General features: G+C 34.4%; 2 protein-coding genes and 1 long non-coding RNA gene across 5 annotated transcripts; 1 reads left to right on the top strand and 2 right to left on the bottom strand.

The window, feature by feature from the left end:
• The first annotated feature begins 1,991 nt into the window (after nt 1-1,991).
• LOC141483539 (uncharacterized) lies at nt 1,992-2,988 on the top strand. Its single transcript, XR_012466146.1, has 3 exons — nt 1,992-2,232; nt 2,298-2,390; nt 2,692-2,988. It is a non-coding gene; the product is annotated as an uncharacterized lncRNA (long non-coding RNA).
• A 14,255-nt stretch (nt 2,989-17,243) lies between these two features.
• Nucleotides 17,244-23,819, bottom strand: Sgf29 (SAGA-associated factor 29). 3 transcript variants are annotated; one of them, XM_074178338.1, is made up of 6 exons: nt 23,665-23,819; nt 23,355-23,605; nt 23,108-23,227; nt 20,055-20,213; nt 19,768-20,002; nt 17,244-17,570 (listed from the first exon to the last, which is right to left on the bottom strand). In XM_074178338.1, the coding sequence occupies exons 2-6, from the start codon at nt 23,517-23,519 to the stop codon at nt 17,377-17,379; spliced, it is 873 nt and encodes a 290-aa protein (XP_074034439.1). In that variant the 5' UTR covers nt 23,520-23,605; nt 23,665-23,819; the 3' UTR covers nt 17,244-17,376. The 3 variants fall into 3 exon arrangements, with proteins under 3 accessions (XP_074034439.1, XP_074034441.1, XP_074034440.1); XM_074178340.1 differs by having other exon boundaries at nt 23,355-23,610; nt 23,665-23,792; XM_074178339.1 differs by lacking the exon at nt 23,665-23,819 and having other exon boundaries at nt 23,355-23,651.
• A 2,649-nt stretch (nt 23,820-26,468) lies between these two features.
• LOC111518309 (esterase FE4) lies at nt 26,469-106,584 on the bottom strand. The gene is made up of 7 exons (XM_074178205.1): nt 106,572-106,584; nt 97,834-98,019; nt 90,697-90,890; nt 79,148-79,328; nt 73,239-73,405; nt 64,910-65,048; nt 26,469-26,701 (listed from the first exon to the last, which is right to left on the bottom strand). The coding sequence occupies exons 1-7, from the start codon at nt 106,582-106,584 to the stop codon at nt 26,469-26,471; spliced, it is 1,113 nt and encodes a 370-aa protein (XP_074034306.1).
• Between the last annotated feature and the right edge of the window lie 22,990 nt (nt 106,585-129,574).

Genomic DNA, 129,574 nt, shown 5'->3' with positions numbered 1-129,574 from the left:
AAATAAAATTTGGCAGCTGCTGTCACCAGATGAGACTTTCTCCACATCAAATTTTGGATGTTAGGCAAGTCCGAAAGAGGGTTGAATTCCGCCTCCTGCACTAGGAGGAGGTTTTCAGTTGCAGAGAGAAGAGATCTTAAAAAAAATTCGCAGACACTTCCTTCCAAGAGGTTACTATGGTAGATTTTGAAATAAAAGCCTGCTTAAACCTTCAGAAGAAACTATATTCAATAATAAAGTAAATAAAGAAAGATATATAACAAAATAGTCAAAGAAACAAAAATATCAAAAAAAAATAATTAAAAAATAGTAACCATAACCAAATCTCAAAAAAAATTAAACTCAACATTTGTGTTTTCGCCGGAAATTACTATAATATACGAGAGTGATGAAATACTCTAACTTGGCCGATGATTTCTAACCGCTAAATATATATAAGGCAATTATTAGGACCACTATGTATATAAATTTATTATAGCTAACTTCTTCCCAAAATTATAAAATGGATAGTACACATGTATATTTTACTCACCGCTCCCTTTTTTCCTGCTCGTCCCCTATTCAAAACTTTTGCACTACACTGCTCGATTTTTCGAACCTCCCCAAAATGCACGCAGACTTACTTCCCAAAACAAAACTTTCGCACCACTCTAAGGCCACTGCCTTAAGCGAGGAGCTCCCAGAACTCTCTGTCCTTTCTCCTTTCAAAAGCCAGAAAGACCATCACCATTCCCAATTCAGAATGTATATTACCATACATAGCTTTCGCCAGTTATTACATCACTCTCCCCTCCTACGAAAAAGTTCTGGGCATCACAATGCCATAACTTTTACAACAAACTCATTCTAGATAATGATAAAAAAATAAACGAAAAAAAAACACGCTAACATTAACAAATGTGACAAATTAGTGACGAACTGGCTAGCGTTAATTTGGCTCAGTACTACAACTAAAGAAATATATGTCCGAAAAGTGTCCTATCACTTATGATTACCCCTGTACATGACTTTCAGACCCGTCGCATACATATTCTCTCGCTCCCTTTCTCGCACTGCATCCGGGTTAAAATACATTTTGTTTTTGTTTCGCGCACTCCACATCGGACTTCCTACGTATTCCATGGCTGCTAACTGATGTGGGAGTAACCTTTTCCATAGCCCGGAAAACTCCAGGACTTCCTGCATATCGCTGCTGCTGCTGCTGCTGCTCCTGTTCAAGCGGCTGTAAATATTGCCGGTGCGACTGCACTGCTAGGTTCGAAGTCGTTCGTGCTGGTATATACTACAGTCCGTTTCTGACATTCGCGCACAACTCCTTCCCACACAGCACTAGATATTCATGGAATATTTTCTGTATATCATAAAACGAACGTATATATTCCAAATATTCATAGAATATTCTTGGAATATATACATGCCTTTAGAATATTCATAGAATATGCTTGAATGAATATGGCAGGAATATTCCCGAAAGAATGTGCATAGAATATCTATAAATGGATTATTCTCCCTTGAATATTCTAAGAATATTGTCATTCGAATATACCATATGGTATATTCTTAGAATATATCCCCACGGTATATTTTGGAATATTCTATACAATGGAATTTAGAATTATATTATAATAACGTATTCAAATAATTCAATATTATAAAAAAAAAATATTTGAAGATCTTAATCGAATGCATAACCTAATGTATATAACCCTGATAGTGTTAACCAGTTTTTGAACTCAATGCGAAGATTCTGGATGAATTGCTCCAACAGCAACTGTTGGAAACGACAAAAAAATTTGATTGGGCCAATAAATGAACCAATTGCATCAATAAATTGGTTAATTCTCATCCTATTTGTCTTTTTGTATTTGAAATTATTCAATTACAAAGCGAAAAATCCTGGAAAAAGAGAAATGGGTAAGTAAAGAATTGGAGTAAACGTTTCTCATTGGTCAATTGAAGTGTAGCGCGCAACAGTCGAATAATCTCTGTGAAAGCGGCTGTCCCTTAATGCATGGTACATTTGCGTTAAATCCGACATTTGATTCAACATGGCGGTTGACGTGGCAGGTTCGCGTGTGTAATGCCTGGTGTGTTGGTGTTATTATCAAAGTATAATTCTGACACGTTCAGTGTACCATTTATAATTTGGGGTTGTCCAATTTGCAGTACAGCGAATAGTTTGATTTTGGATCTTCAAACAGGAGAGTTGCATATATTCAGTCTTCAAGAAAAGTAAGTAAAATGCAATAGTATCGATAGTAAAGTCATGGTGATTAACCTACTATACCTCTTTTTAGGTTCGAGGAGAGTTGGTGTGTGGGATTTGTTGGTTTGACTAAGTACATGTTTGAACTATAGTGATTTCAGTTGTGTATCTTCAATAGAGAAAAGTAAGTGAATGACACATTCTTTCATATCATTAGTTTTCATAATTTTTATCACTCGTTTTCAAGATAGTATCAATTTGCCCAAAAGGAAACAGAGTGGTACCTGGTACAGGCAGGTGCGCCAAGGAACTGAAAACGTAATGAGTACTTTTCAACAAGACAATGCAAGTTGCTCTTCAAGTCATAAAATGTTGTAAATGTTCATGAGTAACCTATGCGAAAAATATCTATTTGATTTTTATTCCACTTTTATTGTGCCACTTTCAAATACTGATAATGAACGTTAATGCACATTTTGTTCCAGGTATTACTATTGAAACACTGGCTGATGCATTGTTGGACAAATATAAGGAAAACTATTCTGGTGAGCAAAGTTTGGATAACTTTAAGTGAGTGAAATTCATTGAAGAACCCATCATACCACTCATTTTAAATACTTCATTTGTGGGTTTATTTTTTGAAGTGAGAAACCTAACTCAACCTATTTCTTGATGTAATACACTTTTTATTTTTCAATGAAATGATATATTTATTATTTTTTAATTAGTGCTGATGAATTCACAGAGTTGTTATTTTAGTATACATTTGTTTGAGAGTAGGAACATCCTAATTTGAATGCATTTCTAATATTTGTAATATGACAGTATTCAGGAATATTTTATTCAGTGAATAAATATTTTGAATCAAATTTTTTATTTTCAATATTGGTGGAAACGTCAAATATTTCAGTGTATATTGTTTTTAAAATATATTTGTTTATGAATATTATGTGTTTTATTACTTGTATTACTTGTGTGAATCTTGCATCAAAATGCAATATATACATGCCTAATAGCGGTTACTCGTCACATTCTTGGAATATTTCAAATATTCCTAGAATATTCATAAAATATATTTAAAGAATATTCTATGGTGTTTCTCTATTGCATATTCCTACAATAAACTAAGAATATCCTGAATATTTTATGAATATTCCTCGGGTTCTATTCCTGGAATATTCTTAATAGAATATACCTTAGATATTCTAAGAATATTATAAGATATTCCAAGAATATTCCCAAGGAATATTCTTGAAATATATCAAAGGTTCGCCGGGAGCACTTCCAGGGAATATTCTCCAGAAGATATATATATATATATATATATATATATATATATATATATATATATATATATATATATATATCCATGGCATATTCATAGCATAATACAATATCCTTAAATGTATATTCATGAAATATACCTGGAATATATATTGCTATGTGGGTTGGGGTTGAGTATTCGTTTAGTCTGTCTATGTGGGATAGGGTAACAGATTTGTAGAATTAGATGACGTTAAAATTCATCAACACTCTGTTGGGGTTGAGCCATGACTTATAGGCTCGACTTGTTCTACAACTGGTTTGGTAGAAGACCCCTATCATTGAGGTGGTAATAGACTAGCTGGTATCACTAAGCCAAATCCTAGCGCCTGATACAAATGGACTCCCTTTGGTATTTGATCTCGATCAAACAAATTCTCGCGCGTTGCAAGGCGACTTCGTCCTTCCGACCTATTTTAACTGTGCTAAGTTCACTTTCATAACTTTTATGAGTTGTCTGTGGTTCCGGACACTTCGCGACATCGCGAAAACATACTGCGGCTATCTTTGTTGCGTTGTAGTCACTATCGCCGGCTATTAAGGGCTTCACCTGGGTGATGAAACCGGGCATAAGTAAGGTTACTCCCAAAATGATGGTGCTGACCTTAGATGTGGCTATTTCACTGCTTCTTCCTTCCTACTGGGGGTGTTTTGCCCCTATACAAGCTAGGTCTCCTTATGTGACAGTTTCTACACTTCACAAAAGAAAACTGGTACAAGTTAAATGACTTGAAGCAGAGTTATCTCGGCTAAATGTTTCGCAAAAAAAGCATACCCAAACAAAACATAGGACAAAACAAATGTTCTACAATATCAAAATCATACAAAAAAATACACACAGAAAAAGGTAACACAAAGTCAGATATCAAATTTATTTTCAGTGTTGATATGACTCATGTCAACTAATACTCCTTATTATTATCTTAGCGAAGGCACGTTACTTGTAAAACAGTTTTTTTTCTATCAATTAGTCCTGAAAATTTCTACACAAAACCCTTCTTCTAATTTACGTCCGGATACAATGAGAGAACAAAACAATAACATAAAATTCTCAAAAATGTTACATACCTTAAACAGTTAACCTATATCATCTCTCTCCGGATTAAAAACGCACCCATGAGAACAAAGCTCTCACTTGGCTATAATCGTTTGGCAAAATCTTGTTTGTTACCCAAAAAAAAAATTGGAACTCAGACTTGTTTATGTTTTTTTGTTGAGAATTTTATTCCATTTTAGCTATATTTCCCAAAAAAAATTGCCAACTTCGAAAAAAAACCTTTTCCCAGAACAATACCAAGTAAATCATGAACACAAATCCCCTAACCTTTCATTGAGGCGGACTTGGATGCTAATAGGCAGCTACCAAATTCAACTTATTCCAAAACTTTTCCTTACTCGGTACCCGTAGCGGCCGGTACGATGCCCTTCTACCATATCCTTCTTTGGATTCTACCTTCTAGGTAAAACATCCTCGCTGGTCACTCTTCAATGTTTTCATCTCAAAGAAATTATTGCTAAAATATTCCCTTGAAAATTTCTAAGAGTAGCGTCAAGATACATCAAACTCCACTTGAAAAAATATCGTGTAGTCTATAAGCTTAGTCGAGATCCAATACAGATTGTATTGAAAACCGACGATTGAGGAGACACTGTCCCGTGAGTCTGATATCGACTTATTTTCGGGGAGTCATCGAGCATAGGGTGACGCTCATAATTGTGAATAAAAATATTTTCTGGTCGTGCATCCGTATCAATTGGAGCACTAACAACTTGAGACAGTTCCTATATGTATCCCTATAAACGTAAATGGATTAAACCAAATGATACCCGAGGACAAATGGAGATTATATAGTTGATAAGGGGAATCCCTTTACAAATATGTATCCTCGGATTCCTGATAATATATCGTCCCTGGACGATCGAAGGTTGATCACTCACTCCTTCGTGGGGAGTGGTGAGGAGCGGGATAAACCCCACCCGGACGTCGTGATCGAGACCATTTCCTTCCCGCCTTCATGTTAAGTAGTGTAACTTGTGACGGACAGAGCGTGAAGAGGGGTGTTTCTTTTTAGGGAGATTTCTACTTCCTCCGGTCGAACCAAGCGGAGTATTCTACGCCCCCCGCATGGCGTATTGCCATTTCATTTATTTTCTCGGGGAGTGTATCGGTCTGGTCGACGCCTGGCTCTCGTAGATCGACGTAATACCGGTGCTTCCTCTATATCTTGCTCCTCTGTCTCCTCTATTTCATTCTCACTACTTTCCTCTATATTTCCCTCAAACGGGATCGGAACATACTACGGCTACAAGGCCGGTGTCCAGATAGGTTTATTTCTCCGCTTCTTCTGGTTATCTTCCTCCATTTCCTTTTCACTTTCCGTTCCATTACTCACTTCTGATTCTGAATCACATGTGGTATACTTTTGTTTACAATTTTTGAGTTTTTTCTTTCGATCCTTATCCGCTTCTTTCTTGAATCTCCAAATTATTCCGCATTCTGTCTACATGTGCTATATGTTCCTCCGTTCCTCCACATTTCATCACTCGGCACGTGACGGGCGTGACCAATTCTAAGATTCTATATGGTCCTAACCAATCTTCCGGCAATTCCATCATTGTCTGTATCAACTTGTGCTCCTTGGATTTGTCGTTCCTGATCTTTTTCGCCTTCTTCGTAATGGGGTACATTCTCTTTTTTATCATGCTGTCTGTTTTCCATCTTGACTTTGAAGTACTGTCTTTTGACCTTGAGGTTTCCTGGTGGGGTGTGTTCTCGAACTGGCTCAGGTCATCTACAGATTTTTCTGGCTTCATCTTTTTCTTCGGTTTTTCCTTCTTCAACTTCTCCCCTTCTTTAATAGCAATTGGTTTCTTCTCTTTCGGTCCGTCCATTTGTTTTCCCATGGTCTGTTGTTTTCCTTGTCGGACATTTTTTTCTCGACTCTTCGGCTAAATCTTCTTGGTCATTCGATATAGCATTCAGATCCTCCTTCACATCTATAGTTTCTCTACTCTGTGGTGTATCTTCAAATTTTCTCTCTTGCAGGACATCTAATTCCTGTGCCTTTTGAAATTTTTCTCTCTTTGGAGTGTTATCCTCTTTTTGCTGGCTTCCTCTTGTGCGCCGATTCTTCCTATCCTCTAGATGAAATCTCCCCACTTCTGTAATCCCATTTTTCCATTCCCTTTTTTCTGTCTTCGACTGCCTCTCATGTCTTCTAGACGGTTTGTTTCCTCTTATACTATTCGCTTTTTTTTCCCGTGGTGTGTCTTGTCATAGATGTTGGAGCTCGATCATTTCCAAAGTAAGTTCGTGTTACTTCATTAACTCCTCCGTTATGGAAACGATATTCTTGTTCTTGCTCCTCTCTAGTGAGAAATTTCATGAAATAGTTTCCCAAGTGTAAACCCATGTGTCTCCCGTAATCAATGCATGCCAAACTTCCTCGTAGGAAATCTCTTCCTAAAATAATGTGAGCGCTTCCGAAAATTTCATCGTCGCTCACTATAGGTCTCCAATGTTTACTCCAATTTTTTTCCACGGTTCCAATTGATAGTTTTGTGGAGCCCCGAGTTGGAAGATAATGACCTGTCACACTTGTCAGTTGACAGCGGTCCGCTCCATTTTTATTTATCATATGTTCATCAACAAATCCACGCCGTACCAATGCCACAGCGGCTCCGGTGTCCACAAGGCATTTACAACATTTTCCGTTTACCATAAGTTTCACGAAATGTGGAACGTATCCACTTGTCTCCGAGGCTATGTCTGGTAAAACTAATACAGGCCTCTCAAATTTCCTTGTTTCATAGCCTGGTCTATAGTATCGAAAATTCCTCCTATATCTGTGCTCCTGTCTATCTTCAAAATTTCTTCCATTGCTCTGATCCTGTCTATTTTGAAATTTTCTTTCATTTTCCAGTTCTTGACTTCTATTTTCATATGAGGTATATGACCCGCGTTGATTACGTCCCATTTTTCGGCAGTCTCAAGTTCAGTATGTCCGTCTTTATGACATATGCGGCATAAATTTCCATTATCTGGCTTCGATTCCCCTGTTAGAAAGCATTCTCTGGCGAAGTGGCAGTGTTATCCCCTGTGTTTCGTTGTTGCGTGTTGATAGTCCGTATTACTCCTTCCTTGATTAGCTGGTTCATCAACCTCCAGTATTCCAAAAGCATCATCCTCATTTTCCACTGTAGAAATCTTCGTGCTGGACATTTTTCCTTGTAACATCTGCAAAATAGTTTCCTGTAGCTTCACCAATTCTTCCGCTTTATCGAGGTTCAAATCCACCTCTCTTATTAGTAATACTCCGGTTTCTTCCATGAGGTCTTTCCTAAGACCTATCGTGAACTGATTCAAAAATATTTTTAATTTTTTTTTATGACCCGTGTGAAACAAATACAATAACAAAATAAAATTTCTACCTTTTTATGGCTTATCTTTTCCCTGAAATGCAAAGTGAAGTGACTCAGAATCTCAATTCCTCAAATATTACTGAAACCTTCTGTTATAGGCAGCAATAGCTAAAACTATGGAATCACTTCAACTCGCCCACTTGAAATAAAACCAGATATTTGAAACCATCAAAAATTCTTCCATTTAATTCCAACGCTGGTGAAAAATTTCCTACGTATTTACCAAACTATTTCTTCGACTAATCTCAGTATTTTCAACCAATCTCACCTCATATGCTACCGATTCTTTAGACCTAGTAACTTCCTAGAAGAGTTTTTTTTGTTTTTCTGGAAATTCCTTCTCAATGCAAAAATATAAATAGATATAAATTCTAATTTTATCCCACCGCTGTCAACACTGTAGTAAATCCGGCAAGGTTTTACTATTATTATTATATGTACGTATCTCACTGAAACATCTACGGTTTTATAGCTGAGTCACCAGTAAAATAATACGTCATTAACTGTCTATCAACCCTTAGTTGCCTTGCCGTGTTTGTTTTATTTAAATAAAATTTGGCAGCTGCTGTCACCAGATGCGAATTTCTCCACATCAAATTTTGGATGCTAGGCAAGTCCGAAAGAGGCTTGAATTTCGCCTCCTGCACTAGGAGGAGGTCTTTAGTTGCAGAGAGAAGAGATCTTTGAAAATAATTCGCTTCCAGACCGCTGCTTTAAGCGAAGAGCTCCCAGAACTCTCTGTTTTTTCTCCTTTCAAAAGCCAGGAACACCATCACGAGTGCCTCGCCTCTCACGTTTCTCAAACCGTTATCTTTTTGTCGTTGCCCCCGTACGACGTAGGTCATCAAAAACATCTTTCGATGAGTTCACAAAACTTTCAATTCTGGGATATTGATATGCTTATATTAACATTTCGAGCTACGTGATAATAATATCTGTCTGGGCATCTTTTCACGCCGATGAAGAGTGTTTATATTAACACTCTCGGTCCCTCGGCCATAATTTAACGTTTTATGAGACAGTTACGGCGTTTAAAAATAATCTGAATTGAAGAAATCTGTCTCTTCCCGAATTTAGAATTTATATTACCATACATAGCTTTCGCTAGGTATTACACTGATGGTAGAGAAGAACTACATCAGGCTCATTAGCTTGTATGAGCCTGGGGGTGGAGAATGAATAGTTCAAATAAATTCGACACTCCGGATTTAATATCCCCAGAAACGTAGGGCAACGCCGATATCTCGTCTAAATGAGTAAAGAAAAAATTACATCCACCTGAGTTGAAGCAAACTATCTCTCCTACTGTAGCAATCAACAAGGTTATTCCATCACTTGTTTTCCAGACGATTTAGATATTTTCTAGAATTATTTATACCAGGTACCAGCTTACCTTCTTTTCCATAACATCCAAATATTATCCCTTTAAAAGCATACTTGAAACGACTGAAATCAACGATCAGATCACAATCTAAGAAACCTGAAACACTGTACACAAAAAAATTTAAAATTAATACTTTTTTCCAAAATAACATGATGTTTGCTTTCCAAAGATTCATCCAATACAGAGTTAGATATGCCTAAACATGATAAATTTCGAATAAGTGCAGGTTTAATATGACAGGTAAATTGAGCCTCTTGTGGGTAATTTCCATAATAGTAAAATCGTGTACAAACCTACTTACATTATTATACAGTAATTGGTTGGTGAGCAGATGAAACATATACAAACTAGGAGATTATAATTATTTATGGGACAAAAGTGAGAAATATTACTCTGGTGGTAGATATAATTCATTTTATTCCAGAGGATAAGCACGCATTTTCTCAATCGAAGAACGTTTTATAACGATAGGTAACGTATGTGTGATTCACGCACCCATTATATGAAGTACATGAAGGAACAAAAACATCAGTTCAATTTTGACGAAATCAGAATGTTAGGTAGTTTGAAGAAATATTCGTATGATACTAGCAATGTTCGAAATAAACAATGTTGAAAATCGATATTCATATGTAATACTTGAACAATGATGTCTCAAATTCCTACTTCACTGGACATATTTTTTGTTTTTTTTTTCCACTGAATAATAATTTTCTCAATCGCCGGCATTTCTCGTGTTATTCTATGTTTCAAGTTCCAACATGCATATTTGTTCGCAGGTTGTATTCAGTAGGCCTCGTTTTCGAGATGACTCCATAGAAAAAATTAAATTGGAGTAAGGTCAGGTGATACCGCCGGCTATTCCACGCACCTCTACGATATAACCATCGATTTGAGAATACCGTATGTAAATCTTTTCTTACATGATATCTAAAATGTGGAGGTGATCCATTCCGTTTGGATTGACTGGATTAGGAAATGAATTTGTTGGTAAAAGGAAATAAATTTCAAAAATTGTAAATATATATATATATATATATATATATATATATATATATATATATATATATATATATATATATGTATATATATATATATATATATATATTGAGTGTGTATGATATAAATCAAAAATGAAAATTCATGGACACAACACTCCAAAATATTGGGAAACCGCGGACACACAATAACATCTATATCTTTATTTATATCCTGGACCCGGATGTCACGCAGCTAGCTATAGCTGCCTACGTGGTCATCTCAGATGTAGCCTGGGAATTCTAGGTTTTCTGACTGGAACCACAAATGTGCGGTTGGCTCCTGTTATTGACTCCGTACGTATGTGTTGCTTCCTATTTTCGGCAAACAAGTGTTGCCCATCTTTGCACTTGGCTGCACCGCGCTGATGAGGCCAATAGCCAGAAACACGTATCCGTGGTTTGCCCACTATTTTGGAGTGTTGTGTCCATGAATTTTCATTTTTGATTTATATCATCACACTCAATAACATCTATATCTTTATTTATATCCTGGACCCGGATGTCACGCAGGGAGCTATAGCTGCCTACGTGGTCATGTCAGATGTAGCCTGGGAATTCTGAGTCTTCTGACTAAAAGGTCTACCTTGGGACAAAATTTGAAATGTTCAAGTTTCAGGGCATACTACGATATTTTTTATTAGTCGAAAATAGGGATTTTTTATTAGCGATTTTTTTATTGAAAAAATCACTACGCCACTGGATTCAGAGTGCCTCTAAATAGGTGTGACCAAAATTTCATGAAAAAATATTCATTATTAACAAAGTTATGACAACTCAAAAATTCGAAAACTCACACAGCTAACAGTCACAATATATCATTTTTTTATGATTTCAACAATAAAGTGCCGCCAGATGAAAAAAAAAAAACAAATAGCGTAAATATTTTTAATGAAAATAACGGAATTACATTCACACAATTCAACTAACAATGAAGCAAAAAATTTTAATAAACGTAACTAATAACTAATTATTGAAATGTTTCGATTCAGTGCAACAATTAATTCTAACTCATATTCTAGTAGCCTCTACTAATCCACCACGTATTTCGATACATGTGTCGTAGCGCTTATGTATGTTTCTGATTACGTTCTTTAGTTCTTGAGGGCTAATATCTGCACATACCTGTCGAATTCTTGCACAAAGTTCATTTCTATTTCTGGAGCGGTTTTTGTAAACCTTTGTGTGAGAAGTCTCCAGAGAAAAAAGTCCAAAACTGTGAGGTCTGCAGATCTGGGTGGCCACTCTATAAACGGACTACCACGACCTATCCATCGGTTTGGAAAATGTTCGTTAAGCCCTTGCGTCACAGCTCTGGCATAATGAACTGAACACCCATCTAACTGGACAATTGAATTTGATCGTTCATTGATTGGGAGCTCGTGAATAGCATCCCAAAACTCTGTGTTTAAAAATTCTAGAAACCTCTGCGCATTAATGTTTTCCTCAAAAAAGAAAGGACCAATAATTCGTTCGTTCAATATCCCACACCAGACGTTGATTTTTTGGGAATACTGGTTTTTACATTTTATTACCCAATTAGGATTATCCGCTGCCCAATAGCAACAATTCTGTGATGACACTACTCCATTTGTAGTGAAAGTGGCTTCGTCGGTATATAAAATATTTTTTAGGAAATTTCTATTGTTTAAATATTCCCCTTGGGCCCATAAACAATATTCCATGCGTCTTGCTTCGTCGCCTTCTTGAAGTGTGTGTAAAAATTTTGGCTTGAAAGGTTTAATATTCTTCGCCTTGAGACATCTCCGAATAGTTTCTCGTGTGGAATATTCAAATCTAAAGTGGCATTCCTTATACTGGCATTAGGATTATTTCCAAAATAATCTATAATGATTTGATCATTCCTGTCATTCCTCTTTCGTCTTTGTACAGGATTACTTTTTAACATCATTTTTGGTACTGCACCAGTTTCATTGAATATTTTATTTACCGTACCGCAGCTAATACGAGGACGATCTGGATGTCTCTCATTAAATGATCTACAAACCTCTCTAGCACTTCTAACGTCATCTCCCGAAAGGCGTCCAATTTCAATTTTCTCTCTTACGCTCAATCTTGCAGCCATGACACAAAATAATTCGAAGAACTGTAAGGTGAATATTGTTGACAATAGTACACTTAAATCTTTCACAAGTGGCAAACTGTAATATCATTTCCATGGCAACTAAGATTTAAATTGAAATATTAGGTCTTAGTTTTAATTAACTTGCGTGAAAACTTGAATGTAATTCCGTTATTTTCATTAAGAATATTTACACTATTTGTTTTTTTTTTTCATGTGGCGGTACTTTATTGTTGAAATAAAAAAAATATTCTAATGGCTATATCTGTTGATATAGGGTGTTTTTTGTGACTGTCAGCTGTGTGAGTTTTCGAATTTTTGAGTTGTCATAACTTTGTTAATAATGAATATTTTTTCATGAAATTTTGGTCACACCTGTTTAGAGGCACTCTGAATCCAGTGGTGATTTTTTCAATAAAGAAGTCGCTAATAAAAAATATCGTAGTATGCCCTGAAACTTGAACATTTCAAATTTTGTCCCACGGTAGACCTTTTAGTACGTGACATTTCAAAAAAAAAATTAATAAAATCGGTATATATATATATATATATATATATATATATATATATATATATATATATATATATATATATCTATATATATATATATAAAAGGAGGTGTTATCGAGTGTCTGTGATTCAATTCAAAAACGAAAGGATTATTCGGAACAGCACTCAGGAAAAATTATTGGCAAACCGCGGACACGTGTTTCTGGCTATTGGCCTCATCAGCGCGGTGTAGCCAAGTGCAAAAATGGGCAACAATTGGTTGCCAAAAACAGAAAAACAGCACATATGCACGGTGTCACCAACCGAAGCTAACCGCACAGTTGTGGTTTCAATTAGAAGACCTAGCATTCCCAGGCGTCATCTAACATATGAATACAGAGATATTTTGAGAACGGATACACCCAAAAGACAATATATAAATTAGAAAATAGAATGAAACAAAAAATACAGAACAAGAATCAAACTACTCCAACAGATAAAACAACACAACGATGGACTGCATTCACATACGTAGGTCACCAAACCAAAAAACTAACAAACATCTTCAAACCCCTGAACATCAACATCACTCACAAGCTGAATACGAAAATAACACAAAAAATAAACAGCTATGAAAACAGAAGAAGACAAAACCTAAACGTAGTGTACAGCATACAATGCTCGGACTGCAACAAATTCTATATTGGTCAAACCAAGAAAAAACGGATCCAAAGATACGACGAGCACAAAAAGGCATACATAAACCCAATAACATATAAATCAAACCTCGCAACACACGCCATACAAAACAAACATAACTTTCCCCCACCAGAGAACAGAAAACTCATAAAACAAGTCAATAAAGGAAACCGTATGGACATCTGGGATGAAACATCCATAAATTTAAAATTCATAATTCACTTATTAAGGATCAAGTACAAATCAAAACACAACAAGACCTAAAACATTCAATATACTACACAATACAATACACATTCCTAGAAACAGTGAACATGGAGAAAATCCAACACAAAGGATATTACCTGTTGTAACCCAAATACAGGCAAATTTACCTGCAGTACCTGCACTAAGGCGTTCTAACCGCATAAAAGAACAAACAAGAAGATGAAACGTTCAGTTTGAGTAGAGCCAAGAAGATGATAGCACTGCCAGCTATCGAAAGCGCTCGCATATACCAAATTTCAGTCCAATATCCCATAAAGTGCGTTAGTTATATGATGGCGAATTCCCAAATTTATGATTTTTTGACTAACCCTGTATAACAAACTGTACACTTCAAAGGAAAGGTGAAGTAGCCATTGAAATGAGAAACAAATGAAATATTCAGATACGAAGTTTTATCATCTTAACAGGTACAGATAGATGTCCCTAGTTCAACCAAAAATCCAAAAGTTTAAAATGTTTTATCATCATCGTTTGATTTTTTGGTACAATATACTTTTTTTAAATATTTGTCTCAACTCGGTGACAGATTTTGGAGAAGTTCTCATGATTCCATTTCATACGGCATATTCATGATTAGATCAATAAGCTAGGCACGGTTCTTCATAGCAGGCTTTGAAATTAAATCCTCTTTTTTCGTTGTTATAATTTTGACAGTTAGGTATCCTCAAAGGCTTTCCACAAGTATTCAGTGAAGAGAGTTATAAGAGTTTTGCGATTTTCAAAATGGTAAATCTCAACTTTGTCGAGAGAATTGATGAGATTGTGCGTTTAGTTGTTGACAACGCTCGATCAACGAGGATGGCCACTGAAGAATTCAACAAAAGATATCCAGATCGTGAACCAATTCAACATACAATACATATTGAGATAGACGGACAAATTTTAGAGTATGTTCGAGAAAACCCGAAAAATACCTTGCGGTAGATTTGACAGATTTACACGTTAGTATATCCAAAATACGTACATGTTTGAAAAAAAATAGTTATTTACTTCAAACCGAGAGTCATGCACACGTTAAAAAGAGGCGTCGAGGAACGGATGTTGAAATTCTGTTTATTCTGCTAAGGTGAATATTTGAATAATAATAACTTTCTGGGCAATATTCTCCCAGTGTCCACTCAGAATTCCAGGTACCGGGCAAGGGAGAATCTACACTGGATGATAAATGCAAAAAGACAATATTCACAAAAAACCAATGACTGGGTAAGAATATTCAAAAACCGTATAATAGGTCCGGTGTTTTTTGAAAACGCAATAAACGGTGGAGGATTTTATAATTTTTTGACAACGAAATTCTTGGATTTCATGGAAGAACTAAGCATTGAAGAACGCAGGAATGTTATATTTCAGCTAGACGGTGCCTCCATTCACAATGTGAATGCTGTGCGGCAATATCTTGATGAAAAATTTCAAGATGGATTGGAAAGAACAGCCCTTTCATTTGTTGGCCCTCTCGATCACCCGACCTCTGACTCCATTAGATTTTTGCTGTGGGGATATTTGAAAGAGTTTTTAGAAATATACCACGAAATTTTAACGAATTGAAGGAGAGGATAAGGCAAAAGTGTGGTGATATAACACCAGGCCAATTGAAGAAGACCCGCCAGAATGAAGAATGTATAGAGCTTGAAGGAGGATATATTGAACACTCCAATATCTTGTAAAACTGTTCCATTTATCATTTGATTTATTTCTGTGGTAATTTTTCTAAAATTGAAAACACGTTTTCAACTTTTGATTTGTTGATTTTAATTAAACTCCATGAAACGATGACAACCTTTGTAACTTCGTAGCTGAGTATGCGAAGTATTATTTCATTGAATGGTTACTTCATCTTTTCTGAAAAGTTCATAGACTTTCATACAGGGTCAGTCAGAAAATCATTGATTTGGAAATTTGTCATCATATAACTAACACCCTCTATGATATATTGGGCTGAAACTTGGAATCCAGATGTTTGAGATATGCCCAAATCGAATAGGGTATCCACTTTTCCGATAAAGAAATGCCTAATTGTCCCTCCAGAAATTTCGACTCATTTTGCAAGTCATAGTAAGCCTTGAAAATGAGAATAATTCATATCTTTTAACTCATTTGGATAGAGCTTGTCGAGTACCATAATTTGAAATTGTCATTTGTCTTTGAAATCCCACATATATATGTCTCAGAAAAAGTTGCTTAATGTATCTCATTTATTAGAATATACAAATACAATAATTTTTTTGTTCATGAAAATTGAAAGGTACTAAAATTACATTTTGTGTACATATACGATTGTCATAGTTTATTATATTTTGTCAAATTGATAATTGCCACAAAATAATGTCTCATAAATAACTTTTTCTGAGAACTTAAAAATGTCAATATGCACGAAAACGTTAATCTTATGCATATTTTCAACGCCCACTAACTCGAAAGTTAATTTAGAGACTCAATTCAACAAATGTTTTTTTAAGAGCTGCATTTCAAAACGGTGTTGTTCGTTCTTCATTATTGTTTTTCATTTGGTGTATTCAATTATGTATGTAATTTATGTGACGGTGACGGTTTATAACATAACGAACATGTATTTAAAACGTGAGTTTTGAAAACAATTATTCCAGTCAGTTTACTTGAAATAACTATTCTATCAGAATAGGTAACAAAATATGGCTCAATTGATCGGAACCATCGGGTGGCTGTGGGTGTTCATAAATGTCCTTCCAGATGTATTCCACCTGATCAGCAATCGGCGGATTCTCTACAATATGCTGAGGGTCTTGAAAAAAGCAAAAGGTTTCTTGCGGAACTTTTATTATTATCATCATTATTATTCATAAAATATGTCAATTTATATCTATGTATTATTTATATATTTAAAAACTTTCTAGTTAGGCATTTGTGATACATTAGTCAGGTTATCACAAACAATGCTAATTTATACTCATCGACTTTTTTTGTAATACCAAAAAAATTTCAATTAGTGATTTCTTTGAGTCGAAACGTTGAAATGAAAACCTTTCAACGCTATCTTGAAGGTTTTTCTACTTTTTAATTTATTCCTAAAAATAACCTCGAACGATAATTATAACGTTAGTGGCGAAATTTGGTTCTTTTCCATCTCTGTAACTAATCGGACTTTCTTAAATTTCAAAATGTCATTATAATGATCTCAAAAATGGGCAACTTTTTCCTAATTTAACTGATTTCGAATCCCCCTTTCAGATTTTCACATGCTGGCCCCCCTTATCTTCAATATAGAGCTTACTTTTTGGGTTTGTGGAATTTTGAATTCTCAAATTATTTTCAAGACCCACTTTTCAATATTTTTTGAGGACAAACAATAAAAATCTGTTACGTTTCAAGATATATTGTCGTTATTATACACGTTTTATCTACATAAATGCATCAATAAATCTTAACTACTTTCTGTAAAAGGCTGGGAGCTCTCATCATTATCAGACATATTACTGTCTGATGCGCACTGTCAGGTGGCAGTATTCTGTTTATTCTTCTGTTTATAGGCAATAACATACCGTTGCACAACATAATGTGGAGGACTGTATCCTTCTTGATATGTGGGGTCCTCGAATAACAATTCATACTCATCAATAAGTGTTGCAGGTGGCTTATTCACTAAAGCCTTGTAGAAACAAGTTGTCTGGGGAAACAGAGCCATCACTGAAAAATAAATCTAAATAAATTTGGTGTACAGATTGAAAAAAAATCAATCAATCAAAATATACTTTATTGTCAAAAAAACTCTTGTTTTGTTGACAAAGTAGAATATACACGCAAAGAAATGTAAAATATAAATAAAATGAAATAAAAATAAAGTTGTTATATAAACAAGCAGTATATAAACATATACATTTATCAACTATACATTTTATTCAATAGAATAAGTGTCAATAAATAAATAAAATATCAATCATAAAATTTAATTTGAATATTTTGTCAATTTTACGACTTATAATTCAACAGTAGAATCGAGTATGCTAATACAGTATCCGCAATAAATTACAGATAACAGTTCACAATTTCACTGGAAATTGTCATTGAAAAATTATTGCAAACTGTAATAAGATCTGCTCGAGAGAAGTTTTTTTGTGTATTTTCTAAAGCTGTCAATACTATCTTGGCTATTTCCAAAATGATACGGTAAGTGGTTATACATTTTAACACCGTTATAGAAAATGGAGTCCTTTACTAGGGATGAAGAAGGCAATGGTAATTTAAAATTATTTTTAGATTTTAGGCGAGTGCTATAACACGAAGAAATATAGTAAAATTTTGACCTATGTTTGTGTATAAGACACGCAGTTTCTATTACAAAGAGAGCCACAACTGTCAATATATTTTTCTCTGCATATAACTGCCTGCAGGAATTGCGCGGTCCTAGTTTGAACACATATCTAATGGCTCTCTTTTGCAGTATAAGTACTGAATCTAGCAGACTAGAGTTACATACCCCCCAAAAAGGAATGGCATATCTCAGTTGAAATTCATTTAATGCATAATATGCGTTCATAGCCGTGGCAGTACCAAGTTCCCTTGAAATAATTCTCATTGCATAGCACCCTGAGGAGATTTTATTCTTCAATTGGTTGACGTGTGCTTCAAACTTCAATTTACTGTCAATATAAAGGACCAAAAATGTTGTGCAATCTTTATTTTCAATCTTCTCATTTTCTAGAGGCATATCTTCTAGAGTACATTTGAAAGTTACTATATTTGTTTTATTATATTAAGAGAGAGAAGATTTGAGTCGCACCAGGACTTGATTACATTATTGTCTCCGATTATCTTATTATTCAGATCTTCAACAGTTTTACTATGCCATAAAATGGTAGTGTCGTCTGCAAATAACATGGTGGTTGGTTGGTAGCTAGTAGGTTATAACAGAACCATAAAAACCACTGAAACCACAACATAAAAAAAGTGGTTGCTATAGCGAAACAGATAAACCAGCATTTTTGGAGCACACTCTATCAGAAAGCATTCATGGCATTGCCATGAATGCCCAAATGCGAATTCTAGATAAAACCAGATAGTATTATCTGCGACTATACAGGAAGATCATTTAAATCCATAAACATACAAATTATTTCAACTGTTAAGAAGAAAGTTTCAATAGCAATAAAACATGGATATTGGCACTTTGAAACACACAGATTTTTTAATAATTCAAAAAGTGTCGGATCATGCAGTTAAGAAAACAGGCGGAATCCGGCTTTCAATCCCATTATTAATGCAAAAAGGTCAGGACCACTAAAAAACCCGAAAACAGCAAATGAATGCAACCATTTTGAAGTTTCAATTCATCATATTTTGTGGAAGGAATAACTAACATGAGAAAAAACTAATGAATCACACATTTTTTTCTGAGGAGTAGAGATCTTTAGATTAGCATACTCCTTTCTTGAGTATTTAAAAATATGTTAACCAGCTATCGCACCCCTACGAACGACAACAAGTGAAAATCGATCGTTCAGTCTGCGGCTTGAACCATCAACAGACACATCGGCAGATTAACTGAGCGAACAAAGCACCCACGTCCAACCGCCTGGCTACCAGCCAGTAACATGCTCTTTGAACTCCAAAGTTGTGTCAATAATCAGCTCAAAGCTTTTAATGAAATATTTCATAAATAAATATCTCATCATGAGCCTAACATTATCTTCTCAGCCATTGTTTTGAAAATAATATTACCAAAGCGGTGAATTAGCGCAGTGGGAGCGCAGCCGACTCACGACCGAAAGGTCCCTAGTTATGCCAAAACAGATAGTTTATTTTTCCTTTTTTAAAAGATTAGATGAGTTTCTATGTGACATACCTATGTAAATAATATTTACAAATTGAATTAGTTGTAACATACCTAAAGTTCCTTGGGGAAATAGTGCCTGAGGATCGGTTTCTGGATTAGCTCTCATTAATGGTAATGGTATTACTCTTCGTCTGCTGAGCGTATGCCTTCCCTTCTGATTCTGTTCTTTTAGAATGTCATCAATTTCATATTTACTGGTGGTATTATTATAACTGACCACTTCTGCTAATATCCAGTTTTCCCCATCTCCTGAATCTTTCACCAAAGCTGCCACCATATCACCAACCTAAAATTTCAACTGTTAGTTCATTTCAAACTTGATCAATAACAAATAATACCCTAGCAATATAATTCGGATCTGCTGGAACTGCTCCACATAGTGGAGGTGGTTTTTCACCTATTTTTCCAACATACAAAGGCAAGGTCTGTGCTGAACTCGATAACATTTTCATCCATATTCCCTTCCTGATGGATTCTTTGTTTGAAGCAATTCTAGACTGAAAAGGAAATACAAATTCATACACTACAAACATTAGTGAATATTCAGTTTTCTGCTTTGCATTGATTTTTGAAAAATTTTCAATTACCTAGATCCATATTTTTGTTGTCTGATCACGAACGAATCTGAAATCAAAACTTGGCACTTCCATCTAATTTTGGAGATACAGCTTCTCAAAAGTGAATAACTGACTATTTCAGAAACTTACTTTTGATAATAAAAACTCATGCTGCGGAACATTATTTATTTACAACTTCCATGGAAAATGTTTAATTTTCCTGGAAATGTATCTTTTCCAGCAATTAAATACTATAATAAACAAAATTATATATGAATCTAAATGACATTTTTTACAAGGAACTTTTTCCTAGGTTCTGTTGGCAGTGTTATGGCTTCCGAAAAGATAAGGAATACCACCTTCCTTTTCATTATTTAAAATGACACTTCCACAATGTATTCAATGTTTATAGTTGTAATTGTATTGATTACAACAAATTGTATTTATCAGTCTAAACAACTGAACATTTTGATATACTGAAATGAGAAGTAGATTGCAACGATATCATTACTAGCTATTTCTTTCTAATCAGGTACAAACAGGGGGATCGCAAACATGAAACAGTTCTTTAACAATAATATAACACTAAACTAACCATGTGTGAAAGCTATTTTCCGGGTTTTTTGCCATGGTCTGCAGGGTTTTATGTCTGACGTTTCGTCTACTACTGCGGTAGACATTATCAAAGGCGATGTGGTTGTTCCTCATATAGTTTCGAATGCACTAACTACAATGCTGGTATTTGACTCTGGTTTTATATTATATTTATTGTGTACCTGAAAGGATAGGTGGCCAGATTTTATTAATGTTGATTGCCTCTTCTTTTCTATTGAAATTATCCCTGTTTTTGAATGTCTATTGCTTCTCTATATACTCTTGGATAGTGATTTTGAGTTTTATCAAGTATTACGGTATCTTTGAATGAGACAATGAGAGTGTCTTCTTTGTTGGAAGCATTTTTAACTATAGCTGATTTGTCAGTTTGTCCGATTGGACAATTTCTCTTGTGTTCAGAGAGACGAGTACCCATACTTTTTCTCATAGTTCCAATGTAGACCGACCCTGGGTGTTGCTAAAGGTTCTCTGGAGTCCTTAGCTGACCTTAGACTTTGACTGATAGTTTTTGTTGGCCTAAATATAGCTTTCACATAGTTATCTCCGGCCGTGAAAGTTTACATTCTTTGATCACTAACCATGATCACTAACACTAGCAATTGTGTATGTTCAATATAATTTTCGATAAAATGGATGTTTTGTACAATTAAGGACTTATATAAATAAATATAACATAAATTCTATTAAAGTGATGATATCATATAGAACATGATTCTAAAAAAGTAATTATTTTCATTTAATTTTTATCATTTAGAGGAATGCTATGAAACACAAAACAACTTTCCATCAGCACTTTTTTTTTAAACTCTTATGAGATGATTCAAATATTCTACAATTATATATAATGAAAATAGACACATCTGTTCTTGTCATAACGTCACTATATAAAAAGCATTCATACAGCTAATTAATTTCAATCCCAGATTTAGAAAAGTCCTTCAATTGAGAAGGAAATATATCTTTAATCATAGATTAGTTCATGCATCATGTTAACATTTTTGTGAAAGTTTTCATAGATGTACGACGTTTAGCATGTTCAATTTGTTGGTGAGAGGCATAAAAGTTAGAAGTGTTTTTGTGTGTTCGACGATTATCTGCTATCGGAAAAAATGGATCAAAGAATTTACATCAAATTTTGAAAAGATGGAAATGTTGAGAAAGTGATGAAAATTGTTGAATCATCAAATCACCACTAGAGAAGTTTCTGAGGATATCGGCACATGGGTTGGCTCATGTCATGCAATTTTTTTGTAAATTTTCAGCATGAAGCAAGTGACAGAGAAGTTTGTTTCATATTTGCTGAACTTTTACCAAAAAAACCGTCGCATGAGCATCGCTCAGGAATTGAATGATATCAACAGCAATCCAGATTTGCTTAAATCGGTCATAACTGGTGACGAATCATGAGTATATAGTTATGACATCGAAACCAAAGTTCAGTCATTCTAATGGAAGAGCCCAGGATAGCAAAAAACGCACACCAAGTTCGATCAAATGCCAATGTTTTGCTCACTGTTTTGTTCGTTCACCGTGACGTAGTGCATCAGGAGTTCTTGCCATATGGACATACGGTCAATAAGGAGTATTATCTTGAAAACTTCTGGTATTGTGGAAAAACAATTCATGGATTTTACATCACGATATTGCACTGCTCACTCTTCATTGCTTGTTCGTAATTTTTTGGCCAAAAACAACACAGTAATCATGCCTCAGCCACCGTATTCACCAGATTTACCCCCCTGCGACTTTTTCCTGTTCCCAAGATTGAAGACACCCAAGAAAAGACAGCTTTTTGCGACGATTAAGGAGGTAAAAACTGAATCGCTGAGAGAGCTCAAAGATATATCAAAAAGTGCTTATTAGAACTGCTCCAAGGATTGAAAAAAACGTTGTCACAAGTGTATTATATTTGAGGAGGACTACGTTGAAGGAGACGAAATAGAAATTGTTGAAGAAATAAATATTTTTGAGAAAAACTATAATTCACCTGGTATGGAATAAGGTTTGTTTTTTTTAGAAACTTATACCTCCTGAAAAATATTTCTCTTTTGGTTAATTTTTTTTAACCTTTTAGTCATTTTGAAGTAGATTGGAGCACGAGTGAACAAAGGTGCATAATGCTAATCAAAATTGTTTCAGAAACCAGGGCAACCAATTAAAACCAATATTTTCCACACAAATTATTACAGTAAAAACATTTCCTTCGATTCAAAACTCACCTGAATTCTTCGTTCATTTTTGATATTCCGAATTTCGGTGATTTTTTGAAGAGCTTTCCTTATGACCTCTTCCTCCTGTTCTCCTTGTAGAATTGCTGTTTTATAAAGAGATTTCAATTTCTAAAAGGAAAAGTTATATCAATCAATTCTTTATTCATCGATGTGAGAAATTCAAAACTATACCACTTTGAAAGAATAGTTCAAAGTATTCTTAGGTAATCAAAGGCTCCTTATAAGTTCTTTTTACCTGTGAACTTTGTCCCGGTTTTTCATCTTGAGCATACCTCTGAAGAGATATGATACCTTGTTCACTCTGATGGCGTTTCTTCTCAATTTCATGAACGAGTTGTTGAAGGGACTTCAAACGCTCTTGTACTTGTTGTGCGGCCGCCGCGTCTGCGGTAAACGGCATTATTGTGTGTTGGATTGTATCTGCCAGAAATGACGATCTATCTTTATAGCGCAATACCAAGATATAACGACTAGCAGAAATAAAATCTGTGCTTAAAAGAGATCAAAATTATATTTCTTTTTTGGAATGACTGAATTCAACTCACAGAATTGCACAGAAGTATAGGTGAAATTTTAATTCTAATAATGTTGAAGAACATTTATTTTTCTGATTTACGAATCAAGAAAAAAAACATCTAAACTCAAAACGTCAAACTGACACTGACAGTCAGTCTGTTACATAGGTTAGGTTAGGTTAGAACACAAAGCAGGTATAAATATAGGTGTTCTCTGGTTACGGAATGGTCTACACCGTTGCCATATTTACAAACGTTTTCTTCAGCTTCTAATAATGGAAATAACCAGAGTTGCCAACAGTAGCGGAATTCACTCGATGGTAGCGGCGTAGCGGATTTGAACATTAAGTAGCGGAATTTTCTACATTTAATCATTATTTAAAAAAATATAGAAGAAGACGAGGCAGTGGACAGCACTAACAGCTGACAATTGAATAATTCAATGCAGTCAATACGTTATAGTCTTAGTAGCTGAGGTACTAAGACTATAACGTATGTAAGTACATGATGAAAGAGAAGAAGAATAATTTTGGATATTTTCATTACTATCATTAACTATATAACCTCCAATATCTTTGAACTAAAAGTCTCGAGTGGAAATGGAAGACATTTCATTTGACTGGAGCTCGAGCGAAAGAGCTACCTACCGCAGTTGAAATTCATGAAAACTGGACATGTTCAAAAAAATACAAAAGTCGAAAACAAACTTTTTCTCAACATTGGTTGTCTGATTCCAACTTGAAAGGATGGATCAGACCTGTCGCGAATGATCGTTCAAAAGTTCAGTGGGACTATACGTACGTGAACGAATAAATATTTATTTTTACTTTTCAAAATCATTATTTCAAGTTAAGAAATATTTGGTCGAGACGACAGCTTTCAAAAATTAACTGCTGTTAATTCAGAAAATTAGGTTTCATCTACTGTTGCTCGATTGACAATTAGCATAATCCTGATTCTGACTCAACTCTGAGGATTCTGACAATAAGTGACAGTTCAGTTTTGTGGTATCTGAACGGTACCAAACTACAAACTGTAAGTTCTGTGGTACTCAATCTTAAATAGGGCACATGAGCGAACTGATTGCGTCAGATATACAATTGTAGCGGAATATGAAATAGTGTAGCGAAATTTTGGTTCTTGTGTATCGACTTTATATCTTTATAGTTCATCCAGTTGGCAACACTGGAAATAACCTTAACCCTTTGAAGCACGACTTAAGTAAATCGAGTTTTTATTAAAACTTTCAGTGACTTACTGTTTATAGGAGTCAACTGGACATGAAAATACAAGAGTCGAGTTCGAAAACAATAAACAAAAATAATTTATTGAAAAAATTTAACAATACATAGTCGGTAATTATGACATTTCAAACTTTATGAAATTCGACAAAACAATTTTTATTGGCTGACTTGCACAAAGCCACTTTGCACACACTACAGCTCCATCTGGTGCGATGCGGTTCCTTAGCACTACTACAATGTGCACAACGCCTTGATGTTCCATACTCGGGCATGTGCTTGGATTGATCACTTCTAAGATCCTTGGATACATGAACTTTGAATCTGCTCTGGACAGGCGTATCTGATGGCCTTCCTAAGTTTTCTTTCAATGAATTGGCTCCAACCAAACCAGATACAACTTCGAGACGGAATTCCTTAAGTTTCATTTCATTTCCAGTTTTCTCTCTGAACAATATATAATAGTTTACAATGGATGTGTCCAAGAAATGCCAAAATAATCGGTGCCACCACTTCCGACTTTTCCTATCTATAGCATAGTAGGATTTCAGCATATCAGCTTTGTCAACGCATCCCATACAACGCCTATAGGGCAAGCTATTTCCGTGATTGTGCCATCTTTTTCTTTTTTTTTCCAACAGATGCATTGTTTGTAGGAGAATGTATAGTAAAGAGAAGCGTAACTACTCTCTTGTCCATCCACTTTATGCATGAAATCATATCTCTCCTACTAAACCAGTCCAAATGGCCACGAGATAAACTTTTATCACTTTGGAAGTGAATGGGCAAATTTTTCCTATTCACTCTAACAGTACCACAACAGAATATATTTCTCTTGTACATTGTCTGCACGAGGTTCACGGTTGTGAAAAAATTATCGAAGTAAATATGATAACCTTTATTTTCTAATCCTTCCGTCATTGTATGAACAACGTTTTCTCCCAATTTTTTTTCGGTGTTATTTGCATCCTTTCCTGTATATATTTGAAAATCACAAATATATCCCGACAAATCAGCTCGAACCCAAAGTTTGAAACCTCGTTTGATTGGTTTTTTTGGCATGTATTGCTTGAAGACTACTCGCCCTTTATATTTTACCATACTCTCATCAACCGATTGTTCCATCGTTGGTTTATAACAGTTTTGGAACTTTGTCTTCAAGTCATCAAGAAGGGGTCGAATTTTGTAAAGAATATCAAAATTGTGTTCTCCTCTTTTCGGCATCATGTAATTGTCATTCAAATGGAACTTTGTCAATAAAAATCCAAATCGATTGACACTCATGAGTGATGAGATATATGGGTCGCAAAGTTCATTTTTAGATGACCAATAATCCCTGTAACTAGGGGAATGTTTTATTCCCATCAAAATGTTTATAGCGAGAAATATCTTTATCTCGGTAAGATTAGTATTCTCAAATCTCTTACCCGACTGGGTACAGTAAAGGTTAGTTTGATACACTAGGTCATTCAAGAGATTATCGTCAAAAAAACATTGAAAAAATTCTATTGGATTATTTTTGTCAGCAACCAATATTGTAGGTCCCACGTCTTCAGCGAATGGAAGTAATTTTGGAGTAAAATCCCTTTTATTTCATAGGATCGTTGCTAGAGGTAAATTATCTTCAGATGAGTCACTGTTATAGTCTCGAATATCTTCATTGTTGTTGAACTCTTTGTCTGAAAACTCTTCAATCATAGTTTCTTCGATAATTTCCTCAAGATCTCCAGCAATTTGAGAGGTCATATCAAGTTCCTCTTCTGACATATCGCCAGCTTCGGATCCGCCATCCGACGGTATATTATCGAGTAAGTCATATGTCTCATCTGAGGTAAGGTTTTCAAGATTGTAAAATTTATTCATTCTGAAAAAAATGAAACAGGTGTTGCAAAGTGGTTTCAGATTGTGATCGGTCGTTATTCAAATATTGAACGCACAAATTCAATAACAATCGATATATAATAAATATATTTTTCATGATTAATACATCATAAAGAACAATTATAATGAAAACATACCTGACCAAAACACCTTATCACAACAAAAACTTCAAAGCACAATCAGAAGTACCTACTCACGTCGAAAATCCACGAAGAAACTTTTATTGTTTCGAATATTTCAAAATCACTCGGTCCTGAATAATAGTTTTGCTATTAGCGAATAGATGGCGCCTTCCACATGACATGAAACTATACGGTTCCATTATATTACCACTATGCAAGTAGAAAACGATTTTTGAATGTATGGTTCCATTACGAAACCACCTCCCTTCAAAGGGTTAATATAGATAAAATCAGTTGAATTGTATGGATACCTGGACATTCAGACATCATAGGGAATGAGAGAGCAGATTGTTTAGCAAAAATAGGAACCAACTTGAACATCCCATTAAAAATCAAAATGGACAACAACACAATATACTCGATTTCAAAAAATAATATCATAAAAAACTTTAAGTCGCTATGGGAAAATGACATTATAAAAAAGGTAAATCCTATAACAAAGTCCATGAAAAATACCCCAGTAAAATAGCAATATTCTCCCTACCGTACATAGATAGGAGACACATCACCACCATAATACGGATGAAAACCGGTCATTGTCATACTAAAGAACATCAGTACAAGTTAGGAATAGTTGATCACCCATACTGTGAATGCGGTCTAGTAGAAAACGTAAACCATATTTTCCTGGAATGCCCTATCAATGTTATCCCTAACACAGATATTTATTTTGAACTTATTAAACATGATATTAATTCCCCCTTTAACATATTTCAAGTTTTTCGTAATTTGAATATACAAATCACAAAGATTCTTATCCAATTTTTAGATTACAATAAAATCAAACTATAAACCTTTACTAAACTAAATTCCTATACTTAAACTCCATCATATATCCCAGAACATTTTGTTTGTGTATCTTTGTCAATCCCTAACATTCTCATAGCACGAGAAGAAGTAGATAAACAAACACTAAGAAGACGACAGCATGATTCAGAATCAAAATATAAGGGTTGTTACTGAGTGCTAACCCAGACAAGGACAACCCCCTGTATTGAGTTGGCCTCAATTGCGCCTGAACAGGAAGCATCGGCCAATAAAGAAGAGAGAGAGTTGAATTGTTCATTTATTGGGTATTGGGTGGTGTTCATTTTCTGGGTCGTTGATCGTACTTATTAATTGCAGAGAAAGAAAACAATTCGCCAATAGAGAGATATTTCGGCTTAATAAAAAACATTGTCTTAGACGGAAGAAAAAACAAAAAATGTAGCAGAGTTAGGTAGGAGTTAGGTAAATAAATCATACAAATCAACAAAAATAAAACAGATTTGCGAAAAAACTGCCAACATTTTCTACAGACACTTAGCGCTATTGATTCGCAGAACCTGGAAATGAGATCAAGACATTCACAAATTTATTTGGAGGAAAAATAGAAAAGGATTACTGTATCTAATTTTGGATTAGTTCATAAGGCACATCAGAAAAAAACGTATTCTATCACAGTACACAAGTGTTCCTAAAGTTTCAGCCATACGGTATGGTATTGAGAATGAGCCAGCTGCTTTAGGTGAATACACCAAAGTTACCAAGAATAAGGTTTTTGTCTCTAGGCTTCGCATTTATCCAGAGTTTCCTTACTTGGCCTGTTCTCCAGATGGTCTCGTTGGATCCACAGGTATTGTAAAGGTAAAATGCCTGTATTCTATAAGAGATTGTACAGCTCAAGAAGCCTTTCTTTTAAATAAAGTTAAATATCTTACTACTCAAGGCCACCTCAAAAAGACTAACAATTACTATTTTCATATTCAGGGCAGGTTGGAAAATGTGACTTAATAATTTACAGTATGAAGAATCTTTTCTTTACTAGAATATTAAGAGATAAAAGATCTAAACACTAATGAAATCAAAATTAGCGTCATTTTATTTTAATTTTTTTTAACAGAAATGTTTTTGCAACGAAAAAATAAGTTTTTGATAAAGAGCAGCAAGTGGGAAGTTTTGTTCCAATATATACAATATAGTTCTATTTCCTATTCTAATGGTTTAGTGAATAATGTAAACTATTATAAACAATTTGACAGATATTATATTTTTTCTACACCCGTACTCTAACAATACACTTATATGACCATAATCCGTTTCATAATGATATCCATTATGATACAGATTTTTCATAACGATACAGATTATCAACCAATAGAAACCCATAATTTTTCAATCAAGAATCCTGTTAATTTGTTTGTCCTAGATTCTAACCTAAGTAACTAATTGGTTTATTTGTCAAAATCAGTGTTCATATTACCTACCTATATTATCAAAATGTCTGAAAACAGCGATATAGAAAGAATACCATCGACTCCAATATTTTTAAAAGATCAGATTAATTACAGTTGTTATATTCAATATATATATATATAATTAGAATCTTTATAGTTTTCATATATCCATGATAATACCATTAAGTTTGTGTTTTTTAAAAAAAATATGAGTTAATTACTGTAAATGTGTTCAATACATATAAAATATTTATAGTTTTTCATTATTTATCGGGTTTAGAAAAAATAGCGTATGCAACTCTCATGTAATGGTAATTAATACACTCGCATATACCATACAAAACTCGCCTTCGGCTCGTTTCGTATCCTGGTTAATGCTCGTGTCTTAATAACCATCATTACATGATCGTTGCATAATATATAATATTAACTTCTTATGATTATCTGAATTACACTTTCAAAAATCTAAAGACAAGTGATTTCACAACATTGGATACTAAGAAGTGGCTTTCAAATATTTGATTCACATACCAGCCATAACATTTTTCATAGTATTTGGAACAAAGACCCAGAAAATAATTATAGGTTTATCAAAAATAACAGCCTTATGCCAATTCATGTCAATGATAATCATTGGTGTCTTATCATACTTGATTCAAAATTGAAAAAAAAATTTTTTGGATCCTATGGGTGAGACAGAAAGGGACTTCTGTACCTGTGAATAAATTCAAAAATTTCCTTTCGTTTTATTTTCCTGAATTATGTTAATCCGGTCAATCTAGACATTGGGAGGTACATAAATTTACAACAAGCTGCAAACGTGTGTAATTTTTCAAAACATAGTTAAAAATAAGATTTTAAAGTTTCGAATGATTGCGATGCCTGGAAAAAAGTTTATTCGTGGTCAAAGGTCAAAAATCTCGAAAAAAATTTGATTTTTCGCAATTAAAAAAGGTAAGTTTTATCATAAAATAACCTCAGATAAAAATTGTAGATGATAAAATTCTCTACAAAAAATGTATCAATACTTTTTTCTAAGAGCCACCGTTTCTGAGATACGACGAGTCAAAAAGTTGTAATCGTCATTATATGCATAAGTATGCCACGTATATATATATATATATATATATATATATATATATATATATATATATATATATATATATATATATAACTATTGTTGTTGGTGAAGTTGTAGACGTACTCGTACTTCTTACTGCTCGAACTCCACCTGAAAAAACTATTTTCTTTCTAAAGCCAGGAAAAGCTCAAAGTCAAAAAAAAGTTTATCTACTTTTGCAAAGAGTCAAAATCATGTACTATTTTTACACGCGATAACTGGCAATGAAACGACGTCTGCATTTTACAGGAGGGGTAAAGCAAAATGTTTTGAAAAACAAGATAAAGTTCATGTGCTGAAGTTTTGAAAAAAGGTAATTCGATTCAACAAGAAATTATCAACAACGGGATTAGTCTCACATCGTTTTTCTTAAAAACCATGGAGAGACTATGTGAGCGGTACATAAGAGATGAATTACTAGTTTACAACCCACTTCATCCGGGAAGGTCTACTGATTCGGCCCTTCACCATGTGGTTGGCAGCATCGAGAGTTCATTGGACAACACAGAATCCACCCTGGGTATATTCATAAATATCGAGGAAGCGTTTGATAAAACAACCTTTCCAACAATTACCCAGCAACTACACTTCAGGAATGTACTCCTGGTAGTAGGAGAATGGATACTCAAGATGCTCTCTAGTAGAGCAATGAGAAATAATGTAGAAGACATCACAGTGAAAAAACTGGTCATGAGGGGATGTCCACAGGGAGAGGTCTTATTACCCCTTCTCTGGAACATACCCTGATTAATCACCTTAACAAAAATGGATTCTACACAATTGCATTCGCAGATGACATAGTTATCTTGCAGACCAGCAAATTTGTAAACACACTGTGCGATAGAGCGCAGGATGAGCTCAAATTGATAGAAACATGATGTAAGGAACACTCACTGTCGATCAGTCCCAAGAAAACTGAGATTGTCCTTTTCACCAGGAAAAGAAGTTTATCGGGCTTATTCGACATTTGAAACCAACGAGGAAACATGCGATACATCACTCTTGACGCAGTTTACCTACACCCAGGATAAACAACAAGAAGAAGAAGACCAAGAAGAAGAAGACCAAGAAGAAGTATTTGTACATTTTTTCAATTTCAATCGCTTTTATAATTTCCAACCCTTCCTAATATATTTTATTATGCAACTTTCAAATTTGACAGAATCACAACAGACATGTGGTATAGGCCTAATGGGAAAACAACGTTAAAAAAACGCGCTAAGTACACTACATCATAGGTGGCCTGGAAACGTATGCATATAATGACGATTACAACTTTTACAACTTTTTGACTCGTCGTATCTCTGAAACGGTGGCTCTAAGAAAAAAAAGTATCGATACAATTTTTGTAGGGAATTTTATGATCTACAATTTTTATTTGAGGTTATTTTATGATAAAACTTACCGTTTTCCTGAAAATCGTGAAAAACCAATTTTTTTCGAGATTTTTGACCTTTGACCTCAAAAAAATTGTTTTCCAGGCATCGCAATCATTCAGAATTTCAAAATCTTATTTTCAACTATTTTGAACAATTACACGCGTTTACAGCTTGTTGTAAATTTATGTACCTTTCAATGTCTAGATTGACCGGATTAAGCAGGTGCTTACGATTTACAAGAGATTCTACATCAGGGTTGAAACTTGAAAGCTTCAAACGCAGGTCACTTTTCACACAAAGCATATTTCTTTATTCATTTTTTGAATATACCAAGGTGGAGAATGTCCTCTCACACAAATATGTGGTTGAAAATCTCGTCAGCTCTTTTGAGGCTATGTTCGAAAGAATTGGATACTTTACCCTAGCCTTTATCCAAAATGGGAAAAACAATTCAAAAGTATTAAATGTTTTTAATCTATTCCCGCGATTCACACAAATAGCCCCGACTCGTAGTTTGGGAACCATTGGTCTAGAAGTTATGACTTTTCCAATAGATTCGTTGACATCCGGTATATCCACCGATACGACGCAGTAGCATATTTTTGAAAAAAATATGTTTAAAATATGTTTTTTCCGTTAACCAGCTATCGCACCCTTACGAACGACAACCCTCAGAAGTCGAAACTTGAGCGAACTAAGGACTAAAGAGCTCTTACCTTTTAACGTATGATTCCTAACACGGGCTGGGCGATAGCAAATGAACATCGAGCGTTCAGCCTAGGGCTTGAACCATCGACTCGCAAATCGGCCGATTGACAATGAACAATGAACACGTCGAACCGCTCGGCTACCGAACGACCACGTGCTACATAACCAGAATCCTGGCACCCATGCGGTGATGAGTAAACAACAGTGTACGCTCCTATCAGTATTGCAACTTCAGGAAAGAAGATGTGTCAAATTAATTCAAAGTACTGATTCTTTGCCCTCAGGCAAACTAAGGTGAGGTCAAATATATCACAAGATATTTTGAATTGACATTTTTGAATTAAAGGTCGCTTACTGACATCCTCTATTTTCTACTATGAAAATGCATCACTATGTTCTAGAACTGAAATGAACATATTCATTTTCATATTACACTAGAACTTCCATCACCTGACAAAGAATGGTTAAAATATATATACAGGCCGTATATTTTAGCTGATACCACTATTGCTATCTCGAAAACTAGATCCTACAAGGACGGTTAAATGAAACAAAAGTTGCCTATTTAGGGATGTAACACACTGGTATTTGCATATCTATAAAATCATCAACGGTTTCTGAGATATTTGCAAAAAATTGAAAATGACAGATTTCATTTTTTTTGCTCTACCGCCTCCATTTTCAATAATTTCATAAAATGACAAACAAACTTTTTGCTTTATTTCACGTGCTTTATAATCTGGGTGAACTCATTTTTCAATGCAACGTTTCCTTCATTGAATTCCATCATCAATGTATTTTTTTAAATACGGTCCTGTATATTTTTTTAAACATTTTCGTAGTCATTATAATGACAAATTCGTTGACATATCACAACATATATATTTCTCGACATTTCTTCCCGAAACCACATCATCACTATTCTTTTTAACTTTTTTTATTCAATGAGATATCGAATATCAAACTATTATTGTAACACATAGTTAACAGTATCGTTAATACATCACTTCGAAAAAAAGACAGTTACGAAAGAAAATGTAACAAAATAATAAATGATAGAAAATAAACACCATAACCGAATGTCTCACGTTACATTTTTTAAGTTACCGTCTCACGCGATATCGCATCAAATGTTCAAATCGTCTTTCATCACACAATAGTGTGCTTGTGGCAGTTCTTTAACATCTGTGGAATGATACCGATGCAGACACTCCTTATTGAATCTTTCAATTCTCCAATATTTTCAAAATTTGTTCTGAATACTTGATATTTTATGAAGTCCCACATCGAAAAATCTAGAAGAGAAAGGTCCGGTGGCCATTCAATAGGACCATTATTTTCTATCCACCTTCCTGGTAGTTGTATTGAGGAAATCTCTGCAGATTCTCCTGCGATGTGGTGAAGCTCCGTCGTGTTGAAAACACTCATTTTCCTAAGAGGCTAAGTGGCAAATCTTCTAATAACTCAATTTGAGTCCCTGATAAGAAATCCAAGTATAATTCTACGGTCAGAGATGTTTCAAAAAAGTGGGGGCTATTAATTTTATTATCAAGAACACCAAGCCATACGTATATTCCTGTTGAACCATCCGTTATTGGTAAATGTACTTTCATCACACCACAATTTTATTTTTACAAACATTATCTTGGCGAAATTTTTTAATGAGCCATCTACAAAAAACTTTTCTCCTGTTGAAGTCCGTTAAACGAAAATGATGAACTTTCCTGACTCGATAAGGCTTGAATTTATTTGTCTTCAAAATTTTCCGTACAGACGTAGTGGATATGGCCGAATTATGAGCAATCTCTCTCAGAGATAATTCCTTGTTCTCAATTTTTTTATTTTCCATTATTGTGAATATTCTTTGAACTCACCTAAAACGCCAATTTCATTATCACCACCACATTCAGTAACCGTACATTTTCTTTCGGAGGGATTTTCAAAAGATCCATAATTCCGTAAAGTATTTTCGATTCGTTGAAAATATCTATGATTAGGTTGTCGTCGTTCAGGATACAATTCCTAATACATTGCCAGAGATTTGGTAGCATTCCTCAAACATCTCGAATATACAAAAAGCATATCCACTTTTTCGTCATTGGAAAAAATCATGTTTCTCCCTTAAAATCACTCAACGATTTGAATAACTTTTATTTTGTGTGTGACAATTAACATTCACATTCATGTATTTCATAGCTTACTTCAAAAAAAGAAATTATCGCTTATCATGTTTCTCGTGAAAATCATCTGACTTTTTAAATACAGTATTTTTATACAGTACGATGCAAATGTATGGAATAAATTCGATATTCACAAAAGGAGCGTCTTTCGGAAGAAATCCAAAAACAGGTCAACTTTAATTTTTGACGGCCCATCTCATGATATTCATATGAAAGATGTTTCGTCACCAGTGTTGGCGTGATGACGTAATCGACAATTTTTTTAAATGCAAACAGGGGTCATGTGGCACCTCATTCAAAAGGTCTACTAGTCGTCTATTCAACGGTATAATGGTTTCAATATGTATTAATACAGGGTCAACCGAAATTATGTATTCAGAAGACTGGAATTACAAATAATAGTAATTCGTTGAACCAAATAATGCTATGCACCGCCACTGAGAATAAAGTATCGTACTGTCTTCTATTGTTTTTGTTGATTAGAAAAAAGAAATGGTGATAAAAGTCCTACACTTTACTTGAGATTAGTCAATGTCATTGAAGTGAAGTATCATTGAAGCGGTTGACATTATTTCTAGAAAAATATTTAAATCACTTATAATCTGGCAATGAAAGTAACAGAAACCCAAAGAATCGAAATTTTAATTATGATTGGCTGTGGAGATAAAGTAAGGACTCAGGCAGAAGTTCGTGATTTATTCAATGCGAAATACCCCAACCGAGAACCCGTTTCTCAATCAACAATAAGTAAAATTGAGAAAAAGTTTCGAGAAACGGCCATGTTAAAGATCTCCCTAAAAGTGGTAGAAAATCAATTTCAGAAGTCCAAAAACTTGATGTGGTACTTGCGTTCCAAGAAAACCCCCATACTAGCACGAGGCAAGTCGCACTGGATAATAATTTATACCAATCGACTGTTGTTATAGTGTTGAAAAAAGAAAAGTGGCATTCGTATAAAGTTCAGCTGGTCCAAGAACTGTTAGAAGATGACTTTGACAGAAGAGTCGAATTTTGCGAAATCATGATGGATCGCTCGCACAGAGATCGGAGTTTCATACAAAATATAATATTTTCAGATGAAGCTACTTTTATGCTCAACGGTCACGTAAACCGTCAGACTTATCGATACTGGGCAAGAGAAAATCCACATTGGATGGAGGAGCATAGCACACAATATCCACAAAAAGTGAATGTTTGGGCCGGAATTTTGAACAACCAGATAATTGGACCATACTTTTTTGAGGAAAGCGTTACTGGTGCTCGGTATCTACACTTTCTTCAAGATTATCTGATGCCACAGCTGAATCAGCTATTTCCAAATAGAAATGATTTGTGGTTCCAGCAGGATGGGGCACCCCCACACTACGCCGTTGATGTACGAACCTACCTGGATATTGTTTTCCGAGGAAAGTGGATAGGAAGAAAAGGGCCGATCGAATGGCCACCAAGGTCTCCGGATTTGACCCCGTTAGACTTTTTTCCCGGCCCGGCTTTCACATTGCATCATAGCTGAAGGTCATCAATTATTTGGTCGTTAAGTATCCCACACCATACATTAGTTTTAAAGAAATACTGATCACCACATTCAACTGTGAAATTGGGATTTTTTTGGGCTCACCATCGGCATTTTTGAGAACTTACCGTTCCATTTGAAGAGAACGTTGCCTCATCTGTCCATAACATTTTATACGGAAACGTTACATTTTCTTCTCTCTCTCCTTGAAACCAGAAAGAAACCCCCAAACAGAAATCAAAATCTCGTTCTTTTAATGTGTTAATAAATGTTGGCTTGTAAGCCGTAAGATTACGGCTTGTAATCGGTATTTTTTATAATATCGGTTATGCTCGTTTGCCCGTGTTTAATAACTTTTAAACAAATCTTAAGTTGGGCCTCCTCATCATATTTACTTGGAGTGTGCTTTTTCTTAAATTGATTTGCTACGGATCCTGTTTCTCTGAATTTCGACATTATCCTTGACACAGTAGTATTTTGAAAATTTTTTTCTGAATGCCGTTTTTTCTGGAGTCCATTAAAAATGTTAGCTACTTGCCGGTATCGTGTATTCTCACCAAATATTAAAACATTTCTACTCTTTCCTGAAGAGACAACATTATTGTTGAAAATTTGACAAGTAAATCAACAACTTGACACTACCATAGCATACAATTTGTTTGTCAAGACCTACTTAAAAATTTTATTCAACGTGATCAAGCATCCTCACCGCCCTAGTTAGTGTTTATAAATAGATTATTTATAAACACACATTGTAAATACTGAAGATTGAAATTTTAATATAATTTCAACTCTAGTAAATTTTATTAATACTTATTGCAGTTTTTGAGTTGTGTCTGCTTTTTCAAAATTGAAGGTAATGACATTTGTTTAAGAAAATAGCCAAGTGATTGAAACTTTGCACCAGTCATGTTAAAATTTTATTAGCACATTTTTAATTTCTCTCTAAAAATGTCCGTATAAGTAAAAATTCACCAGAAAAGTTAAACTCCATGATGAGTTTGTTATGTATACATGAATTGATGACAATTAACCGAACTTGTTTTTTAAAATAAAGGGGATATCTGTCAAAAATAAGCAAAACGTCAACTTTATCCTAGTTGCATAAAATTTGGCATATGGATATAAAATTGCCGTAGACACACCTTTTTCAAGTAACTTTTTGTTAAATTCGATCTAGAAATGCACTTTTTCAATTTTTTTCAAAAAAAAGTTGAATTTGACAAAAACTGAACGTCAGTGGGTCGCAGTTGGCCGCATCATTTTGAGTTAAATTCAAAGCACAAGCAAGTGCCGAAGTTAAACTTCATTGAAACTTTTCGAAAAAAAAGTTTCCCATATGGTGCGCACTTTAATGGTGACAGTGTATATATATATATATATATATATATATATATATATATATATATATATATATATATATATATATATATATATATATATATATATGGGTGTCAACGAATCTATTAGACAAGTCATAATTTCTAGACTATTAGGAGAATTGAAATGAGATTTGGTATAGTTGAATGGTATGTGGAGAGGAATGTTTTCACATATTTTTCACTTTCCGGTCACTTCCGGTTTCAGCGGAAATGGCTCCGGTTCTGAATTTTTAAATGGAACACCCTGTATATTGTAACATTTTTGGATTTCTGAGACAATTCTGGATCAGAAACTGACATTTCCGGAAGTTTTTCAGCCTACTTGATTTTTTCAGAGTCACTTTTAAAATTGCATCTAGGTGGCCATGATCGGACGTAAACTAATCTATGGACCTCAGGTGATATCAGAAAATTGCAATAGCGGAGTTTTAATGACTAGTGTGTTGAATATGAATGAGACAAGTTTACAAAATAACATTTTCGTGTCTAACTATTATTTTTCAAATGGCGACCATTTTTTGACAAGCACTTTCCGAAAAAAGGATTTTTTGACAAATCTAACGATACTAATTTATTTGCGATTGGATTACAAATAAGAACATACATTAAATATTACTGAGGAAAATACTCGATACAAATTCATTTACTTTTGTCAAGGGTGCCATGGATAGGAATGATGCATAATATTTTGCGGTTATTTCCATCAAGTCCACTTTGGAGAACAAAACGCTCACCTAGGTTATGACAGTGACATAAGCTTTATGAGCAGAAAGTAGAAGTTTCTCTTGATTTTCGTTAATTTTAGTTTAATTTTTCGTCGAAATAATGTATACTCAAAGTGAAAAAGTGGATATGTTGTTATTGTTTGGAGAATGCCACAGAAATTCAAGGAAAGCTGCTGAGTTGTATGCTCAGAGATATCCCAATCGGCAACACCCATCTCATCAGTATTTTCCCTATGTTGAGAGTCGTTTTAGGCAAGAGGGAAATCGAGACGCAGAACAGAGGTTTGTCATAAATGAGGAGACTGAGATTAACGTTCTTGCTATGGTAGAAGTTGACAAAACGGTTTCTTTAAGAGAAATTAGTAGAGAAATGCAGATAAGTCACGAATCAGCAAGAAAAATACTGAAAAAGCACGGATATCGAGCATTTAAATATCAGTTACATCAACATTTGTATGCTGACGACGGCAATAGAAGAGTAATATTTTGTGATTGGTTGCTTCAAAATCATAGAGTTAACCCAAATTTTATCAACTTCATTCTATTTTCCGACGAATCACGGTTTACAAATAATGGCATGTTTAATAAGCAGAATTGTCGGTACTGGGCCCAACAAAATCAACATGCAATGAGAGAGGGCAATTTTCAAGAAATGTTTGGCGTCAATGTCTGGGCTGGTATCGTTGGAAACAGAATAATTGGTCCAATATTGTTTCAAGGTCAGTTAACAGGGGTTAGATACTTGGGTTTTCTTCAAAATGAAATCGAGGATCATCTTAATGATATGCCTTTAGAAGTTTTACGGCAAATTTACTTCCAACAAGATGGAGCACCACCTCATAATAGCAGAGACGTACTTGATTTTTTAATAGAGCATTTTAATAATAGAGTTATTGCAACCAACGGTCCAGTACGGTGGCCTGCCCGCTCACCAGATCTGACTGTGTTAGATTTCTTCATTTGGGGATATGTAAAAGAAAGGGTCTACTATGCAACAGCCCCAGCCACTCTCGAAATCTTAGAAGAAAGGATTCAACAGGCATTTAGAAGTATATCGCCTCAAATGTTACAAAACGTGTTGAGAGAAACAATTGAACGAGCTGAAATGTGTCTTGAACAAGAAGGGATGCACTTTGAAAATTTACTATAGTGGAATTTTCAAGAACTTAGGATATTGCAAAAAATCTAAGTGCATCGCTGAAATTATTAGTTAAATTTGTTAAATTTGTTGATCCAATCGCAAATAAATTAGTAACGTTAGATTCGTCAAAAAATCCTTTTTTCGGAAATTGCTTGTCAAAAAATGGTCGCCATTTGAAAAATAATAGTTAGACACGAAAATGTTATTTTGTAAACTTGTCTCATTCATATTCAACACACTAGTCACTAAAACTCCGCTATTGCAATTTTCTGATATCACCTGAGGTCCATAGATTAGTTTACGTCCGATCATGGCCACCTAGATGCAATTTTAAAAGTGACTCTGAAAAAATCAAGTAGGCTGAAAAACTTCCGGAAATGTCAGTTTCTGATCCAGAATTGTCTCAGAAATCCAAAAATGTTACAATATACAGGGTGTTCCATTTAAAAATTCAGAACCGGAGCCATTTCCGCTGAAACCGGAAGTGACCGGAAAGTGAAAAATATGTGAAAACATTCCTCTCCACATACCATTCAACTATACCAAATCTCATTTCAATTCTCCTAATAGTCTAGAAATTATGACTTGTCTAATAGATTCGTTGACACCCGGTATATATATATATATATATATATATATATATATATATATATATATATATATATATATTTGGCAAAAACTGAGAAGAGATGTCAAAATGTGTTTTTATAAAAATAACAAATTTATCTATTTTTTTATGAAAACAGGACAGTTGTACAACAAACTTTGTATGATATTTGTATTAAAAGTAAGTTTTATTTTGTTCGTGAAACTGCTCAACTCGCTACGCTCGTTTCGCAAACTTTTCCACTCACACAATGAAACCTCACTCACTCATATCATGAATATATCATAATCATTATCTCTAATTTGGACTGTAATTCCAATTTCATGTTTTTGCAGTATGTTCAAACTAGTTGAAAATGGGAACATGGATCGTTTGAGAAAACACTGGGATTCGAGAAAACCAACCTGCATTCCGTCAGTTAAAAAATAAGAAATTCATGTCAGTTTAAGCGAGTTCTCGTGTCCCCCTTTAGCTCTATGTTGCGGAATATTTATTTCTATAATATTTCCAATCATTAAAGTCGCCCCTCAATTGACAAATCTTCTGCTGAACGTTTTCATACAATCGAAAAAATTCAAAACCAAATCTAACAAGGTTCATCCGTATACGGAGTGACTTTAGATCTAGACGGTGAAAAGTTTTTAAACATTTTTTGTAGAATGCTGGATGTAGATATGCATTGAAAAACAGTTGAACCTAGAGCTTGAAATGTATTTTGTTCACGTTTACTTCAAGAATAAATAATTTATTCACCAATGTTTTTTTGTTTATATGCGCGATACCTTCGAACTGATCAATTACAACAATTCTTATCTATTCAAGTTACAAAATAGAACTGGTGCTCATGAAAAAGTTCGTTACAGACGTATTTTTATTGGAATTGTACGATACTTCATGAAAATTCATGATAAACATACTGTAAAATTTTTCACACAGTTCACTATACGGCAGAGGGGTTTCACTATACAATAACTTTTTCAATAAGTTGTTGTTGGATGTTCCAAATATTTTTCCAGGCGTTGCTTCCAGGCTTTGTATGATCTTGGATCTTTTCTCACACTCAAATTAAGATCGATATCCAAATAATTCAGTTCATTTGGTGTTACTTTGGGCCAAATTTTATTCTCCAGTATGGGATCATGGCTAGGGGTAGGATTCCTGAAAAACATATCCATATTAATGAAATGAGTTGCTGATAGCAACAAGCCAGGTCTATCGGTTATCGGCGAGCTCAAAGACCAAAAATACCAATACAAAGAAATGATGCCGCTGTCAACTAGTCCACGTGGACTGAAGAATTGGAGGTTCGTATTGGATGATTTTTACTAACCGAATTTTATGATTAACTGAAGAGTCATAAAATTGAATTTACGTTACGTTACGGTTATGTTACGGTGACGAATAGAATGCGATGATGTTATATCCGGCCTGTTATCAATGTTCAGTTCAGGAACTGATCGCGATTTGAGTGTTGAAATTCGATATTGGTGCAGTTATAATTACCTAAAATTTTTTGTATATGTTTAAAGTGTGGCGTTCTTGGACAAGTACTAATAGTAATAAGGAGTGTGATAACAACACATACGTTTACTTGTGTAGTGATCCCAATAGCAATGATGAACGATGCGAAAAAGAGATACCAGTGAATAAGATTCGGATGCATTTGAATATTGAAACACAGAAAGTATGTTTCAATATGTATAAAAATTTAAATCTCAAGTTTGGTTTCGAGACTATTATTACAAGCAACATCAGATTTGACCGAAATTCCTTTCTCAACTGTACGTAAAATAGTCAAAAACAAACCTTATGAACGCAAGACGCGATGTGATACGTGATTACCAAAATCTTTAGATGTTCATCTAATAAAATCATTGAAAAAAACAATGTATGACTGTTACAAAAGCAATGAGATTTCTACAACTGAAATCATAAGGAAGAAATTGAATACTTTCGGCCATAACGTGAACTGCTGTGACAAAACTCTTCAGAATTGAATGAAGAAACTAGAATTTAGATTTAAAATAATAAACAAACGTCAAGCAGTTATGAAAAGCAGAATAATAGTAGAATTGCGTAACGAATACTTAGAAAAAATAACTGAATATAGACAAGAACAACGGCAAATTTTATTTCTGGACTGATGGTTCGAGAATATGTACGCCTAACATGCCTGCAAACAAAAGATCACAACTAATCATTGTGCATTGCGGAGGAAGTGAAGGATGGGTTCGAAATTCTTTGAAATTATGTGAAAAAAAACTTGAGGACTGCAATGTTGACTATCATAAGAACATGGAAGCTAATATTTTTGAGGAATCGTTTAAATTGAAAACACATTGATCCCAAATTTGGATGCAAATAGTATAATAGTTCTTGACAACGCTTCCTATCATTTGCGACAGCTCATCAAAGTACTGAATAAAAATTCCAAGGAAAGATGAAATACAAAATTTTTTAATGGATAACAATTTGTATTTTAAAAATAACTATACCAAAAACCAACTACTTGAAGTTTTACATACAAAAAAATTTTAAAAAGTGTATGCCCTTGAGAGTATATATACAATATATATATATATATATATATATATATATATATATATATATATATATATATATATATATATATATATATATATATTTATATATATATATGTATATATATATATATATATATATATATATATATATATATATATATATATATTTATATATATATATATATATATATATATATATATATATATATATATATATATATATATGTATATATATATATGTATATATATATATATATATATATATATATATATATATATATATATATATATATATGTATATATATATATATATACAGGCTGATTCACGGTGGATGGCACATTAGACGTTTCTGGTGAACCAGACAACGGATCACTTTGAAAATTCAATGGAGGGCATATTCGGACATTCTCTAGCCAACTAAAATATTTTCGACAATGCGGTGTTGCCGCTTCTATTAGAAAGCATTAGCAACTTTGATTTTTCAAATGGAACACTCTGTATATAATATTATTTTTGGAATCTCCAACAATTGCTCGACAACTTTTCTTGATATTTCCCTATACCTATCTGTTACCGTTTTCGAAATAAAAATTAATTTCAATTTTTTTCTTCGAAAATCATGACTTCTTAAAATGCCGATATCTTTTAGTTAAGAAGTACTATGATATCGAAATTTAGTTTGGAGTTAGGTGATACTTGGACACTTCCCACACGTCAGCCTAATCTCCGTTACTTCAATACAGGGTGGTAAAAAAATACAGTTTTTCCGTTTGCTTGAAAAAGTTGCTGAAATTTGATTATTTTAAATGGAACACCCTGTATATTATTGAAAATTCGGAAAGCTGCTGAAATTTGCTTTCTTTCTATGTATATCATACCTATACCTAACTAGTCAAGTTTCGGACTTATGAACATTTATTTGTGAAAATGTCCCTTCAGAATGGTATTTCCATTCGGTATTTGGTAAGCAGGTCATGATTACTATTTGACAGTAGCGTTGTGACATTCTCCTAATAATATCGACATTTTCGTCACTTCAGAAGTTGCAAATACCTTCAAAACGATGGAACAAAACTATTCAAACGAAGTTCTTATGAATTTGTTTATTATTTTTGGACAGTGTGACAAAATTATCAGCAGAACATGTAGAAAGTTCAATGAAATGTATCCGAATCTACCGCCAATGAACCCCAAGAAATTTATACGAATTCAGAACAATTTCAATGCATTTGGATCAACTTTAAAAGCACCAAGAAACTTGCCTCGACCCGTAACTTTCGAAGACAACCAGATTAATGTCTTAGCATATTTTCACGCATTTCTCGAGTCATCGATAAGAAGTGCTGAAGAAGATTTGGGTATAAAATATTCATCGGTTCAAAGAATCTTGCGAAGACATAAAATGCATGATTATAAATTCACCAAAATTCAAGCAATGAAGCCTCAATATCCTCAACAGAGAGTAGAATTTTGTGAAATGTTGTTGACACGCATTCAAGAAGATCCACTTTTTTTAAATAAAATTATTTGGACTGATGAATCGAAATTTTCGAGAGAAGGGATTTTCAATAGAAAAAATCGTCATTATTGGTCCAGTGAAAATCCTCACGTCACAAAAGAAGCCGGATTTCAAGAAAAATTTAGTTTTAATGTCTTCTGCATGTTGATGGACAACAAATCGAGGTATGTGATATACGAGGAGTCATTAACATCCAGAAGCTACCTGAATATTTTGGAGAATACTGTAGACAGTTTTGTGGATAATCTGCCACTCAAAGATTATCGAAACTGTTGGTACCAACTAGACGGAGCTCCTGCACATTGCACAAGAGAAGTGAGCGCAGAACTGGATAGACTATTTGACGATCGGTGGATGAGGCGCTTGGGACCATGGAATTGGCCAGCGAGATCACCCGATCTTAATCCATTATATTTTTATTTGTGGGGAATATTTAAAGAAAAAGTTTACAAAATACCCGTGCGTTCGAGAGATGAATTGTTAGAAAGGATTGCCCAAACATTTGAAGATTTGGATCCCAATGAAATCAGATCTGCCACCACGAAAGCAGTCAACACCCGCATTTTAAAGTGCTTGGAAGTGAACGGCCAGCGATTCGAACATATTTTGAAATATTCCACATGATTGTTTTACTTTTTTATAATTATTCATATCAATATTTCCAATTTCAAGTTTCTTGGTGCTTTTTTAAAGTTTATCCAAACATATTGAAATTGTTCTGAATTCGTATAAATTTCTTGAGGTTCATTGGCGGTAGATTCGAATACATTTCATTGAACTTTCTACATGTTCTGCTGATAATTTTGTCACACTGTCCAAAAATAATAAACAAATTCATAAGAACTTCGTTTGAATAGTTTTGTTCCATCGTTTTGAAGGTATTTGCAACTTCTGAAGTGACGAAAATGTCGATATTATTAGGAGAATGTCACAACGCTACTGTCAAATAGTAATCATGGCCTGCTTACCAAATACCGAATGGAAATACCATTCTGAAGGGACATTTTCACAAATAAATGTTCATAAGTCCGAAACTTGACTAGTTAGGTATAAGTATGATATACATAGAAAGAAATCAAATTTCAGCAGCTTTCCGAATTTTCAATAATATACAGGGTGTTCCATTTAAAATAATCAAATTTCAGCAACTTTTTCAAGCAAACGAAAAAACTGTATTTTTTTACCACCCTGTATTGAAGTAACGGAGATTAGGCTGACGTGTGGGAAGTGTCCAAGTATCACCTAACTCTAAACCAAATTTCGATATCATAGTACTTCTTAACTAAAAGATATCGGCATTTTTATAAGTCATGATTTTCGAAGAAAAAAATTGAAATTAATTTTTATTTCGAAAACGGTAACAGATAGGTATAGGGAAATATCAAGAAAAGTTGTCGGGCAATTGTTGCAGATTCCAAAAATAATATTATATACAGAGTGTTCCATTTGAAAAATCAAAGTTGCTACTGCTTTCTAATAGAAGCGGGAACACCGCATTGTCGAAAATATTTTAGTTGGCTAGAGAATGTCCGAATATGCCCTCCATTAAATTTTCAAAGTGATCCGTTGTCTGGTTCACCAGACAACGGATATATATATATATATATGCATACCTACGACTTTGTAGGTACGTGTGGCAGATACCCAACGGAAAAACAACAACCCACCCAGCTAATACCGCGCAGAGAGTTGAAGTAAAACCATCAGGCATCAGGTGCAACGTCTTCGACTTGAAAGGTTCGTCGCAAGTTATTTTCCACTATGAAAAGCAGAAATTAATTTCGTTTGGTCGATCCGACCAACCGATAGACCGGTTTCGGGGTGATTGCCCCATAATCAGTACCGGCACAATATAGAAGTAAACACTAGTAAGTTCACTCTCCGCCATATTTGGGTCAGGATTCTTCACCTCGAATTTTATGCGCCGCCGAACTAAAGCGCAACCGACTAAATCTAAGGCGTTTACCTAGCGAGCCAAATTGAGGCATGGAATATTATTACAGAGTGAATCGTTGTAAGTGGTGGTTTTGTATTTGTTAAAAATTTGTGTCTAGTTTCAAAATGAGCAAGTGGGTTGCTGTAATTTGCAGGGTGATATCGGCATTCATTTTTTTCGATTTCCAATTGACGAAAAAAGGTATGTTTTTCTATTATTTATTATGTAAGATTGAAGTAATGAACATATAACGAAAATCATAAAATAAATTGTTATAGACCATATGTAGTGAAGTCATTAATATGCAAACTTTTTATTATGAATTTAATTTGATGAAATTGAACTTTACGAATAGTGTATGCCTCCAGTTCCACTGGAAATCCACAAAGAAAAATAATTGTTGAACCACATCAAGTTTTGATTTGTATCTGTAGGAAAACAATTACTTCCACTGAAATATTTGCAAAACCGTATCAAATGTATATTCAAATAACCTTTTTTGGAGCCTACCTTCCATTTATATGTTCCAGATAATCTACTATAAATAGCAAATATGTCTTTTCATAGATTTTGTCATCAATAACAAAAAACATTAGAATTTCATTCGAATGACACACTTCATAATTAGCAAACTAGGCAACCCAAAACTAAGAAATCTGTATTTCATATTGAAGTTTTGATTTACAACAACCAACCCAATAATATAAAAAAATATTTCAGACAAATGATTCAGAACAAAATTAAATTCTGCAAATGCCTTAGTAGTCATGGCAAAAGGCATACAAACTGGAAACGGCCTGTTGCATATTTCTTTACCAATTCATCCACATCAATACTGGATATAAAAAGTATCGTGATTGAAGCTGTTGGACAATTATCAAAAATAAGATTGAGAGTAAGGGGTATCCTTTCAGATTTAAGTTCAAATTTTTATAAACTTGCCAGAAAAGATTTCGAAGTGACTGTAAAGCAGCCACATTTCTTTGTTGATGAGAAAACAATATTTTACATCTGCTGAAATGTAGCAAAAACCATTTTTTCGATGACTTTTTGAAATTTGATGAACATACAACGAACAAAATTCATCTTGAACAACTTTACAACTTGGATAAGGAAAAGCAATATAGACTAGCACCCAAACTTACTGATTCTAATTTATTCTCAACTAACTTTCAAAGGATGAAGGTTAAATTAGTCAGTCAAGTTTTCAGTCATTCGGTAGCTACAGCGATGAATATCTATGCCAGTTTCAATAAGATACCATCAGCAGCAATAGGAACGGCAACATTCATTGAAAAAATGGATGAAGTGTTTGATATTTTGAATTCAAATAGATTTGACGGTGTGAAAGATTTCAATAAATTTTTTTTAGAACATCAAAACAAATTGATTTTCTGAGGCACCAGTCAATCTAATAATAACACTGATGATCTTCAAACAAGACTCAACCTCTGACGGAAGCAAGAAATTCTTTCGAAGGTTCGAAATAGATGAACAGTTCAATCTAGCAGACCACTATTATAATATTCATGCAGTCATTGATCATTGTGGTTCTTTCGTTGAATTTGGTCATTATTACGCCTTGGTCAAAGACGAAACGGACTGATTTAAGTTTGACGATAGTCGTGTCACGAAGTATTCTGGCGATGTATTGAATCTATTGGAACCTATGGAGATACCCTACATTTTGTTCTATGAGAGAGAGGACATTGGCAAATCAAGATCTTCAGATGATGTGGTGCTGCAGGTTTTTCCGGGTTTTCCTGCAGCTGAAAAAGCAAATGCGCCACTGGAATTGATGAAGTCGCCCCGGAGTGCCAATTAATTTTTATTGTTGTTTTTATTTTTATCGTTGTTATATAATATTTTAGCAAATCAACTGTAATATCAAAAAAAAGAAAAAACACGACTGGACAAATGAGATTCATTGAGAGGTGGCAGATAACAATTTCGACATTTCTGCAACTTTGGGAAAACCTACATAGTGAAAGACACTCCTACATATTGACGAGAAATATAAATCAGGACTGTGTGGAAAATTATTTTGGTCAACTTAGAAATACTTGTGGAAATGCCAGAAACCCAACTTCTATTCAAATTACCAGAGCTTTCAAAAACACATTTATTCTTCAATATTTCACACAGGCAGAAAGAAGTTACTGTCTAGAAGATACTAGTGAGATTCTATCAAGTATTACAGATGCGGACATAAATAGAATGAAGATTTTCGTGGAAGTTCCGAAAAATCCTTATAAACCTTTGAGAGTAGAGACAAATGATTATAGAACTGTAGCTACTCCAGAAGGCAACAGCTTGGGCTATGTTTGTGGATATCTTTTGAGAAAATGTTCAAGAAAACATTCATGAGAAGTATGTACAAATTTTGCCACTGCGGCTAGTACGACACTGAATGAAACAAATGTAGGTATGTAGTCATTTCAAGGCATATAGTAATACAGTAACCAAACAGTTTAGAAGTTTATATATGCCTCGAGATTCATTTTTACAATGTATCATTCATCTAGAGACAGAATTTCTTAATCATTTCAATAATTTATGTGTCACTGATTGTGATAATTTTCCTTTGGATTATATATTTTCTATTTTCACAAGGGTAAGAATTTATTATACTTTGAAATTTGCCAATAGAAATTTGAAAACAAAAAAAAAATCAAAAACTGATCATTCTAAAAAACCTTTAAAATATATTAGCATAAGTTTTTGTTCTGAATTGTATAATCTCACTATATGAAATATTTACATACGTTTATTTCACCACCTTGTCTTATTCTTTATCAATTCCTAAACAGTTCACAATCATATGAGACATTTATTGGGAGCTCCTCATAGCAATGATGAAGTCAGATCATGGTCACATATTTTTTGATCGAACCTCGTGCAGAGGTGCATAACAGCTCTTCGCCGACACCCTCCTGCCCCGCCACATGCCATGAAAAAATGAAATCTCGACCCAAAACATCAAAGAGACTGAGTGCGCCCGTACACGAGCCAAATTTTGCGGTCGGATCGACCACACAATTGCAGTCGCGTTCCAGCGAACTCAAGCCGCCCATAAGAAATATTGTACTACACGTACACGTACACATAAAAGTCAAAAAGGGCGTCTGCAGTCAACTTGCTGCTGATCTCCGCCGAGATGTCATCGCGGCAGCCGCCGTACACTAACCACAAACTTGCAGTCGTAACCAACCGCGTACACCATCGTGTACTTTTTCTCATATTGGTCTCACAGCATTCAATTTTTGATGTCAGTTGCCTCAACTACAAGTGTGGTTTATATGACCGCAAGTCGACCACAAAAATGTGGTTGGGTCAACCGCGAAATGCAATCAACGTGGCCACAATGTTGTGGTTGCTTCAACTGCAAATATGTGGTCCGTGTACGGCCGAGGTGACGGAAGTGAATTTACTTCTGTTTACTTTTTTACGGTGGTATCGGGCATGGTCTCTTCAGAACGGTGTGAATCGTCTGAGTATCACGACCAAATGAAAATAATTCCATTTAGTCATAGAATCTCTCTGCAGTTGTTTCAGTGGGATGTCCACTGCGTCACCTGCAGACAGAGACAGGAAACAATTCCACAAGCATACTCCGGGGTGGGGGTCGGAATAATGATTAATATTCCGGAGATGTGCATTGTGCCATGCTCAGGGTTGCCCCTTTCATCTCATGCAGACCAACGACTTTGTATCCAAGTCGAAGACGTTGCACAGGTGCCTGATGGTTTTACTTCAACTCTCTTCGCGGCATTAGCTTTTCTTGCCACAGCCGACAACAAAATACTTTGAGGGGTTTCGGTGGAACTGTGAAAATTTTGGATGCAAAAGTTTACAGCGTCCTTTCGAAGATCAAATGCTGTTTGTTCATGTATGATTTTTTTTCAGATTGTGGTAGGTTCTGAAGTATCTAAAGAAAAACTATTTTGTGAAAGAAAGGTTTAAGCTTTCTACTTTATCATCTTCATACAAAAATATTTTTGGGGAATATTACTCTACAAACTATATATGTTATAACTGAAGGATCGTCGATATAAAGTGGTTCGATGGGGCGGAGGGAAAACTAACCCTATATATATATATATATATATATATATATATATATATATATATATATATATATAAATCGGTTCAATTCGTGAGGTTGCAGTCAATAGCTGAGCTGTTGTTACAAAGAAAACTCTTTGTTATATGTCAAGCTTTCGGTATATTTCACACCTTCGTCAGGACAACTACAATAATAAGATTATATATCTTGTAAAAAATATATAAATATGGAGAACCTACTAACGTGAGAATAAAATATAAAAAGGTTCAAAAACAGATAGAAAAACAATAATCTTATTATTGCAGTTGCCCTGACGAAGGTGTGAAATATACCGAAAGCGTGACATGTAACAACAGCCCAGCTATTGACTGCAACCTCACGAATTGAACCGATTTATAGGTAATCCAGTCACTAGTTATTATATATTCATATATATATATATATATATATATATATATATATATATATATATATATATATATATATATATATATATATATATATATATATATAAGTCCAAGCTTTCGGAAAATTTTATTTCCATCATCAGGGAAACTACAATAATATAGGTTTTGAAGTAAGATCAAAAATATTAATTGTTCATGACTTACATCTTATGTGAGGATGGTTACATTGATGTTGAAAAAAAAAAGTTGATACACTGGTGAAGATGAAACTTGATATACAATTCTAAATGCTTGAGATTATTTTTTATAAAATATTGTTTCTCGTCAGACCCTTATTCACATCATGTGTGCAGGATTCAAATGAACGAGTCTGAGGATAGAACGTTACGAATGCCAGAGTGACATCTGTCAATTGATAAAATTATATATTCTCACTGGGAGTACCAAGTGTACTCTAGTGTATAATGTAAAATTTATGTTTGAATAAAATTGTTATAAAAGATTAAATTTAAGATTTATCATACAATGGAATTGTTCAAATTGATATTGTTTTTGTAAAAGCTCTTATCTAGAGTCAATAAGTAGGAATAAATTTCACTCAAGTGATATCTTTTTTTTTGTTCATACAATTGTTATTTTCAAAAATGTAAGACATTTCTAGAAAGGACCTCTTAACTGAGATTGATTCAGTGGTTAATACTTTCATTGAGTTATAATCCATATGGTGGTCAAACTTATTCACATGGTCTGCTAAAGAGCATCTTTCTGGATGTAATCTACAGTCACTTTTGTGCGAAGTAATTCTAGCACCTAATGATCGTGAAGTTTGGCCAACATATATCTTATCACATGATTGACACGGAATACTATACACAACATTCACTTGGTTTATTAAAGGGACCTTGTCTTTAACTTTGCTGTGGATTGATTTAATGGTGAGTATCGTTTTATTGGCTATTTTAATGTTAGATAAATTTTGAAAAATCCTAGATAGTTTGAGAGTGATCTCTTTGATAAAAGGTAAGGATGTAAAAATGAATTGGGCTGGAGCACCACCAGTTATATTGTCATTGACAGGGAGGGTTAAATTGGAAGTTAAATTATAGTTTTCCAGAGATGTTGGTGTACTGAACAAAATATTATTCACCAAACGAATTGGATAAGAATTTTCTATGAAAAGATTTGCAAGAATTTTAAGATTTTTATTATTGAAGCTTATATCTGAGATTTTTAACACTCTATTTTTCAGTTGCTTGACCAAGTTCACTTTCATTGAATGTTTATGATACGATAGGTAGTTCATGTATCTACCTGAGCTGCAAAGTTTTCTGTACCAGTCAATTAAGACTTTGTTATCTGTTGTTCCGATGAACTTTGTATCGAGGAATGGTACTGACTGCAAATTATCTTCTGTTTCTATCGTAAACTGAATGTATGGGTCGTAACTGTTGAGAGTGTCAAGAATCTCATTGATGCCTTCATGAGGCAATGAAACTATGATATCATCTACTTATTTTTTCAAAAAATGAGGTTTAAAGGACAAGACTGGTAATACTGTGTCCAATACATCATTCATCACATATGCTGCTAATATTGGGGAAATAGATGCTCCCATGGGAGTTCCAAAGGTTTGCTTATAAAATTTGTTGTTGAAGGAAAAATATGTACTGTCAAAAAGGAAGGTTAATCATTTGGAAAAGGTCTCTTAAATTGAAATCAATATGGGGATGATCAAACAGTACTTATCTATTCATTTTTTGATTTTCATAGAATTATTTTCCAGCAGCTTGACTGAATGAACCTTTCTAGATTTCATATATATATATATATATATTTCAATATTAAATTCTACAAAAAGGATTTGAAGCTTTATATCTTCTATTTATTATCTGCGAGCGCTTTCGACAGTTGGTAGTACTGTCATCATCTGGCACTCCTCAAACTGACCGGATGATGACAGTACTACCAACTGTCGAAAGCGCTCGCAGATAATTAATAGAAGATATAAAGCTTCAAATCCTTTTTGTAGAATTTAATATTGAAATACTCAAAATAAAGGAAAATTAGTTGCATCAATCAAAAAAAAAAAATATATATATATATATATATATATATATATATATATATATATATATATATATATATATATATATATATATGATGAGCTGTTTTCTCGGGTTTCGCTCCGTGTTCTGTGTATTTTCTCCCCATAAGGATTATTTTCACAACGTTTCGGCAAAGTCTCATTTGCCATCTTCTGGTGATGTCTGGTTTTTTCAACTAGACTGATTACTTCGAACTCTGTGTCTCAATTTATAGGGATGGATGTTTCCCTTTACCTGCGTTGCTGCCACTACCTGTGTTTGTTCGACTACCTGTTTTGGTCTTATTACCTGAGCTGCCTCTCCTGCCTCTGTTATTGTACCTGTATTGTCATGTACCGAGTTTTGCCTCTGAAGTTGAGCGGTCTGATTGCTTGTGCGAAGTGATAAAACGGATCTCCATGTTGATGGTAATCTTTGCGCATCATCCCTCTTGTTCATATTATTAGGTCGTTTTTCAATTTCGATTGCCTCTCTGATTGTTCGTGAGTAAAAGTTTTCGTTGCTTGCTAGCATTTTTGTGTTGTCGAAATTGATGTTATGTCCTGTTTGAAGTACGTGTTGGAAGAGAGAAGACGTGGTGACTTTTCCCTTCACTGCTAGTTTGTGTTCATCTTTGCGAATGTTGATTCGTCTGTTGGTCTGGCCGATGTAAGTCCTGTCACAATCATGGCATGGTACTTCCTACATATATATATATATATATATATATATATATATATATATATATATATATATATATATATAAATCGGTTTAATTCGTGAGGTTGCATTCAATAGCTGGGCTGTTACAAAGAAAACTCTTTGTTATATGTCAAGCTTTCGGTATATTTCACACCTTCGTCAGGTGTAACTGCAACCTCACGAATTAAACCGATTTATAGTCAATCCAGTCACTAATTATTCTGTTATATATATATATATATATATATATATATATATATATATATATATATATATATATATATATATATATATATATATATATATGTATATATTTCACACATATGCAAAATTACTCAACATAAGCGATTTTGTTAATTTCATTCGAATTGAATTGAATCGAATGTCATTCACAGGATTGCTACACATTGCAAACATGATTCCAATGGCTGGGATTCAATCAAATAAGAGAATGAATGTCATAACGTACTAACCTCGATGATATGGGTAGACTTAACTCATTTGTGACATGAATTCGTATTTTTTGGATGCGTTGAGTGCCTCATTTTGTAATGTTGTTCAGATTGGTGCTGCAGAGCCAATAAGGCAAGTGTGTTATTTCAAAGAATCGAACGTCCACCAGAGAGAATGACAGTGTTCCATATAACTGAGATTTTGTCTCTTTCATTTATTGTATTGTGTAGCAATTCTGTGAATGATATCTGATTCAAATCCAAAACGAATGTTTGGAATGCAAACTGAATAGAGAAAAGTGTTTTTTGTATAATTCAGTGTTCATATAAAAGTAGTTGTTTCGAAGGTATTTTGTTTTTCAGGTAATACAATGTTAATATGAAAGTAGTTGTTCGGAAAGGGCTTTGCCTACCAGTTTTATGTCTGAAAGTCACTGTTTTGCATGAACTACACATCTTTGTATAAAGTTTATTTTGAAATGAATTGCTTTCCCCCTTTCTATGGAAGATTCTCACATCATTTTGCATGAAGATGGATAAGGAGAAAGCCAAGCCTAAATATATACCCCTTTCAATTTATCCTAGATATTTTTTGAAACCTGTATACATACGAATATTTGATAAAATTTCCCCACAATGTGGCTAGGCGCTTTCTAGTAAGTATATCGGAAGGTGAGGGAACAACATCTGGAGCCCATCTGTATTTGTATAAGAATGTCAGTTCATCACAATGTCCACATTTTCCAAGACCTGAAAAATATTTTAGTTAACTGAGGAAGAAGTATCACAGTGTGGAATTGAATGAATTGATGGAAAGTGATAAAAAGAAAGTAAGTACTTAGGAATCACACGTTAAAAGGTAAGACCTCGTTAGTCCTTTTGAGAGTTGTCGTTCGTAGGGTGGCGACAGGTGGTTAACGGAAAAACAGATTCTCAACAGAGTTAGAGGTCTCTAGAGCTGAACAATATGAGCAATCATTCTTAGTGGAATATTATCAAAATTTCGAAAAAAAAACAATCAGATTCTACAAATCCGGGAATAAGACCGATGTGATTAATTATAGAAGAATAAGCTTGCGGATTGCCTTGTTGCAGAAAAATTATCTTTGTATTGCTCAAATAGATCAATATTTTCCATAGGCAAGTATGCAACTACTGATTTACTGATTTATTGAAGAGACATCTTGACTACTTTCGAAAAGCGGTAAAAATGTCACTCCAGTTCACTGCAGATTCATCAAAAACAAGAGATAGTATCAATCCCATGTTATTTCCTAACGAATTATAATAATAAAGTTTCGGCGCTGGGACCCAGTGGGTAGAATAAATGAATAAGTAAGTATATAATGAACATACAGAGCATTTCTTCAAGTTCCCCTATTCCCTTTTATTTTTTGAACGGGCCAACCCAAAAAATTATGTAGTTGAATGTCAATGAATTCAGGCAATTATTGAAAGTTCCGTCATTTTGTAGTAGTTGAAAATATTGCCATTAAATTCTAGGGTTGTGAAGTATTTGCGAGAAGCTTCAAAAAGATGTGTCATAAGACCCCTCTTTCCATTTAATTTTTTTTCAGATGGCGCCCCTTTGCCATCTTGAAAGTTTCATCTGTCAATTTCACTTCAAAATATTCATGCTTTAATTTCATTATCTCAACTATAAATTTTTTGAGTTGACCCGTTCAAAAATAAAAGCAGGGGGGGACATTGAAGAAATGCACTGTATACAATGTGTGTACTAAGGAGTTTCACATGGTGTCTGGTATAATAATAATAGACACTTTATTCACAGTAAAAAAAAACAATATATGAATATATATGAATAATACAATTGCATGGAGTGAACAAGTGATTAAGGATAAGTACAAAGTACTTGTTTCCTTGAAATTAACAGATAAATAGACAAATAAAAAAGGAAAAATATATGTATAAAAATTATCAAATGGTGAAATTTCAAAAATATACAACTCTAAAACTAATATATAGTCAGCTTGAATTCTATAAAGAATACAATTCAAATAATACAAAAAAGTTAAATGACATACATTGGTTGTATTCCACTAGGGTTCAAATAGTTGGGAGATCATATTCCTTTCATTTTCATTGATATATTTCTTTAACTTTTTCTTGAAGTTTTGTTTACTTTTACATTTTTTTATTTCTCCTGGTAGGGTATTATAAATTTTTATTGAAACATAAGAGTATGCTCTTTGAGTTTTTGATTTTGTAGCATGCGGTAGGATATGTTTGTTACGGTTTCGAGTATTGTATTCATGGTTAGGAATATCAGCTTTATGTTTTTGAAAGTGGTATTTCATATTCACACAAAGGTAAAATAATTGCCTGATATCCATGATTTTTATTTCTTTGTAGAGGCTATCAGAGTTGTATCTAGAGCTTTTCTGTAGCATTAATTTCAAGAACCGTCTCTGTATCACTTCTAGTCGATTGAGATGGGTTTTAAGCGCACCACCCCAGGCTTCAATACCATATCGGATATGACTTTCTACGAGAGAGGAGTATATTACTTCCATTTCTTCTATGGGTAAGTAAGTGTTCAGATATTTGAATTCATATAAAATGGTTTGGAGTTTTTTGGTCACGTATTTTATATGATAATCCCATTTAAGATGTGTGTCCAGATATATTCCTAAATATTTTGTTACAGTTGTAGTATTCAGTTTCAACATTTTTCCATCTATATTTATTTCTAGGTGGCGAAAAGGAGGGATGCCAGATTTGTTACAACTGAAAGGAAGAACGTGGGTTTTTTCGAAGTTGACTGTCAATAGTTTGTTATCGAACCATTCTTTAATAAATTTGAAATCTATTTCTGTAGTATTTTTTAGTTCCTGCCATGTTGGAGCTTGATAAAAGATAACGGTGTCATCAGAATATCCTACGATGTCACCTTTACTAGCAACTGAGAACAATTCATTCACATATAGGTTGAATAACAATGGACCCAGGACTGTGATTTGTGGTATTCCATATTCAATGATTTTTGAGTTACTTGAATCGTCACCAATTTTCACTTTCTGTGTCCTTTCATTCAAATAGCTTTCAATGAGGTTATAACAATTACCTCTTATTCCTATTTTTTCTAGTGTCTCTAGGAGTAGCTTATGGCTGACAGTATAAATGCTTTTTTTAAATCTATGAATAAGCAAAGACATGGAGTTCCCATTTCCAGAGCTTGGTGTATTTTCTCTGTGATGTATAGGATAGCATCTACCGTGGAGATTTGTTCTCTAAAGCCAAATTGTTTACAAGAAAGAAGTTTAAATTTATTTATAAAAGATAAGAGTCTGGTTTTCAATAATTTCTCGAATATTTTTGATAGATTCGTTATCAGTGAAATGGGTCTATAATTGGTAACAATGTTTTTGTCCCCACTTTTGTGTATCGGGATGACGACTGATTTTTTGAGAGAAGTTGGCCATAGTCCCTTATCTAGACATCGATTTAAGGTATGAGTGAGAGGAATAACGATATTGCCTAAGATTTGTTTTAGTGTTTCTGCTCGTATTTGATCTTCCCCTACGGATTTTTTATTTTTCAGTTCATTGATAAGAGTCTTTACTTCAGTCGTATCGGTAGGACGGATACTTATAGAATTTATTAGTCGTGTTGTGTTTGTTTTGAAATTTGGGTTCCTAATAATTTGTTCAGCCAATGTTTTACCAGTTTCTATGAATCTGTTATTGAATTCGTTTGCAATTTCCCTCTTTCCATTCAATAATTCACCTTTGTCATTTTTTATACTCTGTATTTGTTTCTCTGATTGTTTTTTTACCAGTGATGCTCTGCACTGTATTCCAGAGTTTTTTTGAATTGCACGAGTTATTTTTAATTTCTTCTCGGTAGTAGTCGCGCTTAGCTCTATTCATTAAATTGGTGAGTTTATTCTTATAATTTTTGTAATAGTGTTTCAATTGTTCGTTGTGTGGGTTGTTGGTCAGTTCCGCAAACAAATCGTTTTTAGTATTGATGGATTTCAATAGGGTGTTCGTTAACCATGGTGCAAATTTTGTGTTCTTCCTAGTACATTTTTTAATATCAGTACATTTTTTAATAGCGTTTGTTAAAACATCAATAAATTTTTCCATTGCAGTGTTTGGATTTTCTGTTGGGTACACTGACTCCCAGTTTTCATGGTGTAATGTATTATTTAATTTTGTTTCATTAATATATTTTCTATATCTCATTCCGTAGTTTTTTTTGGAATTTCGTTATCCATAACAATTTGTAATATAGTTGTAAAATGATCGCTGATATTGCTTTTCAGAACAATTGGTATTGTCATGTCAAGTATATTCCATTAACTCTTGATAAAAATATGATCAAGACATGATATCTGGTTATTATATATTCTTGTGGGATCATTAATACTGGATATGTACCCGAGTTCATGCAATATACTGAGATATTCGGTTGTGTTGTCGTCTTCCTCTAACAGATTTATATTTATATCACCTAGGAAGAGATAATAATCATATTTCTCTAGTTGTATAGTTTCAAAGTATCGCATTAAAATTTGGTTGAATTCATTTATGTTCATTGAGGGTGATCGGTAACAGCTAGTGATGAGTGTATCATTTTTATTTCCGATTTTAATAATATTTGCTTTGAGAAATTTAACTCTATCTATTGCAACAATTTCGCTATCAACTTCGTAATCTTTTTTTATAAACATTATTACTCCATCGTTTTGATTGTATTCACCTTCATTATAAATTAGTTTGTATCCTGGTATACAATATATATGAGGGTCAAGTAATTTCCAGGTTTCTGTTGAAATCACACAATCAGATGAGTTTATCTCATCCAACATCATTTTGAAATCATCAATATTTTTATTCAAACTGCGAATATTATTATGAATAATTTTGAAGTTGGAATTTTCTTCGTTTTGTTTCAAAATCTCTTTGCATTCTTCAGGTTTATTAAGTGTAAACGTTTTTAAAGTGTCTATTTTAAAATCTCTTATGTATTGGTCCATTCTGAGAACACAAATATAAGAGTGCTACCTATAGTACTAAATATATATATATATATATGAATGGAAAATACTGAGTTTTTGTTAAAGTGACAAAATTTATATGAATTTGCAGTTTTTGTGGTAGAAACAATATAGATTTATAATGATAAAATGGATTATATTTTCAGAATACATGAATCGTCCTGAGCAAAATGTCATTCACTTCCTTTTCTTTGACCCGATCTCGTTTTGATTTTTTCTATGTTACGATTTTGTATCTTATTTGGTAGATTCCAGTCTGTTTTCGACGATAGTCTACTTATAGGTGTCGTAGGAGGTTTAAGGGCCTCTTGTAGTAAGGTTTCCGTCTCCTTTATGATAGATTCAATGAGGAGTGGTTCTGTAGGCGTGGAAGGGGTACTACTGTGTTTAGTTTCTATGTCGTCCTTTCTTTTTTCTTCTTTCTGTAGAAGTTGTTTTACTGTGAGCCGTCGACCACTAGTTTATTTCCTTTAATATAAGTTTTTTTATTTAGAGTATCCCTATATAATTTGAGATTCCTCTTCAAGACTCTAAGTTCTTCTCTTTGCAGATAAGTCAGATCATTGGCTATTGAAATTTGGGTTCCTCTTAATTTTTTACAATTCGAAAGTACATACTTCTTTGTGAAATTGGACACGAATTCGATCTTTACTGGGCAGTTTTTTCGAGATCCTAGACAAATTATGTTTTTAATTTGATTTCTGGTTATGTCTACTTCTAGTAGAGCTTTCAGCTCGTCTTTAAGATACTCAAATGTTATTTCGTGTCGTTCTTTATTCAATCCGAAAACGATAATATTATTAGACTTTTGTTATTTTTCCAATTCTTCGATTTTATTTTTTAGAAAATTATTTTCGTTCTCTAGTTCCTTAATTCTCTCGTGTGATTCTTGAATCCTTATTTGAATTCGGGCTTCGCTGGCATCAATTGCATTCTTCAGTTCCGCTCTATTTTGTCTAATTTCTTGCAGAATACTCTGTATATCATTCCGTCCGAGAGACATTCTTAACAAGCGGCAGTGTAAAGGGCGCTTTAGTTGGGATAGATAAGAAATGTATTGTAGAAGTTTTTTTATACTGTTGTGCGATTAGGAAATTTTTGCTCGCGTTTTTGTATTTCGTCGTGACCTGTTGTTCAGAATGTCTACTTTACAAATTAACTAATAGTCACTCTCCTATCTAGATTGTAATGTCTCTCAATTCGTTGTTTATATGCAAAATTTCTCAACCCATTCACTGGTGTAGAAATCAAAATGATACTCACAGTGTCACAACCGTTAAACTCGAGAATATCAGCGCATATTTAAACACGTCTACTCGCGACCCATAAATTAATGAGTTTCATCATCTAACCTTTTTATAAATCAATATGGAGCTGTTACTAGTTAACAATATTTCTCTGAAGAGGTTTCAGCCGCATTGAAATTAATCGGATCACAGGCACTTTTTGGTGGGAATTTTCCTGCACTGATGAGGGGTATTACCTCGAAACCGGTCTGTAGGTGATCTACTCGAATAATTTCAGCATGGCATAACTAGAAACATCTGCGAGACTAATCCCTGTGAGGGATTTTGCATTCATGTCTGTCGGATATAACTAAATATGCACCGTGATATTAGCCAGGAAATTAGTTGTTTTACGTCAGGCATTCACCAGAACCTACTGTGTAGGTAGTTGAAAGTGATGAATAGTTCGAATTTCTATTTCGAAATATTCATTTTTTTATATGTATAATTTTTGCTGACGTTTACAAATTGCACCACTAAATTTTATCGTCTCCATATAGAAGGTTAGGTTTTCAGAAAAAAAATTGAATTTTTTGACCGACTGGCGTAGAAAAAATGTGCGGCCAGTCTTATATCGAGTAAATGAAGAGGCTTCCGAAACTCCGTATAGGCAAACACAAGAGAGAAACCCACATAAAAATATTTGAAGATAAATATTATGTTTTTTGGAAAAAGTACATTGACATCGTAAAAAAAAATTGGGTTGAGAGTGTTCGGACCATATTTGAATTTATTTTGTCGATTGATGACTTCTTACATGATAATAACTTGAATTGTACGGCGTAGAGGGCAAGTATAATGTGCATGCAATGCTTAAGTAACTAACGTATTTGATTCGTCAAGGATTATTATCGTAATAGCTCTTCTATTATCACATTATATGTGACAATTGAAGACCCAAGTGGATAAAGGTGTTATGTCACAAAACTGAAGTTTTGAGTAAATAGTAATAAACCGTTTTAATTTGGAACTTTTTTGTTTCATTTTTGCTTTCAGCTTGCGGCTTTTATTGAATGGGTATTTAATCATTATTTCATTTCCATAAATTTTGATTTGTATAAAAGTTGTAACTCACGAGAAAAATAGAATTTCATGTACATAGCACCTTTATTCACCAAACTTAAATTCAAAGTGTGGTTTGGTTTATATGGATAAAAGACTCAAGTTTACTAATGTTTGTTTATTGCTTTAATAAAAGTACACAAAAGTGGGTTATTAAAAAATTCAACATATTTTTCTCTACTTTTTTGGGTTTTCGATGTTGTTTTTAAAATATCCTCGTAAAACCACCTGTATTTCTCATCAACAAATTTGATTTGATCTTTTAAATTGTGTAGGTTATCAAGAGTCAAACCGCCTGTTTTCTGTGTGAGTCTAGTTGGTGTTACTTCACTTCTATCAAGATTTTGCGTACCTTTTTTATTCAAATCAACTTGACGAAATGGTGAAAATTATCTTTGTATTGCTCAAATAGATCAATATTTTCCATAGGCAAGTCTGCAACTACTGATTTACTAATTTATTGAAGAGACGTCTTGACTACTTTCGAAAAGCGGTAAAAATGTCACTCCAGTTCACTGCAGAATCATCAAAAACAAGAGATAGTATCAATCCCATGTTATTTCCTAACGAATTATAATAATAAAGTTTCGGCGCTGGGACCCAGTGGGTAGAATAAATGAATAAGTATATAATGAACATACAGGGCATTTCTTCAAGTTCCCCTATTCCCTTTTATTTTTTGAACGGGCCAACTCAAAAAATTATGATTTGTTTCTGGATATTCTTTTTTAAGCATTTTACAAAACCGAAACAGACAACTTGCAAATTCATTGCTGCCTCCATTGGCTACATCTTCAGTCCACGTGAAGGAGTATGAACCTAGCACCGTTGTCGACCTTTTGCAATAACTCACAACAAAATAAAAAGAACACCGCCGAAAAAAGACCTCCCGACGTGCATTGATGATATAAACCTTATTGAATTGTTTTCCCACTCTCTGGTCAACCCAAGAATACAATGTTGCCGGACTGTCCTTAACTTAAATTAAAACAACGGCGAGAACAAAATTATTTATCAATAAATTATAATTCAATAGAACTGGCCGATACTCGACGGATATCCATATTGAAACTAACTAATACACTTTATTGTATGATTTTCACCATGAAGGGTTTTACAGAAGCCGCGACACATGTTTCGTTACACAACAGCTTTTTCGAGCGTAAAAAAAGTTACTTCTTAATCACAATTATTTTATACTTTAACATATTACTTAATTGCAATGCATACTTTCTAATGAATGGATCTACCTGTGAAGGTCAGGTATGAATTCATTAACTGATGAGTAAATTAAATTTTCGAAAGTACCGTATATATACTTAACTTTTCTTACTTGAAAATGAACGGATTCAATAATGGCGAATTATTCATTTTAGTTCGATAGTTCATGAGATATTAAGAGTTTTCAATTGTGTTTATTTCCATACTTTCCAACAGGTAAAGTTTCAAACCTACCTCCTGGAAATGGAGGGGCTTGAAATCATGGTTGAACTCATGTCCCTCTGTGATTAAATGAGCGTATATGGAATTTATTTTTTCATTCTGGAAACTATTTATGTGTTTCTTTATGGGGGCTTGGAACGTTCTTTCAGTTTGACCTATATAAAAAATCGAACACAACCCACATGATAATTTATACACTCTCAATTTTTCTGAAACTGAACTTTTACCTTTGCTATCTTTGTGGAATCTAATCAACGAATAAAGTTTAGGTGGTTGTGGGTTCATGACTAACAGTTATAGCTATCAATAATACGTAGAGAAGACCATTTAAATGCTGGCACGTACGATAGTCTCAGAAACGACCTCACCCATTTTTATCAGAAAGAAGTCAAGGAAACTTTGAAAAATATTCATTGTGTCATGGATAAAACTGAAAAATTCAGATCTTTAATCATGAACCCACAACCACCTAAACTATAGGTATTCGTTAATTAAATTATACAAGGATAAATACCCGATTAGACCGGTAGTTTCTTTTGTCATAGCTCCTTCAGTTAAAATATCCGAAAAATTCATCGCAATTATTCAAAATCACACTAATTTTAAATCACAATTCAGTTTGAAGAATTCATACTATTTGATTAATGCAATTGAAGATATTGCACTTCCGGATGATGCTAAATTGATTTCATTCGATGTAAAGAATCTGATGAATCTCCGAATGAAACGATTAATCTTGTAGAGAATCTATTGGAAGAAAGGTCCATTAATCCGGTACCTAGTGAAAGAGAAAATATTAGATTTTCTTACGGTTTGTTTATCACAGAAACTTCCAATTCAATGAGATAGTATTGGTATAGATATGTGGATGATATCCTGGTATCTTTCACAGGAACGAACAGACTGAGTTTATGAATTTCATCACCCACCATGGAGATGGAAAAGTACAACTCTATAAAAACTTTTTGGACTTGACAGTAATGAAGTCAACAATAAACGTGATTTTTCTATTAATCATGAACCAGCACATACATATATTATTATTCATAATTCGTCTACCCACCCTCAAAGTAGAAGCATTCAACAATATGATAAATGTCTGTAAGATACGGAGTTCAATAAAGAACTGAACATAATAAAACAAATAGCCGTCAGCAATTATTACGATAGCAGTCTAATACATTCTCTATTATCAAAAAGTTATACAGCCAAGCTTTGAAGAAAGTTACCCAATTCGAAGAAATGAGGATGAAAGTTATAGAACCTCACCCTACTTACGCCAACCCACTACGATTATTTTGAATTTTTTGCACAACAAAGGTATAAATATTGCTTTCAAAACCAACAACAACTTAGGCATGCACACTAAGTTCAGTTTCAGAAAAAATCTGGAGAGAATAAATTATCATGTGAGTCCAATATCTTATATAGGTCAAACTGAAAAAACGTTCAAAGCCCGCATAACGGAACACAGAAATATCTGCCAGAATAAAAAAATATATTCCACATATGCCACTCATTTGATCACAAAGGGACATGAGTTCAAATATGAATTCAATCCCCTCCATTTCCAGAAGATAGGTCTGAAATTCAATCTATCGGAAAGTATGGAAATAATCAAATTCAAAACTCTCAATATGTTATGAACGATCAAACTGGACTGAATAAGTCGCCATTATTAAATCTGTTCATTTCCAGGTACGAAAATTTGAGTATATTTACGGTATTTTGGAAAATTAAATTTATTCGTTAGTAAATGAATTCATACCTGACCTTCAAAGGTAGTTCCATCCATTAGAAAGTAGGTATAAAAATAGGTGATATGTGATACCTAGTATACAATAGTTGTAATTAAGAAGTAACTTTATTTAACGCTATTGTATAGCGAAACACCTGTCGCCGTTTTTTTAAAACCCTTTGCAGTGGACATCATACAATAAAGTGTGTTAGTTTATAAATTATACACAAAAAACTCCCCTCTAATCATTTCGGACATTGGCGAAAACTGTAAAAAAATCCAATCTGCAGTTTTTGAGTTTACCACGTTCAAACATACATACAGACACATTTGGGAATATAGACTTTCACGACTTGCGTCAATGATTTGGTTGATTTCCGGGTTCTGTCGTGGTCTTCTTTGGTTACAATCTCCAAACGTTTCAACTGCAACTGCCTCAGTCATCTTCAGTGGCGTGGTCGAAGTACTGTTTTTGCCGTGTCAACTGATATGTCAACTAATACGTTTCAGTTGATACGTCAAGAAGAGTACTTCGACAATGCCACTAAATATGACTGCTACCGTAGCAGTTGAAACGTTTGGAGATTGTAACTAAAGAAGACCACGCCAAAATCCAGAAACCAACCAAAACACAACAAAAATCCATGCAAAAAAACCAAAATGTCAATATAACATTGTGAATGTATTTTGCCTTCAACCTTATTTATTGATAACGAAGTATATGAAAATGCATCTTACCTGGAGGTCGCTTTAGCGGTTTCAGCAATCCATTAAGATGCCCCTTGTAGGAAAACTGGTAGAAATAGGTGTCTGCGTGCTTAGAGTGAAGATCCGCATGACGAATCACGGCATTAGCAGTAATAAAATCGGAATTGAACTGGAAAACAAAAATGTAGATACAAAATATGTTTTTTTTCCTGAAGAGAAGGGAATCGGATTCACTAAGCACAATATTTTCAAGTTCATAATATTTCAAGTGGTTTCAAAAATGGTCCACTCGAAGACTGACAGACCATAGTACATTTCTCCTTAATCTGGGAGGACCTGAATGTTTGTCTGTGGCCACCTGGGTCAGATAGATAGGTAACACAAATGTGTGGCTTGGGAGGTAGGGCTCCTGTGATGCATATCGGCAAGATCCCTTCTATCTGCAGGCTATTAACTGCACTCTCCAGCCATGTGACTCCGAAACCTGGAGGTATCTAGGCCATGAGGAGTAGCTCTGAAAACATACCTATGAACCTGGAAACCATAATGACATACTGAATAGCTTTCACTCGATTAGTCAATATCGGAGTCTCTGTCAGTCAGCATTAATTGACGATATATTGAATTCAATTATGTTGGGCTTATTCACCACTGGTTTGTATGAATCATCATTGTTCGAGCATAGTCGTATATTCAGATGGGGTTCGTTTCCTCTCCTGATGCAAATTCTGCTACTGCTTCTCAATAATTGTATGCAAAGCATATTGATATTCTGCTCTTGGCTCTCGAGGATGCGATGAGTTGCTTTCTGATTACATCACGTAGTCACTTGGGTTTGTTAAGTGTTGTAGAATTGAGAAACCTTTCATTTTGATCCGATGTTATAGAGAAAGCACTTGGTCGTTCCATAATAGGAAAAAAGGTCCATCATTTCGAAAGATCTGTATGTGACTATTAGGATGAGACATCATCCAGGAGGTTTTTCATCCACACTGGGACACCTAACCCGGTAGGGGAATTTTCAGCCCCCCCGCTGCTGGGCTGTAGCTATTCAAGTCGTATTTTGCAGCCAAGGAATTATATCTGTGGATTATACGGCAATCATAGTGTCATACTGAAGAGATTTTAGTTGATTGGTTGATACATTAGATTCCGCCTTGCAGGGCTTTTTCACTTCAGGTTTTCATAAATCATCATAAACATTCGCTCAGGGGGAGTTGGTTTCTTCTCCTGATGCTTCTCCCAATGCCCAAGAATTCCGTACAAGGCAAGGCAGAATGAAATATCCCCATCTTGAGGAGACGATGAGTCGCTTTCTGGTTGCACCACCTGGGCTGCTAGGTTTGTTTACAAGAACAAGAATTGGAGAACCAAGAAGCTTTTTCTCCCAATTCGATGTTACTTGAAAGGCAATTAGGGTCATTTAGTCGATGTTCGTCTTCTCTGTAAACTCAGGGTCCGATGTTATGCTTACTTCAGCCCTACGAGTGAAAAGAAAAAGAAGGTCTTTCATGGCAGATGCTTTTTATGAAGATTCTGTTAGTGAAACTGGATAGGCTGACAGTTACATACGACTGTTTTTAATCCAAACCTTTGATAACTACTCCATTACAATGCTAGATTTCAATGTTTCTGAAATTTTATATGAATGCGCTTCCACTCATTTCTTGTGGTGTTTCTGTGAATGATATATCTTTCAATTTCATAACAAATGTTTGGAGAACAGAACAGAGACGGATATCGTCAGAAAAGAGAAGAAAAAACGGATAAAATATCGAGATTTTCTCTTCGAACTCCGCAGACTCTATCCAGATCACTCTGTCAAGATGGTCGTTCCGATTATTGGAGTCCTTGGTGGAATGATGTCTTCTCTACTCTCGAATCTCAAAATCATACCGGCTTGCCGCACTAAGGCAGAGATCTTAGCCGCACAGATGCAGAAGGCTGTCATTCTTGGCTCACTGCGTTTGCTCAGGGCACATGATTCTCGGACCCAATGATCACTTACCCCACGGTGTGGGGAGTGGTCATTGGTTGATTATGCTGGCGCGCCCTCCCGAATGTATCGGGGCTTCGGGGGATAGGGCCTGACCAGCGCACACTATGGTGAAAAAATAAATAAATGAATAAATCAATAAATGTGAACATGTACTGAAACGGGAAAGGCTGAAGATCAGTTGGTTGCATCGAAAAATGCACTTATATATTTTTTCGTCCTTTTCGCACTTCTATATACTAATGAAATCCTTGCGACTTTTTTTTATTGAATACGATAACATCCTAGGCGTTATCAATCAGCAATCGGATTGTGAACAGCTTGAGGAGTAAATTATAAACATTACCAGTTCACAATGATATTGGTCCCAGCAATACTTCGCATAAATTTTATCACCAAAAAGCTGTAATATGAGTATGTGAAACTTATCGAATGTGTTTGAGTCACGATTAGTTTACCGTGACTTATGATATTACGAATAAAATTGGTAATTATGTTTCATTCCAAAACCGACAATTGTGCATAAGTGAAGTAACTTAATGGGGTGGTTACGAACAAGTCTAGTAATAAGACTTACACAGTCGAAGTACACGATATTGTGCATATTCGAAGGTGACGGCACTCTCAAAGGCCAAAAATACCAATAGTCCACGAACTAGTCCACGTGGACCGTAGACTTGGCGGTTCGTATTGGATTATTTTCACTAACCAAGTTTCATGATTGGCTGAAGAGTCATAAAATTAAATTTGAAGTCATATTACAGTGACGAATAGAAATCGGGGAATATTATCGCCGTCGTGTTCAGTTCAGAACTCATCGCGATTTGAGTGTTGAAATTTGTTATTGGTGCAGTTATGATTACTTAAAATTTTTATCTGTTTGAAATGTGGCTTCCTTGGATAAATACTAATAGTAATAACGAGTTTGATAAGAGCCACCGGTGGCTCTTGAATTGAAATCAATATGGGAATGATCAGAAAGTATTTTTATCTTTTGATTTTCATGGATGTATTTTCCAGCAGCTTAACTTCATTAAATAATGTTGGGGATGCAGTCAAAATTGCTGGGCTGTTGTTTAAAGAATACTCTTTGTTATATGGTCGACCTTTCGAAAATGTTTATTCCCTTTATCAAGACATTAACTTGAGGTTATAGTAAAAAGTCGAAAATTTCACTGAGAAACACAAAATTAGTCCTTTTCATTATGGTTACATTACATTTTTTATGGTTTAAAGAAAATATATATATATATATATATATATATATATATATATATATACAACTTATTCAGAAGTAACATTTAGAGGATTTGAAATTTGAAATTTTATTTTAACGGCCATGCATGGCAATTATTAGTGGCGTGGTAGCAACTACTTTCTTTCTAGTTGCTACCACGCCACTAGTAATTGCCATGCATGGCCGTTAAAATAAAATTTAAAATTTCAAATCCTCTAAATGTTACTTCTGAATAAGTTTTATATATATATTTTTCCTTCAAACCATAAAAAATTCAATGTGTGACACTCTTCTACATAATGAAAATGACTAATTTTGTGTTTCTCAGTGAAATTTTCGACTTTTTACATTTTATATATATATATATATATATATATATATATATATATATATATATATATATATATATATATATATATATATATATATCTTTGATTATTCCCATATTGATTTCAATTTAAGAGCCACCGGTATACAGCTGTTTCAGCCTATTGGGCATCGTCAGTCCGGGCAGGCGGTCCTCGATTGAAGACAAAATGAGAAAAAACCAAGAAAGTACTTGATAAAAATAGCTGCGTAAACGTAAGCAAAACATAAGTGGAAACCACTTATTGGTGTGAAACCCAAGTCAATTTGCCAAGTTTTTTATATCAGTGTTGGTGGCTTGACCAATCAACCGACAACTGCGGTAGCAGAAATTTGGGAAGCTAACCTGAAATGCCATCGGAAAACAAATCCGCATGTTTCTAGGAATGATCAAATGATGAAAATAAAAAAATAAATAGATTAGTACTCTTTGATCATTCCCATATTGATTTCAATTCAAGAGCCACCGGTAAACACCTGTTTTAGCCTATTATTTTCCAGCAGCTTGACTGCATTAACCTTTCTAGATTTCATATCCACCACCTGGACCCGGATGTCACGCAGGTAGGCTATAGCTGCCTCCGTGGTGATTTTGATAGTTTTCTTGTGAACACGAGATCTATCAACTGAAACCACAAATGTGCGGTTGGCTCCTGTTGGTGGCTCCGTGCATTTGTATTTCTATCTTTTGGTAACCAAGTGTTGCCCATCCTTACACTTGGCTGCACCATACTGATGATGGGCCAAAAGCCCGAAACACGTGTCTATGGTTTGCCACTTTCATGAGTGCTATGTCCGATATTAACTTCTGTTTCTATATCAAGACACTCAATAACTTTCATATTTGTATATATATATATATATATATATATATATATATATATATATATATTTATTATGTCCTTTTTATATTACAGCCCTCGATAAAGCTAATAAACATTTGCGAAAGCTCGGACAGCTAAAAAGAGTAAATATTTATTCTAATCAGACCGAATCCCCGAAAAACTACTATTCTATACATACATACGGTCGTTACACTATCAATTATATATATTTATATTTATATATAATATATATTTGTATATATATATATATAAATATACTTATATATATTTATATATATATATATATATATATATATATATATATTTATATTGTATAGTTTGTTTGTAATTCTTATATAATCAGATATGATTACTGAATAACGAAATTAGTTAGCTTCCTAACTACAATATTAAAGAGGAGCTGTCAGAAGGTAGATTGCACCATATCGTTTACTTGAACTATATATTGTGTGCTTTTTCATCGTTATAATTATCTTCTATCTGAAGTAACGGATAAATTAATTTTCTACGTAATTATGAAATCGAATAAAAAATACTGAAACTAGTTAATTTTCACATATGAAAATACACTTTCTCAAAAAAATATTCAATTGGTCCGTTCAATCCCTTAGGGGTAACAGCTACCGATGTTACTTTTTTGACAACTAGACAACCAGAAATTTTTGCTGAAAAAATAAAAAAATAGGTTTCAATATTTTTTGACAAACAATCAAGAAATGAAAAAGATAAATGAATTCTTGAATTTTTTTTTTTTCAAATATGTCGATTATTCTGTTTTATTATTGACAACATTAATTGTCATAAATGAATACATTGATGTAATATTTGAACAGTTATTATAGAATTCTAATTATCCCCGGAAATGATGATTTTTAGAAAAAAATAGTTAATTATTTGTAGCTCAAAAATACATTTGTAAATAAATTTTTGGTAAAAATAATATTATTGTGAAAAATAATTTTTATAATAATAATAATGAATCAATCCAAGCGATAACTGACGAAAACATCATAATCAGTTAATAAACAAAAAAAAAGGCAGAAAATGTTATTTGATCAATAGTGCATATATGAAAATCTATTGTCCTTATTTAAAAAAAAATAGTAAGAAATAAATGAAAGAAATCATATATCATCTTACGCAATATTTCATTTGATTCAATTTTTGTCCTCACAAAATAACATATACTCATTTTTATTATTTTTATCACCATTTGAGAATAAATTGTAGAAATCCATTCATATGGAACATTTTTGATCGAATGAATAATCGAAAAAATGAAAATAAACATATTTCTCACAATAATAGAAAGCAGTATTTGATTTTCCAAAAACAAAATGATTTCACAATAATGATGTTTTCTACTAAATATAAACAATTGATTACCGAATGAGTTCTTGTAATGCAATGAAAATTATTTTGAAACTTTTTTGAAAATCATTCCATGAACGATTCATTCGTCAATAATAATTTTCAAAACAATGAAAATAATAAAACCAAAAAAAATATGCATGTAGCTTTTATTGATCAGGAATCTATTTTTCATTTTTCACTATTTTTTTCCTTCCTTCAAAGAATAGCTCGAAAAAAATTCCGGGCTCTCATTTCAAAAATAATTTTCTATATAAACTTTCAATTTGATGAAAACTGTCATTTTATAAAATTTGAATCAGGAGAAAAATTTCATAAACAGATAACATCGATTTATTGATTCCTCGAATGCACGAAATGCGATCATTTGCCTTACATACTTACCCAAATAAAATGGGTTCTTGTTTATATTCCTTATATTTTTGTATATTTTTTCTTATGCTCCTTCAACCGCAACATTACATTACTCAAGTGTTCCTTGAATGCCGCAAAAATGTCTATATGTCTACGAGTCAAATACACTATTCAATGACTTAATGTCACTACTCCATTCTTTTTTTTTATATTATACCTATAATTATTATTCAATAACCATACACGATGAAAAAACATCTACACCCAGGCAAGGCCTTAGTGAGTACATATTCCTTCATCACTAAAATCATTTATACCACGTAAGAACACTGTTGAAACTACCTACTAAAATGGGAACTAGTAAAGTGGGACATTTATTTGCCAAATATTTGTATAAGATTCTTTCCATCATTAATATTGTTAAATCATGGCGAATAATAGCACATTTTACAGCCTAACATTCGTTGCAAGTTTTATACTTTTTAGATGTTCGCATTTCCATTTTAACACTTACCATTTTTACTTTTTTCTGCATTTAATTTCAACATATCACCTTTTTACTTTCTAACATGATTACATTTTTACATTTGAACATTTCTAACATTTGAGATTTCCACATCTTTACATTTTCATAACCTGAATTGTCAAATCCATTTTATTCTCACTGTTCGGATTTATAATGTGGATATTGTGAATAAAACAGTAATACTTACGCACAGGGTGTCCTTTGTGGGTTTCCAGAATTTGTTCAGAATGTCCAAAAATTTAAAAACTTATACTACTATTATCATTTCAGTTTCATAAAAAATAATAAGTTCTTAATTAACAACACGAAAAAACTACTTTTCGGCGAGTAATTAATTGAATTCGAAAAGTCGGCTAGAAAACAATTGTTTTTTTAAGAAAAAATTGATCCTGTTAGCCAACCATCCTTTTTTTAGAATTATTAGTAAACCTAGTAATTATTCTAAAAAATTCTACAGTACAGTACCTACAGTAATTCTGTAGTTCAAATTTTGAATGCCTTTGAGATATCGCAAAAATCGTAATTTGTTTGTAAAAATATAACCCTTTCAATTCAATTATTTATAATTTTCAAACTATATTTTTGCGCAATTCAACAATTATCATAGTGAGCACTGCTTCAATCATAGTGAGCACTGCGCATATCAAACAACTTTTTCAAACTTGAATACAGTTCATGTTAGTTGTTGATTGTGTAGCTTTTTGTAAATGAAAGGACAACAAGAGGATTGTTTCGAATTCTTGTTGAATACTCTTCGTGAGCAAAACAATAGCAAAATCAATACTCCTGACCACTCTGGACTGAATGATTCCATACTGCCCATCTTGTCTTGTGTTTATAAATCTTTTGCTGGAAAAATCTTCACTTGTTTACTTTGTGGTAAATATTCAAGAAGTGCCGAAAACTTATGTGAATTTCTGAAACTTCATCTAGCTTTTTCTAATATGACTAATAACCAGTCCGTGCAAAGCTTATTGTTAAATCATCTGAAAATGGAATTTTTAACAGGTGATGATCGACTGTATTGTCAAACATGCGCCAAACTAACTGACTTATAAGGAAACAAGTATACCTGAGGCACCAGTCAATCTAATAATAACAATAACGATTTTCAAACAAGACTCAACCTCTAACGGAAGCAAGAAACTCTTTGGAAGGTTCGAAATAGATGAACATTTTAACCTAGCAGACCACTATTATAATATTGATGCAGTCATTGTTCACTGTGGTTCTGATGTTGAATTTGTTAATTATTACGCCTTGGTCAAAGACGAAACGGACTGTTTTAAGTTTGACGATAGTCGTGTCACGAAGTGTTCTGGCGATGCATTGAATTTATTGCAGCCTCTGGAGACACCCTACATTTTATTTTATAAGAGAGAGGACATTGTTAGATCAAGATCTTCAGATGATGTGGTGCTGCAGGTTTTTCCGGGTTTTCCTGCAGCTAAAAAAGCAAATGCGCCACTGGAATCAATGAAGTCGCTCCGGAGCGCCAATTAATTTTTATTGTTGTTTTTATTTTATTTTTATCGTTGTTTTATCAATAAAAAAGTTTTTTTTCAACTTACATATTAAAATACTTCGGATAAACAAATCCTTTCTCGCTATAAAATCTGCAGAAGTAAATGTGGAGAGTAATATTGCCAAATAATCAAACTTACCGTATAAAACGCCGTCATATTCTGCTGAAAGGGAACCTTTGTGTATATATCTCTGAGCTCAGTAGCGAATGCAAGTTTATTTTCTTCTTTTATATTTGCTCTAGTGTTAACGATACAAGTTATGTTATTGTCGACATAGGCTGCCATTTCTTGTGTTAGGTCAACACCTGAAAAACGAAAGCAGTTGAAATGATGTCCATGAAAAGAATTCAAAATATTGATTTCGAATGAAAAAAAAATGGAAACAAAAAATAGGCATTTAATTGGACTTTGAGAATAACAATTACTTCAACGACATTCAATAAGCTGCTCCAAATAGTTATTCAAGGAACTATTCTACAAATTTCAATTTGAATGGTTTTGAATAGCAAAAGTATTAAAGCAATACATTGAAATATGCATTTTTTTACATTATTTTTGTTGATTAGTGTCTTGAAACATTATATCTTCCCATATTGTACTCAATTGTCACAATAAAATGATTTTCTGTGAAGATTTTCCATGTCTTGACATTCTGATGAGTGACTTGGAGAAAAGCAGGTAGCTTTTTATTTGAGTCACAACAAATGAATATACCATCCATTTGAGAATTGGTATAATTACAGTTCGACAAATCTAGGTAAGCCTCTGGATATTAGATGCACAGTGAATCAACCGGCGAAATGAGGCGAGAGTTCTTTAACATCGAGGAACTCGTGTAGTTGCATGTTATTTTTGAAAATGTCTCCGATCAGTAAACTGAAAAACAAGGTTCTCAGAGAAATTGTGAACAACAGAACAAGATTTAGGCAATGCGAAAGCAACAACAGATGGCATAATAATTCTTCTTGTGGAGGTGAGAAGTATCTATCATTGATAATAAGTAGAATTGTAACCAATATTATATTTTAACTTTGTACGAGAACGAGTAACTGAGGCTACAGGGGTTTGCGTACGAACTGTACAAAAAATGTAACCAGAGACGGAAAAAATAGAAAATGACAAGAAAACACATTTTCAACTTCAATTGAAGAGATATAAAAAAAACCTGAATTGTGATGAATGATGCTGAAAATCGGTTCAACCGTTCTTGAGTTATAAGAATGGTGTAACTAATACGATTTTGGGACTTTTTTTAATCCGATGTAACAGAAATGTTCATTCTGAATTGACCCAAATGAGTGAATGTGCTGTGATTTTGTTCCTTGTCTCATCGGGCAAACACCCTTTATTTTTCCAAGGACAAAATATAAGCACTACAGGGAAATCCTCAAGGCGCTCTAAGAGCGGTGCCTGTGCAAAAGTAGCGATTCACATTGGATTTGAATCGCTGGAGATTAAATGCATTTAGAAAAACGTTTATTCCACATGAACTGAGTTCTTCAAATGAACAAGTTTTTAAACAGTGAAGTTCGAGGTGTACAGAGTTGAACCTCGAAACGATGAACAGCCACAGTCCGTCGCGTATTTCTGATATGTACCGCTCTTAGTGGGATCAAATCAAATCAAGCGCAACAGCACTTGACTCTTCATCTTTCTCGATTGCATTATTCCAAATATGGATGACATATGATAGAAGGTCGTCTGTTGATGTTGAAGCTTCCCATATCTTTGTGTGGGATTTGTATAGTTTTCAGGACAGTAAAGTATCTATCCGATTGCTATGATCAATAAAAAAGCAATCTGTTTCATTGAATTCAATTCTTCATCAAAATTCAAATCAGATAAGGAATCATTCACTAGTCCCTGGGTTAGGCCCTTGAATACTGTTACTTTGTGTTGCTTTAGTAGCCCGGCTAAGTTTGCTCAAAAAATTGGGTTAGCTACAATGCTACAATAATTCACATATAAATTAAATTTTCTTACGAATATTCGAAACAACATTGAATCAAATTTTAAATTTTTCCGATTCGTCATATCTCAGAAACGATTACTCTAGAAAAAAATCGTGGGAACAATTTTTCTGCAATATTTTTATGATGAATCTTACTATTTTTTTTTTGAAAAACGCAAAAAATCTATATTTGTGAACTATGACTGTTTTTTGCAGAAGTTGGATCGATAAGGACTTTTCTTATTTCATTCATAATGGTGTTCCGAACAATTCTTTCTTCTATACGAATTTTTGTTAGCTTGCATGTATAACATGCAATGGGTGAAATAATGTTAATATCCGCCAATGCAGGCTGACAAAAAATTGAAAAATGATTGTTTCATCCATCCATTTTAACACAAGTAGCAGTATTCAACAGAATAATTTACAGACTAGTGAATGTTCCTATGTCTGGTGTGAATTTCAGTGAAGCATTGAATTCAATAAAACTGCCATCCACACACGTTATGATAGCAATCTGCTGCAATTACAAAACGGTAATTAATTTGTGCCAATTTATTATGAAAATTTTTAATTCAAAACAAATGAAGATGTCATAAATGGCATTTAAAAACAGTTATAATCTTGACTTTGGTGTCAGATACGATTTTATAAATTGCCGTGCAGATCTAGTCCGACGTTTACGTATGTCAAACTGAAAGAACATTCAAAACACGTATGAAAGCACATACAGTGTGACCCATTCAAGATGGAAGCACCCTTATAAAACTTACTTTTTTTAACCGATTGGAATGTTTTTTTTTGTTAGGTAGATATTCAAAAAGTCTATTAGGACACCAAATATCATGAATAAATCTCAATTTCCAGGGCCAACTAATCTTATTTTTAAAGGTCAAAAATCTAAAAAAAATACTAGCGATTTTTTTAGAAAATCTCTGACTACACCACTGAATTTGTGACATTTTCAAAATGGGTAACATGTAAATTACGTTGAAATGCGTCAATCAATAAAAAAGTTATAAAGGAATGAAATTTGAAAAATATGCCGTTTAATTAACCCACCAATTCATGTTCAGGAATTTTATGAAAATTCTGTATACTCCACTGGATTCAGGATGTCTTGAAATATTACTGATCACAGTTTCATCGAAATCTGTTCGGTAATAAAAAAGTTATAAAGGAATAAAATTTAAAAAATATGTTGTTCAATGGAATTTTAGCAACGTTCTTACTACACCACTGGATTAGGGGCAATATTCAACAAAATATTATTTATTCAAATAAAATTCATGAAACGTTTATGGGAGAATTAATTTCCTTTCATAATGTATGTCGAACCATATCAATCAATCAGTTTATCACAACAAACTTTAGTGTCAATAATTTCAAATGAATCTACAAAAAACTAACTGTAAGTACATTTTTCTAATTGCTACAAACTAGCGGAAAACAATCTTTTATTCACAATCAATGTAAAAATAGAAACCAAGAAGATACCGAATTGAAAAATAAATGAGTGCAATTCATATTCTGGTGGCCTCCACCAAACTTCCATCCAAATCAATGCATTTATCATATCCCTTACGAATATTTTTTAAAGTATTCCTCAATTGTTGTGGAGTAATTGCATCGCAAGCTTGCTGAATTCTGGTGCACAGTTCCACTCGATTCCTTGGTCGTGATTTGTAAACCTTTTGTATAACATAACCCCAAAGGAAAAAATCGAGTGAAGTAAGGTCAGGCGATCTTGGTGGCCATCCAATTAATGTACTCCCCCTTCCTATCTAACGATTAGGGTAATTTTGATTCAGCCAACTCTTCACAATTCCCGCATTATGTATGGAACAACCATCTAACTGAAAATATAAATTTCTTGTTTCTGTAAGGGGAAGTTCATCTATTGCGTCCGAAAATTCATTCCTTAAAAATTGTAGGAAAATTGCGCCATTCATGTTGCCGTCGAAACAGAATGGTCCAATTATCCTTTCATTCAGTATTCCACACCAAACGTTCACTTTTTCTGAATACTGCCTTTTACAGTTTATCACCCAGTTAGGATTTTCAGTGGCCCAATAGCGAATATTTTGTGATGAAACCACTCCATTTGTTGTGAAACTAGCTTCATCACTAAATAAAATTTTCTTTAAAAATTGCCTGTCATTAAGATACTCGCCCTGGGCCCATAAGCAGAATTCCAATCGTTTTTCTTGATCACCTAGTTCCAGAGTATGTAAAAACTTTGGTTTAAATGGCCTCAATTTATTTTTATTCAGACATCGCCCAACATTCTCCCTAGGTAAGTTTAAATCTAAGCTGGCATCCCTCAAACTACTATTTGGATTATTTCTGAAGTAATCTAATATAGTCTGGTTATTTTCGTTCCTTCTTCGTATATTGTTCTTTAAAATATATGTGGTACTGCTCCAGTCCGATTGAAAACTTGGTTTATTTTATGTACCGTGCTGTTACTTATGACTGGACGATTTGGGTGTCTTTCATTGAATATTCTAGTTACTTCTCTTTCACTCCGGTAATCATCACCGGAAAGACGTATAATTTCGATTTTTTCTTGAATTGACAATTGAGCCATTATCTGTTTTTATTTTGATACACAAATTATTCAGTTCACTAATGGTGCGTAACAAAATGACAATTTAACAAAATGACAATTCATGCGCAAATAAATAGATGAGAAACTATAAGTCACAGCTAACTTGTTTATTTCATTAATGCATTCTGAATAACAGGCAGTTAAAATTGCAAATCTCATTTTTTGCTATTCAACAAAAAGAAGAAATCACAGCTGATGTTACCTACTGGAATGATAATAATTATTATCCATTGCATATTTTTTTCGTTATAATTTCTATTGGGAGTACATTAGACTTGTCTTATATTGTTGAAATTGTTTTCATGAAGATTAACCAGGAGTTCTCTCCTGATTGTACTTGTTTATGTATCCACTCCATTTCGAGAAATACCTATAGACTATTTTTACCATCATGATTTTCAGATGTTATAATTGTACGACATTGTAATAATCACCCCAATAATTTTTTCAATAATCAACAGTGGTGTAGTAAGAACGTTGTTAAAATTTCATTTCACAACATATTTTTCAAATTTCATTCCCTTATAACTTTTTTATTACTGAACAGATTTCGATGAAACTGTGACCAGTGATATTTCAAGACATCCTGAATCCAGTGGTGTATTCAGAATTTTCATAAAATTCCTGAACATGAATTGGTGGGTTGATTAAACGGCATATTTTTCAAATTTCATTCCTTTATAACTTTTTTATTGATTGACGCATTTCAACGTAATTTACATGTTACCCATTTGAAAATGTCACAAATTCAGTGGTGTAGTCAGAGTTTTTCTAAAAAAATCGCTAGTAATTTTTTTAGATTTTTGACCTTTAAAAATAAGATTAGTTGGCCCTGGAAATTGAGATTTATTCATGATATTTGGTGTCCTAATAGACTTTTTGAATATCTACCTAACAAAAAAAAACATTCCAATCGGTTGAAAAATGTAAGTTTTATAAGGGTGCTTCCATCTTAAATGGGTCACACTGTATAAACAGTTTTCATTAACATGAATGAAACGTATGTTTTTTCCACTTCATCACCCTCTTAACATGCTGGAAAGTATGAAAATCATAATGAAAAATCACCAACATTCACTGAACGATCAAAGTGACATGAATAACTAGCAGCTATTATAAACATGAATTAAACGTATGCTTCTTACCCGCTTATTGATATAATGAGAAATTATCGAAATTCACTTAACGATTTTTACCAATGAATTGAGGATTATATCAGGCCTTTTCAGGTAGTTGAATCAATTATGTGATCGGACTGTAAGTTGTAGCTTATGTTTCTAGACAACAAAAACGAGTGATTCATAATTTTCAGTTAAGAAAACTATCGTATCGCAATAAGTGCCGCTGTATTTTAAACCTTTCCCAGTGAAAATTGCACAGTGAACTGAATCACTTGGTATTGATATGGATTTTCATTAAATGTCGCCTCAAATTATGGAAACATGGCTCAATTATGAAATGGTAGTTCCCGAGGTTTTTCCTAACCTATCAATTCTTCATCGGTGATTCCAATTAGAATGGGCACTTTGTTTATGTTTCCATCCTTCACATCATCATGGAATGGTCCTATTAGAAAAGGATTCTTCTCTTTGGGGTCTTCTATGGTCATCGTCCAATTTATCGGTATATTATAAGGTAAACTCTCTCCAGTAAGGTGAGGGGGTACCTGAAAGAGAAAATGGGGGTGGTACTGAAGACTTGTAATCATTTCCATATCTATTATTGAATGAACATCCAGTTTGAGAAATGAGAAAATTTGATTATAGGAGGTGAAACAACTGATCTATAAAATGGAATGAACAATAAAAACGAATCAAACTATGTATTTTCTGAACAGAGAATAGAAATCATTGATTTTTTCCCGGTATCAACGTCATTAACTACTAAACTGCTATGGCCATCCCTGTATTCAGGGCAGGCAATGCTAACAACTCTCAGAGTCACCCAAGGAGCATCGACGATCTTCGGATATTGTGTTTTCTTGTTTGCAATTCAGTTATTTGAAAATAAAACGGATTATAAACAATAATGAATCAGAAATTTTCATGAGTCAGAAAAAAAGTTAAAGAAAGAATTATACTAATCCTACAATCTCACTTCCAATTTTGAAACAACCCATACCACCCAAATACAGAACATCACAATTGCGTTTTTTTTTTATTTTTGAAGAAGACTTTCGCTGGTTACAGTACAGATTTAATTTTTCACCACATTCCAGTATTGTTAAAATTCCAAGTTGAATAACTGGAAGATTAGAATGAAAATTTTTTGCCAAAAAAATTATCCTATCAAATTTGTCTATTTCTAGTCATGTGTGTCGAAATAACCAATGAAACCATCATTACACTGATAACTACCCATGGATAGTTTTCACGGGTAGTTATCACTTATGTCATGACATTGCTAAGCAACCAACACAATAAAGTTGTTTGACATTTCAGTAATTCAATATATTTCGAAAATGTCACTTCCTCGCTTTGGTGTTCATATTTGAATATTGATCAGGAACATCATAACCAAATAATCAATAGTATGCGTGGAAACACCTATGCAGTAACCGAGGCAAATACAGCAAGATCAACGGAATATCATTATACGAATTGTTCTTTTAATAACTGTGTGTTCAATAAATAATTTTGTTCGAATTGCAAAAAATTTTCTCACCGAATATCCCTCGAACATTGATAAATAACTCATAATTTTATCACAACTTCCTCAAGCACGTTATTTTAGGTAACATCCCTCCGCCTTCGGCGTCGGGATGTTACCAAATAACGTGCTTTCGAAAACTGTGATAAAATTATTTCGTTAGTTATCAATGTCCTTGGGATATTATAGCTGATAAGTTTACAACAGAAATACAGCAAATAATGAAATTCAAATGTATACTTTTTCTGGAATGTCAAAAAATCCTCACTTCTTTACTTTTGGGTATTTTGCTACTTATCTATCGATGAGAAAAGTCAGATTTGACAGATATTTGGTACATTAGCATAGTTTAGAATTTGAAATTCAGAAATTTTCGAATTCAATTTTCTCGATGGTACGTGAACAAAATCTAAAAAAACTTTATATTAGTAGTAATTGAGAATTTACGTTTCTTAGGGATTTTACTAATGAATTGTAAATTATGTAGACAATTCATTGATCCATTTAGAAGTGATGCACCTGGAGATGGTCCTACTAAGTTTCATATTAACTAATAATAATAATTTATTTATATGAATTGAGAGGGGAATATCTTTTAGGAAAGATCGGTCTTTGAGAAAAAAGCTTTTCGGTTTTCCACTTCATATTTATACAAAAAATGGAGAGTTATGAGGGAAAAGAAAAGACTCAAGTTCCAAATGAACTCTAAAGATGTGTAGATCATGCACAGTAGTTCCTTTTAGATACAAACTAGGAGAGAAAGCCTTCTCGATGAACAAGATATCGTTCATAGTGATACTACACAACGTAATATGTGAAAGGGTATTGATATAAAATTTCACTTACATTCAAATCTAGCATAGTATGTACTTCTAGAAGTTTCGGATTCGTAGTTTCACAATTATAATAAATGCATCAAAAAATAACTTCTGATGAACTGAAACTACAAACGATATTACAAATAACATGTGGTGCTAGGGTAATCTACTTTGGGGAGATCAAAATTTCTGCTGGCTCCTTCATATTGACTCCATTCTCATTATACGATTGGGGTTATTGTAATTTCAAAGACTTGTGGAGACATTCTATCAAGTTTAATTACAGTTCAACCTCGGAAACACTCAGAAGGTCTTCGTCTGACAGACCGCGATTTTGGTATACCAAACGAGAGTTACTTCTTGGTGCTTACATATATGCTCATGATCTACTGAGTGGTGTGTGATGAGTTAAACGAGGTTCATCCGTTGCATTCAGATTTTTGGCTGGGTATTATTGGGCAATACAGGTGTTACCAAAAGAGTTACCCCCAATCCGTTTATCACTTCTCCCGATTTTGAATAGAACTGGCCGATACTTGATGAGAATACCTATTAAAACATATACAATGAACGGTATTGTTGAGTTCTCCCGATTTTCCTTTAGAGGTGGCACTCAAGTGATTTTGGGAGCTGGAGACAATTTCTCCGCTGTATTCGCTATTAGTTGAAAACAAGATAGGTGAAGAAATATTTGCTAAAGAACAATTCCGAAATCTAATTGGTAGATTCAATGTTTCACTATCCTTGCGTTTTTATAATGTTGCATTTCGTATGTTTTTATGTTCAGAACAGCGATTACGCAAGAATTCGAAATATATACGTTGTACATGGATTTCATGCAAGACTATTTGAATCTGAATCATATGTCATTGCCGAAAACATCAGCTGCTAATGCATTCTAAGAGGTGCACACCATTTTTGTAACCTAAGTCGACTAAAGTGGATCTTGATATATTGTCGCAACTCAGTTCTCGCTTGGCTGTTAACGAGAGGATTTTATTCGCTGTTTCACCCATTCATTTATTCATCCCAAATAATGAAAGAACTCATTTAAAACTTGATAAAATATTTATTGTGAAAGAAACGGATAAATACTTTTAATAAACTCACACTCAAATTGAAAAGAAGGAGATGTGCTGCATTTCTGATGACCCAATCGATACGTAAATGAATACTGTCTGTTGACTGTTAACTGTTAATTGTTAATGATCTTGACCTCCCTCAATATTTATAAAGAATTATACGCTGACATTGCGACTTTGATCCGGTCACTGTACTGAGGTAAAATGCACAGCATGCAATCTGTGCCAAGTTTGCATATTTGGAGATTGTTTTATATTCCATATCCTGTGATCGGATCAATTTCGATGTCTATGAACTTGAAATATCAAAAGATGGAATTCTGAATACTGAGTGTTCTTGTGTTAAAATATTGAAGTGAGGTTGGAATATCTTTCAATTCATATATTTACTCAAATGAATCTGAATCATTTCATGATTATTTTCTATATTTGACAATATTCGTGTATATTTTGATGCTTCGGCAGGAACCATTACTGCTGTATCATTTGAAAGGCATTTTGCTAATGGACCCTGTGATGTATTCTTCCCTAATTTGAGGGTGATTTCGTCACTTCAAATAATACACAATGGTTTCTCTTTTACGTTTATTTTCTAACTATGATACATAAAACAATCTGTTGCTTTTCGAGCCTTCTGTTCATAAAAAACACCAGTATATAAAAACTAAAACTATTAATTCTCAACTTACAGGATGATTCACACTAATATCCTGCATTTCTCCATTTGAATAAATAAGTACAATATATTTGAAAGCCTTGAAAGTTATGTATAATTAGGTCAATCTATGACTTTAACAATTCTTTTCGGTCTTGTAGGTATAGCTTCATCGACCGAAGTAGTAGAAACGCCATTCAATTGTCTTTTCCACTCAATGTTACCTAATTCTGGGCTTTTGACCACATAAATAACATTTGCTATTTTTTTTTACTATGATTGCTCTGATCCATTCAACTACACCTTCCTTCCTGTAACTTGAACTGCTGTAACGTGATTTTTCAAATTCGTTCTGTTACCTGGTATAAGATTATCAAAACGTGTACACAAATTTCTATTGAACATTAATTTTGCTGGACTCATCTTGGTGGTTGAGTGTGGTGTGGAACGATAATCAAATAAAAAATTATTCAAAATTAAATTTAAATTACAATTTTTTTTTAATTTCCTAATGCATTTTTCAATGCATTCTTTACGGTTTTTACCACATTTTTCGCCGCCCCATTAGATGATGGGTGAAAAGGTGGAAAAGTGATATGCAAGATATTATTATTTTTCAAAAATGTTTCGAATTCGTTAGAACAGAAAGAAGTACCATCATTGTCTGTAACAAATTGCAGAGGTAAAGCAAATCGTGCAAAACATGATCTCAAAATCTCTATTGTGAAATTCGATGCAATTGATTTCATAGAAAATACCTCTTACCATTTACTGTGCGCGTCCACAATTATAAGAAAATATCTATCATAGAATGGACCCATAAAATCCAAATGAAGTCTACTCCACGGTTGTTCTGTCCAAGGCCATGGGTGTGGTGGGAATAAAAACGCGATACATTTTTCATTTTAACTACCACCATGTGTGTCGAATGTAACTCTGCCAAAATTGCTTCTCTCAAAACTTGAGGAATAATGTTACGGCTATTCCAAATTAAACAATCGGATTCAATTGATAATTCATTTCATAGAAATGTTTTAAATTTCTAACTTTGTGAAGCTTTTTCGAATTCGGCCAACCTTTATCAACAAAATTCAACACGTCATTCAAAATTCAATCATCAGCTGTCTCCTTTCTAATCAATTCCAAATTTACTGAAAAGTGTTCAGCATTCGCTAAATATTCAACACAAATAAAATCAACATTTTCCTCTGAATATTGTCCTCAATTCATTGCGGAAGTCTAGACAGAGAATCTGCTGGGTTATCTTTTGATTTCACAACTTCTATGTCATATTGATAACTCGACAAAATAATTGCCCATCTTCGCAATCTATTTGAAGCATATTCAGGGATTTTTTTATTAGGATGGAATATATATGATAAAGGTTTATTATCGGTTACCAATGTAATTTTCTTTCCGAACAAGTAATAATGAAATTTGTTCAAACCGAAAATAACTTCTATGCCATTAGGCAATATGAGATATTAACGCTCCGATTCCGTAATCACAAGCATCAATAACTAACTTTATAGGTAGTTCTGGGTTAAAATGAACTAAAACAGGAGGAGAAATTAATTTTCCTTTTACTTCCTCAAACGCTTTTTGACAACAATTTGTCCATTTCCATACCGTATTTTTCTTCAGTAAATTGTAAAGAGGTTGTAACAAAATGGATAGTTTTTTTTATAAATTTGCTATAGTAGTTCAATAAACCTAAAAAAGATTGTAATTAAATTACATCGAATGGAATTGGTGCATCAATAATAGCGGAAATTTTACAATTAGAAGCAAGCAAGCAAGCAAGCATTCAAAAAAACTACATTTGTTGAAAGATAATTTAAGTCCCGCCTTTTGTAAACGTGAAAGCACTGTTTCTAAACGAAAAAGATGTGCTTTTCTGGTTTTTCCCCTGATAAAAATGTCGTCCAAAAAAAGACCACTCCATCCAAATCTACTAATAGGAAATCTAAAATTTTTTGGAATTTGGATGGCATACTTGAAATACCAAATGGAGCACGATTATATCGATACAAGCCGTTGTGTTTCGAAATTGAAACATACTTTTTCGAAATCTCATCTAAACAAATCTGCTGATAAGCATTGGACATGTCTAGTTTAGTAAAGTGGACACCACCAGCTAGTGTACTGAACAAATTTTCAATTTTTGGTAATGGATAAGGGTCGATTTCTATGAAAGGATTTATCGTAACTTTAAAGTCCCCGCAAATGCGTACTGAACCGTACGGGCACAATAGGTGTACCTCATTCAGAGAAATCAACTGGCTCTATAACTTGTGAATTTTCAAGTCGATCTAACTCCTTTGAAAAATTTCGGACTCAATTCCATACCTAATTTCAGTCTAATTGATATTGTCCCCTCGTTAAATCTACCTATGCCTGGAGCAAACAAGTCCTTATATTTATCACCCAAATAACTTAAATCTAAAGGTGATCTTGATGGATTCTCCATATTAAAAATTGTCAGATCGAACGAATTTAAAAAATCACGTCCCAGTAAAGGAGGTCCGTCATTTTCAATAACATAAAAATTCAAGTTGCCCAGTTTTCCCTTATATTCAATTTTATAATTAATAAATCCCAAAGGTTCAATCTTATCGCCATTATATAAACTAAAAATTTTGTTTGTTGTCTGTAAGGTCTTATCATCAAAATTTAATTTATAAAATGATTCCGACATTACAGAAAACTAGCTCTCGTATCCAAAGTGAAAGTGTATTTTTTTTTATCCACGGATAAATTTATTGAAACCCATTTGGTTTTGTTATTCAAGGTAAATAATGAATATTCCTCAGAATGTAGAAAATTGTTTTTATGAAAATTACTATTTTTACTACCTCCACCATTGTTTCTTCTTGAACAGCTGCTTCGTGACCTCGATGCTGCAGAAGTTGACAGATATGGCTGGTTACCTACTCTTGATTTAGGTGAATTTGCGCCGGCGAAATGAATCCTTGGTTTTTGCTTAACTTCGGCTGAAAGAAAGGTGCGGTTGGCCGATTTGGAGAATGCAATCTCAATCACTTTGGAAAACTTGACTCCTGTATTCTCTTCATAAAGTCGGTATTTAACTGCTCCCTTGTCATAACCGATAATGAATTGATTGACTAATGCTTTTTCAATCTCGGAAGAACCATCAAATTGACAAACGCTCACCAAACTGCGTAACCGTGCTGCCCAGTCTCTCGGACTTTCATTCGCCATTTTTCTTGATTCAAAAAATGTTTCTCGGTTGAAAAACACTGATTTTATTGGTTTGAAATGTTCATCCATTAAGGAAATTAATGGATGATTCACAGTAATATCCTGCAGACACTAAGCTCCAATCTGACATTGTTACAATTCTTCTCAATTTTCGAATTCATTCCATTGTGTTTACCGCCGACATACGACAATATGACCAGTGAATTGAAAACAATTCAATTGTACCAAACTTTCACTCAAAAGGGAAATTTTCAAAAATTTATCTAAATGGTACAATGCAGACGGCAGCTCTTCGTCGGTAGGCACTATGGGTTCGTTGGCACTATGGGTTCGAGCAAAATTTCAGTCATTTAAAGGTCAAAGGAAAATGAGAGGGGCGCCACTACAACTTTTTATAATATCTAGTCAAAGAGTACTTACTTGGAAAGTTGAGCAACCAAATAATGACTACTTAGATGGTATACCCAGAACTATTAGAGACTTGACCATAAGATGTTCGTAAGTTGATGAGTGTGAATCGACAAATAAATGAAACATAAACACATACAATTTTATTAAAATTTGGCTCTTTACTGGTTCAGGAACAGTTTTTCAAAAGAAATTAAAAATTATGTTTCTGTTAGTGGATACTCAAATTATACTCAATTATCAGGTGGATTGTGTGCCATTTTTAGCGACACAGTACTGTGGTGGTTTTACATATGGTTGAGATACATAGTTATACCTGAGTATCAAAATCAGATTTTACAAATGAAATGGTTCTTAATATTAATAAAACCTGTTCACTGGAGCCGTGGTAGGAGTCAACGGTGGAATTATCCTGGATGAATTTTCAGCGGGGTCCAAAACTTCCACAATTCAAAACGGGTTTCATCAAAAATCATACGAAGCGTATCCCGATGATGGTTTGTCTTTCTTCCCAAAATAATCCGTTCCAAAAACGGTTCCTCAAAAAATTGTCTCTCCTTCAATTTACATTCCTCCGAAATAACGAAAAAAACTATTTTTCCAAGAACGATCCTTCCATAAAAACTATTCTTCCAACAAAAAAATCTGTCCTCTCTAAAAACTTTCTCTTGGCGAAGGTTATTTTTTATTTACCAAAAGTCCTGGGGAGGCTATGAACTTGATCTCAACGGCGTAACCCTGTTCGGGAAGGGCGTCAGGGTGATCGTCCGATGAAGTCTTGTGGGTCTAAATGAAACTTTGGAAGAAGGAAGCTAAAACCAGACAAATTCTGCCCTTCTTCCGTAACGACCGCTGCTCTCCACTATCAATCAACTCACCTCCTCACCGACTGAGTGACTCGGAGTGACTAACTTCCAGTCAGAGAATTCTTCCCCTTCCCATCTCCCTACTCGTGAAGATGGTGCAAACTGCCATTGTTGACACGTTCCACGCCACTCACCCAGACTGAATGGGTAAAAATCCCAACGCGTTCAGCTACATTCGGTCAGAAACCGAGGTGTCTACACTGCCTCTTGGCATCGTTAGCCATCTAGGACCACGCCAACACGAAAACAAACGAACGAACTCGGGTCGCCCCGAAAGTTGGACATCTGATCTAAGAGAATTGTCCGAATTGATGGTAGGCAAGTAACTATACCACCATAGGTCTCTACAGAAAAACTTCTAAAATTAACAAAGTAAAGTAGCGAAAATTTAATTGCTACACAATCTAGCGGCAAAGGCCATACGCTCTAACGTTCATGTGGATGATGTTGTTTCTGGAGCTAATTCAATCGCTGAAGCTGAGTCCGTACAATTTGAGTTGATGAGTTTGCTGTCGGAAGCTGAATGTGAATTGCGGAAGTGGGCTAGTAATCACGAGTCAAGTATTATCATCTTTCCCAGATATCTATCAATAACCACATTTATTCGACTGTGGCGCTGCCAGTACAGTCGAGGTTTCAGGATTATATTAGTGTCTAGTAAAGAGTAGTTTTCATATCAGACTCGTGTTTGTCTGTTTCATATTATCATAGTTAGCCCGTATATATGATCCGTTCGGTTTTTCAACATCCGTTATTGAATTCGTAAAGTATTTTATGCAAGAGCTATGGATGACAGGTATAAGTATAAGTTGGCATAACAAAACCCAAAATACTGTGGAAAAAAATGGATCACATTTACAAAACAATTGCCAATTTTGTCCAATTCATTCACTGATTGGTACATATTTGATTAGAACACTCTATTCACATGTTTCGAATTCGTGACAAGTCAAAGGTAGTCCTTTTGAAAAGGTTAAGTATTCCCAGATGTGAATTAGGTGCAGCAGTGTTATTGGCTAATCTAATCGATTTTGTTGTTACTACTTATCGAAGCAAACTTTCCGTCGATGAAGTTTTTGCCTGGTAGGTCAGTTCGATGTCATTGGTATGGATGAAAACCCCTTCCTGCAAATTGTGAATATTGGTTGCTAATTCAGAGGAATGTTCCCACTTCGTGTTGGTGCCAAAAATTTCAGATTGAAAACTCAGCTAATTGTGCACCTCGAGGGCTTCTGCTCTTGGTGCTTGTCTCCTACACACTGTGATGGACAAGTCCTACATGACTTTGTAAATCACCAGAATTATGGCCTCCGTCCTCTTCAAAAACTTTTTCTCCTGAGGCCACTTCTTCATGCTGCTAGACTTCATGTACCCAATCGCATATTTTTATCTTTGTCGGATGGCGAATAGCCAAAGATTAGATAGATAGATATGATTTATTTATCTTTTCAGCTACATTACATAGCTGGGATACGTGAAATAATATTTTGATCTCATATAATAAGTAATACAAATAGTATAATACATATATATATATATATATATATATATATATATATATATATATATATATATATATATATAATTAGAGAAGGTAACAAGGTTACAGTCAGTCCATGAAAAAATATCAAATATTCACAACTTACAGTAAAAATTCGTCCACTGTATAGAAGCCATTTGTCGATAAAAATGATTTAAGTTTTTGTCTAAAGGCAACTCGTGGCAGTGTCTTTATACTGTTTGGCAATTTATTTTAAATACTCGTTCCAACAAACACAGGAGTCTTTTCATATTTTGTATAGATATTTTCACTAGTTGTGAGCATATTGTTTTTCCTAGTATTATAATTATGTACTTCCGATCGTAATGTCTTATATTCTCATGAATGTATGTCTTAAGATGTACTGTTTGGAACCTTTGGTGTAAGAACGAATATTACTCGAGATTTTTCCCAACACCAAATCGTTATTTTTACAAGTTTCAATCTTCCTCTTTGAAGATGAGCACTTGGTGATCGAAACACGTGTCGAAGTGTTAAAAATAACGATTTGGTGTTGGAAAAAACTCCAGTAATATTCATGTATGTCTTAAAATGAATATGCTGATATTTTATTGTCTTGAAATATTTCCCTACATGACGTTCTGTAATCAAGGTTAAACATTAATCTCAACAGAGCCTTTTGTTTCACAAATATTTTGCCATTTTCAGTGGCTAACCCCCAGACAGCAATGTTACAACATACTATGAAGTGAAATTTTGCGTTATACCGTTAGTAGATATTTGGTATCTAGTTTACTTTTTAGTGATTTTATTAGGTAACATAATTGGTCCAGTTTCTCAGATGTAAACTCAATGTGTTCTGATCATTCAAAAAGGAAATCAATCATTGTTTCTGAGAACTTTGTACAGGTTGGTGATCTTAGAGATTCATTGAGAAAATTGAAAATAAAGTTATGTAGACTCCGATAAATAGCTAAAACTGTGTAAATATATTCGAGACGAGTGTACCAATAGGAAAAATCAAAAAATCGCTATTTAAATGTACGTAGCCAGCGAAATTTGAACATTCACCTTATTTTTTGAACAGACCTCGTAATAGGTGTTATGATATGAATACACTTAGAACCTTTATTGTATTTGTGTACTTGTGAATTGTTTTATGAATGTGTTCTGGATAATTCAAAGTAAAGTTATATTGTATTTTCATAGTTGAATATTGTTAATGACACTTGATGAAAATCCATTGTAATTGAATTGCTATATTTATAAAATCAAAGAATATTCGTGAGCAGTTTCTTTCCCATTCCTGGCCACTTTACCTAAACTACTAGAATTTTGTCAGATATCGGTCAATTCTATAACATAGAATTGGTTTCTTTTTCACAGTAAATTTCACACACACTGAATATTATTTCAATTTTTTTTGTATTGAATTCACTGATGGACTTTTTTCCTCAGAGTAGTTGCTTAACCTCAGTCTCCCCTTCATTATTTTAGCCGAAATTTGATTATTGAAAATATCGCTTATTCAGTTTCATATTCACTGATTTGTTGGAAATTTTTACATACTCGTCCATTGTTAGTTTTAATAAAAGTCTAAATTCATATTATCAATGTCTTCCAAAGTGCGAGTTTGACGCAATTGGGTGGGGTAGGAAAAAGGGGTAGATCGTCTTGGCAACACATCTGAAAGTAATTGTCAGGGTATAATTCTGCCAAGTTTTAGCCTTTCAGCTGAAAGTCTGAGGTCAATACCACATTAATTTGTGTTATATGACTTATAGCCTGCACAATAAAATTTACTACTTTTTCTATAAAATGTAAAAAAATTACCTCAATTTCTGCCCTCATGATTTTTTCAGCGGGAAACGTTTTCAGTAATCTCAGAAGGTCTGTTGAAGAATTCGTGAAAGATAAGTTGGGATCCAACGCTTTTCCTACAGCGAAAGCGTTATGCCTGGCATCTACTGTTATACCGAAGTGCGCGATAGGACTTGAACTTTGTAGTATAGCACCTGACAACAAACCTGAAAACAAATAATTCAATCATCTAATCCACTTTGCTCACAAGTAACGCCTAATATGGCGATTTTATTCTCAGGAGGATACAGTTTTAAAATTCATACTATCAAAATATGACTTGAGACATTCGCGGCCGAGATTTTCAGTGTTACTATCTTCATTCGGGTTTGAAGGCCGTCGTAGTTTGCAACTGCATCCCATAGTTCCGACAGCACGAGTGGCTGGCTTCCTCAGAGGTTAATTCATCTTTATGATTCACCGAAGACTGGTGATTTCTAGTTCGTAGGTTGTATTTATGTTGACTCAAGTGGTCCGTCTCTATTGTCGATGCTTTGTTATCGACTGAAGTGTTATTAGGTACCTGTTGATGATGTAACATTGCATTGACGCTTCAGCATCTTTTAGAATGGTATTCCAAATCCGGTTTAGCCTTACCGCATCCTCTTATCTGTTGTAGTTTTCCGTACGTTTATGGATTTCTATGGCTTCCCGTATAAGCCGACTGTGGTATTCATGAGCAGGGGCAAGTAGTTTCATATCTTCAAACAGTATCGTGTGATCTTCTTCACTAAGTATGTATTCCGCTACTGCAGATTTGTCTATTTGACGTAATCTACATTTTCTCTGATGGTCATCCAGCCTTGTACCCATGTATCTTTTGGTGGTACCGATAAAAACTTTTCTGCAGGTGCATGGTATATGATATACCCACGCAGCTGATAGGTGATCTCTTTTGTCTTAAGTAGATCTCAGGTTTTGATGTATTTTCCTGATGGGCTTGAACACTGTTTTTATTTTATGCTTCTCTAAGATTTTTCCAATTCTGTCTGCTACCCTAGGGATGAACGGTAGAAATGCACGTGCAACCGTTTGAGTTTCCTCCCTATTTTAACTTGTAGAAGTCTTCAAATTCATGACCTTGTTGATCTCGGTTACACTGTATCCATTCAATATTGAAGCCACTTGAAGATGCTCCTCGTAGGAACGTGCCCGTAACCGAAATCTAAAGACTTCCACAAGTTAAGATAAGGAGGAAACCAAAACGGTTGCACGTGCATTACTACCGTAGATCTCTGGGGTAATAGTCAGAATCGGAAAAATCTTGGGGAAGATTAAAATAAAAACAGTATTCAAGCCCACCAGGAAAATACATCAAAGCCATTAAACCGTGCTTTCAGGCTCTGTAACACGAAGGAAGGTCTCGAAAAGGAAATAGACATCATCAAAACTGATCTTGAACGGAATGACTACTCCAAAGCGATGGTGGAACAGACTTTGGAGGAAAGACAAGAGCCTCACAAGGAAGAGAAGCTGTCACAACCAGTGCTTGCACTTCCCTACATCAGAGGATTATCGGAGAGGATAAGAAGAATTGGTTTCGAATACATCAGAACCTGCTTCAGATCCAGAAACAATATCCGTTAGCAGGAAACCAGCGAATCAGGAAGAGCAGAGCATGTATGGACCCATCAACATAACATCGAGTGGTCCGAAGCTGAGATCATACACAGGGAGGAACACTGGTTCAGGAGAAAAGTCAACGGAGTCGAACACATATTGTCCAACAATGTATTTAGTCAAGCCAGCGTAGAGATACGCAGTGTATTGAAACCCATAATCATGCGAAAAATGGCCAACTGCCGCCAAACAGTTATCTCCAGCTAAACCTGTGACGCGAAAAGAATAGATTAGTACAGGTACTCGAAAGTGCGGGAATTAGTCCAGTCATCACCCGAAGACGATTGTGGATACTAACAATCGAAACATCGTGAAGTAATTTGGCTTGAAATCTCCTAATATTCAATTTTTCTGTTCAACTGTTCTATTTTTAACTTATAGAGGGTATTCCATATTCGATGGTCTTTTAGACGTATCTAGACAACAAAAAAAGATGAGAGGTTCAAATTCTTGTAATCGATAAAGATGCCTGTGATCTATCGTATGAAAATATTTTCATCGCCACATTGTTGCCACATCTACATGTAACACACATCAACTTGTAAATTTCAAACAGAACAGCTATATATAATATCATTTTTGAATTATGCATCGAAATACAAATTACTTTTGTGAAATATATTCTACACCTATCTCCCACCGTTTTTAAAATATCAATTATTTTGTAATTTTCCTTTGGAGAAAACATGGTATTTTTAATATTTGATATCGCATGAATTACCTGATACATCGAACCCAAATTCTTACAACATTGAGATAAGGTATGGTGGTCTTCATTTCAGAACGAAAATCAAATATTATTTCATACAGAGTGTCTCAAAAATACGTCTCAGTTTGTATCTTTGAAAAACGACCATAACTATTTTTTTCAAATGGAACACCCTGTATATTATTCAATTTTTGAATTCAATCAATCAATGTGAATAAGTTTGTCCTATATCTACTATGTCCTATATCTACTATGTCTACTATGTCTCATACCTATCTCTGACCGTTTATGATATATGAACTATTTCTAAAAAAATTTGCTCCTATGCAAGCATAGGAGCAAATTAATAATCGAGTGAATAATACACACACTCTCAAAATTTCAGCTTTGCAAAATTGGCGTAGGTCTCGAGCCTTTGGAAATTCACTCCTTTAGATTGAAAATTGACAAACTGAGATTGTTTTTCCAAGAAATACTTCTAAATATTAAAGAATATTAAATCGGGCTAAAAAATTCAATACATATGGTGAATTTCGCAACTGAATTTTGACAAGGATAATGGTGTATTATGATCTTAATCATATTTAAACAACAAAAGAATGGATTTCACATTAACTTGTTCAAATAGTTCGACTGTCATATCGAATAATGAAGATACATAATAATAATTATTCGAACTCTGAAAATCCTAAATTCGTTAAATATTCATTTATTTTACGCGAGGGAATATTCAATCGTCGAAATAATCACTTCTGGACTTCAGAAAATTTCCATATCATTACACAAAGGGGATACCTACAAAAATTTAGTTTTAATGTTTTTTGTATGCTCAGGGATAATGAAGTTTCTATTCGCATTTATGAAGGAAAGGTGAATTCCCAAAAATATTTAGATACAAGGATATATATTTAGATATAAGGCTCATAAAACATATTTAACTTTGAGAACACCGGCTTCAAGGAAGTATTGTGTAACTCTACGGAATTACGTTAATGACGCTCTGAAACGCGAAAAAACTCATATATGCAATATATTCTAAACAAAAATAAAAAAAATTCTAAAGCAATTTGGAAAAATCTGTCATATTGGAGCGTGAATACAAAGCGTTCTTCAGAAATCAACAGTCTACCGCAAGAACTGCGTAAACCAGAAGAAATCAATAACTTTTTTCTTAATGTTACCGGAAATTCTACAATTAACAGTGATACTTCATTATTTTATAGTAATAACAGATTCAATATCAATGCAAGTTTCTCGTTTATGGAAATATCCAATAAGGATATCTTTGAAGCTATCAATAAAATAATATCAAATGCTTTCGGTATCGATAATATCAATATTAAAATGATTTCATTTATTATTCCACATTGCATAGATGAAGTGAAACATATTTTCAATCAAGTTTTGAGGCAAGGCATTTTTCCTGATCTTTGGAAAATTGCTAATATTTTACCGACTTCCAAAATACCTATACCCACTTGTTTCAACGAGTTACGTCCAATAAGTATTTCACCAGCATTTTCGAAATTTTTTGAAAAAATAATAACACAACAAATCAAAGTATATTTGGATACAACTAACATACTTTCAGAAATGCAATCTGGATTCCGACAGAAACACGGTACCAACACTGCTCTGTTGAAGGTTATCAATGATATCACTACTTCTCGGGACAAATCGATGGTCTCATTTTTGGTTATGCTTGACCAAAGCAAAGCATTCGATCTGGTAAACTTCAAACTATTGCTGAGTAAACTAAAATACATTGGGTTTGAATGCAGTTCTTTAGAGTGGGTGAGAAGCTATCTCACAGGAAGAGCTCAACGGGTTATACTGGATAATGATCAATTATGCTCATCTCTTCAAGAAACTTCTTCAGGTGTACCACAAGGTAGCATTCTAGGTCCATTAATGTTCTTTTTTTTTCATTTTTGACTTTCCTGCCACGTTATCCCAGTGCGACGTACATTTACATGCTGATGATTTTCAATTATATCTGTCAAGTCAATCTAATAATATCTACTATGCTATCACCAGGATGAACTTAGATTTAGAAAATACACTTCCATTTTCCAAAAATCATGACCTTCGAATAGATCCAAATAAAACAGTAACTCTATGTTTGGGATCTGACCTACAAAGAAATGAAGTTCAAACAAATTTCCATCTTCTCTCTCGTTCAACGAGTACGTTAAACACATTTACAAAACTTGCTTTTTTGAACTGAAATCCTTATACAAGTTCAAGTTCCAGCTTTCTCAAGAAACAAAACTGAAATTAGTTCAATCATTGATTTATCCCCATATTGAGTATTGCTGCTCAGTGTATTACAACTTCTTGCCAGACTATAATAAACACAAACTTCAACGCATATAAAATACTTGTATGTATGCATGTAACTCCATATTTATTGAAATTAGATTAGTTGTATATTGAGTTTAGAATTCGTTAACTCATATCTGTATTCCTATATATACTATTGGAAAGCAAAACTCCTAATTACTTGTTCAGCTTAATTAGTAAGCAATCTGATAATCATTCTATCAATTTAAGAAAAGATACATTTACCATTCCATATCATGTTACCACCAAATAGGGGGAATTCTTTTACTTTGGGCCGAAGTATCTACAAATTTATTACCGCATATTCATTTGTCTATAAATCAATTCAAAAAAACTTTGAAAATTCATTTCTTAGATGTTCAAAAATAATTGTAATATTTTATATTATCTCAATAATATTTTTTTATATAATTTTTGTGTCTATTGTAACTGTTACTTATAGTCTTACTGTATGATTTTTTTTCTTAATTATGGGACGGGTGGAAGATAGCCTCCGGCTAACCCTTTTCCCTTTGTGTATAAAACTTGTTTTGGCACAATAAACGCGCTAGCACAATCAACCAATGACCACTCCCCACACCGTGGGGTAAGTAATCATTGGGTCCGAGAATCATGTGCCCTGAGCGAACGCAGTGGGCCAAGAATGACAGCCTTCTGCATCTGTGCGGCTAAGATATCTGCCTGAGTGCGGCAAGCCGGTATGATTTTGAGATTCGAGAGTAGAGAAGACATCATTCCACCAAGGACTCCAATAATCAGAACGACCATCTTGACAGAGTGATCTGGATAGAGTCTGCGGAGTTCGAAGAGAAAATCTCGATATTTTATCCGTTTTTCCTCCTCTTTTCTAACGATATTCGTCTCGCCAGGAGCTGAAAACTCCACGACAAATATCGCTTTGGTCTGGTGCTTTGATAAGCCATGGTCTTCAATGTTATTGAAGAAGACCCCATGCTCATCCTTGTGTTTTCGCAGAAGTGAGGTGATCTCTGCGACTTCTACCTCAGTTTCTTGCTGAACGGGTTTCAACTTGGTGACAGAGTTGTGGTCTCCTCGTTCAGTGTCGAAAACTAAACCTAGTTCATCAGCTCCTCAGGCAGCTGCCATAAGGAGAAATGCTCCAATTCCTGCTCTCTCATAGTCACAGACCATGCAGAGAAGGGGATCCAAACTCCTGACGACTTCACAGGCTATATCCAGTACCATTTTGTCAAATAAATACTCCAAACTCAAAAGTCCACGGCATCCCTGTTGTCGGAGGAAGTACAACCGTGGAACAGACGAGTTGTGATGCAAACTCCTATAGATTTTTTTGGGTCTTTACGTCGAGTTGATACAGTTCCTCACGAGTCCACTTCACTACTCCAAACGAGTAGAGTAAGATTGGAACGGCAAGCATATTTGTTGCAGCAATTTTGTTTTTTCCCGTCAGTTCAGATGACCAGAGTGGCTTTGTTTCACACTGAGGTAAGTATACGTCTCTTTGGCATCCAAATGATGTAGGATACTTCCATCTACAAGCTGCACATCCTCTACGTAGTCCCCGCATCATCCTCTTTCGAAATGGACTATTGTACATTTGTCTATACCGAATTTCATACCGATAGCATGCGTGTACTCTTCCACCACCCTCAAGGACTGATGGAGATCCTTCTCTCCAGAAGCATAAAGTTTAAGATAATCCATATAAAACAAATGGATGCCACAGTCATACCTTGAGTATTTCTGAGCGGATAATGGCAAACGTGAGATGCAGAAGAGAAGGGGACTCAGAGAATCGCCCTGAAATACACCCCTTCTGAAACCCACCCTGTTTGGAGTCTTGCTTGACCAGATGTCATAGTGAAGCCAGTTCGCCAAAGTGGTATCAGTTGTTCAATGGACCTCACTATTTTGTCGGGTACCGCAAGGCAGCTGAGCAAATGCAAGATGAGCTCATGCGATATTGTATCAAATGTCTTACGGTAATCGATCCAGGCCATAGAGAGGTTACACTTATATTGTATTGAATCCTGTGTTATACATGTATCGATGAGCAGGTTTTCTTCACATCCAGTGACTCCTCTCATCGACACTCTCTGCTCATATATCCGTTCGAACACTCGGTCAACAGCGGTGAGTATTCGTGTGTAGCTTGTGGACAACTTATAACACGAAATCAAGCATGTCATCGGTCTGTAAATCTTAGAAATCGACAAATCTCCGCTTTAGCGGATGAGAGATATTATAATTATTGATATATTCAGCTATTCATTTCGATCTCATTTGTTTTTCCAGACATTTCTATTCATATTAGAATCATATCAGACAACGGAAATCCAAATTAGTAAAATTCACAAATGAGTACCTTTTTATTCATTTCGCGAATGGTGGTACATAATACTCAGTATCATCTATCAGATTGAGAGTGTTTAATAAATACAGATTTTAGTTCTCACCTTTGGATTTTTCACTGATGACATGGAATCCTACGGAAACAGCTCCTGAACTGTGTCCAACTAAAGTAACTTTTGAGGGATCACCTCCAAAATAAATAATATTTCTCTGAATCCATTTCAGTGCCAAATTTTGATCTTTCAAGGATATATTGGCTGGAAATACACCATCTTTCGTTGTAAGTAAACCTAAGTAGAATACAAAAAATGTACAAATTAGAAATAAAATCTTTCACACCAGGCAAAAGACGTTATTCTATGGCAATTGGGAAATACGGCCATAATGTGACCATTTATTATTGGGTGAATCAGTAAACCACAATTTCGGAATAATCACAGTTGACACGATACATAATTCCCTATCTTCAAGGCAATCATAGATTAGCAAATTCATCATTCATCAAAAACAAGAATGAAAACATAAAACCGGAAAGTGTATCTCTAGAGAAATTTGGAATACAGTGAAAAAATTATTATTTATTGAATATCAGTCATTATAACAAAAAATGAGAATGGTTAAAAACTCAATTAGTTTTATGCCATACTAATTTGTGAGGTGCTCCGTGTAGTTCACTTCCTTACCTAGACAGCGAGTTCATGGTTCAGAGATGGATCAAAAACACCTTTTGGTTCTGGTGCAGGTGTTTTCAGTCGCAGACCCAGGACAGATATATCAACCTGCCTAGGAACCTATGCGACTGTATTTCAAGCGGAAATTTACGCTATTAAATTGTGTGCGGAAACACAATAATTAATGAATCCAACCTCATACGAGTACACAACTCAATAAACATTTTCTCAGACAGTCAAGTGGCGTGGAAAGCTCTTGGCTCCCATCAAGCAACGTCTAAATTGGTAGCATTTTGCCAAAAACATCTCTTCTCAGTGGAAATCTCAACAGATTGTCTCTGGTAGGATTCCTGGCCATACTGGCCTGGAAGGCAATGACTTCCTTGCAAAGGAGGAACTTCGGAACAAAACCTGTCACTGGCATCGCGTTAGGCTTTGCCAAATAATGATTGAACACCTGAATAGCAAGAAAATTTATGGACTTCTGGTAGAATCTTCCAGGATTGGCTCGCTCCAAAGCGTTTATTCACCCTTCGAAGCTTGATACCAAACAGTTGTTGGACTAGACTAGGGATGAGCTACGATGTCTAAAAGGCATTCTCATAGGTTACTGTCATTTGAATCATCATATGCAGAGACAAGGATTGACAGAAGACAGTGTGTGTCGCCTCTGTTTGGAAAATGATGAATAAGCGGAGCAGGTTTTTAGAGTTCAGCAGAGTCGTACTCTTACCATCTGACCTGAAACACCACTCACCATACAAACTAATAGGCTTCGTAAAGAAGATGGGTTCATTTGTAAATAGGTATGAGCCACAATAAACCCTCGCGGGTTGCGGTGGAGTGTCGAATAGACCCACTCACTTTAGACCTAACCTAATCAAATCTAACCTAGACAGCGGGTTCATGGACCGACACCCGTCTGAAAACAACTGCTCCCCTGGCTAATACCGTGAAGGGCGACGGGTGTCAGTGCAGGATTCTTCACAGACGGAATTCCTGCATATGCTTTTGACGATACAACTACCAGAATCGATTTTTAATTATTGGAACAGGCCTATTTGCAGACAGGTTTCGGGCTACTTGGCCTCTCGCCAATGCATGGTAGTATCCTACCCACTCGATGATTTCTCATAATCAAAAATCAAATTTTTTCAGAGTGTCATACTTCGAACAAAGCTGAAGGGAACGACAAGCAGCATATCTCTCCCCGCCCCTCTGCCTGTAGATGAGATACTAACCAACCGCATATCCAAATGGCCCAAATCCATATAAAAGGAAATAAATTTAGCTATAAACTTGAAGACTAGCTATAAATCAAATCATCTGAAGGAACAATTCATTCGGGCCAATCTTCCTTGCCTACACAGTAGATTCATAGACTGACACCAATCAGGAAATAACTACTTCCCTGGCTTATACCACGACACCGTCAGGTGTCAGGCACACTTCCAGACCGGTTTCTGTCTATGTGGTCTCTCGTTAGTGCAAGGTAGTGTCTACATCAACACGAAGTCGATGATTAAAAAACAATTTTTTCTCGAACAAAGCTGAGTATCTGTCTCTGCCCCCCTTCCTCCCTGGCTGTAGACGAGTTACTAACCAATCACATCCGAATAGGCATCCGTATGTACATACTTAAAGAATGGCTATAAATCAAATCGTAATGTTCGTAGATTGAATTCACATCGACTTCAGTTTCTTATATTTCCCCACACCTAATTTTTTTCATGATACCTATAACATAAAATATTTTTTGTTTTGGAGCACATTGATATTACTCTCTTTTAGAATATTCTTCAGAAATGAATTAACATATTACTGATACAACTCATAGAAAAAGTATAGTATTCTACCCGCGAGAAATGGGCATTAATCGCTAATTTGAATGAAATGTGGTTATGGATTGTTAACTTTATCTCGACATTCCAGCCAGGTGAACGGCATTAAAAAATATTTGGGTAAATTCAATTTGAGCTACCACCAATTTGAGCACCGGTAATTCATTTTGGAGGAGTGCATTGAGGAGAAATCATTAACTTCTTGTACAATTTCAATCTAATTAATTATTTTGGAAAATAAAACCAGTGTATTCAAATATTTGTCTTTCCATATCCGAAAAACGGTAATATTTTATCTAATCTTGAATTCAATTGTGTATATGAAGTAATCTTCAAGAACAAGTTGCACATTAACTATTTCCTTCACTACGTAATGGTTTTTTCAAATTCGTCTGAAATGCAAGTTCCAGATGCTTGTGTCATTAAATGATTTATTGTCATTCGTTATACTGAATCCTTGAAGACCAGTGAAAAACATTCTAAAAGTCCGATATTTCTTATCAAGAAAATGCAAAATACTTGACGTAGTTATCACAGCCACATGAACTACATTGTTAACATCTGTGTGATTGTTGACTTGTTTATTTTGTGGAAATTCATGATAACTTTAATGAAATGAATATAAACACTTTTGTCTAATTTCCACTAGTTATTTTATTTTACGACCAGTTTTGGTTTTTATCCCATTATCAAGTATGAAAGTAACATTTGAAATCTGAAAACTTGTTTATACAATAGTGCAAGATAAGATAAGCAAGAAGACGAGGTAGTTGAATGAACAAGAGTGCCAACTATAAAATTCAACACTGAAGATTATAGGGGTTGTCAAACTTATAAATTCAAGAGTGGAGACCTACATAAATCGAATTGCTCATTTAGGGCGAATGCTCTGTAGTATACCGGGTGTTCCTTAAACACATGCTGATATTTAAGGAGGTAATTCTTAGACCCATTTTAAGAAAAAAACTTCCTATGGGCGTATGTCCTAAAAGCCTTAACTTTTGAGATACAGGGTGGCAAAGTTTTCAAAAATAATCAGTTTTTTAATAATAACTGGGATAATTTTGTAGATATCTTTGGCATATTTGGTACATATGTTCCATGCCTCAAGGCGCATATTCTGATGTACACACATTTGTATTTTTTCAAACAGTGGCATCCCTACGGGTTTCGCATTGAATATTTTTGGGGAAAAAGTACTACGCCAATGCTTTCTATCCAAAATAAAATCATTTTTAAAATCATCATTTATTTTTGAGAAAATTTGATCTCCTGGTATTTCTTTGTCCGACGCATGATTTTCACTCAAAGAAATAAAAATCGACAGAAAGCAAATTAAGAAATTAGATCAATTCTAAAATGAATGAGAATCTGAAAATTGCTTCATAACGCATTACCAATTCCCTAATAATATTTGAAAACATAAAAAAATCTAAACTGTTGAGATCGGGGGATCTTGCTGGCCATTGCTAAGGTCCTTCGCGACCTATCCAACGATTAGGATAAACTGTATTTAAATGGTTTCGGACAATTACACTGAAATGAGCAGGGACGCCATCGTGCATGTACCATATTCGATTCCTTAACGCAAGTGGCACATCTTCCAATAACCCAGGTAAGTCTTCTTCGAGAAAGTGTAAATAAGAACGACCATCAAGGCGTCCTGGTAGAAAAAATGGGCCTATTAGATGATCACCTATAATTCCTGCCCATACATTAACCGAAAATTGGTGTTGGAAATGGGTTTCGGTTATTGCATGGGGATTTTCTTCAGCCCACACATGATTGTTATGGAAATTTTGAATGGCATTCCGAGAAAAATTTGCTTCGTCTGTGAACAAAATTTGTGTCTCAAACTGCGGATTTAATGCAATACTTTATAGATACCACTGACTGAAGTTCACACGCTGTGGAAAATCTCTGGGGAGTAATGCCTGCACTCTTGAAATATGGTATGGGTATAACAAAAAATCAACCAAAATACGCCAAACAATTTGATGACAAATATCCAGAGTTCTAGCGATCTTCCTCGTACTCGTCTCAGGATGTTCCTCAATTTCTTGCAGCACCGCTTCCTCAATTTCAGGAGTTCTTACTACACGAGGTCTACCTTCCGGAGTCCCCCTTTCTTGAAACTACCAGTTTCCCCAAGTCGACGATGAATATTTGAAAAGGTTCGGCTATCTGCTAAGGCACGATTAGGATATCTCTCCTGATAAATGCGCCTGGCTTCTATTGCATTACCATCGGCAAGGCCATATACGTAATGCATTTGCGCCATTTCCGCATTCGTATAATTTACCATATTTACTGATATTCAGAAAAACAGCGGACTACCAAAATAACTTCAATAACACTTCAAAATCAATCAAAACGCGCTGTGACAGTTTTTAACACCAACATCTTACTTTAAACCAACATCAATATTAGCTACTGACGTTTGTACATACAGAGAATTCGTTTTTTATTGCTATGGTGGGTACGCTCTTTTTTCTGCTTTTAATCTTTAAAAGAAATCACATATCGACAAACTCCATATATCCAAGAGGTGCAGTAAATAAATTCTGCTACACGTCATTTATTCCAGGATAACTAAATTTATGTTTTCAAAAATTATTAAGCGGTGCTGCGTTATGACGTAATTTTAATTGAGAACAGTGCATCTGACAACAAACAAATACCTTTTAGATCCTCAATTATTTTGCAACAAATCTGATCTCTTAGTTTGCTTTCAGTCGATGCACGATACCGCATCAGATTTTTAAGGAATTTATCCTTTAGTAAAGCGATTTTTAATTTTTTGAGCGAAAACCATGCGTCGGACAAAGAAAACCCAACAAATCAAATGTGCTCAAAAATGTATGAAGATTTTAAAAATAATTTTTAATTCAAGATAAAGCAATGGCGTAGTATTTTTTCGCCAAAAATATACATTTCAAAACTCGTACATACGCCACTGGCAGAGAAAATTAAGAAAATTGTACATCAGAAAATGCGTCTTGAGGCATGGAACATATGTACCAAATATGCCAAAGATGTCTACAAAATTATCTCAGTTATTATTAAAAAACTGATTATTTTTGAAAACTTTGCCACCCTGTACCTCAAAAGTTAAGGCGTTTAGGACATACGTCCATAGGACGTTTTTTCCTTAAAATGGGTCTATGAATTACCTCCTTAAATATTAGCATGTGTTTAAAGAAAACCCTGTATACAGGCCAATCCGGTTGAAATTTTGACGTAAGGCTTCGTGAACACGTCTATTTGGAAAAAAATCTACAATGTATGAACAGATATAAGAAACAAATCACAAGATAGGTAAAAATAACCCCAAAATCCTACACGTTTGTAATGAAGGAAAGAAAGTTTGGAAGCCATGGAAATTAATAAATCAAATAAAAACTCGAAATATATACCCCTAAACGAGTAATTCGACTTGACTTATGTAGGTCTCCACTCTTGAATTCATAAGTTTGATAACCCCTATAATCTTCAGTGTTGAATTTTATAGTTACCTTGTTTATTCAACTGCCTCGCCTTCTAGCTCTCCTAAAAACTCCCTATATAAACTATTTTTCAGAATTCACATCTCAATTTCATACTTAACGATGGGGTAAAACTTGAAACCGGTCGTACAAATGAAATAACTAGTGGAAATAAGACAAAATTGTTTTTATTCATTTCATTAAAGTGGCACTGTTAACAGTTACGAAAAATTACATACCAAGAGCTCCTAAACGAAAAGTGAAAGTAACAACAACGATATCTTGATCCAGGAACAAATCAAAATTATATTCGGTAGGTTCGCCACTTTGTCCGGTTCCACCATAGATATAGACCATAACTGGAAGTAGACTGGAAGTTTCTTCGAAAGGTAGCTGTAACGGAAAATAACTGAATAAGTTCAAAATTAATTACATATAAAACGACTATTATGAATATTACTGGAGTTTTTTCCCAACAGCAAACCGTTATTTCAACACCTCGACACGTGGAGGAAGATCAAACTCATCAAAGTTTGAATTTCCTCTTGAAGATGATCACTTGGGGATCGAAATACGGGTCGAGGTGTTAAAATAACGGTTTGGTGTTTTGGAAAAATTTCCAGTAATATTCGTTACTACACCAAAGGTTCCAAACAGAGCATCACAATAACTATGAAGATATAATTGGGATTAGTTCTATCTGTTAGATAAGATATCGTGATGAAAACCTTCTTCACTAACATTCTGAAAAGCGTTTTCAATGAGTCTTTGTGAATTTCCAAAGCCGATACACGTGTCCCACTTTAAAATAAGCGGGAACGCAAATGAATCTATTTCACAGCCAGATGTTTTGTGAAATGTTTTACAAAAAATCTCTTTAACTATTGTAGTATACGTTCCACATCATTTTTGGTCGTGAGGTGAACAAAAATTTGGCAACTATAGGGTCTTCCAACAGAGACTTCCAAACTTTGACAATTGATAACGGCCATCTTGTTGAAGCTACATATGTCAAATCAGTTATTACAACACGGGTAAATAATAAAATGGATGTTCTCTCCTACCGAGGGAACTGTTCGCAATGTAGTGTTTGAATTTGAGTCCACTGGTTCAGTAAATGATCGACCAACACTCGTATGTCGAAAAAACGCAAGATCTGCCGAAAACATCACCGCTGTATGTGAGAGTGCGCAGGAGGATCCGAGACAGTTATTTTTCGCGCCGCTCACAAGAACTCTACCCTTCGCAGACCACAACTTGGCAAATTTTGCGACGTGATTTGGGCCTGCGCCCGTTCAAAATCCAACTGACCCGGGAACTGAAAGTAAACGGCCATATACAACTACTTGTGTTTGTTGAATGGCAACTGACCCTAATTTTCGTCGAAAAATTATCTTCATTTCTGGACGAATGGGTACGGAAACAAACAAAATTGTCGAATTTAGGACGATACCCATCCACATGAGATCCAAGAGCTGGTAACGCCATTGGTACATATTTATTTAAGGATGATGTTGGCCAGGCCATCACTGTCAACGGTGAGTACTATTATAGGTCGATGATTACCAAATTCTTTTGACCTGAATTGGTTGGTCTGGACACTAATGACATGTGACTTCAATTGGACGGCGTTACGTGCTACACAGCTCATGCCACATTGTTTATTCTGTACGAGCAATTCGAGGGCATGGTCTTCTCATGTGGGTCTAAAGACAAAAGGAACCAACTATCGGCAGCAGACCGAAAAGATTGCGAGATATTGCTGTAACTGAAGCAATAAACTGAGGCCTGTGGTTCATTCTGAACTACGCTTTACAAAACACGTTAGCCGGAATGCCACAATATTTAATGAAAAAAATGAATTTTTTCTCAAATATTAACAGCTTTTCCACTAGAAACAGGTCAGTGCTGGTGATTCCTGAACATAGGTCTTCTGTTTTTACTCGTAGCTTCTTATACCACTCAGCTAAATTCTATAATTTCCTACCCGATGAATTCAAATCCTCAATTTGAGAAACTCAAAAAAATACTCAAAGAGCATGAGAAGTTCATTTTTCTCAGGCTGACCGTGGTTCATTCGTTCATGGAAAAGAATTGGTGATCGAATAATAATACTTTTTTGAAAATGTAGGTTGAGTTTAAAAGCAGCTTTGCTGGCACTCCGCCTATTCACATCAATATTTTTTTGGCAGATATTTTATTATTATTAAAAAATCCAATGGAAAAATGATTGGAAGCGGGCTGGACTACATTATCACACAGCCAGTTCTATTTGGACCACGCTGGTATTTCTTCCCATTCCCCACTCAATCCTTAGGCTTAGTAATCTGGAGTACACTCCACATCCTGAGCTGTCTTTGGTTTTTGAGCCATCTGTATAAATCCGTATTGCATTTGTAGCATCTGACTCTGTGTTCTGCTTAATTTGTATTTTGTAGGGTTTATTAAACACAAACCTGGGTTCAATTGCATCACTTGTTGCCTGCAGCAGAGGTTGCGCAGTAAGCGCTTCCCGCCATAGGCCCAGCCTCAATCGACCCATTCCTACTTCTAGGTTTACACCAGCCGTGTGCAATCGTACCATGGCCGTTAACGCAACCTCCTTAACGTACAGATCCAGAGGGGTCAGACCCGTGATTAATTCCATTGCCGCGGTTGGTGTTGTTCTCATGGCTCCTGTAATGTTTAAACAAGCCAGTCGCTGTATTTGATATAATTTTTGGATGGCCGTTGCTTGTAGAACTTTCGGTCCCCATGCAATGGCTCCATACGTTAACATAGGTCTTATTATTGCAGTGTAGATCCAGGCGACTACACGGGGTGAAAGACCCTATGCGCCTCTCACTGTCCTCCGACATTGCTCATAAGCCACGTATGCTCTTTTTGCTCTACTCTGTAGATGAGAGTTCCATGTTAGCTTCTTGTCGAGGATAATACCAAGGTATTTCACCTCTTCAGAAAAGTTCAGTTGGCTTTTGAAGATTTCGGGAGGTTTTAGGCCCGTTAAACTTCTTTTCCTGGTGAAAAGGACCATCTCAGTCTTCTTGGGATTGATCGACAGTGAGTGTTCCTTACACTATGTTTCAGTGTGTTTACAAATTTGCCGGTCTGCAAGATAACTATGTCATCTGCGTAAGCAATTGTGTAGAATCCATTTTTGTTAAGGTGATTAATTAGGGTATCCAGAACTATGTTCCAGAGAAGGGGTGATAAGACCCCTCCCTGTGGACATCCCCTCATCAAACGTGCCTTAGGTTCGGCAAATATACCTTCCATCTTAGAACCCTCAGGCACTTGCAGCGATGATGGGAAACGACCAGATGGCATGACTCTCAGTCCTTGGCGGAAAGGAAAACCGTTTGTCTGGGATTCCACATACGTCGATACTTTGGCTTCTTGTCACGTTCCTTTGACTTCTGTATCCAGCGGTGCAGCAGCAGCTTCATCAGCGGAATTGCCACAAACACGGAAATACAATTATTTGGGAGATAATTCAATTTTTTATGCAATAGGAATCGAAACAACAATAGATCGGTGATACATTCTTCAGTCAAACCTCTTGGGTTCAATGGGTTAAAAAATCTTGGAAACACCTGTTTCATGAACAGTATAATCCAGTGTTTATCAAACACGAGATGGTTGCTGGAATGCCAAAAAGAGCATACACACATGGAATATATAAATACTAGTATTTCTAGTATGAAAGGTGTTTTAATCAAAGCGTTCGCAGAAGTTATCAAGGAATTGTGGTCAGAAGATTCATCTGATAGAGTGATTAACACAGTCTACTTCAAAAATCAGATTCAACGATTTGCCCCTCGATTCTTGGGTTCTGCCAATCAAAAGACACCCACGAATTCCTTCGATATCTTTTAGAAAGTTCACATGAGGACCTCAACAGAATTACTGAGGAACCTGAACCGATCTAAACTGAGATTGACGAAAAATTGAGCGACAACGGAAAAGCACAAGAGTCCTGACAGAGATATTTGAATATGAACAACTCCAAGATTGTAGACCATTTCGTTGGTCAATTAAAATCCACTATGAAGTGCACACACTCTGGACACTCATCAGTAACCTTTGATCCTTTCTGGGATTTGTCTCTTCCCATACCACAAAGAATTGTCCAATTGAGTTTGTCACATTGCTTGGATTCTTTTACACAAGAGAGGAAACTCTGGATGGAGATGAAAAACCAATGTGTTCGAGTTGCAAGCAAAGGAGAAAACGTACAAAGTCCTTATAAATCTATAAGTTTCCCCGTATTTTAGTGAGTCATTTGAAAAGATTTCCTTCAACGGAAAGATTCAGAGGCAAATTGAATGTTTCCATTGACTGTTCTTCAGATGGATTAGATATGAGTAGTTATGCAGCAGACAATGTGACTCCTTGTCGTTATACTCTATATGCACTTTCAAATCACAGTGGGACTACTTACAACGGACATTACACAGCATATTGCAGACACCCATATAGTGGCACGTGGCATGAATACAACGATTCGCACGTGTTCCCAATTTCGCCAAAATCACTTGTGAGCGATGAAGCATATGTCCTCTTTTATGAACAGGAGAGAACGAAGCAGCACCTTTGATGTGATTTTTTTTTCTTCTTTCCTTTTTTTTTAAATCTCAGTTCTTTGAATTGATTTGTGTTTCATGATTGTTCCAAACTTCATTATCTATTGTGATATTCAAAATTAATTAGTTGATCAATATTATCTTCTACTACTGAGGAATTCAAAACTAGATTTGGAATCCTTGACGCGATAGAATTATCAAGCATAGATAACATGATGAAAGAATTTATCGACCACTTTAATAATTGGTATTTTGAGATTTGTTTCGGGAAGCAAAAAGTTAGGCCTAAACGAAACCGCCTCAAGGTCCCAAAAATACCGCTCTCTGAAGAATTATCATTTGAGCTAGAGAACTTAAAATCACTCAATTGGTTAAAAAATTGCTTTCCTGAGAGCAATATCTTAAGTGAAACATATAAACAGAACAAAAACATAGTCGATAGGAAAATTCAAAAAGAAAAGCAAATACCCACAGAACAAAAGATTATGAATTCTAATAACAAAACTAAAACTCTGAGGAAAATGGTAAACATCACACTCGGTAGAAATAAAGGAACGCATGAAAAATTCTTCCTGATATTCAACGATGAAATAACCTCAAATGATAAACAAATATCAGATATTTTTGCAGACCAGTTTTCAATACTTTGAAAAACCAAATCGATGGCATGAACCTACCAAAAAACTCATGTACAACCACGGATTTCTCACTCTCACATTCTATGTACTTTTCGCCGATATCTCATATTGACGTTGAAAAAATCCTATACGATTTCATAAATAAAATTCCAACGGTATTGATGAAATACCTATGAAACCAGATTGAAAGTAGCTCTAGAATATTCAAACATTTAGCCAACATTATGAATGCATCGATATGTGAAGGAAAATTCCCAACTACACAAAAGTATCAAAAGTTGTTCCAGTCTACAAAAAAGCAGAGAAGACTAATGTAGGAAATTACAGAGGAATTTGCGTCTTGAACTCATTCTCCAAAGTGATAGAAAAAGCCGTATATGAACAAATTATGTTTTTTTTCGAAAAAAATAATATCATCTTCCCACAGCATGGATTTCGTAGAAATTTTACCATCGAGACTGTCTTGGCCGAAGTGATAAATATATTCATGAAACTTTAAATGACTGAGTACATAATTGTGGTATTTTTTGACCTTACCCGAGCATTCGAAACCATGAATCCTCAATTCTTGTATGAAAAATTATGTAAAATAGGCATACGAGGACCCATCAACAGTTGGATTCATTCATCAATGATGGAAAAAATAATAATTAAAGTAAATATAAATAAGACGTGCTTAGAAGAACGGCAGACCGAAACTGGTACGCCGCAGGGAGGAATACTGGGACCTTTTCTTTTCCTTCTTTATGTTAATGACTTGCTCCGTTTCATTGAACATGAAACGGCATTCATGTATGTCGACGTCAGTTTGCGTTGAATTCATTAGCAAGCTGGGTTAGTTTAATGACTTGTATCTAAATATAGATTCGGTTTCCTTGACAACCTCATACCTTACAAAATTTTCAGGAACACAACTAAACAGCAAACTTGACTTCAAAAAACACATCGAATTCTTCTGCAAAAAACTCGGCAAAACGTTCTCTGCATTTGCGACTCTTGAAAATAACTTTAATAAAGGGCATTTGCCAGATTTGTATTACTCTCTTGTATATTCAACTCTGTGTATGAACATAACAGTTTGGGGACAATCAGTGGAAGTAGGAAGATTTTTTGTTATCCAAAAAAGATTTGTATGATTAATCTTCGATCTAAAATACAACGAATCATGCAAAGAAGTCTTTTCTTTAAATAAAATTCTGACGGTATTTGGTATCAATCTTTATAAATTACTATCTTACATCCACTCAAATTTGTCATCGTTCAGTAGATCTCACGAAATACACAATTAACCCACTAGACAAAACCATGAAATTCATGTTAGAAAATGTAATCTTACGGAATACAAAAAAAAACTAAGATATGCCGGGGCAATGGCTTTCAACCACCTTCCAGGAAAAAAAGAAAATAAAAGACATATGATATTTGAGTTTTTTCAAACAGGTTGTCAAATGGAAGGTGTAAATTATGTAGAGGATAGGTCCAAGGAGTGAACCCTGTGGGACACCTGAAAAAGTATTCTTGAAATCTGATATGTGGTTCTCCACTCTAACAGTTTGTTGTCTATGTGAAAGATATGAATCGAAAAATTTCAAAGTGCTTTGACAAAGTCCATTATAATGTAATATAGATCGAAGTAGTTGATGATTGAATGTATCAAAAGATTTGCTGAAGTCGATCAATAGTAGAACAGTGATTTCGTCTTTATCCGATGCTACGACGATATCATCTAATATGTTCAATAAAGCTGTAGCACAGCTATAGTTTGGTCTGAAACCAGATTGCACAATTGGAAGTACATTGTTGTTGTGAAGGTGGTTTCTCAACTGTTGAGCAATAGCTTTTTCCAAAATTTCAGAAAGAAATGGAAGAAGACCTATAGGACGCAAGTCTTTGAATTCCTTAGGTTCTTTAATTTTGTGTATTGGTACCACGATAGACTGCTTCCACATACTTGGGAAAACTTTCTTCTCCAAGCAAAAGATTATAATATGTAGAATAATGGATATTATAGATGGACAACAGAGATTTAAGAGAAAATTATCGAGATCATCTTGATCTACTTTTTATTTGTGACATGAAGGTTAAGAATTCATTTTCGGGGATCAACACCAATTCAAGAAGTAATGTGATAGAATCATTCACATTATTACTGTAAAATTGTTCCAGATTTGGGTCAACCTTATTACACCGTTGTTGCGAAGCAATAAAAAATCATTCATGTTGTTAGGATCACATAAATGATAGGAAAGATTCAATATAGGTTTTCTATTGTGAATATTGAGTTTTTTTAGTTTTAACCATAGATCTCTAGAGTTATTGTGAATATTATTAGAGGCGATGTATTCTAGATAAGCCTTTTTTTCTCGCTCAATAGAAGATTTAGTAAAGTTTCTAAGAGTTTTGTCATAATTCCTATCTTCAGCTTTACCGGTTTTTTCGAATTTATTTCTGGCTTTATCTCTTATTTTCATCATAAACTTCACATTTTCTGTAATCCATGGTGTATAAGGTTTGGTAAAAATTTTTGTGACATATGGTGCATGAATATTGAACAACGTGTGGATTTGAAAACAAAAAAACTGATTTTTTCATCAATGTTTTCTGAAAGATACGAGGGATCCCAGCAGATTGATTCTAACTCATTTGTAAAATGAACATAGTTGGTTTTTTTTTTTAATTTCGGAAAGCTCGCGTAACAGGGTTGTATTTCACAATGATTTCAGGAGCATAACAATAAACTAGAAAATGATCTGAAACATGATGTAAGTCCATTGTGCCACAATCAGACCATTTGAAATTAACGTGAACGATAATGTAGTGCAACAGAGAACATGATGATTGTGTTACTTTTGTTGGCGAATTTATAATTTGTTTCAATTCGTAAGTATCTAAGATGTCTGTGAGATGGATATAATTTCTATCTATAATGTCTAACCCGTTAATATTAAAGTCTCCCATGCAAATTATATTGTCAGAATGCGGCGCGACTATGGTTAGGCTCTCTTCAAGGTCATTTATGAAGTCAGAAATATTCGTGTTTGGAGGCCTATATATAACACCAATAATATAAACAGATGAGTTGTATTTAATGTCGATCCACAATTGTTCAATATTATCATGTATTTCGCTAATTAAACTTTTTAAAACGAAATGATTTCTTAAGGAAAAGTCCCACCCTTCCACCTCTAGTTTCTCTAGCTACATGAATAAATTTGTGAGAAGGTATTTGGAACATAAACACATCACAATTAGGTCTTAGCCATGTTTCAGACACTGCTAGAATATCAAAATCATTATTATTTACCGTATTCCGAAGCACATCGAATCCAGTGTATATTGAACGTAAATTCATGTGGCGGCCAAATTTCATTTTAATTAAAAAATATCACCTAATTGAAACAAAAACTCAGTGAATGCAAACACGGAAGTTGAATATAATATACATATATATAATATAATCTACACACACTATTTCCATGAAATAATTGAATTCTAATATTTTTGACGTTGGGATAACGACCGAGTGGTTATTTTCGGGGGTGATCCGAATTTCCAGGAGAAGACTGGATTTTTCTTTTTTTATTTTCTTCGTTGACTAACTCTGAATTCGAATTTGCGAGACAAAGTTTTAAGAATTTTTCCGTCTTCCGCAGTACGTTGCAATTCTTCAGATGTGTATTCTATTCCATCCGTAGTGAGTACTCTTCTTCTCAAATCGACTTTAGATGTTGTATCATAGACTTTCACTTGTCTTAAGTATTTTAATAGAAATTTATTAGCATTATAATCCTCAGAAATAAGATCCACAGCAATGTGTATGTTACGAGTTTTCAAATTATTTCTATATAATTTCGATTTGGCTAAAATATCCAACTTCATTTGATAATTCAAGGTTTCAATAGCTACCGGTCGAATTTTATTTTTAGATTTCTTACCAACTCGATAGATATCTCTAAAATCAGACAGTGAACAATTTATGTTCAATGTTTTCGTGCATAGGTCTATTATATCTGCATGAGAAGAATTATCGGATTCAGGGATCCCATAAACTATAAAATTGTATTTTTTTTTGCCGACGCTCAATGCTCTGAATTTTGTCTCGTAAACGTGTGTTTTCGACTACAAGTTCGGAGTTCTTACGAATCAAATTTTCAATTTCATCAGAGAAATGATCTTGTAAGGCCCTAATTTCCTGCTTTATTTCTGCATTTCCTTTCTGATTTCAACTTGTACAAATCATCATTAGTGGTGGTCAAACTGAACAATTTGGATTCACCAAAAAATATGAATCAACTGATAAGTTCTTTGGTCCCAGCAAAAATATTTTATTTTGTACTGCAATCCAATGAATTAACTATGTTTTTCTACACCCGTACTCTAACAATACACTTATATGACCATAATCCGTTTCATAATGATATCCATTATGATACAGATTTTTCATAACGATACAGATTATCAACCAATAGAAACCCATAATTTTTCAATCAAGAATCCTGTTCCTTTGTTTGTCCTAGATTCTAACCTGAGTAACTAATTGCTTTATTTGTCAAAATCAGTTTTCATATTATCTACCTATATTATCAAAATGTCTGAAAACAGCGATATAGAAGGAATACCATCGACTCCAATATTTTTAAAAGGTCAGATTAATTACAGTTGTTATATTCAATATAAATATAATTAGAATCTTTATAGTTTTCATATATCCATGACAATACCATTAAGTTTCTGTTTCTATTATGAATGTTCGATGTATGCACTGAAAAATAAGTGAATTTTGTCTGAATCAATATCTTCAGACAAAAATTATTGTTTTCAATAGACACTCTCCATTTGAATATTATAGTGAATATATGATTGATTAATCTACATTTTCTCATAAAAAAAGATCCTCGAGAAGAACGTGAAAAGATGAGAATGAACTGACTATATTCATACATATATTGAGATCGTCATCCTCACCAAGGTATTTTCAAATGGTTTTATTTACCTTGCACTGTTTGTTTGTTTGAGGTCAAATTTATTGATTGATGTCTGACTCCTTCCTCTTGACAGGTTTATCTGATATTTGGTACACACGTTCATTTTTTATGACGATACAATTTAATGAATTCCGTATCATTGTTATTTAAAGATGGCTGCAGCTACAAAATGGCGGATTACATATTTTTCACAATTACCTCAATATGGGTATTGAATGACAGGGCTTGACTAATAGAATAGTAGTACACTTTCTAAAAGATGCAAATTCAAGATGACCGCAGCTACAAAATGGCGGATTACATATTTTTTTACAACTACCTCAATATGGGTATCAAATGACAGGAATTTAACAGAATGGGGAGAATGGAGTAACGGAATTAAAAACTAAAAACTTTAAAATGAAATAAGTAAATAAAAATTATAATGTTGAACGATTTTATTGAAAACAAAGATAATAATGTTGTAGATGTATTGAAAGCATAGTCTTAGGTAACAGTCATCACACCACTCTCCCCAGCAATCTACGATATTGATCAGATAAAAAAATAATAAAATCGTTGGGTGTAGTATTTACATATTTACTCAGGTTACGTTACGCCCAGCGATTTTTTTATTTTTGTATCTGAATAATATCGTTGATTGCTGAGAAAAGTGCTGTGATCACTGCTACCTAGGACCTTCCGAATTATTTTTTAGTTTTTAGTACATTATCTACATCATTATTATCTTTTTTCAATTAAACCGACAACCATAACCGAAAGTGACAATTCTTTGGATTGAGGAAGAAACGAGGTTCGCCGAAAATGATTCTTTCAACGTGGATGATTTTATCGTCGTTAAATTTGCGAAAAAGAAAATAATCAGACATTTTATTGGGCAAATAAATGAAGTCATGGAAGATGGCGAAGTCAGTGTTAAGTTTTTAAAAAAAGTTAATGACAGTTCCTACCACTTTGTTTTTCCTTAGATTGATGACGTGGCTGATGTCAAAAAAGGGGATATAGTACTCAAACTACCTCCACCTCTTGATAATGCCGGGACTGCAAGAGTGAAAGCTTTTTTTTTCATTTAATATTGATTTATCACACCTATTTTAAATGTTTTTGTATGTGTCCCTTTCAGCCCCAAATGAACCCCTTTCAATCCAGTGAGATGTGTTGAAAGGGACAAATACAATGGTTCATATTTTTCAAATTTTTTTAATAACAACTAATTTTTTTATATTTTTTAAACTCAAAATCCTTTTCCAAATGTTGTATCAATTATAATATCAGGTTCAATAAATCTAAAATTTATTGATATTGCTTATATACATATTTACCCTAAAAATGTCCGTTTCATGCCACCTCTCCTCTACAAGATAATATAGTACAATGGGTCAAAAATTTCTCACCACAAACCCTCTTTATTCAAATATAGCACTTACTTTGGAAGTGAAAACGTTCAAATATAGACAGTCTTCATTTTCTCTCGGATCTGGTGTTTGGTCATCAAATGGCGGTTTTTTCTGATAACAAACTTTTGTATTTTTGGTCGTATCTAAAATACCACTCCAGGGTTCTGGTTGAATGGCTTCCTAAAATAATCAAGTGGTGAAAACTAAAACTTCCTACGTTACTTCTCACCTGAAATCTGAGTTCTCCAACGGAGGAGCGGCATAAGGAATTTCTTGAAACGCATAATATGATTTTCCATTTTCTGTTTTGAGCGGATGTCCACGAATTTGTCCGGTATGTATTTTCAATATTGGATTACCCTATAAGAATCATGACTATATACACTCTCAACCTTTGAATGGGGCCAGATATTAAAAATCGGACAAAATTTTTTCAACACGTTCTGATAAAGAAGCTAATAGTGTGACGTCAGTTACCGCAGACAGGGCAGCTGTCGTCGCACAATTTTTTTTTTCAAAGAGGAAGGGGAATCATGAGACCTTCCAAAATATGAAACAGCAAAGATGATAATTCGTACCTTTGCAACTAGAAGAGGATTGAGACAGCTACTAAATTGGTTATCATAGTCTACAAAAAGTTTCTGATGTGTGAGAGAAAAACATTTTTAACGTAAATGAATCGTATACAGAATAAAATTGAACCAAAATATTTCACAAAAAAATCTAAAGAAATGATCTTCAAACATTCAAGCCAGTCTCGAATATACCTACACAGTAGGTTGAATGGACTGGCTTGAACGTTCAAAGTTCAATTCTTTAGATTTGTTTACTGCCAGTCTTCAAGCATAGCCCACTGACTAATAAGAAAATTTCACAAAAAAGGCGCATTTTTATTTTCATTTCGATACAGGATTTTTCAGTAGGCTAAAAAGTTTGTAGGCTAACATATATATATATATATATATATATAATATATATATATATATATATATATATATATATATATATATATATATATCAATTCATTGTTACCATTTGTCTTCAGCTTCGAAATAGGAATAGGAATAGGCCGAATTACCCCTTCATTGGCGCTAAACATTTTCTCAGCGAGTATTCTCTCAAGGTTTGAAAACAGGAAAAAGTCGCTGAGGGGCAAATCTGAAGAAAACGGTGGATGCGTAAGCTATTCGAAGCCCATTCATTGATTTGCGATACGGTGCATTATTTTGATGAAACAGTACATTATTTTTCCTTGTCAGTATCATTATATTCCTTGTCAATGAATATTATGCCATGCGCATCCCAGAATATTGACACCATAACCTTGCCAGCCGACTGATACGCTTTTGCATGCTTTGGAGTCAGTTGACCACGTGCAGTCCACTCAAATGACGATCATTTTTATTCTGGAGTGAAATGATGGAGCCATATTTTATTCATTGTCACATATCTACGCATGAATTAGGATTTTTTCATGATCCAACAGTTCCTAACACTGCTCGGAATCATCAATTCGTTGTTGTTTCTGGTCGGTTCTGAGCTCAGGTAGCACCCACTTCGAACAGAGCTTCCGCCGCATACCCGAATATTCATGCATGATATTGTTACGTTTTTCCCCGTGGGTTTAACAATAATTGATCATAATAATAATAATACCTTATCACGCATGCTATCGGTATGAAATTCGGGATAGACAAATGTGCAATGGTTCATCTCAAAAGAGGACGATGCGGACACTACGGAGAGGATGTGGAGCTCGTAGATGGAAGCATCCTACACCATCTGGATGCCGGAGAGACGTATACTTACCTCGGGGTGGAACAACGCCACTCACAAGAGGTAACTGCAGTGAAAAACTCTCTCCGCGGCAAGTATCAGCACAAACTTCGACAGATCTGGTCATCGGAACTGTCGGGGAAGAACAAAGTTGCTGCAACAAATATGCTTGCCGTTCCAATCTTACTTTACTCGTTTGGAGTAGTGAAGTGGACTCGGGAGGAGGTGTATCAACTCGACGTAAATACCCAAAAAATGATGCATCTCTATAGGAGTTTGCATCCCAAATCGTCCGTCCCACGGTTGTACTTCCCCCGACAACAGGGGGCCGTGGACTTTTGAGTTTGGAGTGTTTACATGACAGAATGGTACTGGATACAGCCTGTAAAGTCGTCAGGAGTTCGGATCCCCTTCTCTGCATGGTCCGTGACCACGAGAGAGCAGGAATTAAAGCATTTCTCCTTAGGGCAGCTGCCCGAGCAGCTGATGAACTCGGTATAGTTTTCGACTCTGAACTACCTATAACTCTGTCACCGAGTTGGAACCCTTTCAGCAAAGAGCTCAGATAAAAGCCGCAGAGATCACCTTACTTCGGCGGAGACACAAGGATAAGCCAATGCATGGGGTCTGCTTCAATAATATTGGAGACCTTGACTTATCAAAGCACCTGACGTTCGCTTTTCTCAGATCGAGTGGGCTGAAGTCGGAAACTGAGGGGTTCATCAAAGCTTGCCAGGATGGTGTCTTCAACACCTTAGCCTACCGCAGTCGCGTGATGGGTATAGAGGTTCCTGACACAAGGTGCAGGGCCTGCCGCGAGGCGCCCGAGACTCTAATGCACTTGCTATCAGCATGTACAGCATATGCGGTTTCAACCTATATCCATCGACATAACGCGTCTCTGAGACCCAATGATCACTTGCCCCACGGTGTGGGAAGTGGTCATTGGTTGATAATGCTGGCGCGCCCTCCCGAATAGGGCCTGAACGAGAAGTGCCGAATTTATTAGAACTATTCGTTCCGCACCCTCAGGCTCATACAAGCTAATAAGCCTGATGTATTTCTTCTCGACCACCAGATCAAAACGATATTTGTCGTGGACTTTCCAGCTCCTGGCGAGACGAATATCGTCAGAAAAGAGGAGGAAAAGCTGATAAAATATCGAGATTTTCTCTTCGAACTCCATCCAGACCACTCTGCCGAAATGGTTGTTCTGATTGTTGGAGTCCTTGGTGGAATGATGTCCTCTCTACTCTCGAATTTTAAAATCATACCGGCTTGCCGCACTAAGGCATAAATCTTAGCCGCACAGATGCAGCTAAGATTTCTACCTTAATGCGGCAAGCGGGTATGATTTCAAGATTCGAGAGTAGAGAGGACAACATTCCACCAAGGACTCCAATAATCAGCGGTTCGTATCAGTGTAGCCCGCTGTGTGATTTCAAATTATTTAAAATAAACTCTCAACGACATTCCAAACTGTAGTAACAACTTTATTGTTATGTCAAAACGAATAATAACATACCTAGTATCGAAATGCCGCTTACCAAAAAATATATGGATGAAATCAAGTCACCCATCGGTGAACAGATACGCAGCATTTTTAACGAAGAATTTTTGCAAGATATAGCGAACAAGCTATCCAGTAAATTCGAAGAAAAACTGGAAAAACGACTGGACATGCAGATAAAGGAAATCCTCGAGCTAAAAAATGAGGTATGTTTCTTGAAAACTAAATATTTGGAAATGCAAACACTGCTCGACAAACAAGAACAGTTCTTCAGAAATCTCAACATAAGAATTTTTGGGGTTGAAGAAGAAAAAGGCGAGGATCTATCCAAAAAGATTATTCGTATCTTAAATGAGAATCTTAATCTCAAAAATATTAAACTAACTGATATAGAGAAGATTTACAGAGTTCCCGCAAAAAACATCAACATCAGTAAACCACGATCTTCAGCTGTATTGGTACGGTTTTTCAACGATAAGACACGGACAGCTGTTGTGAGGAACAGAAAATATCTCAAGAATACAGGGATAATCATAAAAGAGAACGTAACTAGGTTGAAACTTGATATTTTGGACAAAGCAGTGAAAAAGTTTGATAAGAAAAATGTTTGGTTCACAAATGGCTCAATTTATGTTAAGTATAATGGTGCCACTGTTCGCGCCGATTCATTAAGTTTCTTAGACACTATTCAGTAGATTGTCTTTAGTTTGTTTTTTGAAGATTACATTTGTTTTTTACTACTAATTTTACTTGATGCTTTACGTTATTTTTGATTTGTGATAATAGTAGTATGCACTCATTCTGAGTTTATGTCAAAATGTAGGTAATCGAATATTCCACAAGGTGGTTACATGCAGCGGCTTATGTGCTTGAATTTAATTGCATTTATTTTTTATTTTGTAATTCTGTCTGAGTATACCTGACACAATTTTTTTTTTCGTTTTCTTCTTCCTACTTGCCTCTTGTTACCTCTCTCCTACTATAAATTTGCTACATTCCGATTTTCTGTCTTGGTCCTTCTGCCCTTTCATCCTAACACTCTCTCTTCAGTCCTAAATATTTTTTTCACTCCTTTTTTTTATTTCACGTTTATTCTTCTAATAACTGTATCTGTTTAGATGAGCCTGAAATTCGCCCACTTAAATGTTCGGTCTCTTCTGAGTGATTTCAATGGTTTTTCTGCTCAGGTGGAAAATTCAAATTATGATGTCCTGGGTATTATGGAAACATGGCTCCGCTCTGGGGTGGGTACCGACGTTGTGAGAATTCCTAACTATGAATTTATTAGACTCGATAGACGAACACATGCTGGGGGAATTGGTATGTATATAAAATGTAACATTAAATTTGAAATTCTTGTCAGAGAATGTTCGGAATTTATTGAACAGATGTGTATGTTAGTTGAAGTGAATAAGAAAAAATTTTCAATAGGACTTATCTACAGACCGCCTCACTCTAATATAGATTCTTTTTTTCATAGCTTCGAGGACGTTATGGCCAACATGTTCACTGAGTTCGATAAAATAATATGTTTAGGAGATTTCAATATCAATATTCTCGATATAAACTGTAATCGTTCTTCACAACTATTATCATTGTGTAAAACTTTTCGCTTGAAACAAATCATTAACAACCCAACTAGAATAACAAAAAACTCAATATCATTGATAGACATGATATTTGTTAGTAACAATATTACAATCTCTGAATCAGGGGTAAATGATTGGGGAATATCAGATCATCTACAGACGTATGGAATAATAAAAAGCGACTCCTTCTCTGCACCCTTCAAATTTTTTTATTCAGAGACTTGGAAAATATAACCCGAGAACATCTCCATAAAGATTTGGAAGCAATTCCATGGCAATCAATCTTCGAAATCGATAACATTGATGATAAAGTGCAGTTTTTCACAGAACAAATCTTACTTTTATTCGAAGTACATGCACCTATTAGAAAAGTACGACAAAGATAAAATTATAAATACTCTCCCTGAATAACTGATAATATAAAATATATGCAACAACTAAGAGATAAGGCAAAAAAAAATTCAAATGCACTAAACAAACCCATCACTGGGACTACTACAAACAATTGAGGAATTATATTACTTGCGCAATAAAATCTGAAAAAAAGCATTTTTGAAATTTATATTTGAAAATTGTTCGTCAAAGGAAAAATGGAATGAAGTAAACATCTGCAAAAATAAAAATAGGGAAATACTAAAGCATCTCAGCGACGTTAACCAACTGAAGAATCATTTTACGAATATTTTGAAAAACATGTTGAAACCCAATGAAAATTTAATTGATTTCTATTTTGAAAACTTAAGTAATGGCATCAATGGCTACTTCTCTTTCGAATATATTAGCGAAATAACGGTTTCGAATGTGATTTACAATATCAGCTCTAAAGCTTTTGGTACTGATCGTGTCAATATCACATTTTTACACTTTTGCTGCCCTACTATAATTCCATATATAACACATATAATAAATGAATGTATTTTCAAGTCTTATTTTCCCTCTGCCTGGAAAATGGCCAACATAGTTGCCTTACCGAAGGTGAACCAACCAAAAGACTTCAATCACCTCAGATCAATCAGTATTCTTCCTACTCTGTCCAAAGTTCTAGAAAAAGTTATAGAAATACAAATACGAATCTTTGTTAGACAGTCTAAAATTCTACCTCAAAAGCAATCGGGGTTCAGACCTGGTTACAGTTGTGTGAGTGCACTTGCAAATATAACGGATGACATTATCAAAGGTATTGATGAAAATGAAGCAACTGTACTCATCCTACTTGACTTCTCGAAAGCATTTGATTTGATAAACCACAGAATTCTCCTATCTAAACTTCACTACTTAAAGTTTGGCCAAAATGCTTGCAAACTTATTACTTCATATTTATCAAATAGACTTCAACGTGTTACTCTGAATGATAAAACTTCTAATTTTGCTCATGTATCATGCGGGGTTCCTCAGGGTAGTATTTTGGGTCCACTTCTGTTCACCTTATTTACTGCAACATTTCATGAGGCTTTGCAGCAGTGTAACTAGCACATGTACGCTGATGACACACAGATATATGAAACCTTTGAACCAGATAATGTCATGCAAACTAACAGAGAAATAAATATTGACTCACAATCTTTAGAAGACATATGTGATAAACATGGCAACATGGCAGCGAACCGTGCAAATGTATGTGAAAGTGCTCCGAAAAACAAATCCTGTAATAAGTGTAAAAAAAACCTAGTTAAAGGTGTAAAGTGCACCCTATGTGAAAACAACTTCCATACAAGCTGTGCGAGAAATACCAATGTCAAATTTCTCAACGAAGACATAGTAATATGTTGTCCTTCCGAAAAAGTTAGCGGTGATAACGACCAAGCGTTTTTTGATACGATGGAAATCCTAGCAGGCGAAAGTAAGGTAGTCGATCTTAATATTTTTAATTATATTGTGAAACAAAAAATGAAATTATACAAGAACTTCGCGACAAAATAGATTTGATGCGCGAACAAATTGTTCTATTAAAAGATAAGACGAATACCTCACCAGTTAAAGGTATTGGAGACACCAACAAAAAGCAAGACACGGGAAAAAACTATTCAAATAAAGTGGATGTGTCCAGACCTGTGAATCTGAATCCTCTCAACAGCGTTGCCGGGTGTTCAAATACTTCTAACAATCCAAATTATACCGAAAAACATGTTTCACAACCTTTGTTGCACCTGGCCACGCAACAAAAATGTGAAGAGATTATCAATTTGGCGAATAAAATGGAGGCCAACAACAGTGACTGGAAATTAGTTAAAAAGGCAAAACTAAAAAGGAAACTGATTGTTGGAGATAATAGTTCCATCAAAGTCAATGGTAAGGAACTGAAAGGCATTCAAAAAATGGCTTGTCTACATGTATACCGGGTTGATCCCTCGATGACTGCGGAGGAGCTGACACAATCTTTAATTCCACATTTCTCTGAAGTTAAAACTGAGACTCTAATTTCCAAACATCCAGATATCTACGCTTCTTTCAAAGTCTCAATTTATGAATCCCATTTTGATCTTGCAATGGATTCAACTAAATGGCCCAAAGGAGCATACGTCCAACGTTTTTTAAACTTTCGGAGGTCCGTGAACACCCTTCAAACTTAGGTGAAGTACCAAAGCAAGCCGACCTATTGCTGCTGAATGCAGAATGTTTGAATTATGACAAACTCGACTATATCAGTGCTGAATATCTAACCGACAAATATAAACTTATATTTATCTGTTTGACAGAGACCTGGTGGTCTGAAAGCTTTGTAAACTCTTTTAATTTTACCGATTTTACTCTTTCTAACTCGTATCACAGAATAAATTGTATAGGAGGTGGAGTTGGTATATGGTCTCAGGCCGACTTAGATGTAACTCCGTTGAATTTACAAGAGTACTGCATTGAAAAAAACATTGAAATTTGTGGTATCCTATGAAAAAATAATAATACTAATATTCTCATCCTGACCTGTTACCGCTCTCCATCAGGAAACTTCGAAACATTTTTTGAAAAAATCTCATTAATTATTGACAAAATATTTACTCCTAAAACAGTCATAATATTAAATGGTGATTTCAACTCCCATTCCATGAGTAATACCAACTTAAATCACTTTACACAATTGTTGATATCATATGGTCTCAGTCCCAGAATAACCAAGCCTACTAGAGTCAGCCAGACTTGTCAAACAACGCTCGATCAAATTTATACGAACCTACCTGAGAATAATGAATGGACTGTACTCGAAAACTATATGTCTTCACACCAAACTGTCTTCTTTTCCAAGCAACAACATCGAACTGATGGAAGATCTTCATATATTCATAGGAGAATAATAAATGACACTAATATTAGAAATTTGTCAAATGCTTTAGAAAAAGAGAGCTGGCCAGAAATGTATCAACTAGATACTCTAGACGATAAGTTCAACAGTTTTCATGATACTCTGTTATTTTATTTTAATTGTGAATGCCCAATAAAACCTATCAGAAAACATCAAAATCAAAAACCTGGAACTGAATGGGTTAACACTGAAATCAAAATGTCAAGTAAAAACCTTAAAGAACTTTATCAGCAGATGAAGACTAATCCTACCTTGAAAGAACTCTACCAAACACAAAAAAGTCAACATAAAACTCTGGTAAGGAAAAATAAAAGTCTTTATTATCAAAGCAAAATTTACTCTTCAGGTAACGTAAATAAGAACACGTGGTCTGTTGTTAACGAGTTATCAGGAAAAACCACAAAGAAAAGTAATATAACTAAAGATACTAATGATGGTCTTGTAGAAGATCCACTCGATATCGCAAATATGTTCAATGACTTTTTCGTGAATACTCCACATGATATTGTTGACAAAATAAATAAAACTACAAATAACCCTTTGAGGACTAATTTGATACCGAATATTGAGAATAGTATGTTCACTACATATGTCAGTGAAGATGATATACTGAAGGTTATCAGGGACAAAATCAAAAATAAACATTCGTGTGGACCAGATGGCATCTCTGGACATATACTCAAAAGGATTGCACCCTACATCATGGCGCCCCTAACTCACATTATGAACATATCTCTTCAGCAAGGACAGTTTCCTTCGCGGCTGAAACATTCTATAGTTTCTCCAATCCTGAAAAAAGGAAACTCTCATAATTTGGAGAATTATCGTCCTATTGCTGTCTCCTCAGCACTCTCAAAAGTATTCGAATACATAATGTTGGAATTTCTACATAAATTTCTGAATATAACCAACACGGATTTCGATCGAATCATTCCACTACAACGGCAATAATTTCTTTTTATTCGAATCTTCTACAGGCTGTTGAAGCAGGCGAAAATCCCACGAAAATCCCAGCCGTGCTTTTGACTGCGTACAACACGAAAATCTCCTGGACAAACTGTACAAAACGGGTATTAGAGGTATTCAGCATGAATGGTTCGTATCATATCTTTCAAATCGCACCCAGGCTGTCAAAATACAATATTCGAATGAGAATTATGACGAAACTTTTTTTTCCGATCAGTTAAATAATGACATAGGAGTTCCCCAAGGATCAGTTTTGGGGCCAATTCTTTTTATTCTTTATATCAATGAGTTGCCATCTGCTTTGCAAAAGTCACTCACTTGTTTGTATGCTGATGATTCTTCTCTCCTATTTAAATCAAAAGATTTGCCTGAACTGCAACAAAATATAAATTCTGATCTTGATAGCTTGCAAAATTGGTTTAGTGAAAATTCACTATTTTTGAATGCCTTCAAAACGAAAGCAGTAGCTTTTCATACTGCCCAAAATATTAACACGGTAGACATCAATATTGAAATATCCGGTGCTGAGATAGAGAGAGTTGATAGCATGAAATTCTTAGGGATTTTTCTAGACAGCAATCTCAATTTCCGTCAGCACTGCGACAATCTCATCAAAATACTTAATAAGCAGTGTTATCTGTTGAGAAACCTGAAAAGAATTCTAGACAAATCTGGTCTACTCTTATATTACCACGGTCAGATACAATCAAGAATTAACTATGGGATTATTGTTTGGGGAAATTCTTCATCTGCGCACAATGTTTTTATAACTCAAAAGAGAATTATTAGAACCATTGCAAACGCATCACGAACTTCATCATGTAGAACATTATTTAAAAAATTGAAAATTTTGCCCCTATCTGGTCTTTACATTCTGGAACTTTTGTTGTATATTCATAAAAATAAAGAGGATTTTAAACAAAACCAATCTTTTCATGAATATAATACACGCATCAGAAATCATTTTCACATACCAAAAACACGTTTATCTTTACGTCTAAACTCGTTTGAGATTTTGGGACTGAGATTATATAATGCACTTCCGGAGTTTTTCAAAATTATAACCAAGGAGCAAGTATTCAAATATAAAATAAAACAACTACTTTCTGAAATTAGCCCCTATACAATCGATGAATTTTTTTCTTATCTGCATTGATTGCGGATTGTTTTAGTATCTGTTGTTATTTATGAATGTGTATATTATATACTTATATTTTATATCTGTATTTCATATGTACTGACTTGTCCAATTGCTTTTTTTAAGCTCTTTCAATGGATCAATAAATATTTGATTTGATTGATTTTGATTGAAACATCTACTCAAAATAAATCCTCAAAAGTCATGTGCTATTTTGTTCTGCAATGACAATGTCAGGAATGATATATCTCATAATATTATACTGAGAATGGGAAATGACTCAATACCTTTTAGTGAGAGTGCAAAGAACTTGGTTTTGATACTAGATCAAAAATTGAGATTCAAAGAACAGGTTAATATTATGTTGAAAAGAAGTTACACTAGCTTGAAGATGATTTACCCACATAGACACTATTTAAGCCAAGATGTAAAAAAAATGCTGTGTGATTCATTAGTGCTTTCCCAATTCAACTATTGTGATTGTATATTGTATATGGGCCATGTTTAGATGGTATGGATAGTCAGCGTATCCAGAAAATCCAGAACTGCTGTTTGAGACTTATTTTTGGCATAAAAATCAGGCAGAGGATTTCCCGTAAAATTAAAGAAATTGAACGGTTCAATATGTCCAACAGGCGTAAATTACATATTCTTTGCTACTTCTACAAACTTTTGAAATACAAACAACCCATCTATCTCCATGATAAAGTCATATATAGAAAAGACATACATGATAGAAATACTCGACAAACTTTTTTATCACCATTCCTCGACATAGAAAGGAAATTTTCAAACGTAGTTTTTCACATAGTATTGCTAGTTACATGAATAAATAAGATAACCGACTACAGTAGGTCGTATGTTTGCGTGAACTGCAAAAATGAAATATAATCGAAAATATCTTCTAACTCAGAGCAAAAAACTAAAATTCTCGCAGCGTCGTCATGCAAGCTGGCGGTTTTATGACCTAAAGGAATCACTGCCCTCACAAGTGAAAATAAATTATAAAAAGGGTTCCTATCTTTCCTATCTTTTCTCTTTCTCTCTTTTGTCTTTTTTTTTCTCTTGCTTTTCTCTAGTCTTCTTCTTCTTCTTGTTTACTGGTACTAGTCAGTAGGTATATTTTAGTTTTAAGTTTAGTTTGTAGAAAGGGTCTGAGTGGAAGACCAGTTTCTCTCTTCCTGGTGTTGAGAGAAAACTGAACTCTCACCTTTTATTTACCTAGTTTTTTTTTATTGAAACTCAATATTGGTTGTGAATTTTTTGGTAAATAATAAACGTATTATTGTTATTAACCATCTTGACAGAGTGATCTGAATAGAGTCTGCGGAGTTTGAAGAGAAAATCTCGATATTTTATCCGTTTTTCCTCCTCTTTTCTGACGATATTCATCTCGCCAGGAGCTGAAAACTCCACGACAAATATCGATTTGCTCTGGTGGTCGAGAAGGACCACATCAGGCTCATTAGCTTGCATGAGCCTGAGGGTGCGGAACGAATAGTTCCAATAAATTCGGCACTTCTCGTTCAGGCCCTATCCTATATTCGGAGGATAGGGCCTGACCAGCGCACACTACGGTGAAAAAATAAAAATAATAATTTATTGGAATTATTCGTTCCCTACCCTCAGGCTCATACAAGCTAATAAGCCTGAGGCTCATACAAGCTAATAAGCCTAATAAGCCAGATAAAATATCTAGATTTTTTCTTCGAACTCCGCAGACTCTATCCAGATCACTCTGTTAAGATGATTGTTCGGATTATTGGAGTCCTTGGTGGAATGATGTCCTCTCTACTCTCGAATCTTAAAATCATACCGGCTTGCCGTACGAAGGCAGAAATCATAGCCGCATAGATGCAGAAGGTTGTCATTCTTGGCTCAATGCGCTTGCTCAGGGCATATGAGTCTCGGACCCAATGATCACTTACCCCACGGTGTGGGGAGTGGTCATTGGTTGATAATGCTGGCGCCCCCTCCCGAATATATCGGGGCTTCGGGGGATAGGGCCTGACCAGCGCACAGCGGTGAAAAAATAATAATAATAATAATAATAGTAATATTCATTCATCCATGTTGCATACAAAATAGAATTAACATCTTGAAGGTAATGATGAATAAATTGCAAATCCACTGAGGGTTTAACCCTGTGTGTGGTTAAATTAACAAATAAAAAAAATAAAATAATGTTACATATAACACAATCACAATTACTCACGTGAAAAAAAATATGTATAATAAAATATCAATATCATACATTCCCGCATTGATAGACAAATTCAAACGTTACAAAAAAATTAAGACACCAACAACCACATACAGACAGAACACGGAAGTTCAAACTTGTTTGTGAAGATAACGAATATTAAAGTTTTACACATTATATATAGCTATTGATAAACTAGGGAGATACAAATATCGACCAAATTAATAATATGAAATATATTTGAATGGGTTATATTTTTAGGAGTGATTAATTTTTGGGAAAGAAAGTTTTTGGCTTTCTACTACTTCATCTGATACAAAAAAAAGGATGAGAGAATCTTCCAAAGAAAGGAAGGAAGTAATCAATTTGAAAATTCAAAATCGTAATTCATGAATGAAGTGTGTGTATTTTCTATAATGTGATCCAATTTGGTACTGAAGAGCCTTAGGGCAAGTGTCTTAAGGCGAAACACGGTGTATACCAGTTAGAGTGACAGTGTTCCATGTGAGTACAATTTACTACCATTCACTCAAAGTAGAACTCATGTGAATAATATCTGATTCTTATTCCTCAACAAATGTTCGATATACAAACTGAATAGAGAAAAGTATCTTCTGTATAATTCAGTGTTCATGTAGAAGTATTTGTTTCGAAAGAATTTTTTTCTTTCGTGTAATTCAATGTTTATATGAAAGTAGCTGTTTCAGGAGGACTTTCTTTCAGTTTGTGTCTGAAACTTACTTCTTTGCATGATCTACACATCCATGTATATAGTTACTTATTTTCAAATTGATTACTTCCTTCCTTTCTTTGGAAGATTCTCTCATCCTTTTTTTTGTATCAGATGGAGTAGTAGAAAGCCAAAAACTTTCTTTCCCATGAAATATATAAAATACAATAATATACATGTAATGAGTAGAATGCAGAAAGGGCCAAGTTTGTGTTATTGGATCTAGGTAAGTACTTTATAAATCTGACTAGTTTACTTTTGAAGGTTGATATTATGTATCCGTTGAATATTCGACGGTAAGCTGTTGTATAGTTTTGGATCCAAGTATTGACGACATTTCTGGCCCACCAATTTATGCACACGAGGACATTGGAACTGGTTACGATGCCTAGTACTATAGTCATGGGTAAGTGTGACTTACTGATTCTTGTGTTTATGTTGTCTTATGTTACAGTTTCTGTAATACAATTGTCTCACATCTAGTAGTCCCGATTCTTTATAAAGTGTATCACTTGGATATATCAAGCTCTTAGATAGCATCAGTTTTAGAAATCGTTTCTGAATGACTTCAAGAGAATGGATGTAACTTTTAGACATACCTCCCCATCCGAGTAGACCATAAGTGATGTGACTTTCCACAAGACTGTGATAAATTATCTTTTTTTGTTTCAGGTCAAGAATATCATTCAACTGTCGGAATTTATAAAGAACAAATCGAAGTTTTTTCAGGAGGAAATTGATGTGATAGTCCCATTTCTATTCCAAGATATTATTATTCGTGTATTGTTTTCGAGAGATAGAGAATCCAATTTGGGTATTGTTGTTTCGTAATTAGAAAAAGTAAGAAATAAGTTTTATCTATGTTGATAGTTAGAAGCTTGTTGTCAAAGAACGATTTGATTAGGGAAAAATCTGATTCTACATCTTCTTTCAAAGTAGGCCATAACTCGCCCTTATAAAATATTGCAGTATCTTCTGCGAAGCTGATTATTTTTGCTTTGCTCTGAATGGAAAATAAGCTGTTTATGTATATTGAAA

The sequence above is a fragment of the Leptinotarsa decemlineata genome, unplaced genomic scaffold (genome assembly GCF_025532065.1).
Source record: "Leptinotarsa decemlineata unplaced genomic scaffold, Ldec_3_MD MMD2_tig00003736_RagTag_RagTag, whole genome shotgun sequence".
NCBI classification, from domain to species: Eukaryota; Metazoa; Arthropoda; class Insecta; order Coleoptera; family Chrysomelidae; genus Leptinotarsa; species Leptinotarsa decemlineata.
Note: the sequence above shows the minus strand (reverse complement) of the source record. Positions and strands in the feature narration are given on the sequence as shown.

Excerpts from the sequence above, each read along its gene's own strand:
- LOC111518309 (XM_074178205.1), bottom strand. Across the intron at positions 79,329-90,696 it reads TCATGAGGGCAGAAATTGAG|GTACCCCCTCACCTTACTGG; the intron begins GTAATTTTTTTA and ends TTTCTCTTTCAG. Across the intron at positions 73,406-79,147 it reads CACCGATGAAGAATTGATAG|GTGTTGACCTAACACAAGAA; the intron begins GTTAGGAAAAAC and ends TTCGTTTTTCAG.
- Sgf29 (XM_074178338.1), bottom strand. The coding sequence starts at position 23,519 with ATGCCGTTTACCGCAGACGCGGCGGCCGCACAACAAGTACAAGAGCGT. Across the intron at positions 23,228-23,354 it reads AACCGGGACAAAGTTCACAG|AAATTGAAATCTCTTTATAA; the intron begins GTAAAAAGAACT and ends TTTTCCTTTTAG. Across the intron at positions 20,214-23,107 it reads AAAATGAACGAAGAATTCAG|TCTAGAATTGCTTCAAACAA; the intron begins GTGAGTTTTGAA and ends TTTCCTTTTCAG.